Consider the following 144,179-nt stretch of genomic DNA (forward strand, 5'->3'; position numbering starts at 1 on the left):
GCTACAAGAGTGGTTTCACTGAGAAGGTTCCAGAAGCTTCCCTTAGGTCCGATGGAGACAACGCCAGCTGGCTCCAAGACAGACATGCCTCTGGCCAAAGCTGAGCCCATCAGCAAAGGCTGGTAGTGCCTCTGAGATTACACATTTAATAGCTACAGAAACACAGGTGTTACTGCTACAGGAAAGAAAAACTGCCACAGAAAAAGGTTTGGTTAATCATTAGATTTTCCTATGACTACCTGCAAGTAAAATCAAACTCTTGAAGTCCTGTTTAAGATGGGCTTAATGCAAGAAATCATGGAGTGCCATGCCTAGGAGTATGTAGGATGACATAGGTATCTGGGGTTTGGAACACTACCGTGAGAAGCTATATGTATACCTTGAGTTACTCCGATAATTCTCTTTGACTGTGCCACCCTGCTGGGACACCAGCATGATTTCTCTCCCCAGCACTGAGACAGTTTCTGGGAGATCAAGATTGTTATTTTTTTTTCTCCCTTTAAATCTTCTGAACAAGAACTTATATGCAGCCTAAGCAAAAAGTCCTGAGGCTGCAAATAGCAGAAAAAGAAGTTATAATGACCATATATATTTAATGGCAGGTTGTAAATGACTGGTGATGTGTCAGCTGGAGGTCTTCAGCAGTGGAAGACTTGCTCTCAGAGTGGTAGCTGCCACCCATTATCTGCAATGAACCAAATGGAAAGACTTCTGTGTCTTTGCTTGATGCCTTTTTTATTGTCCCAGGTTTGGAGATTTCCCTTGTTCCCGTGAAGCTGACTGTGCTGACAAAAAGGAAAATGGCTTGCAGCTGGCTTCAGTGTGGGAGTCACGCTGCTAGCGCAGCCTGCACGCTCCCAGACTGCTCTCTGGGGCCTGGCTTCTGCTGTCCTGCTCCCATTGCAGTCACGAAAGACAGGCCCAAGCTCCTTCAACCCTTGCTCCTTCCTAACTGCTTGTGTGGACAGTCCCGTCCCAAGGGGATAGCACTGGCCAACTGCTTCAACCAAACATGGGTGCTGGTGATAGCATCTGCTGTAACCTCAGTCAGACCAAGTCATATCTGTTCTCTTTATCTGCCTTCCTATCTTTGACCTTCTCCACCTGGATTTGTGCTCATAAAGAAAACAGTAATTTCTTACTGTTTGTTTTTTTCCACACAGTCCGTGGAGTCACACAATTTCTAACCAAGCCAGGAAAAAGATGTAGTTCAGATCGGTCCAGATTGTTTAGCTGGTATAGACCCTCATGGAGTTATTTCACTCTTTCTAAAAAATTCCATTTATATCCAGTGCAACAGCAAAAAAATCTGTTTTGAAGAAAAAGTGAAATATTTTGATGCCCTGCTCCATCACTGTGAATGCTTTATGAGAGACACAAAAACCTCTTGGGACTTCAAACAATTTATCTCGAGTGCTGATTTTGCAGTGGTGTCCATCCAGTGCAGCTCCCTGGCCTGGCAGCCAGCACTCCCGACAGTGCCAAGTGCTCTTCCCGTGAGCAGCCAGGACAGGGGTCTGCCTGTGGGAGGTTACCCAGCGTGCTCCCCCTGCACAGCCCTGCTGCAATGCATTATCAGGGCAGAGCTGAAGATGGCAGCAGGAATTTGGTTTCTCTTCCTGTATTTTGTCTCCTTGGGAAGCACAGCGCAGGGCTGCTGCAAATGGGGCTGTGATATGGGTTTAATGACATTGTTCCTGGGGTCACTGCAAAGAAAGAAACTTTTATTCCCTTGCATTTAACACCATTTCATGCACAAAGAACACTGCAGAAACTCAGAAATCTCCATGTGGGTCTTGAACTAAGATGACTGCCTTCCCTAGGGGTCCTGTATTTGATGTGGGGACACAGACTGTAACTCCAGACCCATGAGCTACCTGCACACCTGTGCTCCCGGACAGACTGACATCTCCATGCTATCTCTGATGGGTTTCAGGAATGGGCACCATGTGGGTTTGCAGTGCACAGCTAGAAAAAGAAAAAAAATTCAAGACAAATTTATATTTGCATGCTGGATGCCTTGCATCCCCACAGGGCTGATGGCCAAGGGGCTGGCAGCACGTGGCTGGGGAGGGGGCACTGACGAGGGTACTGGGGACTGGGGCTTTGCCTGCTCTACCAAGGGGGAATCATGGCATAAGATCTGCTTGTATTATAGCAGTAGGAAAAGGAGGGATGCCTGGTGCTCTGCCAAGTTTGCAGTCGTGAGCACTTGACTCTCAAGCCAACAAGAGAGAGGCCAAGGAAAACAGCAGGAACTTTATTCTACATCTTAATTTATTGATGTTTCCTTAATCCTCTCACAGACCTCATCTGTTTGAGAAATCAGGTTCATATGTCACCTGTAATGTCTCCTTCCAGACAAATAGCACCACAGCATCTGCAATTTTCATAAGTGTGTTGCACTTTGAAGACGAAGATACATGGGACACTTCAGCGCAGATTGCTTTTAAGTGCTGCAGGATTTGCCTCATCGACATGAAGGTCTATTCACTGTACAGTGCATGCTGGTATTAGTTTCAAGTTGCTCAGATGCATCAAAAGCAGAAGAATCCATTGCCCCAGGCAGGCACTGTCAGCTGATGCATTGCCCAGATCCTCATTTAGAAGGCAGAAATTGAGAGGAGGCCTCAAAAAACGAAGGAAAAAAAAAAGGAGAAAAATTCCAACCCTGTAAACTTTACATAATTTCCTGGGTTTCATTCATTTTACTGTAATTTTACACATCTTCACATTAAGAGCTTATATTGTCAGAGGAGCACTCAGGATAAGTAATGTCACTCAACGAGTCACAAATGGAAGCCATGTCGGCTGGCATTGCAAAATGGATCTATAACTGGCTTTTTGTCCCTCAATTTGACATGATTTAATTCGATTTCTATGATTTATAGCTGGGAGGAGGATGCTTGCTGTTGCCCCATTCCCTCCATGCACCCAGGCTTGATGTCTTCTCCTCTTCTGAATATCCTGGCTTTGGAGGTAATGAGTCTCTGAAAGGGCAGTGCATGTATTTCCTGCCTGAATTGATTTGTAAAGCAGTAAATGGGAGAGGGAATTCTTTTACCTGTCTGTGCTGGTTTGGACAAATTTGGAGGAAAATATCCTCTGATAGAAGGGAGGTTACAACCATCCCTCCCCCACCAGGTTTGGGAAAAAAAAAAAAAAAATTCCTCAGAGGAAAGTGAAAGAGATAAAAAACTATTTATTTAACAAACACACAGGAAAAGGATAATAATGCTAAATAAAAAAACCTCTTGCTGTGGAGAGAAACCTTCTGTAGGTGTAGTGTCTCCCCTCCTCCTCGGAGCTGGGTCGGTGTGGGCCTGCCTTCAGGGCCTCGGTGGAAAATTCTCCTGATGTGTTCTGATGTTGAAACAGTCCAGAAGAGAAGAAGGGAAAAACCGAAGTCCCAGGAAAACATAGTTCAACTCCTCCGGAGAAAAGAGCTGAAAGCTGGCTGAAAAGCAAGCAGGGTGCTTCCTCCACTCTTGCTGCTGCAGAAGCAGAATGCAGAGGAGGGTGTATCTGTGTCCTTGAACAACTGTTTTGAAAAGTTTGCTCGTATTTTTTTCCTCTCCCCCCTCTCAGGCTCAGTTTAAAGGCACAGAAAAGGCACAAAATTAATTTCTGGGCATAGAGCAGTGATAGGGGATACAACATCATAAACTCACCCCAAGGCACTGTCCTTGCTGACGTACCAGGATAACATGTATCACTCATGTCAGCCCTGAATTTGGAGATCATGGTGAAATTGCATTTGTAAGAAAAATGAGTGAGGCATTTGGGGTGAGTTATGGAGACCTGCAAGAATTTACCACCACAGCACGGAGCTGCCAGTGACAGCAGCAGCACCCGGTGCTACTCCAGGCTGCTGCTGCTTGGAAGCCTCCTCTCTGCGTGTTTATTTACTCACTTAGCTCTGACACAAAACCTGCCCTGTCGGTGAGTTTCCGTGGGCTTCAGCAGGATCAAAGCTGTGACCTATAACAATAAACTGTAAAATCTCGCAAGCTGCTCCTCGGGTGAAGAAAGAACCATTGCTTAATGTACTATGTCTGATTTAGCAAGAGGCATTGCATCCCACTATCAAATACAATTAATATCAGGATAATCATGCACATATAGCAGAGGGCCAACACATTCACCTTTGTAGACACAGTGTGTTGACATCCCCGCCGCCAGCTGAGGCACTCCTGCTCCTGCTGCCAGTGCAGAGGCCGCAGCCTCGATACACCACGTGCAGCTGAAAGCTGGGGCTCTTTGCAGCTCACCCCGACTAGAGGCCAGAGCATCAATGTACGAAATCCACTTGCTTAAACATCACCTCTTCCCCTGTGCCCGTGCCAGCCACTGCAGTTTCCTGCTCCCTGCAGTGAGGCAGCGAGCCCCTGGCTCCCAGCAACCGGGTCAGCACCAGCTGTACCACAGCTGCTTGCAGGCTGTCTGTTGGTGTGGTGTGCAGGGCAGGGGGCTAGCCATGGGCACACAGGGGCTCTGCACTCAGCTGGGCACTGCTGTGTGCCACGCACACCTACACGTGTGCACACGGGTGCACACAAGCACTGCTCCTCCAAACTGACCCCAGTTGACAGCTCTGGCAGGGTAGATCCGCACTGCCAATCTAAAACCTCTCTTACTGCTCACCACACGCAGTGCTCTCCCTCTCTTGTGCTGAGGCAGGGTGTGTGTATGAGCTGCTGACCAGCTGCAGGTTCCAGCAACAGTGGTTTTGGCATGCAATGAGCTCCCGAAGCTGCTAGGGTGGAAGGCATCCCATGAAAGGAGAGATGATCATCCCTCATCTTGCTCATCCCAAAGACACTCATGTTGCTAGCTCTGTGAACAGCTCCAGGTAAGCTTTGTCCTGACCTTGCCAGTCAGGATTTTAGGAAGAGAACAGTCAGGGCTACTGTTGTGTACCCTGTGCTCAGGCCGCCCACCAGGCCCCCACACTACACACCTGTAAAATCTGGGCAAAATTTACTGCTGGCTGTGACAGTAGTAGGACAGACAGACTCCTGCCATGACCCTGGTGGGTCATTCATGGCTTCCCGGTACCCTCTTTCCTTGCTGCATTACGGTTGAGTCATGAATATATGTATTAACTACAGAATAGTCTTAAGCAAACATTTATCTTGCGGAGCAATGGCTGTTGTTAAAGACACCAGGGATGGATGTCTAGGAAAACAAGCCCATTCAAGCACAGCACTGGAAATGAGGACGTCCTCACAATAATTTTTTCCTTGGATTAACAGTTTCCAAATAAGCAGGTGAAATGGTCTGAGGTGATTAAAGCAATAGAGAAGATTAGTTTTGTTATATGTAATCACCTTTGCTTCTCTTTTATGTGTGGAGTGATTTTCTCAGCAGGATGTGTTATCTATTTTAGGGAATGCTAGTCTTTTTGTTATTCCTTTTTTTTTTTTAAATGTAAATCAGCTTTTTAATCTTTTTGTGTCAATTTGATAGACTGTAATAGCAAGTCTGTTTGGTAGTAGATTCCCCCCTTCCCCAAGCACTTCTTTGCCTTTAATTGCCTTAATTGTTCTAATCTGAATAAATCTGGGATCACACCTTGGCTTGTGGAAATTTGCTGCAGATCTGCGGTGTTCTGCATGGAGCCACTCCTTCAGATTTCTCTGTCAGTTCTCACAGGTGGGATGGCAGGGGGTGGGGGGAAGGTGGAAAACCCAGGTGGGGACTGCTCTTGGCAACGAGAGGGTACAAATGCTCCTCTAGGATGGGCTACATCTTCATCTCAACTCTATTTCACTCCTGCTCCTACAGTGAGTGGACACCTCATCCTGCTCCCTGGCTGCCCCCATCTTCTCAAAGAGATGAAGTTTTGGGTTAAATGAGGCAAACCTCAAAACACACCTGCATTTTTTTACTGTTGCAACTTCTTCTAGCAATACAGGCAGTGCTGGGGCACTTGTTTCGGCAGGATTTCCTCTCCCTGTGCCTTGGAGGAAGGCATGGATTTAAAGTGCTTATTTTAAGTGACACAAAGCAGTAGCAGCCTTTTTCAACAGTGCTTAGCTCTGTTGCCCCCAGCACTCTCCTCATTTTGGAGGGAGGATGCTCATAGGGGACATTCCTGTCCAAACCCCTGTGCTGCTCATTGCCTCCGGAAGTTGCAGACCTTGAGCTGTCGCTCTACTTTGGATCACAGATGGAAAGAAGGGAAAGGTGTAATTTGGCATCCCTGTGCATTTCATTGGTGAGATAAGATAATTTTACCCTGGCAAAAATACATATCTCCATCAATCCCTAGACCTTGGGTGGGGCATCCTCACTGAAAGATGCAACATGAAGATAATGCCTCCATCAGTATGGGATCTGTTTATGGTGGCATGTGAGCTGATACAGCCTGTCAGGTACATGACAGGGTGGAGAAGAGCCTGAGAAATTATTTCTTATAGATCACTTGGAAAACAGTCCCTGGAGCAGCCCAGATGAGAAGGGCTCCCTTGGGAGCACTGGGAAATGAGCATTCATCTGTCAGGGATGTCTTCAGGAGGTGGAGACGGCTGTGGGCCTCCTCCTGGGCTGCCTGGCCCAGACAGGGGGATCTGTGAATGGTGACAGGTCCCTGCATGTGGGGTGTCGCCTGCACTGAGAAGCTCCAAAATCAATGAGGAGGTAGAGAGGAGCTTTATTTCCAAGGAAATTGTGCCCAGAAGGCATAGGGCAGCACAGAGAAGGCAGTCCTCCTTGCTCAGTCTGTCCCCATGTCATCCAATCCGAAAGCTGCCAGGACTGGGGGGAAGTGATCTTTTGATTAAGCTGCCACGGGGGCACTCGCCAGCTCTGGGGTCACTGCCTGCTTGCATAGAGAAGTTAAATGGTATTGGGAAGTAAAGAGGGAAAATGCTAGGTGATTACTGGGGAGAAGAAAAGGTTACAGTAAAGAAGGGAATTAAGAGAAAAATAACAAGTTGACCATTATTAGGGAGGGAGATGCAAAGACATAACGGGGGGAACAAATATCTAATACAGTATATTAGACTTGGGTGCGGATGTAAGTATAAAATGCTCCACAAGTCCTGTAATTGAGAAAATCCATCAAATGTCCTGACAGCTGTTCCAGCATTTCCAGAAGCGATAAAACTTGAATTTATTTCACTTCTGGAAAGGGGGCAGTATCACCTTCTGGCGGCTCTAATGAAATGCCATAAAATTTGAGGAAAAACTGTGCTGTAAAGTAATAAAAAAGGGCAGTCGGCAGCGAGTTGTTTGCTGAAACACTGTCGTAGGGGACGTGGCGGGGTGGACCTGCTCCCACTGGTCACAGCACCCAAGCTGGGGGGATGCTCTGGGCCCTGGCCCCATTCCCTGCAGCCACAGTGCTTGCAAGTGGCCATAGCAGAGCTGAGCAGAGCTGGGTCTTGGCCCTGGTCGGGAGGCATGGAGGTCACAGAATAACCACTAGCTTGTGCCAAGGCTCAGGCAGGGCTGCAGAGGAGCTGGGAGAGGTTTGTGTGGCAGGCACCCACTGCTGGCCAGCCCCAGCACCTGGGCTGATTCAGAGCAGAGGAAGGCTGCAGAATGCAAGCACTGAGGAGATTTTTTTAATTTGGGTTTTTTATTAACTGTGTCATTTGGTGACAGGAGAGAAGGTCATTGCTATTTACCTCCTATGGTAGCTGCTAGGCAATAAGCTTGTTTTCTTATTTAATTCGTTAATTGAAACTAAATTTGTAATACAACGTTTAAGTTATTTGAAGGCTCTTGGACTCTGTAATTTCACCCTAATTTGTTGGCAGGAGAGCACACCTTTTGCATACATTTTTCTTTTTGGCTCACCATCATCTCATGTAATTGCTGAGATAGTTTTCTTCCATTGCCTAATTTTGTGTAAATGCCGCAGGCACCTTGGGAGCCAGTGTTACTACCCTCAGCTGGCAAATATTAGGGATCTAGGTAATATATTTAAACAAGAGTGGGAGGAGACGTCTAAAAATAGAAGGGAAGGAAGAGCAGTGCTGGCTGTGCAGAGGGACCCCTCTCCTCCTCCTCACCACTGTCAGGGGTTGGGCGCAGGTGTGACCAGTCACACCTAGTCTTCCCTGGGTGACACAAGGGGAAAGTGGCCAGAAAAGCAGAGCAAGAGCCACCCATTTGCTCCCACTAAAAGGTTAGTAATGTAAAATCCTCCATGCCAGATGAAAAGCTTTGGATGAGGCCATAAGGATGATATGAGCAGTAAAGCACTGTGTACCACTGGCTTCTGCTCTGTGAGACCCTGTACCCAGGCACTATGGCCATGGTCAGTGCTGGGTTTCCACCAGCATCTCCCACTCTCAGATACCTCCTGTGGCAGATGGACCTTTTGGGGGGTAACTGGGACAACTGTATGGAATCCAAGTCTACACTTTGGTCAGACTGTGGTTCCCAATACCTTGGCTGGAGGATGAATTATGGGAATCGTTTGGGAGTAGGGGTCTGCTGGAGGGGGCTCAAGTTGAGGGAAGCATCTCATTGCCATTGTGCAGGAGGTGCAGCTGCTTGTGCTGCACAGCACGCTGGGCACTTTACACCTCATACCAGAAAATAAAGACAAAAAAGGTGATCTGTGAAAGGATTATGAAATTTCTAAGTGGACTTGTCCTTTCACACGCATTGGTGTATATTGGCCAAATTGGAGAGGCTGGGCTCTGCTGATAACCTGTGTGCTTTATTCTGTGTTCTAAGCCCAAATCCCTGCTGCTTACAGAGGTGTTGAAATGAGCAAGGGAATGATTGTGTTCAGCCCATCATGAGAATTCAGAGCCCTTTTCTCCCAGCAGGCTGTTTGTGGTCTCTGTTCTCTTGCTTGGCAGTGTGTGCAGTGGGAACTAGAGCCACCCTTTGGTGTCTGACCAGGTGCCACAGACATTTCCTAGACTGCACATTGAAAGGAGTGTTCTCCACAATGAGTACTCTGGTGCAGCCCAGGAATTCCAGTAGGAATTACCTGAGTGTAAGGGAGAGGATTTCCCAAAGCTTAGGTGACAGTGTTTTGGAGGCTGACACTAAAATACCCTTTAGCGGGGCAGAGCGAACCCCTTCGCAAGGAATGGTGCTGGCCCTGCATGGGGGAAGCCCAGCTCCTGCCCAGCCATGGGAAGGGTCCTTCTGATTAACCCAAGGTCCAGATTTCTACATGAGGGTTCCCATGGCAACCAGGCTGCATAGATTAAATATTTAAAAATATGGAAGTGATGCTGATGTGCGAGGCGAATGCAAGAACTTTAGGGCAAGTGGTGTCTCTCTGTTCCATCCACATGGATTGGTTGTGGCCCACATTGTTGTCCGGCAGCCTGGCCACTGCCATCTCACCTGGCAAGGCTTCTCCAGGCTGGGAGCAGCCACTCTGCCCATCATCCTGCCCATCAGCATCGCTGCCCACAGCCTTGGTGGGACACCCCCTCTCTCAAAATGGTTTTCCACACCAAAAACTTCAGAACACGAGGCCGCCCCTTTTGGCAGTTGCTTCCTTTGCTACCAGTGCTCTTTAGAAAAGAAAGGTGGAAAATGCAATTTAAGTGCTGAACAAACCTTCCCCAGGCTTCAGCCCAGTGAAACATCATTTGTGGAAAACATCAAAGTGGTTGCCAATAATCTGGGGAGTTGGGGGGAAGTAAAGCAAAGAACACTTGCTGATTTGCCTTCATTGTACACCTGTTGGAAAGCACTGACTATTGAAAAGCAAAATGCTCTGTGGGAAGTGATCAGTTTAATGATACTTTGATGGAAAATTTCTAATCCACTAGAAAGGAGTAATCTGCTTTGACCTTGTTTTTTTTCTGACACACTGTTTCACGCATAGCCTGTGGCTTGGGTAGCCCTGCTCACTGCGCTAAGATTATTCTGCCAACTCCAGCAGTACCCATCCAGTGGTAAACCAAAAAATACCACCTACAGCAACACAGGATCTTCACTGGGAATTGCATATTTCAAGCTCAGGGTAGTCATGTCTTTTCCCACTAGTCAATGCTAATTTATTGATCCAGCAATTGAGAAATAGTGGCAATACTAAAGGAAGGTGGTGCCAGCATTGGGGCATCTGCAGGGAGGTACGGATGGCCTCTCCAGGCACAGTGGAGGTTTAATGGCACCACAATTTCAGCTCCCATCTTTGGAAAAGAGATAATCTCATCTCTGAAACGATTGGAAAGTTAGGGAAGTTGAGTTTTTAATGGCACCCACCATACCTATATCCACTTTTAAGGTTTCAGCCTTGTCTCTAAGGTAAAGAAGAGTGAGGCTCATTAGAGCCCTTTTCCTAATTAGCTGCTGCAAACAGATTTTATTTTATAAATGCCTGAATGTAAAGTTATTTGTGTACCTAATTTCTTTTTTATGTTACATTTATTTTTAAGTGTAATTCACAAAGGCTTCACATTTATAATTCTTTCAGGGGCATTACAACCAGCGATGCACATTTATTACAACCCCTTAATTTGCTGCATTTTATTTCCATATGCTTTTGAATCGCTATTGAGCTTGTTTCATGCTCTTCCCATCGTTAAATTGTATTTTTTTATTGTACATAAATGGTAAATAATTGATACCTGCCATCTGGTGCTAATCATCCTGCCAGCCCTATGTCTCCACCCTGTCCTTTCATTCCCTGCTAGCTCTCTCCCATCAGTTCTTCCCCTTTCTTTCCCAATTTTCTCTGCATCTTCACCCCTTTGCTCCCTGGAGGTGCTTGCAGTGATGTGGTGCCAAGAAATGCACTGCCCTTCATCTCTGCTCAGTCCAAATACTCCTGACACCTTTTGGGGGAGGCAGTTTCCCTAGGGATACTCAATCTGCCATCCCTGCCCAAGCTCCCCTCATCCTCATGGTCTGTCCAGTCCCATCACCCAGGGATCACTGCAGACCTCTCAGCTGGAGCCATTCTGCACCAGTAGCGCTGGGCTTGGCAGCACATCTCCTGCAGTGCCCATGTGCCTCATTGCTTCCTTGCCAGCATTTCCTCCTGTGTTAGGCCCCTGAGAGCTGAACACTGAACTGCAGGGCTGGGTTTCTCTCAGTATAGAACCAGGCTGGAAAAAAAGCTGCCAGACATTAGAGATTAATGGCAGCAAACCTCCTGTGCTGGTGGCTTTAGAGAGAAGCAGCAAGCCAGAAGCCATGATGCTGTGACCACCTCCTGCCCTGTCACAAAGCTCCTCTGAGTCCTGACATTGCTCAGGAGTGAGGTACATGTGTACTCTAAAAACTACATTTGCAAAGTATTCAGTTGCCAAAGTCAAAGTAGGGAAAGCCCAGAGCTGCCTAAAACCAGAGAACACTTTCCATGAGCAAAGTCATTTCTTTGTCTTAGCCTGAATGAAATCTTTCTAGACATAAATAAAACCTCCTTGAAGGCAGATTCTTGGGATGGAGAACGTTTGTCTAAATGGTTCAAATTTCGGCAACATTGTGAGTAACCAAAAGCAATGCTTTAAGATGGGGAATACTTGGGAAAATTAGGAGCCAGCATTATTACCAGCCCAGCTGATAATAACAGCTGGCACTGAGCAGATATGTGACCATCCGTGCTAAGCTAATTGTTGATAAAATCCTAGGAGTTATAATTAGCCCCTATGGGACTCCTCATGCCGCTAAAATGAAGCACACACCTCTCTGTTTGCAGGGGAGAGCTGCAGGGCTGGGGGTGGCTCAGCACCCTCAGGGTACAGGGTGCAACCTGGGGATGCAGACCCTGCTGGGCAGCGCTGTCCCCAAAGGAGGGAAATCTGGGGCTGTTTGAGGGGATTGGGATTAAATAAACCAGTGCCTCCTACCTTTCCACATGATGGCCAAAATGGGCTGTAACAGGACAATTTTTCCCCTGCCAGAGCACAAGCCCTTCTGCTGCTTCTGCTGCAGGACAAAGAGGTTTTGGGATGCTGTACCTGAGTGCCCATCTGTCTGTCCTAAGCACTGTATGCCAGGCACAGGTGTGCAACGCTCCTCTCTGCTCTGTGCAGCATCCTGAGTGCAGGAGTGTGGCTGCACGCGATGCCCAGCCCCTCCAGCAGCCCCCAGCACAGCCTGGCCCTATCCCCAGGGGCAGGGCAGAGGTGGTCCGGGTACCCTGTTGGGGCAGGTACCAGTGCCACTTCTGCAGCCGATGGGCTTTTGGCCTGTCCCTCAGCGCATCCGTGTGGGCAAGCCGGGATGATCCCCGCAGCCCTAAACCTGTGCATGGCCGCGGCAGTGCCAGCCCATGGCCACCGCCGGAGAACGGGACTCCGCGGCGGCAAAGAGGGGCAGCAAAGGGGCCATGGGCAGGAGAGAGGAGGTGCGAGGAGAGCAGCGGGAGGCAGGAGAAGGAAGGGAGAGACGTGGGGAAGTCTGTGCCAGTGCCAGGGCTCAGTGCGAGCTCTCTGAAGCGGAGGGCACTGCCGGCCGTGGGTCAGAGGAAGCAGCTCTGTGATGACCGGTGGTGCTAAGCGATGGAAAATCGGCTGAAGGCTAAAGGCATCACTCCTGCTGGACTGCTGCCTGCAGTGTATTTAGTAAAGAACCAGGCTCCTTTCCATACTGCCTGCATTTTAGTGCACAGGGAACAGCCCTACTGAATGTGCCTCGAGCAACTAACACCCAGAGAGACACAGATGGGCTTTACTCTGTCCTGAAACCTCCTTTTTGGCAATCTCACTTCACTGGGGGACCGATCAATCAATAATTAAAACACGGGATAATTAAAATCTCATAAAAACCTTCTCTGAGTCCTCCAAGTGAAATATATCCGTTTCTCCACCAGCTACACTGCTTGTACAGATTTAGTGACGTCCCCCACACATGGTGATCTGACCACAGTTTCTTGCTGCTGTGGAAAGCAGGAGCTGACAGCCTCCAGGAGCACCAGTCGCCAGCGGCTCTCTCCGGGGCCCTGATGCATTTCCAGCAGTGGTTGCATCATTTGCAGCATGGCTGCGTGCAGGGATGTGCTCATGTGTGTGCATGCCAGCTTTTGTTTGGGAAGCAGGGCAGTTTTAGACGCTTACATCTACCAGAAACTGGAAGCTCTGGGTACCCTTGCAGCTGAGTAATGCCTCCACCAGACCTGAAGAGTCACTGAGAGCGCAAAGTGAAATCCTACCACAACAGAGGAAGACTAAAGGCATTTTACCTGTTTACTGCCAGGTAAAAGGTGACCATTCCAAGACCTGAACTGGTAACGTGGGCCCTTTTTTATGTGTTAATAAATCTAGTGATGACAGTAAAATGGCAGTTTTGCTACAGGAAACACAGACCTTTTCCAGGCATCTAAAGGTTAAAATGCATCAAGCAGACTTTGAACCCTGAAAGAAAGCCCCTCTGCCCAGGGACCCTTTCCTGGGCGCATTCAGGCCTCTGTCACACTCTAGCTAAATGGCATTCATTAGTTCAGAGGAATTTCTTTAGAGGAAAAAACCCTGTACTGGAGCCAGGTGCTACCAACGTGTGATTAATAGCAAGTGGTGGGGTCTGCGCTCGTCAGCTGAGCGAGGGAGGGGGTGGGGGGTGGGGGGGCTAGAAATGCTCTTTCCTTCCCCAATGTCTTTGGCACAAGCCTCAGCAGCTCTTTCTAAGCTTTTCCTGAAATCTAGCTCACTTGTGGGATTAAAAAATGCTGCTGCATCAATAGCTGTGGTTACGGGAGCAGGTGAGATGCAGCACTGACATTTCGAGGTTATCCAAGCGAGACAGTTCCTGACCGTAGCTTTGCCCGGATGCTAATGTTGGCTGCCAGGCCACATCCCCCTGGATCCCCCAGGCACGCAGGGGAATGAGCTGCAGGGTGGGGTGTTGTCGTCCTCCTGCAGCCACCCGGCCACGAGGCCACTCCTGCGGTTCCCCCCGGGAGCCCGGATCTCTGGGGGCGTCCGTGTGCCCTGCAGCCTCCACATCCCTGCGGGCCACGGGAATCTGAAGAAATGGCTGTCATTGCCAGAGCTGCTGGTGCCCAGAGCTGGCACTGAGGCTGCTGCCGCGTCCAAATCCTCCCACGCCCCCGGCGAGGCTGCGAGGCTGGCACAGTACCCGGCGGCTCTGTGGCGGTGCTCGTGGGGAGGGGGACGTGCCGGCTCATGGGCCTGAATTTTCTCACTTGTGTCTGATGGGCTAATTATTATTGATTGACATTTTTGGAGGTTTTGGGGCACTTTGGGGAAGCGTAGAGTGTGGGAAGAGGAATATGTTGACAACTTTTTCACATCCTTTCCAGCCCCCTCATTATTCAGTCAGCCATGGAACGCATCCAAATATCTAGGATTTTAACGAAATTATAAGCAAGCAGACCCAAAATCCCTTGAAAAATACAACAAACCATCCACAAATTTTTGTTTCCTTCCTCTCCAGCCCCCATACCACAAGGCTGGGATGGATATCCAAGAAGGTTTGGTGGTGATCTAGGGAGGCTGCCCTGGCCCTTGCTCCCAGCCCCACACCAGGGCAGCTGTCCTGGACCCATGGCACTGCATGGCTGCCCTGCATGGGTGATCAGGTGGTGTTTGGTGAGAGCATCTTCCCCTCCCTCCATGGTCTGCCACCAGGTCCTGTGATAAGGACTATTTATGTGACAGTCCTGCCCACACCAAGAGCTCCATGGCATCCTCAATCCTGTTCCAAGGGAAGGTCCAGCACCCCTGTGTGCTGAGCTGGCTTAAGCAACATTTCAGGAGTTATAGCTGCTGGTGTGTATTTATCCTAAGCTCTGAGTGAAACCCCACCGGGAGCTGCACCTCAGCACACACAGTTCAGGATCCCCAAAGGGCTTCAAGCATGTTTGTTGCAGGAGAAAAGGATAGCTCTTGATATTAATAAGTAACAGTCTACTTTAGCTTAACTGAAGTGAAGCAAGCAATTTGTGTGGCACGTGCCGTAACAAAGCAGTTAAAGGTGGTTACAGGGGACAAGCAATCACACATCCTGCACACAGGAGCGTCAGCATGTGCAGCCTCCACCTCAGCTGCTGTAAATGCATTCACACAGGTTTAGCCACCGCTGCGGGAGGTAACTCTCCTATTGTATCATGGACAATGGAAACTGTTGTACAGTAAATACCTAACTGACAAGCTGGATTTTAAACAAATTTTCCTTGGAAATGGCAACCCAAACTGCCTGCATGGCTGGGAGCATCGCTGCTTCCTCACTGCCGTGGCTGCTGGCACCGGGCAGAGCCGGCATGGCGACGTCTACAAAAGATGCTCCCGTTGCATGCTAATACTGCGAAGGTACAATCCAGACACAGCTGGAGCTCTGGCTCCTACAAGATATTCAAACCCCAGCCTGCAAACACATACTCTTTCTATTTTCCCTGGGCAGCTTGCTTAGCCTTTAGGCTTCCTGGGTTTTGAATTGACTCTGCCTTTTGAGTGGGAGTTTTAAGAAAAAAAACCCCAGCAGGTTGAAAGCAAAAGAGCCGGCTGTGCTGACTAACCTTTTTGATTTAAGGCAAATGTGGGGAATACTGAGGGGAGAAGCAAAGCCTGTGCTTTGTGAGCAGCGCAGGAACAGTGCAGCACGCGTTTAAAATGGATCCCGATACCTGCCGTCCTCAGCTCAACATTATTAATGTTACGTAACCTAAACAAGACTGGACAGGAGGATTTTCCCCCAGCATGGATTAGTGAGTCAGGAGAAAAATGAAATTCAGCAGAAATCCTCTTAGTCATTTTTATTGGGGGTAGATTTTCACATCTGAATCTCAGCTGCCAATTTGCATGGATAATCTCAGATTAGCTTTAGTCCATGGTTCATTTTTTTGTTTCCCCACTAAATAAGCCCACTTTTGCAGTGACAAAGGAGGCAAACAATTCTTTAGGAGAACGGCTGTGACATCTAAATAACAATGATAAAAAAGTCGGTCCAAAACCGAGCAGCTCGGCACTTTTGGCTCCCCCCTCTTCGCTATGCATTATTCATGGTAGACAACAGGACCAAATGTGTATGCTCCCTGTGCAATTACCAGGAGAACATATTCAAAGACATATGCTAGTGCCTCTTAGTGAAAGGAGATGTGCAAGTACCCATTATTTACTAGGCACTGTTATAAAATCTGCAAGTTTGACTCCAAGGTTGCAGCTTAATTGACTCCCCCTGGTAGCTCTTGTCATCCATCTAATTCAAGCCATGCGAAAGCCTGGTTGTTGTTTTGTGTGTGTACAATACACTGGCTGCTTTGGCACATGCTGGTGGAAAAAATGTGGTTTGCATCAATTAACCTTTTTTATAGCAAGGAGAGTGGCTGCATGACAAGGCTTCTGAGAAGCGTGTAAAACTTCAGCGTGTCACTCACAGCAAATCATCGCTGAGGTCGTCTGTGTTATCATCATGGCTGCCTTTGGCCCCGCTCCCCCCAAGCACAGAAGCCTTGATAAGGATCATCTGCTTGGTTTATTGCCTTCTTGATCCAATAAATATATTTCCTGTGAGAAAACCCTTCTGTGGGATTTATTTAAATCAGCCTCCCCAAATTCGTCTCTGCAAACTTCCTTCCTCTTCCTCCCACACTGTTTCTCTCTGCGTGCCGTAAGCTTTAAGGATCTCTGCACTGATTCCTTTCCACATCCCCTTCCCAAGCAAGCAGTAACCTCTGTGCATGTGGAAATAATTTTCCTCTAATCAACCATAGCAGTCCAGCTCCTCATCCTGCAGTGCATCTCCCGAAGATGCACGCCCCTTTAGAACTGGTGCACTGAGGGGCAGTGGGAATGCCTGAAAAAGGAAGGACAACAGTTAAACAAAGTTTTGGGAAGAGACTACAATACTATTCCTTAGCCAGTGAAATGAACATAAGCATCTGTATGGAAACCCTCATTCTAATTCTGAATAGGAACAAATTCAAATAAATAGGTATGTTTTGGAGAATATGTGTGGAATATGCACACTTTTTTAAGCAGTCCTGCTCTCTGCAGTTTGGGAAGTAAAGCATCGCTTCCAGCTTGCCGAGACTGGGAGGAGTGACAGAGCGGCGATCCAGTGTTCTTTCCATGCAAACCCTTAATGTAGACATGCTGCAGCACCGCAAAAGGGAATTGACTTCACTGCAAATGAAGCAAGGCCTTAAGTGCTTTGCTGAACAGCAGCCGAGCTCTTTGGTAATGAACAACAGTGACAAAAGAAATAAAGAAGCAAGCCGTGATAGCCCGATGTGGTTGCAGTGGAGTAGCTGTTCTGATGGCTGCTGGCGTGAGATGACATGTGAACACAATCTATCTCCACATGCTGCTGCAGTCTTTCACCAGAGGCTAGTTTAAAAACCTTGAAGACTTGGCAATTAAGAGGACCTCTAATTGAAACAGAACAATGGTAGCATTTTAATTGCCATGCAGCTCCCCTCCAGATCATCATGGTCTAGCAGAAATTCAAGGATTCCACAAGCAGGTTTAAAAGCAGGTTTTAAAAATCATACAGAAACCACGTCATGCATGTTTTGCCTCAAGAGCCATTTGAATCCTTGGGAAAGGGATTAGTTACTCCACAACACCAGGGCCACACACTGGGGTAGAAAAGACATGTTGCTTCAGTGGGTGACACGTGCCCTGGAAACATTCTTGCTGGAGGACAGGGACACCAGCTGCAAGCACCAGGCAATTTAAAATGCATTAAACCATGCACTGGAGCCCAGATTGGAGCTTTCTTAAAACAAACCACTGGGTGATAGTGATTATCAGCTGGACAGGGACAGGGAAAACCCATCGGTGTCAGTGTCATGCAAACTGAGATGGTGGTATTCCGATGTGCCCTATGGTGGTGATGCAGAAGCTCAAGTCACATCAAAAAAACCCCAGAACCAGAAGTCTGGATATTCCTTTTCATTACCTGGGTTATCCTATTGTTTGGTGGCATTGACACAGGGTTCTTCAAGGAAGGGACATTCATTCCTCTTAGAGCTGGGAAGAGAAACACTCCAGATAGCACTTAGAGTGATAATAAATGGGATTGCAGCAATCTCACCCCAGGACAGAGTGTGGACTGGGACTCTTCAGGGGAGGAGGGAGATTCTGGAGGTGCTGGGAGCTCTGCCAGCTTCCCCTGTGGCGGGTGCCAGGGCCCGTGCTGGGCAGGAGCCGCTGGCAAGTAGATGTTGTAATATATTAATATACTTTTATAATTCCTTTCATTTCCAAGAGCCCCAAGACACACAGCAGCAGATAATCCTGCTGATTAGCCAAATCAAAGCTTTGTGAGCAAACCCTGCACCCTCTTTAGGGAGCTGTGCAACATGAAATCAATGTATTGAAAGAGCACTCTCCACAGCAAGTGCTGCTGATTCACAGCCCTCATCTGCTTCCCATTTCAGGGTAAGTGACATCCAAGGAATGGTCGTGGTGTTGTTTTCCATTATTAATTATCTGCTGGTCCTGGTCTGGATGGCATTTGGGACATGAAAGACACCATCCCTTCTCCAGGGAGATGAGGACCAATGCAGAGGGAAAATCAAGGCCAGGACAGGAGGTTTCTGCTGTGCATCTGTGCGAGACACCCAACCTAGGCTGAAGCAGCAAACGCATGTTAGGAACGAGTCTGCAAAAAATGGTGAGCAGGTGTCTGGCACAAGGAGGAGAGGAAACACAGAAAAACAGATGAAGAATAAAGGTCTTTTCCTCTCACCAAAAGCTGTATGAGGACTCTAAAACCAGTCAAAGCCAAACCCCTCGCTGAGAGCTGGGCATTCGCCACTTGTTTTTCAGGAAATCCCAATGTCAGGTGCTCCCACCGGCAGCTGGTTCCTGGTGCATGTTTCAAAACTGGGTCTTGGTCCTCCTTCAGGGAAACAACAGTGCTGGAGGGAGCAGCACCCTGCAGGACCCCTGACACAGCCCCCCCTTTTCATCACACGTGGGGAGGCTACACCAGAACCCTTGTTTTCGTCCCCCCCGGCCCTGGCAGCACCGAGGCAACCTGACGCTCCGCCACGGGAAGGACCTATTAGATAATTGACTGCATCCCCTGCCAAGGCAGCAGGTAGTCTCCTGACAGAGGCTGTAACAGATATTAAACATACTGCTCTTGATCTCAGGAAAAAAAGGCCGCTGGAGTAATTTTTTTTTTTTAACCCACTAAGTAAAAGCTTTCTAGCTCATCTTAATAGGTTTTATCTGATGAAAAACGTACATTCATCATGGAAAGGCTTTTCTTTTTTTTCTTCCCCATTAAACTTTCGAAGAAATGTTTTAATTTTTTTAAGCTGTCATTGATTTTTTTGTAAGCAAAAATGGACATGTTGAAGCAGAAAAAAAATCCATTTCATTGTAAGCCAATTTTCATTTAGGAGAACATTTCAACATACAATTTCCAATTTGGTCTCATCACATCCTCCTTGTCCTGCTGTTACACAGGTCAAAACATTACCAGAGATTGATAAAAGTGCAAAAATGTGAGCTTGTTTTAGCAGTAATTGGTACTTTTATATTTGTTTCCGGACAGTTTTGTCTAGCTGCTTTCCTCTTTTTCTGTCAGCCCAATAGAATAACACCCTCAGGTACCTGCGTGTCGATGCCAGGCCCATCATGGGGAGATTTGTTTCTCTCCCATTTTTAAACAACTTCCTCAACCAGACAATGGAGTATGACCCATATTCAGGTGAGCAGACACCAGCACCACCAGCACATGTGATGACCAGAAAGTAATTAATTTCTCTGTTAAAATCAATCCCCTTGCTGAAACACTGCTTCTCCCACACTCCCAAAAGCCTTGGTGCCCTTGGAAGCCTTGCCCTGCTCTCACTTCCCATCTGGGGGTGTGGGGGATGAAGAGTGGGGTGGGGGACCTTGGGGGGCAGATCCCCGTCAGGGTCCTGCTCCCCCTGTCTCAGAAGCACAAGGTCACCAGCGTGGTGAACTGCTCTGCACCTGGTTAACATCTTCTGCTGGGCTTCTGAATATTCCAACAGCCCCTTGGTGCTGGCAAATACCGGTGGCGGTGCCAGTGCTGCACCTTTGAGCCCTGTGGCCTCCTTAGCCCCAAATTATGTCCAGCCAGGGTTGTGTACAAGCCAATCTCCAGCAGCCAGGGCTTCCTGTTGCCAGCTCAGCACCTCTGCCTGCAGCCTCGGATCTATTTTGCAGTTGTGTCCGTTTGGTACCAACTGAAGGAAAAGAGGGAAAAGGTGAAAAGCAAGGAAACGGCTCCCGCATTGTTCATCTCCAAAGGAGGGAGGGAAGCTGCTGCTACAGCCCGCAGGGGCACCATCTGTCGTGAGTCAGCAACCAGCCAGATTTACTGCCGATTGATTAAATTAACATTTGTTATAAGCCAGGGAAGGGAGGAAGGGGGGAAGAAATCCTCTTCACTGCTCTTGAATTATTTATGCCCTGGAAGCCTCCATGCCATGCTCAGGGCAGGCAGCAGCAACAAGAGCTGCAAGTCCCTGTGCAGAGGGACAGGCTGGGCTAATGCAGGTCCTCCTGACTCCTGACAAATTACAGCAACACAGGGTGGTATGAGGTGCGCAGGAGGTGCCATTCCAGAGGGAGTTTTCCTCCCATTGTTTTGGCCACGAGCTCTGTTTTCCCAGCAATGCTGTGAGGGATGGCTGTCAGCGCGGCCGCACTCCTAATGCCTGCGCTAAGTCTCTGTGCACTGGTGCAAGAGCGAGGGCAGGTTTGTGTGGGAAGGACAGGCTGGGTGGCTTTGCTCTGCACCCCTGGCAGGGACCCAGGAGTGGGAGAAAAAAACCAAACTGAATTCCCACCAGTTTAATATCTTTTTTCTAGGTGCTGACAATGAATCTGGGTGGAGTCAACTGGATGCTCTTAGATCTCATTGAAACCTGCCTCCATGTGCAGCGCGTGCGACGCGAGGCGCTGAATTCAGGATGGGCTGGTGCTGCTCTGCAAGGGCTGTCTGGGCTCACCATGAGCCTGGCCAGGAGGGGGAGAAAACGTTCTGGAACTGCTGAGAGATGTGTTACACGGGCCATGCCTGAGCGGGCTGGACCTGCCAGGAGAAAACATCTGTGCAAACCTGGGCACACAAGTTGCCAAGCCAGCGAGGAACAGGGACTTTTGTTTTTGCGGCTCACGGTGGATTTCAGAGCCAGCCCCAACGCAAGGCCATAGCCCCGACCATCTCTCTGCAGAGTTGGCAGCCAGCCTGTGTGAAAAATAAGGCAACTCTTCCTTTCCTCCCACAGACCAATATCCTCTGCGCAAACATAGCGAGGATGCATTTTCTTTCTGCTGGCTGATCTGTTGTACAGGGATGAAGCCCCTTGTGCCCCCACAAGGTGACAGGCGAGAACTGTGCTCCCCACAGGGACTGGGACACACAGTGAGGACAGGGGAGCTGAGGAAGGAAAGGAAGGGCCACCAAGGGGTGAAGGCAGCAACAGGGATGACCGTGGGAGCAGTGCCACCTCCTGTCCTCACCAAGCCTTCCCAAAGCCCAGTCACTGCCCAAACCGTTGCAAGGTCTCACCCCACAGCCCATGCTGGCATGTGAGTCCTCCTTTACCCCCCAAAGGCCTGCACAGCCCCCCCAGGACCTCCCAAGTCCCAGGCTGCCACACAACTCCCTGGCAATGGCAGGGCAGCCAATGTGCCAGAGAATGAATTTAGGTATTTAAACTTCTTGTTACAGTCAGCCATCAAATATTCATAGTAACAAATAAAGGAGGAGAGGAGGGGCAAGCCTATTGCAAAAGGGCTGAAAAGGGAAATAACTTTTTACAGCCAGACCATTAAGTTATAAATCTGGATACGTCCAGGATTTATTTACCATGCTCTCTGGATGTAAGCACACTGAAGCCGCAGCTGCAAGTGAGGGCAGGAGGTGTGTGGTTTGTCCAGCCCTAGGACGAGAGTCAGAGAGGGTGATAGGAGGAGGGGAGGCCAAGGAGGAGAGGAGGCTGGTGTTGGGGGTACAGGCAGGCACAGGCGCCCAGCAGGTACACAGCAGCCCCAGAAGTCACCAGCAGACTTTTCCCCTGACAGAAAAAGGGATAGGTGGTGTGGGAAGGCTGCTCTCTTGCCACACACCCCTTCCCACAGCCTTCGCTTTCCCCCGATGGAGGTGCCCACCATAGGGGCACTGGTCAGTGCAGGAAGCTTGCAACAAGGGGGGCTTTGCAAGGCTTATTTGCACACAAGGATTTTCCCTCAGCCAGGCCAGGATTTCCTAACCCTCCAAGGCCCATCCCTGTAAAGGTCAGGGCGTATCTCAGCAGCGCAGTGCATCCGGCACGGTGAGCGGATGCCTGGACCCTGCTCCCAGTGGCCAGATTCCTGGACAATGTTGCTTCTTGAAGCTCCAGGTCCCAGGGAGCAGAGCCGGCAGGGAGGGTCGGAGGCATGCCAAGGGGAGTTCAATCCCTGATGAAGTTTCCAGTTGTATTCTATTTTAATGTTGAGATCCTCCATTTGTTCAATTCTTAAAGGTGACCCACAAAGGAAAGTACAATTTGGGCCCATGCCCAGTGTTTGCTTCCCTGCGCGGAATAAAAAGACCTGGAAGTAGGTATTTTTATAAAGCTACTTTTTGGCATTCGAAATGTGAATCTTTGCTTTACCTCAGTACCCTGAGGAGGCACAAAGACTTGCCTATGGTGCAGTTACAGAAATGGCAATGATGTGAGCTGAGCTGCTGTGATGTGACTGGAGCAGGCTGTTTGCTGTCCAGTGTTTCTCTTTGTTTTGTTATTAACATCACTTAATTTCAATGACCAGCTGACATTTTGGATAAAAGGCCTTTGTTGAAACCTCAGCATCCTTCCTCCTTTTATGGTACATTTTCCATGCGCTCATCCTCCATCTGCTTCAGCAAAACTTATCAACTATCAGTTCCATCAGCTAAACCAGAAAATGGGAAACAACTTTAATAGCTTTTTTCCTCCAGGACTTTTGTCATACAGAGAAGATACCTACAAGACAGCAACCCAAATAAGAAAAACCCAGGCTCAGGTCCCAGGGCCCTCAGGGCTGCCCTGGCTGCACAGGGCTCTTTGCTCTTCCATGAGCCGCAGGCAAAGGAGAGCACTGTCCTTCCATGAGCACAGCACAGCCACCCCCTGCACCTCATTTTGGGGCAGGATTTATGGCTGTTCTGCCACGACAGACTGCTCACATGAAGCCTGTACAACTTCATGCAGGCTTTTGTCTCGATCTGTGTGTGTCCTTGGGAGCTGTATCCCTGTCACTCTTGCACGGACACCCCCACTGCTCTCCTCTCACCTTTCTCTTATTTCCAGAGCCACCATTAAGAGCTGGGATCACTTCTGACCCCGGGTGTATGCCTATACGATTTACAGCAAAAGCACTTAGGGAACGTAATCACTCACAGAAACCCAGTTCCCATGGGGCTGACACCACTCTTTGATGCATTGAGGTTTTCCTTGCCATGACCCCACCTTTTCCAGCCCTTGCTGCTGGGCCAAGGCTGCTGCCGGCCCCCGAGTGCCTGCCCTGGGCGGAGCACGCCAGGCACGCTGGCAGGCGGGACGAGGGCAGTGGTGCAGGGCTGGGACGCGGCTGGGGACGCTGCTGCAGCTCTGCCTGTGCTGAGTCACACCCACCGGACGCTCCTGCATATCCCTGCTGGAAAGGTACCAAGAGCATTAGCATTGCAAGCCCGATCTCTGCAAAATAAGACAGCCTGATCGTTGCAGTAGCTCCTGTTACAGCCCGTGGCTCCCTGCCCTGTGTCCTCCAGCCATCCGTCCTGGCCAGGTCAGGCAGCCTCCCTTTGGTGTGTGCTTCATGCCTGATGTTCAAAGCAACATGCTCGGGTTTCTCCAAAAAAAGCCTACAGACTTGGTGAGCTGCTGCCATAGCTCATTTACAGACTGCTGTTCCCCCTCCCATGCTGCTGTCCCCCAGCACAGTCATGGCTCCTGCCTTTTTGCTCCATCCCGTGGTACTGCCTGGCTGTGGGCACCTCTACGTCTGTGCAAGGACTAGACAGACACCAAAGAGGCCTTCAGCAACACCAGAGACTGAGAGGTTGGCCTTTTGACAACCCTTGCAGGCACAGGGAAGGCTGGGAGGGACTGGCCTGTGCCCCAAAAGGGTCACAGCCCACGAGCTCTCTTTTCCTTCAGCCACAGGCAAGTGATTTATGGCTCTGCGCCTCCATTTCCTTGCCTGGGACCCAGACAAGCATCCCTCCCTCTTAAGGCTGCTGTGGTGATCGCTGTGTTTAAAACCTGAGGTTCCCGGGCACTATAGCAACGTGGCCATACAAACACTTCGGGCTGAGCCACCCTTTGTTTGGCGTTTCTGGAGCTCTGGTATGACTGATGAGCTCTCATCAGACCAAAACCATCTCGAGCAGGCTCTGCCGGGGCCAGGCTGCTCTTGACGTCAGTAGGTTTTGGACCCGGGCCCGTCTTTCAGGGGAGGTGAAGCCAAAGCTGCTTTTAAATTGTGCTGCTTCTGCCGACAGTGGAGAGGACAGAGCGGGGCGCAGGCCCACACAGTGGCCGTGGCAGGGTCCTCCAGGGATGGAGTTTGATCAAATCCTCTCACTTTAGCTGGCTGACCCTTTCCACCACCTTTCCCCCCAAACCCCAGAGCTCCTGGTGTGGGCAGCAGACCTGGCACAATCCCTGCCCTGAGAGCCCCAGCTGTTTTCTTAGGCGGATGCAGCTTCCTCTGCCCAGTTCCTCAAGCATCACTCATCATGCCTCCATGTCTTCCTTTCCAGCGAGGTTTCCTGAGGGGACGAGGTTACTGCCACCAAACTCTGCTGTCAGCTGGGGGACTGAGAAGCTACAGGACCAGCTCTGCTAGGCATTCACACTGTGGGAGACACTGGAGAGAAAAATTGGAAGATGCCATGATCCCAAAGATGTCTCTAATGCAACACTGCAAGTGCCAAATAACCAGCAGTTCAGGCTTTTCCAGAGGGTCTTCCTTTCCTGTTGGTATCTAAGCATCTCCCTCCCAGTCTGAGCCCTTATTACAGTGCCAGAGACATGGAGAAGGTCTGTGGATGGAAAGCAATCTATTGCCCATGGTGTCTCCTCTCCAGCTTGCTTTTCCCATGCCTCAGGGCTCCTGGCTCTGGCTCCTGCTCTCCCATTTTTGGTCTATACAGGGCCCTCCGTGGACTCTCCCACACCCCGAGGCTCCTGGGACTGCCAAGCCACCAGCGCATTTCCCTGGGGGTAGTAGGGCAGTGGTGTCCAGGGAGGGTCCTGACCTACAAGGCACAAAGGAAGGGAAAGGCAGGGGTGCCATAGGACACCTGTGCAGAGTCAGGATTCATCCAGGACTGTTGGGGTTCATCCCCCCTGCCATGTAGCCCTGGGAGAGGGGCCCTGGGGGGAGACACGGGGTTTCCCTGCCCCTGGTCAGCCTCGTTCTCCATGGGTTGTTTTGTGTTCCCCTGCGTGGGCAGAAGGACCCTCGGGTCCCGTGACTGCGACAGTTCCTCGGCAGAGCCCCGGCCATGCGGCTGGAGAAATAAACATCTCTGAAACATCTAGCAAGAATCTGTCCATATGTATTTCTTTTCCATGGGACTCCTTGTTTGATATGCGTGTTACAGAATCCCCACTGTAACAAATGGTGGAGAATGTGGGCAAGGCACTGATCCCTAAGGACAGAAAACTTGTGAGTAAAAACCACTTGATCTCTCTCTTCTCACCTTGGTTTGGATAGTCTCTCTGGACTATGGAAGAATCATGGGAAATGTGGCTCTCTGAACCACAGAAAGAAATGTATCTCAAAGTTAAAGGAATTCTTGAACAACAAAACAAGAAAATATTTGTTCTGGGAGATCTAGAACATTTTTTCAACTGGCTTTTCAAAAATTTCTTCTATATTTCTCAAGACTTACTTGTTGATATTGATCCTCCTGGAACTAGTCTTGAGTGTTTTTGGTACGAGATCTGGGATGAGATAAGGGATCAAACAAAACATGGACTAGTGACAGAACCTCTCCGTGGATCCATTGTAATCAGTGAAGCTCTTCAGGAGCATTTGTATGGTCCCATTACCCCTAGAGCAGAGGATGGCTGTAATCCCGTGGCCAAGACCGTGCGGCGGCCATCCCAGGAGCGCGTGACTGCAGCCGTGCCGGCGGAGGTGCCTGCGCTGGATGCGCCCGGCCCCCTCGGGAGCGCGCGCCTTATCGCGGACCCCATCCCTGTCTCGGCGTCCCCGGCCACGCGGCTGCGAGTGAGGGAGCGACGCCACAGGTGCCGTGGGTGCCGTGGGCCGTGTGCAGCGGAGAGGTGGCCCCCACGAGCAGCCAGGAACCGGGGGTCAGTGTGGCAGGCCGCTCTGAGCACACGGCTCGGAGAGCCCCGTAGAGCGAGAAGCGGCGGTTTCCACAGCGACACGAGAAGCCGCGCAGCGCCGAGCCGAAACAGGGCCGCTCTCAAAGCAGCGTGGAGCTGGCGGAGCAGAACCACTCGCAGGGCGCGGGGCTGGCGGCGATGGTGACGCGGGGCCGCGCAGAGCCCAGACACGCGCCAGAGCAGCGCTGCTCGGAGGGTGCGGAGCAGCCGCAACGCGGGGACCCGGCCGAGACGTCGGAGTCGGCGAGGCAGCGGCCACGCGGGACCAGCAGCCATGACAAACACGCAAGCACGTGCTAGGAGGAGTTGTAGCAACGAAAGTCACAGGAACTGTGAAATGGTACAATGTAAAAAAACAACTATGGATTTATAACACGAGCTGATACAGGGGAAGATTTATTCATCCATAGAACTGCCATTAAAAGGAATAACCCTAAAAATTACCTGCAAAGTGTAGGAGATGGGGAAGTTGTACAATTTGATATAGTGCAAGGAAAGAAGGGTTTACAAGCAGCAAATGTTACTGGGCCTGGAGGTATTCCAGTCAAAGGCAGCCGTTATGCACAAAATTATAAACAATATCCATCCCAGCAACTTCCCTACCCACAACCTACTTTCCCCTTTTACCCTATACCCAATATGAACCCTTTCCTAAGTTTACCCTATCCCCAGTTTATTCCTAATCTGTTTTTCACCCCATGGCTTCCCTATACAACTCCCTTTCCCTACAACTCCTCTCCGATGCCGAGGGGGGCATGAAAAGGGGGAGGGAAGAAATTAAACCCTCTCCTGCCCCAGTTTCCCCACAAAGCATGCCCAGAGAGTCCTGTCTCTCTTCTGTCAGCCTTAAGATGCTCCACAGAATCTGTTTGGACATTCAAAGACTCAGGAGGGTGGCTTGTTTTGTTTTGAAACTGTTCTTGTTGTTTTCAATGTTAAGTTTTAAATCTCTTTTTGTTAAAAATAAACAGGTGAAGTGTTGGGGTTCATTCCCCCTGCCATGTAGCCCTGGGAGAGGGGCCCTGGGGGGAGAGACAGGGTTTCCCTGGCCCTGGTCAGCCTCGTTCCCCATTGATTGTTTTGTGTTCCCCTGCGTGGGCAAGGACCTTCGGGTCCTGTGATTGCCGCAGTTCCTCGGCAGAGCCCCGGCCATGTGGCTGGAGAAATAAACATCTCTGAAACATCTATCAAGAATCTGTCCATATGTATTTCTTTTCCATGGGACTCCTTGTTTGATATGTGTGTTACAGAATCCCCACTGTAACACAGGACAAATGCATAAAGCTGGGCTTCAGGCTCCACATGCCTAGGACAGACACACAGAGTCTTTGCTGATGCTGCTCCACGTGCTCTGGATGAACTGGTGTTTGCCAATGGTGGTGCTCCTCTGGGCACGGCTTCCTAGCACCTGCTGGCTGCTGGCTTTGGCTCTGGGTCTGCCATGTGCCTGGGGTCCTGCTCCAGGCTGGGCGTTGCTGGGCAGGATGGACCGTAATTAACTGCAAATCTTCCTCCTCCCTGGATTTGCTCAGCTCCACTAGGTCTCCCTGCTGCTGTTTCCAGGCACATCGTTTTCTCCTGGCTTCTTCCTGCTCACCTTCTTCCATCCAAGGGCTGCTCTCTGAATCCACCAAAGCTGCTACACAGGTCTTACACTAATTTTAACAAAGGCTCTTGTTTGCCCTGGGGATTTTGTTAGTGTCTCTGTCAAAGCTGCCTTTGAAAGCTTTGCTACTCATGCTCACTAATAATTTAGTGTTTGGCTTCTGCATGGCTTCCTACTGTTCTCCTGGCTCCACCAGTCTCCCTCCTGCTTCAGTCATCTTTTTCCTCATGCAGGTTGGGAGCAGGAACCAGTTAATATTTGATTTCCCCTCTTGACTGCCGTGTCTGGGGGGCATTGGGGGATCAGCCGCAGCCGCCCAAGGAGGGAGCAGCAGCCCCCCTAGAGCTATCTGCAGCCCTCCCAGATGTCTGACTTTGCTGCCTTTGTGCCCCTTGATGCCTCATCATCTCCTCGTCCCTCCCCACACCCACCCTCCCAAGGTCTGTTCTCCCTGTTGATAATCCATTATCTACATTTAATGCCTCACTAAAGTCCTCCCCTTTGTCTGACGGTGAAACCCCGACCAGATGTGAAGCTTCTTCTGTTACTAACGGCAAATCCTTTTGCAATAGCTGGTTAGAAAACGGGGAAATCTTTTTAATAAAATAAAAATTGAAACACTGGGCTAATTTTCATTCTGTGGGCCTCATCAAGGAGCAGGAGATTTTTTGGCAATATTTTTATCTTTTTATAGAAAATCACTCTTTAGAAATGTGGCTCAGAAGATGGGTTTGTATTGTTAGTACTCACACCACGAGACGTTTCCTTTGCTGTGCTGGTGTAGTTATCATTGCTCTCATGGTCCACTCACCCCTGAAAAAAAACCAGGAAGGGAACAAGAGATGGAAGAAAAAAAATGCAAATACTCTGTTACGTGTTCAGACTTCAGAAACCTGAGGCCACCAGCAGCATTTCCAGAAACAAGATTGCCCTCTGTGCCTGCTGAGTACACCCAGATGGATGCACACCCAGAGAGGCTCCCGGAAGGGGGTGAAGTGTGGCTTAAAGGAAGGTCTCCAGTTAACCCTCAAACTGTGTCTTTATCATTTGATACAATTTCCAGAGTCCTCCTGCAAACCTCCTTGCTGCTATAAGGTGTCGGGTTGTCTCACGGTGCCATGCAAATGACCATTAAAATACAGCAGTGCCAGCTCCTACGCAGCAGCAGAGCTTTGCAGCAGCAGCAGCAGAGCTGCAGTCCCAACACAACCCTTGAGAGCCCACGGATGGAGCCCTGCCATAGTGGGCCAGCATCCCAGTGGAGACCCCCAAGCTGGAGGGATGCAGATAAAACACCAGCACATGACCCTTTCTGGCGAGCGAGCACTAGCACAGCATTTTGGTCTTGAATTTGGGCTGCATGTGCTGGGACCTGCATCATTTTTTTGCTGAGACAGGTGGTAAGAAGAGATCCTGAACCACAAAAACCACAAGCATTGCCAGCAAGCTGGGAGAGAACTGTCCTCCTGACCAAATGCTTATTCCCATTACTACACATGTGCCTATCTTTTTCCTTCAGATGCAAGCACTCATTTTTGCAGCTAGTTAGAAATGCACTGACAAATGCCAGCCTGAAATGTTTCATCTCCTGCTCAATGAACTGTCACTGAACCAAAAAAAAAAAAAATTCACAAGGACGTGCCTGCACTCCTGGTGGGTCTGCCCAGAGCGAGGATTTGAGAGCTTCCCAAACTCACTTATGACATTCTTCCAGTTGAGGGAAGTCTAGCTAGTTTTTAAATTTCGGTCTAATTCATAAAAAATTTTTGCTTTTAATTTCTGGATACAGTGGCACTGTGAACTGGAAAGCTTGTGTACCACCAAAACTGTGTGTTAGATCTGTGGAGGTTCCTGTGTCCCGTCACTTAGGATGAAGAAGCTGATGAACTCATATGATACCCTAAAGAGCTGAAACAATAAGCAAAATATGCACAGTCCAGACACACAAGGCAGGAGGAACACTTGTGCTGCCTGAGAGATTCAGTGGGAGCTGGTTCCACAAAGGTGCTTGGCTGTGACTATGAAGATGTCCTGGGGCAAGAAGAGCAGTCAGACAGGAAAGCTGTGAGAGATGGCTGTGAAGAAATGTGAGAGCAAGCTGGCAAAGGAGGCTGAAGAGAGAAGAAAGGGAGAGGTGCAGGACCACACACCAGTAAAACCAGTCCTGGAGTCGTGAGCAAAGACATTTTTCCCCATGTGATTTTCCCCAGGCACAAGGAAATATTTTTTTGTGAAGGCAGAGGTTGGCAGGAGAACCTGGGGGATCTCACAGGGTGAGATGGGCACTGCTGGCTGCAGGGTGGCAGCAGGAGATGCTCTTTGTTCCCTTTGCTTTTTGCATTTCCATGGGTTTTTTTCCTGGAAACTTTTGCTGCTGAGATGCCCTCTCAGTCGGCAGGAGCAGAGCTATCCTGCACGCAATGGTGCCACCAGCACAAGGCACACACTGGGCATTGCTCCACCACTGCAGAGTGAAGAAAAGTAGGTCAGGAAAGTAGGTTTGACAGAGCCAAGGACCAGACTTGTCACCTCACTTGCCATTGGCGTGGGAATTGAGAACTGCCAGTGCCAGCCAGCGAGTGGAACAGGCAGCATCCGGGATGCCAGGCAGAGTGGGCAGCCTCCGCCCTCCCAAAGCACGGCACTGCATGCAGCCCCACTGCTGACCTGCCTCCAAGCAAGGCTGAACATCTCTGTGCTGCACTTGCCTGACTGATAATTGAAGCAAACTCCTGAACACAGGGAGAAGATGCTAATTGCAAATACCCACTACTTCCCTCGGAGTGGCAGGACAGCACTCCACAGGCTGGTGTGTCACTCCTCAAGGGAAGGGTCTGCTGCTGGTCAGTGACAGGAGAACAGAAATCACCACGAGGTCCCCAATACTGAAATTTGCCCCATTAGTGAGTCAGAAAATCACTCACCATGCTGCTGCCTGCTGCATTAGAAGGTGTGCTCCTTTGTTTAACACACTTTCTAATGGATGTGCTGCAGTCACCACATGTGTTTCTGTGATGCCCACTCCAAAGGTCCTCTGAACATTTGGGGACCCCAGCACACTGGGCTCTGTGTGAATGGGGCTGGACTGTGGGGGTCAGGGCAGCAGAGAGGATCTCCAATCACCAAGACAGAAGGGATGGTGTTAGCACACAGCCGCTTCCGGAGAACAGAAGTTACCTGGGGTTTATCAACCCCACATAAGGCAGAGAAGATTCAGGCCTTGTGATCTTCAAAAGCAATTCAGTGCAGACACAGTGGCTGTACTTTGGCAAGCAGGGCCCTCCTGCCTGAGGTGGGGGTAGCAGCGGCTGGGGCAGGCAGCCCAAGAAACACGGACGCAATCGGTGCCTACAGAAACCCCTGTCACAGGCTGCCCCCCTCCCTGCAGCCCCTCCTTGCAGCTGCCTGTGCAACTTTTTTGGGGCTAAAACCAGTGTCGCTCCCTCCTCGCTGCTGGCTAATGGCTTTAATGCCGGTCAGAGCGCCCGCGCTGCCTGCCTCGCACCCGCGGCTCATCATTTATTCACAGGCTGGAGCCCCGAGCAGCGTCCCGCTGGCCGTCACACGGCAGGGGGCTGATGCGGGGTGGCTGGCCGGCCACCGAGAAGGATGACATCATTTTTGTGTTGGGAGCCAGGCACGCGGGGCCGGGGGAAAGGCTTAGCCCACTTATCTTCCGATGTACACCTACAATTTTCCCTTTCAATCTCCTTCCAATCTGGCTACTCCCACGTGAGTTACTAATATAGGACACGCAACGGGGCTTCTCCCTGCCTGGCCTATCCTCATCTATTTGACTAATTAGCTTGGTTTCGCTGGGGGGGGGGGGGGTGGGGAGGGTGGAGGGTGGGGGTAGAGAGGGGGAGAAGACATGAAAGGGGAGGGGAGGAGGGGAAGTCTTGTCCAAAATCCAGCCTTCTGCTCCATCTTCTCTAACCCCTACACTGGTCAAGCTGAGCACAGCTCTGCTAATACCATCCACCAGGACCTACTGCAGTGCTCGGTGGCTCTAATGCCATATATCCAGTGCCCTGCAAAACTGGGGGGGTACATTGGTCCCTTCCCACTCACCCTGCCAAAATACCTGCCTGCAGCAGCCCTGCAGGTGCTGGGGCAATACTGCCCCTGCTCTGGGAAATTACAGCCCCTGGCTGGCCATCAAGGCAGGGTAGAAGGAGAGAGGGGCAAAGAACAGAGGGGTACCAATTTGTTTTCCTCCTGCCCCTCATGCAGCTTGTCCCTGCAGCAGGTCTGGGACAGACAGGGGGTCTCGGGGACATCTCCCCCTGGGAGTGTGTCCCTGACCTCCCAGCACTGGGCCTCATCAGCACCAAAACTACCTGCAGCCGGACCTGTGGCGTCAGAGAAGCTTTATGAGTTGTTCGGCAGGGAACGAGTGGTTAATTACCATGTGCCACTGCTGTTAACCTCTGCAAATAAGTCTAATTATCACAGATTAATGAACAGAGCACAGGCACATCCGAGGAGCTGTCGCTGAGGGTCTTTCTGGGGCCACATTTCATTATTTTTGTGAATGCTGCTATCTTGTCTCCCACACCGCCCCCCCAGCCATATATCCTACTGATGCTCCAGCTGGTCCCTGAGAGATGTGGCCTCACACCTCCTGCACTGCCACAGCAGTGGAGGGATCCCAGAGGGTGTGCCAGGGGAGGCACAAAATCAGGGTCCATGACAGCTGCCAGGGCTCATCCCACAGACATCAGTGTGGCCCTACAAGAGTGCTTGCACATCAGGGCCATCTCCTTTTATGGTGTTACAGGGAGCCCCGTGATGTTTGGGTTGTGCCTACCCTAGAGGCCGTAGCTTTTGTGGGTAAATAATCAGATGAGATCCTCCTGTCTCATCTGGGAAAGAAAAAAAAATACAAAAACTAAAGCATGTCATTAGCTCTTGTGGTTGCAGGGAAAAGCTCAAGTGAATCTCCCAGGCTGAGAAAGCAGACAAAGGGAAAACAGACCGTGGTTATTGATTTCTGTTTCTAAAAGTCCACTCTTTCCCCACCGCTGCCTTACGAGAGCCTGTGGCTGGGAAGAGGGGGGTCCTGGCACCTGCTGTGGGATGGGCAGCAGCGTGGGTGGTGGATGGCAGGGCACAGCTGTGGGACCAGGCTGAAGACGCCAGGAATGGCAGAAGGCTGGGGATGGTACACGATGTAGCCTCAAAGCGAGGAGCATTAATAAATGATCAGATTTTACGATCATGACAGGAAAGCTTACACTTCCAGCACTAAAATAAATAATGAAACTTTTTTTTTTTTTTTTAGCTATTCTGGCTTATTTTCAGCACTTGCTGAATGGCTGATGCTTTCTTATGGCTGCTTACCCAGCACTCAAGAGCATCCTTTCAGATTTGGACCAATTAGCCCACACTCACCTTGACAAGCACTGCTACAACACAGGCACACGACTGCCGTTCTGAGGCTCCTGTGCCAGCAAATCGATGGAGCCTTTTTTTGTTATCCTTAGGAAGTTGATAGCTCCATCATTACGTGTCTGACACCAGGAAGGGTTTGCCAGTGGAGAAAGGAGATCTGCACCTGCGCACGTGCTGCCTTTGCAACCGGCGTCTTACTGCCCCTGCAGAAGTACCCTGCTGGCCTTCACTGTGTTGGGATCAAACGTGTTCCATCACATCCCTCGTGGCAGCTTCACAGCTGAGCAGCACAAATGTGTCCCAGCTTCGACATACTGTCACGGGGAGGAAACCAGCAGATGCAAAGGAAGCTGAATGGGCAAATGAATGTTAAAATAATTGGAGCCACCATTTCAGACTTGATGAATATGTTGCTCAAATTACAGCTCTGCCTTGAAAACAAAACAAAACAAAAGCCCTGATGAATGTAACATTAATTTAATAATAGTGAAACTTGTAAATAATGTAACGCTTATTTAAATGGTTGCTCTTGCAAGATCTCTTGAGAGGAGAGTAAGGGACTTTACAATGTTGGGACTGGGATGACACATGTTCTCTAAAATGTGATGTTTTATTTATCAGCTCCCCCAAGAGCTGGCGGGGCAGTGGGGTCAGGGCCAAGGCACTCGCAGGCAGCCCCCAGCTCTGCCACTGGCCACGCCTGGTGCCCCCTTCCTCCTCACCAGTCCCTTGGGTTTCCCCAAGGAAACTGTCCTTCCTTGTGCCCAGGCACTGGCAGCTCCTTCAGGGCTTCCTCATCCTGGGGCTTGTCTCCCCCGTCCCACGGACATCTGCGACACCCACACATCTCAGACTTCTCTCCTCCCTTTGCTGCAGCATTTATTTAAATGTTTCTCTTACCCTTCACCTTCCACTATGAGGCAGAATTAAATTCACAGAAAATCAAAAAATACAGTCAAAACCCACCATCAAACCCAGAGAAAATCTGAGCAGAGATACCCAGTTCCACTCTTTGTCCCTTCCATTTTTTTTAGTTGCCCTTTTTATTCCTCTTTTACTGCTGTAAGAGCCTATTACCAGCATCTACAACTTCCTTTCACCAAGGACCTCTGGGTTTTTCCTTGCCTGCTTCCTCTGCTTTATTTATTGACATATTCAATAATTTAGAGAAATCTTATTTTAAATGCACAGGGCAGAACTCACCCCCAGGTTTAAAAAACAAATCCTGTCACATTTGGCAAACAGCTGCACACAGAAGGCAGACATCAAACATATATATATCTAAATATGTAAATTCAAAGAATCAATAGATGTGGTGTATTCTTTATTTTAATTTTTCATCCAGAAATAAAAGCTTATTGCTGTATTGATTTCCTTGCGGTAAGGATCATCCTACGAGATGTGATAAGCTTTCCTCCTGGAGTGAAGGTCAGCCTGCTGCCACGAGGACTATTCTTACATGACCAAAAATGCTTGATCAAGAGCTGATTTGCAAGGCTGGGCTCTAACCTAGTGTGACTCCTCCTCCTCAGCGCAGGAGGCCCCTCAGTGCCAGATACAGGAAGCCCTTAGACACGGGGCTTTCAGTGTGAGTCCCATGGCTCCCCAGGTCTTTGCTCCCCCAGCAAAGACCTGGGGCCTGAGCTGGTGACATGGGGGCTGAGCCTGCAGATTGGCACCACCATTCATGTGTCCCCCAGTCTATACTGATGCTGCATATTAAATTTATACTGCTCCAATATGCTACTTGGAAGGTTACCTCTCCTCTTTTATAGCCTGTAGTGCACTTGTATTTCACCTCTCTGGTGCCCACCATGTTACACAACCTCACAGTTGTTCAGCGCTCTCTAGCCAACACCTGCCATCAAACTGCGCAGGTTTGTTTGTACATAATTGAGAAATAAATGTAAATGTGCCAGGATGATTAAGATATACACAGGTGGTGTCATCAGAAACAGGAAAAAAGAGCTCGCACTCAGTGCATAGGAGAGAGCAGCCCGTGCTGCTTCAGACTGACTCAGCCAGGACCGTTAGCATCCAGATGATGCCAAAGGCAAAGAGGCTGCCTTGCAAAACCACTGGGCTGTGCCTCTGGGATTTCTTCATGCATTATCATTTTCATCTTGCTGCTGTCGGCTATAAAATAAATGTGTACATCAATACAGTAGTGGAAAGCAAGCGTCTGTTTTGAAGAGATGTTGGCATTGTTTTATAAATGTCAGCAGCTGAACAGCAGTGGGCTCTGTCACCTGCTACTGCTTCTATCACTTCCCTTCTATTAAAAATACATGTTGACAATAAAAGCTCTGGCTAAAAAAAAAGCCCCTTCCTTCCCAGAAGAAAGACCTTGCTCTGCTCTTCTTGGAAAATCTTTAAACACGTGCCCTGTGAAATGACCTTACACATCTTCTCCCCTCCTGTGAATGCCGTTGAAGTACCTCTTTTAAACCAGGCACTAAAAAGTGAGGCTCCTGTAAGTGGTTTAATAGCAGTGCTTCTCACAGCCACAGCAGCAGCAAATGTCTGAGCTTTCTAAAATTCTGTATTTTGTCCCGTCCGCCCCACCCCCCCCCATGTGCACAGCACGCAGCCCCTGACCCGTTCCCGTGGGTGCTGCTGTGCCACTGGGCACACATGGGGCTTGTCCACAGGGGTGGACATGGCCTGCTCCAACGCTTGGTGCTTCCCACTGAAATCCTGGGCCACTGAACATGGAGGGCTTTGCTATCCCTGGCAGACAGGAGCTGGGCTGGAGCTGCTCCTGAGGGCCTCTCCCACTTCTCAGGATGCCAGTGGTGAGGAGAGGTCAGAATCTGGGCAGGCCTGGAGATGATTTATCACAGCTGACCAAGGCACTGTGGATGGCACTGTTATTGTTTTACTATGATATCAGTTTAAATTATTTTTTCCTTTTTGGTAGGTGGATTAATTTTTAATTGAAAATTATTTTAAAAAGCATTTATTTCCTTTCTACTTAATACAGGAGAGAGAATTTAGAAAAGCACCCCATGAAAGCAAATGGGTTTCATTTCAGCAGTCCCTGCCTAAAACCTCACTATTTGAGTTTCTGTTCCTTCTTTACTGCTTTCCTTCACCAGGAGTCTTGAGGAAAGAAGGCCAGCAATGTTTACTGCACAGAGCCCACTGGGCAATCCAGACTGTCACACGTCTCTCAGGTTTACAGTGGACATGCTGTAAAACACAATGGTCATGCCTGCAGTTTGCATCCCTTTGCATCTCTGCATCAGGGAACTGGAAAGCTACAAGTCCCAGTATCTTCACAGAAATCCCAGAGAAAGTATATTGTTCAGGAACACGAGCACATGAACACTGCCACATAAATGTCAATCACCATGAATCCTAAACATTGGCCATTTGTAAACCACCCGACTGCAAGTCAAATTGTTTTATGGTTAGAGGAGCATTTAATATACTATGAACAGTTTAAAGTTAGCATTTCATACTCAGAGTGATTAATGGCACCATATTGTATTTCAATTACTATGAGATGCTTCCCCATAATAAACGATGACAATAATATTCACATTAAGTCAATAAAAAGCATCTTCAAAGTGTGATGTATACATGCCATTATCACAGCCCGATGTGAAAGCATCACACAACAAGTTAGCAACACTGATAACAGAACCCCAGCACCCAAAGCCAGATGTCTGTGCCAGGCAGAGGTACTGCCCTCTACCTCAGGAATCAGCACCACCTTCTCCATTGCTTCTGAGCACAACTTCATAAACTCCAGCCCAGGAGCTGATCAGAAGGTGACTGCAAGCATGGACATCCTACAGTCATTTCCTAAGCACGACCACTGCTACACAACAGGTCACACCAAAGCCTTTCATCCTCTCTTTCTTCTTCCACAGGAAGCCTCATTAACTGAAAAGGGAAATGATTTTTTCTCATACTCTTTTTAACCTGCTTGCTTGCTTTTTAATTGCTAGCTCTGATTTGAGTGCTCGAGAGCACACTGACTGAAAACAGGCAATTTCTACAGCCTCACACCTAGAATATAGTTTCCCATCAGAAAGTGGAAAACTAAAAAAAAAAATTCCAAACAAAAAACCCAAGAAACCCCCAAAAACAAAGAAAATATTTCATTTCAGTAAACATCGAATTGTTTTGCCTTGGCATTTAAACTTAATTTTGTTTCATTTGACTAAAATAAAAAGACACTTGGCTTAGATGTCAAAACACGACAGCACATATAAAGAGTAGAGATGGTATTAAATAACATCTAGAAAAAGATAACGATAAATTACTAACTGTTTTGAACAGTGTGTTTGTAGTTAGCAGAAAATGTAGTAGGTGTGTAGGTGGGAGCAAAAATTTTTTCATAATGGAAATCAAAACAAGACATTTCACCATTATTAAAATAAAACAGAGAAACCTAAAAAATTCACTTTGACTTTCCTGTTGAAAATTATGTCCAGATTGTCACATTCTCACAAAATGCTTTAATTAAAAAAAAATGCTGTGTGTTCCTCAGGTGAAAATTCACTTCTGCTGGAGACCTTTGTGGCCACTGCTGGTGAAGGGCTTGGGAGAACGTGTACCTCTCATCACACCTGGCACCTTTGTCCCTCCAATCAAGGATTTGCATCCCCTGCCTGAGACCCCTACAGTCCCTCCACTCAGTGGAGGCTCACCTCAACAGTCCCCCTGTTTCTAAGGCAAAATATCAGCAAAAAGTTTGTCTCCCACTCCGTAGAAAGCAAAGCTCACCCTTTGGTGCTACCACTAAGAAGCAATGAGCAATGCAACAATAACAGTGGTATTTCATAAAACTCTACAAGGAATTTTAAAAAATAATAAAAAAAGACAAAGGAGAGAGACAAAGAGAAAAACATTTTTCTTTGTAGGTCAGCTTTAATGCACCTGGTTTGAGGATTGCAGGAGTGAGAAAATCTCGGAGGGAGTCATTATCTGTAGATCACTGCCCGGGCAGACCCTAATGGCCTCTCCCAAGCTGTTAGAGGCAATTATTTCAACAAGCATTTGTCCTGCAATGAATGGCAAGACACATGGCGATCCCTGTTCAGCCTCCCTGCTGGTCTAGTGGGAAGGACACGGCCCCTGGGCGGCAGGTCCTGAGGGGATGGGAGCCGCTGGCATCTTCAGGATGCTGTGGCCGGTGAGGACCGTTCCTGTGCAGGCGGACCCGTGGTGCCCGGTGCCCTGCCGAGACTGGGCCGCTGTAGCTGCCAGCCATGGGCACATCCCTTCTGCGGTCCTGCACGGACAGCCCTCCACCACAGCTCTGCAAAGCACGGCTGAGCTGCCCCGTACCCTGCACAGCCACAGCCCCACACTACAGACTGTGCTGTTCGATAAATCCCTCACATTAAGACCGGTGGCTTTTACTAAAACAACTTAGGCCGGGCTAGAGCTCCCAGCACCGCCTCCTGGTGCTGCAGCAGCCAAGGTCTGCCTGGGTCCTGCACAGACACACGGGGTGACCACATGGGCTAAGCTGAGGATCAAAGTTGCATTGAAACCCTCCCACAAGTGCCGGCTTCTCTGGGGGCTCGGGGGATCTTCACCCACTTTCCTGCAGCCAGCAAGAGCTGAGTCTGGGGACAAGCACCGTGTCAGCCCTAAGGATCAACTCATCACAGCAACATCAACGTAATTTTATTAACTGCCTACTCTGCTCTGAACAAGAAAATACCAGCTGCTTCAACAAGCCTCTATTAAGGGATTTCTTTCCAAAGACCTCTTTAATTTGTACTCCTAGACTTTCCTACCAGCTTGTCAAAAGCAGGAACAAAACATGCATGACAAATACAGAGGCCATAAGCCCTGACACACTCTCTGTCCAAGTCCAATTTAAAGTGGAAATTACCGGTGGAAAACAAAGAAACCTCCATAGTTTATCCGTCCTAATCCCATTAATGCTAATAATATAGGTTACTAATAATAGTATGTAGCTCTCTTCGACACAAATCAAACTTGTACCGCTTACTGTATGGCTGAGAGATGAAGACAGACGTAGCAGTAAAACAAGTTGAGTCTCCAGGTCAAACCAGGCCATGTCCTGATCACACCACCCCCTGCTTTTCAAGTTTCACATTATTCATTTCTTGAAACACATGTTCCTACTTAAGCCAATGGGAAATTTGCCATTGACTTCAAAGGGACCCAGAGTGAGCTCCTGCAGCAGTTGCCCTTCTTAAGGAGAAGGGCTGTGCATCCCCAGTTTTGGCAAGGCATGAGCAATCCTGCTGGCTTATAAAATCACATTTAACACCACAAGTGCTGGGTGAAAGTTTTTGCAGGAATACTCTGCTAACCTTCATCATGGCAACTTAATGAAAACCACTCCTGAATTTGTGCAGAATTCAGCAAATAGGTTAATGAAAATTATTTTAAAATGTATATATATGCATGCTGTAGTGACTCTGCCCAGAAAGGGATTTATCATGGTTTCTCAGGATGCTCTCTGCAGCAGAACTACATGCTTGAAAAATGCAAGAGGGCAGAGGTTCAGCCCCCACAGTTGGTCTCTCTGGGTGGCCCCTGGTGAGCTGGAGGGTGGAGGAGCCTGAGGATGGGAAGTTTGTGGCCAGTGCTTTTCCTTCTTATCAGAACAGGAGAGGGGTCATTCCCCAACAGTGGTACTGACAGCAAGGGCATGGCAGCATTGTATGTCACCCATCCAGGCCACTAAAGCCTTTGAGACTCCCCTGTCAAAAACTCAGTGATGTCTTTGTGTGTACCAGAGAAAAAGTGATGTCAGAGACGGAGGCAGCCACTGAGCCTGCTCGCCTGCTTCCAAGAATCTGTAAGAGTTTGTGGAGAGACATGTCTCCCTCACCTTTCACTCCTCCAAAGCTCTGTATCTCTGTCTCTCAGCTCCTGGTTTTGGATATCAGCAGAGATCCATCTGGCATGAAAGGCACCTGTCTTCTGCTTGGCAAAGCTCTGGCAGGAATGATGAGACCCAGCATCTCTACGCTCGGCCACCCACAAACCAGCTCTCAAGGCAGGGTGTTGCAGAACAAGACTCAGATCTTCTTGGCTACCACTTTATCACCTGTATAACCTCTTAATTTCTCTCCTCAGAACAACTTCTCAGCTTAGCTTCTGCAGGCAACTTCCACTTTATAACATTACTTCCCCCATTCCTTAATAAAATAATCTCATAACATTCCCCCCGTGGCTTTACCAGTACTAACAGTTACACACTGTCAGCAGAAATTGCTATGGGTACAAAGGGCAGGGAAGACAAACTGCTGGCTCCCTGCTGAGCACTGTCCCAGAAGAAAGGACAGACCAACAGAGCTCCCTCAGCTACCAAATCAAGTCAGGCAGCCAGAAATCTTCTCCAGCAAGAGAGAGCTCAGAGGGAGCAGGTATGATAGACACTGTGTATTAATTTGCAATTTTACAGGATATGGGTTTCTTTCTGGGTTCTGACTTGATTTGTCACTTTGGGCTAAGCTTTGTCTCTCTCATGTTTAACCCATGAACTCTTGTGTTTTGCAACCAACACCCCAGGAATAATGGAGTGCTCTTAGAGTTCCTGCCTTTCTTCCAGCAGACAGGTATCTATCTCACCCAGCGATGCAGTATGCCACATAGGCTGAACGAGTGTGAGATGATCTACCAAGTGCTGCTCATGCTAGAGACAGAGCCATGTAGACCCTCAAGGGAAATCAAAGCCAAGGAACAAAGACTGCAGTGGGAGAGAAGCCCAAAGACTGACTCTCCCTCTTGAACAATATCTGTTTTCCTTTCAGCAGTTCACAGTTGCCCAGCAGACAAGGACTGAGCCCCCAGGAGAGTTCATTTGTGAGGCTTTTTTTTTTTACAGACTATGTGTTGCAAGGTCTTGTTTAAAGGTTCCTCTTCAAGCAGAATAGGGGCGCAGAGAGGGAGAAGCCCTGGAGATGCAGCTGCTGTTGGGATGGGAAGAGGCTGCCCAAGGGAAAAGGTGTTTCCTTCTTTTTTCGTAACAGGAGTCCCCAGTGAGATGCTCTTTAGAGGGGGAAATACTGCAGTACCCAGGTGATGCTGCTGTGTCATGCCAGCAGAGCCAGCAAAGTCCAACTTATAAACCAGAGCAGAGTCTGACTGCAGTATCTTTGTATGAATCCTGGCCACTGCTGTGCCAAGCTAGGTACTTTCCTCTTCTTGCACCTCTGTTGTGGAACATGACAAGCTGGCCAGCAGGCGAGCAGCACAGGCTTGCTTCCTGCACACCAGCATTTCCTTATTAATTCCGCACTTGACTGTGAGAGCCACACCTTCAGCAGCTTCTCATAAGGAACCGGACTAAAGAGAAACCCCAAGAGGATGTGAAAACAGAACACTGAGTCTTGCAGCTTCCAGCCAAAGACAGGCTTTGCTCTTAATGCATTGCATCTCCTTCCCCTGCAAAAAGTGTAGGGAGAAACCCCCAGTGAAGCTGCTCTAAGCTTGTTTCCAGAGAACCTTCTTCTTCCCACAGATCCCATGTGCTGTGGGTGTTTTCTGCAGCGCCTCGGAAGAGCTGTGCGCAGCAGGCCCCTCTTGCTGTGTGTGCTACGTCTGCTGCAGTGTCAGCTCTTCATAACAGGGCTCTTGCTGGCTAAAGCCAAGCCAAACCACCATTTGTCCAGAGTAATGTGTGTAATAACACAAGCCAGTCCCCAGCTACCATCTACTGAACCATGCCAGTATTCTCATACTTTATTGTAAGACTTCCTATAAACCACCAAAGTGTGATCCAACCCATTCATTAAAAGGCCACCAACTCAGAAATGCAGCACACAATTGTGTCTGCTGACAGCTGCACAGCATCTCCCAAGGCTGCTGGGACCCTCTGCCCAGGCCATTCTCCAACAGCACTGCTGCACTGCAACAGCAGCCCAGAAAGGTCTACAGAATGGACATCTCACGTGGAAGCTATAGGAGTCCAGCCTGAACTTGAGACTCAGAGGGCTTCCTTGCAGCTCATTATTATTTATTATTTGTACTGTAGAAGCACCTGAGAGCTTACTAATATGATCAGAGACTGTTTATGTCAGATGCTGAACACCAACAGAATAGCAATGGTAAGTGCCCTTGCCAAGAGGTTCAGAAACATATAGATCACTTTGGGCAGAAGGGAGGACTTGAAAGACAGCAGAGAATTGTTAGATGCAGATGGGTTCTGAGCTGTTGGTGGGACCCAAAGGAAATTGCATTTCCCACTGGTTCCACTGGAGTTGTACCTCTCTGCCTCTGGAAGCTTTGCCCCACCATCATACATACACAACTGCAGTGCTCTCCTCCAGCAGGGCTTTGTGTCCTGGCTTTGAAAACCGGGAGACAGAGACCGATCCTAATACAGTCACAGCCATAAGGTAAAAATTATTACAAGAAATACAAAAAAACCCTAGAGCATGTGAACAAACCACAGCAGATGAAGACTCCTTCCGCACAGTGGAAACTCAATCCCGTTACATGCTGAGCATGCTCGCTGCCTTTTCAGGACAGGGGGTGAAGGATCAGACCCACTCAACTATGAATTCTAACTTTCCCTTAAAGCATCAGGCTTTGGGGTTTGTTTTTTTTTTTTTTCAGCCCAGAGAACTCAGCTGGATAATGTTTCTGCTTCAGGTTGGCATGTCATGTTTTCCCATCAAACACCTTCTATGTCTGGCCACTGATCAGCTTGCAAAGTCCACTGAGACTTTTGGGTGCCCTAAGCTATGATTACGGGTTAGACCCATTCCATCTCTAATCCTGGAGAGTGCTCGTTAGCTGCCCTGCAATTAAACCCATTGCAATGTCCACAGGGCACTGATTTGAAAGAGAAGGGAGCCAAATGGTGCCTGTTTTCAGGAAGGAGGGAAGCAGGTTCCTGTACCATACTCTCGTGTCCCCATTTTTTGCTGAAGATCTGGGGAACAGCTTGTGACTCACTGGATGCCAGGAGGCACCTCCACCCACCCATGGCCAGCAGAGATGCCACCACCCTGCTTCAGTGTGTCCAATCCAGACAGAGTCAAGTGCCACTGATGGCTGCAAGCTGCAGCCATGCTGCTGCCCAGCATGGAGATGGGAAGGGAAACCACCTCTGTTCCCTGTGTCTTGGGCTGCATCTGCCAGAAGGAAGCATGAAATACTGAACAGTCCTCCAGGTCACTGAAATGTTGCTGTGCAGGCATGGGGCCAACAGTAGTGACCTTTCTCCAGGAAAATGAGGTCTGAGGAAATGAGAGGTTGGGAAGGAAGGAGGTATCCAGCTGGAGGAGGAATGGGGCATTTCTGGGGCATTTCTGGGGCCTACAGAGAATGCTTCACAGTAGGAAAAGAAGTTGTGTCCCTTTTTGCTGCTTCATGCTTGTTAGGATTTTATTTGTCATCAGATGTGGACATGGATACAGATGAACAGACACACTGGAGTATCAGGAAGTGGCAATGCTGAACAGCAGGGTTGCCTTTGAACTCTTCGCTGTGCCTTTGACAGCCACCTGGCCATAAACCACCACCACAAACCCTCCACTTCCCCATTAGCAGCTTTCTGCATCCACTTCTGGAGAGCCTGAACTGAAAATCCAAGCATGCTCCAGTGCATTTCTCAGTACTTCTCCCCCTCTTTGATAGTTGCAAGGCTTTACAACCAGTGGCAACCTCAACCCTACCAACCTTCAGGCACAGCCTCTTCCTCTCCAGGAGGGACACAGCCTGAAGAATCAACACCTCTAAATGATCCTGTCACAGGCTCTAAGCACAGAAAACCTGTATTAGCTCAGTCTGAGATGGAGGAGAGGAAGAGACACAGCTGGCAGCCTAACACACAAATGTGATGGTAGAAGAAACTGGTAGCCTGGACACCTGGACCAATCTGTCCCTGCAGGAGAAAGTGCTTTAGCACTTTTGTTGACTATGCAGAAGGCCATGGCATTTAAATTGCACCATGAGCTGTGTACAGGGTAACTCAGTGTAGCTGCTGAAACATCATTGGTACCAGAGGAGGTGCATTCAGTGAAATGTTCAAAATATGAATTGAAATACTCCCTGATTGCTTTATGGCATCTTGTCTCTGCCCAAGCCAAAGCAAAGAAACACAAAATCAATATCCAAAGGTCCCCTGCAAATCAGCCTCCCCTGGTGGATCGCCACTAAGCATCCCTTGCCATTACTTCTGGGGCAGTGGGGACAAAAATATCACAAGGGAAAGCAATCAGAGCAACCAAAATTGTGCTTCTGTGCACATCACAGCCTTGCAGAGACCCAGCCAAGTGCTGGGGGTGATTTTGTGCTCCTTACTTGGAGAGGGTAGAAAAGGTTGTTGCCAGAGGACGTATAGCAGACTGACAAATTCGTTTCTCAGAGAAAACAGTGAAGCCACCTTTCCTCTTTCTCTTGAAGAGCAGGAGCAAGGAAATTCTTTCTTTTCACTAGGACTAACTGCTCTCAGTGCCTTAATGTCAAAAATAAAACCACCTCCCCTTTCCAGGTGCCAAAGTGCACTGGTGCTATAGCACAACCAGCCATAGCACTTCCCTGCATATTCTAACATTTCAGCAAGTCACAGGAATGATGAAGTCTTCTCCCATTGCAAGCATTTCTTTACCTGTCATGGGACAAATCTGTGCTCTGGCTGAAATGCCTGTCCTTCCTCCCTGTAGGTTGAGCCTGCCCCCTTTGCTTGAATTTTTGTGTAGTCCTCTATGCCCTTGAGCCCAGCTGTGTAGCAGTGGGGAGATATCGCTCCTCCTCCACATCTGATTGCGTTGCTCTCTGTGATGGGTGGCGTGGTTGGGCCAGAGCAGGGAAAGTGGCAATCTGCCAGGAGAAAGGTCAGTACAGCCTGGGAAACGAGAGCTTGGCAGAAATCGCCCTCCGTTACCTCGGGGTTAACACAGGTAGACGCCACCTCCAGGGCTGGACTAACGGTTTTATACCCAGAGTACCACCACATTCATTTCTTGTCTAGGCTTTTCTACTTCTGCCAAGTGACGACCCCATTCTGCTTTCTTGACTGACCTCCAAAGCAGAGTATCTGAGACAATAAAAATGCAATGTCTGCCTGGAAACCACCCAGGCAAGCGGCCAGATCTGTAGCCCAGCTCTTCACCTCAAGGCTCACAGCCAAAATCCTGCCCTCAGACACAATTCCTCCTGAATCCAGCCAGAGAAGCAGAGCAGCATCTGCTCATCAGATCTGGCCATCAGTTACAGTGCAACTTGGGCACAGTCTGGACTCTTTGGTGGTGTAGAGCAGCTGAGCTCCACAACTGAGAACAACCTTTTCCGTGAGGGTGGAAAACTGGCAGTTCCTACAGGACATGCTTTCAGTAGAAAGATCAGGATAAGATAGACAACTAGAAAGATTTTAATTGAGTCAAATGAAAACTACTCAGTGGCAAGCAGAGGCGACTATCAAGCAGAGAGGACTCCTGGGCTGCCTGTACATTGAGCTTTGCAGTAAACCAAAGCATGAGCAACCCATAGCTTGCACAGGCCAGGATAGAGGGGAGCTTGGACATCAGACCACTAACATTTCTATATATTAAAATGGTAGTTATGCTTAACAAGGTCAGAAATAAAGCACCAAAATGTTTTTCAGCTATGGGAATTACAGAATTCAAAGACAAAAAGCTTAAGACATTTAGATATTTAAGTAGCTGAGAGCATAAACCTTCACTGCTTTTGTCCTTTCTTTCCTCACCTAGGTCAGAAAAGCTTCTGCATATGCATTCGGCCTTGTTCTGACAAGCTGTTAAGGATAAATGCTTATAGACAGCTTTTTCTGAAACAGGTATTTCTTGTGCAACCCTCTCAGTACAGGAGTCTGTTATGATACCCAAGTGCTGCTTCTTTCCACATCTGACCACCTTTGTCAAGTTCTCTCCTCTGCAGCCTCTAAAAGTTTTCCCTTCCCAAGGTGCCCAGGAAAGGTGTTGCTTTGCCAGATTGAGGCATGCTTGGAATGGGTAACGATGGTCTGCAAGACCTCTCCAGCAGTGCTTGCTGCGCTAACCTTCCCTCTCATCTTCCTACTAACACATACATTTACACATTTATGGGTATATTTATGAGAAAGAGTAGTTTATTATTCATGTCCAGCCTCATACACAGCTTCTCTGCTAAGCTAAAGATGCCAGGAATGGTTCTGTTTGAGACAGCCTATGGCTCCCCAGGTGAAGGCTGGGGATGGCATCATTTTCACAAGCAGCTCACAGGAGACTTTCTACGTCAAGGGAGCTGCCCTTGGACTGTCCAGACCTGCAGCCTCAGGTCAGCACCTGAGCGACAGTTCCCACAAGCCATCCTGCTGCTTCTTCGATGCAACTATGAAGTGGTTTTGTAGTGGTGAGATCATTTATTTGAGAAAATTGCCTATGTCCAGTTCTTTCCTGATTACTGCAGTTCTTCACCAACAGCTTCATTTCCCCTTTTCCCTCTACATTTTGACTCCTCAGACTAGAGAGGTGCTTACTCTGCTTCATTCTTCTTCATAGCACCTACAAGAATTTGGGATTAGTGCAGCCATTATCTAGGCTTTCTTTAGAGGTTTATTCTGACAAGCCTTCTTCAAATACGGTTTTCAAAATTGTTAACACAGACCCAGTTTTGGAAAAGGCACTTTGTCTTCCTCGCCAGGAAAAAAACATACCACAAACTAATTGGCACTGACACATTCTGCTGCCCCATGCTTTCACATCAGTCTGACTGGGACACCTGGGAAGACATGTGTCTGTGCTAGCGGCGTTGCACCAATTCACACCAGCCAAGGCCTGGCCCTGGCACGCTCATCCAGGCGCAAAAGGAAGAAAATAGCAAGGAGAGACATCTTAGTCATGGCAAGGAAAGTGTGATGCAACTGCTCTACAAGGAGATAGTTTAGCAATCCCTGGCAGCATCTGCTTGCCCTGATATCCAGTCCAACTTACAGTGCCGACAACCCACCATTAAAGGGCACCAGAGGGACATTCATCCAGCAGCCTGGCAGCCAGATACAGCCCTGGAAATGCAACCGATGGGACCATAGGGCCCTCTGAATGTGAGGGCAACAAAGAGAACATATTTCTTCTATTACTGGAAGCCCCTCCCCACACCCATCATCTTCAAATGAGCACACTCAGTTCTGCAATCCTTCCAAAAGCAGAAATGCAACCCTGCCCAGTGCTAGAGTGATTTTGGGGAAGCTCTACACCACACTAACCATTTAAGGTCAAACAGCTCATTAGCCAACCCAAACTAGCACTCAGAGAGGGCTCAGCTCACATCTAAGCCTGATTAAATGCCATGATAGATGCCTTAGTAACCACACGTGCGTTTCTGGGGACAGCCTGACTGGACCAGCACTCAGAAGCTGGGCTACTGTGGTCTGCCCACACAGGCACCGTGCACATGCTCCTGATGCTGGTGCTCCTGCTCACGGTGTATTCCCACTCCTACTCCTTCCAACACCCTCATCAGCCGCACACCTTTCCCCGGCCACCTGTGACTGGTCTGGCCATCCTCAGCCTCGGGGACTTGAGCGCTAGAGGCTGGGGAGAGGCACAGGACTGCACGTAGGGAGGGAAGGGCAGGGGGGTCCGGCAGGCACCGCCTGTGAGGCAGCCTCAGCCCGGTACTCAGCCCGCCCCCAGCCCGAGCGCGGCCGCCCCGCGCCGCCCCGCGCTCTGCCGCCACCTCGCGCCTCGCCGCCCTCTTATATAGCGCCCTAAAAATAGCTCGCCGCGCGCCGCCTCGCGAGCCCCGGGGAAGGGGCGGGAGCAGCGCTGCCGGCCAATCGCCGCCGGCGCCGGCGCCCCGGCCACGCCCCCCGCGCCCCGAGCGGCGCCGCCATTGGGCCGCAGGGTCTTCAGGCGCGCGGCGGGCCCGCCCCTCCCGCCCCGCCGTTTACCCTATATGGCCACGCGCTGCCTGAGTGGGGCCGCGCGGCTGCGCGCGCGGGGGGGGCCGGGCCGGGCTGGGATTGCTGAGGGAGGGTGAGAGGGAAGCGGGGAGGGAAGCGGCGTGAGGGGGGGGCGGGATGTGGGATGTGGTGTCCCGAAAATAAAGAGGGGAGGGGGCGGTGGGGAGGGCGGTCGCGAGCGCGCATGGCCGCGGTGCGGGGCTGCGCGGAGCGCGGCGGGGACGTGCCCCGGTGCGGCGGCCGCGGGGTGCTCGGTGCGCGCCGGCGCCGCTCGTCCTCCTCGGCCCGGCCCCCGAAGCTCGCCGTCCCTCCGCGCTGATCCTCTTTCTCTCTCTCTCTTTTTTTTTTAAAGTGTGACTGAAACAAAACAAAGCCAAAGGGACGCTGGATCTATCATTGGTTGATTTTCCTCCTCCTTTTTTTTTTTATGATCAAAAACAACCCCCCACCCGAGCAAACAAACACACACAAAAGCAGAAAGAAAGGGTCTTGCTCAGCAGCAGCATGGATGTCTTGGCTAGTTATAGTATATTCCAGGAACTCCAGCTTGTCCACGACACCGGCTACTTCTCAGCTTTGCCATCCTTGGAGGAAAACTGGCAGCAGGTGAATCATTTAAATTACTCCTGTAAATCTCTTAAGCGCAGACAGTCGATGCATTGAGGCTGCATTTCTGACTTTATTTTATTTTTGTTCTTTATTTCAGGGTTGGGTTTTTTTGGTGGTTCTTTTTTTTTTTTTTTTTTTTTTTTCCGCGTGGGTAGACCTTTAAATGTCTGTATTTTTTACCATGACAAACTGAGCAGTCCATTCAGATCTGTCTGCCTTCAGTCCTTTCTGAGCACACCCGACAGTACCTGAGATCCGGTGGCATTCTTTAGGGTTTTGTTTTTATGATGACTGCTATTTTATTTTTGAGCTTAGATTTTTTTTTTTTGTTTGTTTTGTTCTTTTAAACAAGCCTGATCACTTCTAGCCAGTGCTGGCAGCTGGTGGAAATGGAATAGATCATTCTTATTTTCAGGTAATTAGTATACGTCAATAAAAATCGTAGCTTAAGTCGGAGGTGGAGGGTGGGCAGGTGTGTGGCAACACTAGGAAAAGCTTTAAGGCTAAGTTCAGTAACTAGGAATGTGACTTATTTTTCTTTTTTTTTTTTTTTTTTTCCCTTTTTCTTGGAAGATGGGTAGAAACACACACTTCTTGCTGTCTTGAAACAATGACGCCTTAGGCTGGTTCCAGTAACCAGTGTGTTTTGAGGCACTGTAGGGTTAATATGCAGACAGAATAAGGATAAAGATGGAAATCAAGTATTACAAATGTATTAAAATGATGACTGGTAGCGTGAATACAAGTAAGACCAAGGGGAAGAGTAGGTTACAGAGAAGAGCTGTATAAAATACTCTATGAATCCAGTTGTTAACTATAAATAGTTATCAGCTGGGATATTGAGGGAAAAGGAAAGACAGCATTCCTATTTACGGCCAAATGTTGTGAGATAGTCCTGTTTCTTGATGTGATTTTCTGGCAGAGGTGATACACCAGGCGAAATTCTGGAAACTGGTGTCTCTTTAAAAGAAAAAAAAAAAAAAACATCTGCTGGTGGGTAGAAATAGTGGAGTGTGGCTGGGATGACATGTGGTGCTATTGCAGCGCACGGACCCGTGGCACTATCAGAGTGGGAATAACGAGCCCCTGGATTTCATCTTGCCAGCCTTCACCTGAGTCTTGGCTAGTGTGAGGGTAGCCTGTGTTAGGTCTCCAGTAAGTGACAGTTTGGGATGTTCATTTAATTTTTCCTTAGAAGTGTGTATGGGTAGAGATGTAGATGGCAGAGCTTCTGGGGAGTACTCGGGCTGTAGCATTGTCAGCCAGCTGGACCGGGGCTGGATCTTTAAAGGTTTACCGTAGTAAAATCGTTTTGGCTTCAGCTTTGTATGTGTGTGCACACAAACCAGAGGTTTATTGTCAGCTACAGGGTGAACACATTCAGGGTTTATTTTGCAAAATGACCGATCCAACTTTGCTTTATCCTCCAAGGGGGAGGGGATGCTTTTTGTTATTAATATTCAGTGCACACATCCATGATGGTCACATCTGCTTTCCTTTTATATTTTTAACATGCTAATTAAACTGAAGAGGTTAATATAATTTAATTTAAAAAATATTTCATAGCGTCATTGTTGGATTGGTTGCATATTTGGTTGCATATTAGTAACAGTCCAAATGGTCCAAAGCGACATAGTGTGTTGACATAGCCAGCATGCTTTAGGCAGTGCTGTGAGTGACACTCTGTCTCCTTCTGCCTTCTTTTATGTGTGGAAGAGCAGCAGTCTGTTTTATACAGTATCATGTACCTACCCAATCCCAGTGTTACCATTGCAGAATTTAAAGTCATGCTCCTGGTTTAACCCCATTGATTATCCACGTATGCTTAAAAAGAGAAGCTGAAAATAATTTGCTATGTTTTCCCTTATTTCCTCTCAAATCCTGCAACCAGTGCCCAATGTTTCATAATGCATCCTGTATTTATGGTTTGTTCCCCTGTTGCTGCCTCGACTCTCCTTGCAAACAACAGGCAGCAAAACTGATGTGTCAGTGGTGGGAGCAGCTGAAGCTGGCTGTGCAGAGACCATGCTGTTACACAAGCTTGGCAGACCCACTGACACAGAGACCCCAATTTAATTCTTCTAAATCGCTTGCAGTGTAATCAGGTCTTGGGGATTTATTTATTTTAGGCAAACTGTAGGAACTTTGAGACAAAGAATGTGTGTGTTTCTAAAGTATCCTTTAAAACTAAAGGCTATATAGTTGAGACACCAGGGGAGAGAGCTGACAGGGCAGTGACTGATCCCTGTGGGATGTGTTATAAGTGGGAAACAGCAGCTTTAATTTTGAGCAAAACCACTTGAACAAGTCTTGCCTCTGGTCCAATGGTGCCATACATGAGCTTCACAGAGGCTCCAGGGCAGTGCTTCTCCCAGCAGCAAAGCAGCACCCCAGGAGATTACTTCAATCTCTTAAAAAGGCAGGGGTTGAGGGGGAAAATAGTTGTGTGGGTTAAGAGCAAGCTTCCTTATCATGTTGTGAGCCCCAGTTTTGTGATTAGCAGCTACTAGTGCATGATGTGCAGAGGTTAGTCAGTGCCAGGTCCTGCTCTGAGAAACGATGCTTACTGGGGTACCGTGAAAGATGCACCTGCCCCACTGAAAATCAGAGCATGCCTTGGGGTGAAAGTGTTGACAGAGTCCTGTCTTCCTTTTCTCGTGAGCCTGGACAACAGTCTGGTAGCTGCTGACTGAGGAATATACAGCTGGGCCAGTTGCTCGTATTTTGGATTGTGAAACACCCATTACTCATGGAGGGCACTGACAGCACAGGCAGGTTGCTAAATGCTTGCACACAGTCAGCTGATCGCCCATCTTTCCTTCCCACTGTAAGAGGAATGTGAACAAGTTCAGTATCTCTGCTTTTGATAATCAGTGCTGGAGTTGAATGAGTGTAACCCAGCAATATGTACGAAACAAACAGATTTTGTGTAGGAACAGACTGTCTCCTTTTGTGTAGGTTTCTTTTTTAGAAGGCAGAAATACAGACAAAAAACCCCTTGTTCCACCCTGGACATAGTTTGCATTGTGGAAGTGGAGATACCTGAAGTGGAAGCTGGAAATGAACCTGTCGTGTTTTTGATGGTTTTTTAAAACGCATGTTGGGAAGGGAGAGCTTGGTTTTTAGGCAACAAAAGCTGAGCTCATCTCTGAACTTTGGGTGCGCTCCTTCAGGCAAAACACTTCAGAGGTCAGGAGGATTTTTTCTTGGGGTGGGGACGTCAGAATCTAATGAGTAATCAATAGCACAATTTCATCAGGAGAGAGAACTTTGTTTAGCTTTTCCAGCAGTGTTGAGCTTCTGTGGCACTGAGTAGGGATTAAAGGAAAAGGTGGGCTTTGTGCACTGGTAAATGAGTCGTTTGCTCTAAGTCAGCTGGCTGGTACCTCAGCATCTGTGTGTTTCTGCCTGGTGCTTCATCCTGGCTCTGATTGAACCGTCCTAGTTCTCTCTGTCCCTGTGAGCTGACTCTGCAGTTCAGGACCAGGGCGGGGGGAGATTTCAGCACCTGCATGGCTGCTGCGCTGCTGCAGGAGGACCTCTGGCCACGTACGCCATTGCTCTGGGATGGCTGTCTCATGTGGCATCCCCGAGATCGGAGCCGGACTGCTGGGAGAGACAGCACGAGGCTGAAGAGCGCCTCATTACTCTGCAGAGGAAGGAAGTGGGTAGGAGGCTGTTTTTGAGGGAGGTGGCTCTGAGGAGCATAGCCTGTGCAGCTGCACATGGTCCCACTTTGTGTGCCAGGCTGCAAAGAGGGAGAGAGTGGGGCTGAGAATTTGGAAGGGGTGGACATGGAGCTTGACTCTGTTCTACCTGCTGGGCCTTCACAATGTCATTTAGGGGGTCACTGGAAGGTAAGGGTGCAGAAGGCATCTTTTGTAATCAGATACGCCTTTTTGTAGGGGTGACATTTTAAACATACCTATTGTCCTTCTCTGTAGGCCTCTTGGTGGACTCTCAACTCACCATCCTATTGTGAAACAGGGATCTGATCAGGAGACATTTTGGGGCTGCTGTCATATTCTGTGGGGGCTGCAAGGCACCCTCTAGCATGGCTGTTCCCATAATGTCAGAATATGGGAGCACAAAGAGCAGGTGGATGCACAGAGTCATCATGTGCAGCTGATGCAGCTGTATGAAAACAGCAAGGCTTAGGTGCCAAACTCTGGTTTATTCTGAAGGAGATAGCCTTTCCCACGTGTGTCAGCAGGCAGCACAGGTCTAATTGGCTGGCAGAAGTGGAAATGGCATTATATTGTTTGCTGATAACCATTGCCTGATAACATTTCCTTTTGCCTTGGCTGACCCAGCTGCTCTCAGCTGCAGCAAACAATGATCCTTTCAAGAAAGATGCACATTTCCTGTAAAGCATAGGATCGAGGAAGCCTTTGTTTTGCTGCTGACCCTTTCATATAGCCTTCTTTGCCTGTTTTTAATCAATTCTTCAAGCCTCAGTTTCCCTCTTTCTGAAGTGACTGACAACAGCAATGCTAAGGCCTAATGGTTTTTGTGGAGCTCGGAAGGCTGAGTTTTGACTCATTCTGGAAAAGGGCTTTGAGATCCCTGTGCTGTGTGAGAGAGTATCCCAAGGTGACTAATCTAGCAGAATTCTTACATCTTAATGCTGACTTTTGCTTGGCAGACGGGGTCATTTTCAGGCCTATAGGAAAAATTTCCACTCCTACTGGAAAGGAATAAATCACACTGAAGAACATTCCTGCCTCCCCATCATCTCCATTGTTCTAGTTTAATGGCATAGTTGGCCACTACATAAACTAAACCATCTCTTTTAATATTGCTATTTCATCTTGGTTCCAGTCACAGTGTAACACATTTCTTAAGTGCTTATAGTATATCATGCCTCTTGAGAATAACTTTCAGAAATGGTTGACTTCCAAGAACAGCCACATGTGTAATGCAGTGTATTTCAGACTCCGAACGCCGCTCCATTTATACCTGCAGCCCCTCTGCTGGCTCCATGTGCTGAAAGCATGCTCCTGTCACCTTACAGAAAGAGATGGACAAAGAGAGGAAAGACAAACCTGAAACTGCTGTCTCTATTGTTACATTTCTTAATTATAGAATCTGTTGTTAAAAGTGATTATTTCTTGGTATTCTGAAAGCATACAGTCCCGCAATCCATGTTACGGGTCTTAGAATAGCAGATTATGTGAATGACTTGTGTCAAGTGATTTTGAAATGGGGTAAATACCTTTAAGCAATGCACAATCATAATGTGGGTACTCAACTAGAAAATATTTTCTCTTGTTTGGGATGCTTAAATCTACCCTCCCCCAAGCCCGTACATTTCTCTATGTCCTATTGAATAGGCAATGCATAGATTAGAATAGGCTACATGAAAATCATGATATATAGCTAGTCTGCAGTGTGATACTTCCATGTGGAAATGGCAGAAGGTTTTCAGTTCCAGATAGTAATTTCACATTTAGGCTCTCCAGAGTTGAGGCAAATGGTATCTTCTGGATATTGTTGGGGGATTTTTTGAGGCTTTGTCAAATAATTCTCCACTGAGAAACATCCAGTGTGTTGTTTCTCCATTCTGTATTAAGAAACATAGAGAAGCAAGAAGGAAGCTGCTTCTCTTTGATTGTAGCTGCGTATGAACGACCTTGATTGGAGTGGTCCTTATGAAACAAAGGGATTTTGCTCGTTGACTGAGCAATATTGGTGTTTAGTACATTAAGCAATGGGGTAGTAGTACACCTCATCTCCTATCAAGTTTGTCACATTCTGCAGAGGGGAAGAAAAAGAAAAACTGTGGGTTTATGATCGTCATGCTCAAAACCTCACTAAAATTTATACGCAGGTATTGTAATTGGTGTCAGTTTTCTTTTTTGATGCTAAACCTGAATTTTTGGAGAGTTAATAAAGGTGTTTTCAAGGGTAGTGCTGAGTTCCTCTTTCTGCTTCCTTGGACTCTCAAGTGCCTCATGTCCATTCCCTACATCTACAATGCCCCCACCACTTCCAAACTCCTGGCAGTGCTCAGGAGCTGGGAGTGCCATTTTTGTGGTATCTTTTAAACTGATGTTGCAGGAATTACTCACCCGAATTACTGAATTTCTTTTTCCCACATGTTCTGCTTGTACTCTGGGTGCTTCTGCCTTGGTCAAAAATAGTCTGGATTCACTTGAACTGCAGTGTTCAGCTGATTCTGTAGCAAGCAAACAAAACAAACCTGCCAGGAAAAGAGCCTCCTCCCAACACTGCCACTGTGAGTTAAAAAATCGTGCCTGGTTCCCAAGACACTGAGATTGTCTTTAAAGTCACAGGCCTTTTATTTTTTAATTTGATATTCTTTATACTTTCCTTGCATTTGAGCCACTGGAGATTTGTTTTGTTGTCTTTTATTATTAAAAAACCCCAAACAACCCAGGATTTGTAACTCTTACTCGATTCCACCAGCATTAAGCAAATGAAAGTACTATGGCATTTATAGGTGTGTACATCAGAAAAAGCTCATGTATTGCTTTGGTCACCAGGCTGTATTTACCATTCCTGCTCTGGCAGCAGCTGGTGAGGAAGACTGCTTGGCTGCTCAGGCTGTTAGTTTGCCTGTGAGAGTAAGCAGCCTGTGTGTTCATGTCGCATTTCCCTCCTTAGAAGAAATTGCTTCAGCTTTTATGCTCAAAGATAGTTTGACGTCTTGGATTTAATCAGGACACCAAACCTTTGCTTCTCAGCTCTTCAGTTACAGGATGACTTGGCAGCTTTTGTGTTCTGATTTGCTGCTGTGGAGATTCCTGTTCCGGGTTTGTGGTGCTCGGGCACAGTGGCTGGGGCAGGGGAGGGCTGTGCGAGGCCATGGGGACATGGGCAGCCAGTCCTTCTGGAGCTGCAGGCCCATATCCTGCCACACCAGCCGCCAGGACAGCTCCTGTGCAGGGAAGCTCTCGGTGGGGTGTGGTGTTGCTTCTATGAAAAAATCAAAAGAAGATTCTGAAAGGCAAGCTTAAATGCCCCTTCCCAGAGGTCTGGGTTGTCTTTGTGACAGCCTGTGCATGGCACTGATTTGACCCTTCTCAAGTTTTAGTACGTGTTGGAGTTGAGCGTATGAAGGCTGGGCAGAAGGCATTTAATTTTTTTTCTTTTAAAGGTTTAATATATCAACTCTGATTTATTAAGCTGCTATGATGCTGTTAATCCTTTTGAAGCAGGTACCCATCCACTCCCTATTTTTGTGTATGAAGGTTCCTTTCCAATCCAAAGCGTTTCCACTCAGTGCAGCTGTGTATCATTACATGTGTTACTTTTTGGAGAACTGTTAAGAGGTGCGTAGTGTACTGTACAACACACATCAAAGAGTCCGAGTTGGACTCTTCATGCAGAGATGTTTATGTCATTTATGCTTGCTGGAGGCCCACCAACCATACTTATTTAAGTGTCATACTGGTTTTGAACATGATCCTTACAAGCAATGTGTCACATGTCCTAATCCTCTTGTTACTTCCAAGCATTGTGGACCTGAGTGCAAAGCTGGAGTTTAAATCATACATGGAGTCAGCAGCTCCTACTCTACAAAGGATAGAGTAGTAGGCAGTGACACAGGCAAGCTTGGGAGACAGTGTGATTGATGGGAAAGGATGCAGAGGAGGAGGACACTGGCTTGTGAGAGGCTCTTCTGAGACATTCCAATCAGTGTCTTGATTTACAAATCCTGCCCTTAAACCTGGAGCCTCAGAAGGTCAGTTTTAAAGGGATGCTGACATAGGGTTGATGTTTGACCATAAAGGACCTTTGTAAGCCAGCGTGTTCTGACAGAAACTGCAATCAATGGAAGTATCTCCATCTAGATAATTCAAAAAGCCCTGGAAACAGGGTTTGTGTTTTTTGGACAGGATCATCTGGCCCACCTTCTGCCTCTGCAGCTCTGTCACTGCAGTGTTCTTCCTGTACGACTGAAGTGACTGGAAATCACAGTGAAAATGAGTGTTAACTGTTTATATTGTGCGGTGAGGAAAAAGGCATGTGTCAGGACAAGTAAGTGAGATTTAAAAAATGCTTTCACTGCTGATAGGCTACTATGGTGTTAGGCGTTTGGTTTTAATCCTGACCCTCGAGTTCAGTTCCATACATAAGGAAAGTTCTTGGATTTTGAACATTTGCAATTTCTGCTGACTTGCCTTCGCTCCAGCCCAGGAGGGGAATCAGCATTGTGCTGAATTGCTTTGAATTGCTTTGTACTGGTGGGGGTGAAGTACGGGGCTGCCTTTAATCGCCTGCCTTTGTTTTCCACCAGGGCTGGATGGAAAACAAAGGTTCTAGTGATCAGAGTCGAAGGTGAAAATTGTTCACTGGGTGGCAGAGTAGAAGGGGGGTGAGAGGTGCTCCTGTCTCCTTGCTTTTTACACCAGAAATGCACATCACTGGCACTTAGGTGTGAGACTCAGATTTGAGTTACTGGGTTGCTTGATTTAAGTCTGCCCTTACAGATTACATCTTGGATGTGTGAAATTTCAGTGGATAACATGTTTCCAACAAAAGATTGGGCAAAAGTGTACTTTTTTTTTTCTGAGAACGTTTGGTAGAAATCTTTCAACCAGTTGTACTTCCAAGAATTTCCTGAGTGCCTGGCACTTTTCAGCGTGAAAGACTTAGTTTGGCTGATATCTTCCACTTTGTTGTCAATTTTAGCTTTTCAATTCAGGTATTGTGCCCCTAAAAGTTGATTAATTTCTCCCAGCTATTAGCAATTTAGTTAGTCAAAGGTATCCAGACCTTCTGCATCCTGTGACTGTTGCATCTTTGGAGAACTGCATCCACAACACTACGTGATGCTCTGAGCAGTGTCTGGATACTTGTGATCTCTCACCTGGGTGCCTGCTCTCCCTTCCTCAGGGAAGGGCCTGGCAAGGCATGTAGATACACAAGATGCACAAAAGCAGTGCAGTCACACATTTTCCTTGTCTCCTTGCAGCTGCTGGTCTCTCCTCTCTCCTTTGCTCAGCTGCTGCCATTGAGATGCTGTGCTGGTTTGGGGTTGGTGCACTCGCCCTGCCGTGGCACCTCTGGCTTACTGCTGGGTTCTGGATATGGGTGCCCCATATCCCTGGGTACGGGGTGGGCTGAGTGGCTCAGGGGCTTTGTTCTTTTGCTGTGACTGTGCAATGGTTTAAAGGGTGCCAGCCCTGCAGACCTTGCTGCCTGCTTCAAGCTGGTGAAAAGTACTAGATAATTCTTGTTTGGGGTTTTTTCTTTTCTTTCTTTTGGCCTTCCCTGTCAGCATGGAAAATTTGTGCTGCTCTGAAGAAAACATTCCGCTCATCTGCAACCTACTACAGCTGCTGTGTGAGTAATTAAGTATGGAAAGGAGGAAGGCAGAGGGGAGAAGAAAGATGGGATCTGGTGTTTCATATGGAAAGCATCAGGCCAGAAGTGGCTTTGTTTCTGACGCGTGGACGGACAGTGGAGAGGCTGCGTTCACTGCACAATGGAAAATCGGTGCCAGTGGAAAAAACTTCCCTCATTAGTGTGTAGATCAGATGGGGATGAACTTCAGTGCCTCTCGTTTTTGTTTTTAAATTTGTCTGCATTTTAAGGTAATAAGGGAGAAGCAAAGAATACTGGACTGATTTGAGAATACATCCAGTTTGGGTAAAATAGCTCTTTTCTGGCTCCACCTGATGCTGCTGTCCCAGTTCATTCTGGTGGTGTCGTCCTGCAGTTGCTCATAAGCTATGCCAGCACCTCAGAGTGGTTGTGAGCATCTGGTGGTTGTGAGCATCTGATGGTTGCTATACATCAGATTCTTGCCAAGGTATGTGTTTCTTCTGTTTGTTTTTGGGTTTTGATCTTTCAGGATAGTGTTAAATTATGTTGGTAGGCTTTCCTGCACAATCGAGGAAACCAGGAGCTTGGCTTTGGTGCTGAGAAAGGTGGTTCTGATGTAAGCAGAAGTCTCTGAGAGTTGGGGTTCTAAGAAACCTGTGAAAGAGCAGTGGGGGTTTAAGTCAAATAGGGAGAGTAAGGCATGTTTCTGTTTGGTCAGACCAGAGGAAGAAAACACTTAGAGTTTTGGAGGTCTCCAGTATCTTGGAGGACAAGGCAGACTGCTTTAAGTGACCTGACCCAGTGAAAGAGCTTGTAAGGTGATTTTCTTGCAGGGTTGAGAATTTCAGGGTAAGTGGGTGTCACCTATAGTAGTTTCCTACTTTCTACTGCAGGGACACAGTGTAGACTTCTCTTACTGGTACTTCTCTTACCTTTCCAGTGTAAAGTGCAAAGAAAGATTCTTGTAGGCAGTGTTTGAAAACGGAAGAACCTGGTTTAATCTGAGGGGTTTTTTTAGAGGGGACGAGTCAGTTAAGGTCAGCGGGAGCTTTGGTGCTTGTTACATTGATAACAGGTTGAAACCTTCCAGACACAGGCTGAAATACCTGTTTCCAGTGCCTCCTGGATGAAGCTGTGTGCTTGAATAGAACCCCCTCAGGATTTGGGGTGATTTGGGGGCTTAAAAGGTAATATGGGGGCCTTGGCACCACACTGTACTTTTGAGTTGGCTGCAGAGCTCATGCTTCCTCTTCAGGCAGCCTTAATTTTCTGTTCACTCAAGATAGTTTTCTGTTTTCTGGGAGTGACTCCTTTATTTGTGTCTTGGATGCTGGCAAATAAGCAGGGTGCCCGGTTTAAATACTCTTTACTGGGTGTGTCTAAGTTGTCTTGGGCTTTCTGAGTTCTGGGGGTTTGTTTAAAACATGAATAGACCCCAGTAGTTTGAGGGAAAACAGAAGAATGCCAGTGTAGAGTTACTTTCTGGTATGAAAGACTTGGTAGACAAGTGACTGACTGGGTGACTTCCCAGCATTGTTTCTGAATGCTCAGAAGAATGCCAGTGGGTGCACAGAGCTCTACAAAGGCTGCACTGGGATTTCTTTTTCTGACACGAGAAGTGCATTTCTTACAAGAACACATTTGAGGGAGAGCAAGGGAAGCAAAGTGTGGGTGGTTTCTTAGTCCCAAATACCTCTAGTGTATGTGACTCCAAGTCCTCAGTGCCCTAGCTGCACACTTCAGTGGATGCTCTACGTTGAAGGCTTCTCCTCAGTGGGACTGTCTCGTGAATTATTTCATGCAGCAAGAGCTATGCCATGTACCATACAGTCAGTGTTTTGTTTGAGCTACCTGCATCTCTGGTCAGGTGATGTTCCATTATGGTGTAAGATGGGAATTTCTGTCTCATTTCCATTTCTTTAAGTAGCAAAGGTCAAGGAGATCTTTGGCATTCAGTTCTGAATGGTTTTTCTCTTTGTAAATGGAAAGAATAGTATTCACATCACACCGGGGGTTTCAGATCCGTCAGTGAGTGCAGATCTGCCAAAGTTACAGTGAATTTACACTGGCCCAGTGTCCACGAAGTCACTTGACACCTTTCAGGAGAAGAGTCTATACAAATCCCAGATCTTGTCAGGATGTGGACTAAATATCAGGATGTGGGCAGAAAACAGCACACCCATGTTAATGATTTGATTAAAACAATATTGCTGCTCTATAACTCTCATAAATTTATTTTCACTGGTGGTAGGGAGGAGATATTCTCAAGTGCTGTAATGAGAGAGTACATTTTTTAAAATGTTGCACAATAGGCCACTAAGTTGTGCTCTAGCTATATTGACTTATTCTGTTTTATAGTGAGCATGGCCTTAGGCGTCCTATAAATACCATTTCTCCCCTGACCTTCAGCTAATAAATAATGGAAACTGTACAGAAAGAAATTTTCTTTCCATGAAGGAATGAGAGGTCCTGAGCTGCCCTCTATAAAACTGAGGATGAAGCATGATTTGTTTTCACTGGTTTTATAAATGAAGAAAATGTGGGTGTGGGAGGGAACTAAAAGATGTTTCTAAGAGCTAAATGTGGCCTTCCCAACACTGCAGGGTAGGATAATGTCTGGTGTAGGCACTGCTTCCCCCAGGACAGTCATACCCATCTGTGAAATGATGACAGATGAGAGAGGTCTCTTAAAAGTCTCAATGCATGGATAGAAGGAAGGTTCTCATTCTGATTAACCCTCAGACTTTCATATCTAACAGTGGAAACCAGCTAGAAAGTGGTTATAAATGAGTGTTCAAGGGAACTTCTGTGTGCAGAAGTGCGTCATCCACAGGTGAGACTAAATTATCAGAATGGCCTTTTTTGACATTAAAATCCACTTCTGTACGCAAGTCCTCTTTGAGGCCTTTTTGCTCTGTTTTAATGATGTTGAAAAGCTGTAGTGTAAACGTGAGTCATGAAGGCTCCCTGTGTGTGCACATACGGGTGACCAGGCATGTTTCATTTTGAGAATCCATCACATGTGTACTGTGTGTCAGGTTGCAATTATGTCTCAGAGGAGAGACCAGGTTCATGAAAGTGGGGGCTTCCTCCTGCTCTGGCTGGAATCCAAAGCGAGTCTGTGTCATGTTGTGTCATGTTGTGTCATGGTGGGGGAAGGGCACACATTCTCGCTGCAGCTTGGCCTCCAAGGTTAGAGAAGGGTCAGAGAAGACCTTGTGTTCAGCAGGTGGGTTTTACTGGTTAATTTTGAAGGGAAATGAGATTCAAGAGCAGGGTGCACATGATGAAAAGCAATTTTGGTCTCTTGTCTTCATTCAGCAGCAATAAACTACATATAAGCAGATTGGCCCAGAAACAAGCAAGCAAATTCTGGATATTGGCACTGTTAGATCATGAAATTCTTCTGCCCAGGTGCCATTTCTTAATGTGTGCCTCAGTGGTGCTTCCAGTGTCCTTTGAAATCCACCTGATGTGAAGCCTTGCGTTCCTTGGAAGCCTGTGCTAAAACCTAATTTAGGGGAGGAATGTCTAACAAGACATTTTTTCTGACATGTCTAACAAGACATCTTTTGCTGCTCAAGTCTTCCCCCTCCTATATTCTCTCTCTTCTCCGTGAGCAAGTCTGTTGCTTTGTTTGGATTCACCCTGTTTATAGCTGCACAAAGCTGTGATGCTTTCCCTGTCTTCATCCGTATTAACTATTTCAAAGATTTTTTTATCTAAATATGAAATAAAACTCCTGCTCATTGACGGGAGATTACAACTCTGACTGCAGAACTGACATGATAAATAGTAATAAAGGTGCATGTCCCTTTGAGTTTTGTCATACTTTCCATCTCTCTGTTCCTTCCAGTTTGCCTGTGTATCAGATGCTTAGAATATGTCCTCAAAGCTATATTGGTCTTCCCTGTGTCTTACCTGTTCTAGGACTCTTGTCAGCCTTACTGGATCTCTGCTTTGTGTTAGGTGGGCATGTTGTGTTGCTGTTTCTTCCATAAATGCATTAATTCGTGTTTTTCCAAATTCAGTCTCAAGGATTCATTTCCTGCCACTATGTGGTTTTCTTTATAAACTGCCTCTTTCTGCCGGCATCACAGAAAAATGTAGCTCTTTTCCCTGCTTTTCTTCACAATCAGAACTTTTTATGAGTTTCCTTAGTTTTCCAATTTGTTTTTATTAAGCATGATTTTATAACAAGGGCTGTGATCCATCAGAGTAAAGGGAAACAAAAAAAATGATGCCAAATTTGTGTTTGCTTGTTTAATGAAACAGACTTTAAACGGGATGAAGTCAAATTGGTGTTGATGACTTGATGGTAGCTGGTTCTAAGTGCTGGCTTTTAACAGTGAGTCATGAAAGATCTCAGCATTTCAAAGAGCCTAAAAGCACAAATATAACCATGGGGTGGTATTAATATTGGGAAAAGCTGTTAGAGCTGCTGTGCATTGCTGACCTTCATTATGGAAAAAGTATTTGTATGCTGATTAGTTAGTTAAAGACCACTGGCTTTGTGGTTGATGGATGTGAAATGGTGTTTAACCTGGACCATAGTTAAAGGGTAAAGGCCCCTTGAATTTGGGTGCCCACCCAGCACACCTCTACCCTTCTCTTCACAATGTGGGCAGGGAGCAGCCTGCCCAAAATGCTGTGTGGTCAGTAGTGGGATCCCACTGTTGTCCCTCTGGAGAGTCCCCCTGCTCTGCCACCATCCACTGTGGTGAGTGACTGTGGTGGCCTTGAGCAGTGTGGCTCCCTGCACCCTGGCCATGCACCTTAAAGGAGGATTTGCCAAAGCCCCTCACATAAGGCAGAGGAGCCTGCCTGAGCCAGGGGAGGGATGGAAGGGGGACACATGAACCTAGCTGCTCTAGGCTGCGAGGTGCTCTCCATTTGCTTGTCGGGACACCCTGGACTCTGGGCCTTCCTGCTGTGTTTGTCCACTCTGCTGCTTTTAACCATCTCTGCTCCTTTGAGTCAGCTTGGGCTGCTTGCATGACAAAGAAGTATCTCCCTAGCATTTCAGAAGATGGGTGATTCCCTTTCCTTCCTGTGCGGAGGGAAGCTGCTGGCTCCATGCAGGGTCTGCTGGGGTTAGAACAAAACAGTTGGGCCTCACCAAATAGCGGTGAGGCACACAGCTGGCTGCAGGCAGCAGGGCTCTGTGGGTTCTTGCTTGGTTCTGCCTCTGTGAAAACTTCTTGCAGGAACTGTAATCTACCTCCCCTTTATTCAAAAAGCTTTCAAGCTGTGGGTATCTGTGAGGGATTTTTGTGTGGAATATGAGGACTGTAAAAAAACAGGTCCTAAACCATGTGCCATTGCTAATGATTCTGCAGACCAGCATGTAAAAAGCCAAGTGTTTCAACAGAAATTAAGGAGTGAAAACAAAGAATCTGCTACAATGATACATCACGTGGCACCATCCTTATGACTTGATAATGTGTTTGCACTGGTCTACATCCTGGGTGTATTTTTTCATCTAATGATTTCCTGAAAGAGTTGAATATGCAGAAAATTCACTGTCCTTCTAGATGCTAATCCGAACAAAAGCTGAAGTTCAGAAATAAAATATGAATGACAAAATTGTAGGAAAGCAGTACTCTCTACCTAACTCTTACGTCAGTACCAGAACTGTGTTGGCAAGTTTGAGCAGTCTGTAGCAGCAAAAATCCTTAGCAGTACCCCAATAAGTTGGAGAACCTGACACCTACCGTCTTCGAAGCAAAACTTGCAGGTTGCCTTTTTGAAGATCAAATTTTCCAGGAGCAACAACAGAGCTGTTTCAGCAGAGAAAAATACATGCCTTTTCATCCAAGACCCAGAGGTTTCGAGCATTCAGATATCTGATTTGAGGGTTGGGCTTTGAACAGATAGGATGCTTCACAGCCATTGTCCTCAAAGCAGAGAAGCTGTAGCATGCCGATTTTACAGGCTGGGAAACTGGGACACCCAAGCTCTCAGTTGTTGGAGAGAGGAAGTCAAGAGCAGAGCTTGAAAAGGATACCAGCTCCCTGATCTCCATTTTAATTAAATTATTTCTGCAATTGTCTTCTCTGGCAGTTTAACTGGTGGAATGCGGTCTAGCAGAGGAATTTTTGGCTGCAAAGTTTACAGGAATATTTTTCTGGGCCAGATCTTTGCTCAGTGTAAATTAAGATGACTCCACTAGCTACGATTATGGCACCAGCTATTTACTCCTCCCTCTGAGAATCCGGCCCTGCTGTGCAGACAGTAGGCAGTGTCATATAATTTGTTCTTTTTAATTTTAGTCTGTCTAGACACTTCTGCAGCACCCCTTTCTGGGAGAACTTTGTGCCAGCAGCTCTGAAGCAGCACCACACTTCTCTGGTGAGAAACGCTTACTAGACACAGTGTGGAGGTGGCCTGGTGTGCTCAAACTCAGCATTTTTAACCTTCTTGGTTGAGGGTTTGGATATGATGGTCTCAGTGTTTTTAGGTGGAGAGGTGGCAGAGGGGAAAGAACAGCAGGATTTCTTCCCAGTGAAGAGGAAGCGAGTCCATTGTTTTCTGGTTTTGACAATGTGTTGTCCCAGATGAGTGCTGGAGAAACGTGGATGGTGCTGATGCACCATTGCTGTGGTAGTAATTTTTTTCCAGCGGTGGATGACACCTCTCTTTGTGGGTAAGAAGGTCTTTTTCATGGTTTTAAAGGCCATGTGCCAGCCTTTTGTTTATTATTAGTCAGTTCTTCCTCCCATGCCATTACTACCACTTAGCCTTTAGCTTCTCTGATACGTTTTCTCCCAGTCTGAGTCACCTGGTATATAGTGGTAGTACTGCTCTAGCTTTCTGCAAACCTGTCACCAGGCATACACAGGACCCAGTTTTTACAAAATTTTCAGATTTGTTGGCCGTAGTTAGGCAGGTGATTAGCTAAGACTGTTTTTCTTTGTGTTCCATTCTCTTACCATTCCTGAATTACCAGGACTGTCTGCAAATGTGTTTGTCAAGAGTCAAACTCAGAAAGGCCATGACTCTGGCTGGGGCTCAGGAGCAGCAGCAAGATATATGTGTGTATCTATTTAGAGAGAGATGTGCCTTTTTACTGCTAATATTTCTGCTTGAATCCAAATGCGCTTAATTGCTAATTCTCATAATAATTTTTAAACATTTGCTAAGCATTAAGTCCTTCTTTCTGTTGTTAACCACCTACATTTATGTGTCTATACCCAGCCCCCACAATGAAGGGTATTCATGGCTGCAGAAACAAAAGCCTGAAGATAGAGATCCTAAGTTGTTAAAAACAAAATTTCTTTTTGAGAAAACCATAAAGCACATACTATTTCTAGGATTCCACCCGAGCTTGATCAATACTAGTGAAGCAGAAAAGCAAAAAAAGCAGCTCCCAAAAAAGCAGCTTCCATGAAAATGGGAAAGAGATTCTTTGTGCAGCCTTAATGATTTTGAGAGAGACGTTTCCCCTGTGAATTGCTGTAGGAGTTTGCACCCCTTCCCCCACGCTCAGCAGAGGCAAGAACATATGACTATCCTCATGTAAGGCAGCGCAGTGTTAATAATGCTGCTGTATTGATCAAATTGGGCTGCTTTGTCACCAGGGACATCTGGGAGGATTTATTCTAACTCCTAAGGCTGTGCCTCCTAAAGTGCATTTTCCAGGCCTTTCACTAGGCAAAGGGTGTGCTGTGCTTTTGTCTAAGCGTGCAGGAGCAACATTTGCAAAAGATTTCATGGTGTCCCACCATCCACTGCCTCTATCACTGCTTCTCACAGGGCTCTCACCTCCCTCCCGCTCACAGCTGGATGTGGCTCAAGTTCAAAATTGCATTGTGGCAAGATCCAGTTGTTTGCCCTTGGAGAGCACCTGGAGGAGCAGGCACTGTTTGCTGGAATGTGGGTAAACACGGGGTGATGGGAACAGGAGAGGCTTCCTCTTTGCTTAGAAAGTGAGCAAAACATCAGTAAGAAAGCAGCACAGAAGGGAAAACATGTGCAGGAGGGTTTTATTTCTCCTCCCGTGCCTTCAGCTGATATTCATGACCTTGTTAAAAAGATTAGACTGCTTCAGAGACTGCACGTGGTCATTTTTCAGTGTAGGGAGAAACCGAATGTGGCTTTTATTTTTCCATCTGATAAATTGCCAATTTCAGGTTTTACTTACAGAGCACTCTGAGTAGTCTGAGAAGAACACGATCACCTTGATATTATATTTATGAGTAAAAATGGTATGAGGCAAAGAAAGCTCTTAGCTCACATGTAAAGAAGACTTTTAATGCAGTTTTTGTTTCCAGGAATGCATCATTGCTCATGGCAGGGAAGGGACATATTAGGAAGCTTGACAGGAGGACTGAAATGCCTAGGAGTACTCAGGAGCTTGAAGGAGCAATTTACTATCATGCTTCTTTGACAGGTGTCAGGAGTCTGATGCTGGGTAGTGATGGGGCATCTGCAGAGCAGGGAAGGGTCAGAGACACTTGAAATGGAGGAAATCCCTTGAAGCTTGCTCTGGTGGCAGTCAGAGCACCTCCAAGGTGCTCTGAGCAGAGCCCACGTGTTCAGAAGTGCTGCCGTGTATCCTGAAGGGATCAGAGTGACAACCAAGTCGTATGTCATGCCTGGAAAATTATCCTGAATGCATAGGCTGCCAGTAGTTCTGGCTGTAGCTAAAGAAACACAGTTTGAGTGTGTTTCTGTCTCTCTCCGAGTCTCAGTTCCTGGACTGCAGGATCTGAAGCAGATTCCTGCAGCAGCACCGGCCACCACGAGGCATTTGGGCCTTCCCTTGAGCTCTGATATCATGCAACTGCTTGGGAAGTGTAACTGCGTGGGAAGTGCAACTGCTTGGGAAGCAGAGCTGGCTGGAGGTGAAGCAGAAGAGTGCTCCCAGGAATGCTCCCTGTGAAGCAAAGACTCAGCCTGTGGTCTCACATGCAGCTCCTCTCCCACCATAAAGGCTACCTTTGTATGTTTATAACCAAAATAAAATTGCAGTTTCTGACAGCTGTAATTTGTACTTGGAGGAACATAATGTCTGTGTTTGCTGTTGCAGGGATTGTACCAAAGCATGGTGACAGAGGTCTGAAGTGTTTGGGATGACAAGAGCTGGCTGCAGATTCCACCTTTGAGGGCTACTAAAAACCAGCTTTAGTTAAACAGTGTTAATGATAAACAGAATGCCAGGAAGGATTGGCTGTACCATGAGAGGACCCCCCTCCTGCAGCTGGAGAGGCCGTCCTTCCTCAGTTCCCTCCCATCCCCTTCCTGCAAACCGTGCCAAGAGAACCTGGCTGTAGTCTTCCAAGCTGTGACATTGGAGACTTCCATCACATCTCAGAAAGACAATAGAGGGAAGGAGTGGTATAAAGCCAACCCACAAAGACAGGCTTATCTTGGAAGATGCCGTATGGACTTAAGTAGAGTGGAAAAGGGAAACTGGGGAAAATAGGACACTTAAGGTAAACTAGCTACATTTTTAAAATGTCTGAGTTGGAAATATGCCAGATAAGGTGTCCACTGCTGGGTTTATAATGACTACAGTATGTTTCCTCTTTTCCTTGTTGGTAAGTGGGTTTTGTTATTTCCTTTTTGGAGCATGGTGAGGGACCACAGTTCCCTGCAGTGCATTTTCAGTAGGGAGCTCGAGCTCTCTATGGTGGTTTAGTGGGTAATGCTGTGGTGCTGTGAACATGACATCTTCCAGTTCCTGGCATCATCATTTGGGTCTTTTCCTCCCAGGGAAACATGCAATGTTGAGTTTCATTTTGTTTGCTCAAGGAGGATACTTAAGGATGGGGCTGGAAAGCTGAAAGCCTCATGGAGAGCCTCTCAACAGTGTGGGTGCAGGCAGAAGGAATGCCAAGAGCCTTGCCAGTGGAGAGATGGGTTCCTGTGGTATCACCTCTGCGCGGTGGTGCTGAGTGTTGTGTTCAGTGATGTGCCTGGAATTAATTTGGGAACCCTCCCAATTAATTTTAGGGGGAGAGGTGCCAACACAAACGAGTCAGGGCCTGGTATTTTCCACAGTATCCTCCAATACATTTCCAAGGATATTTTGCTAGGAGAAAACACAAGGTTTAAAAGAAAACCTGAGAAGGAACAATGACTTGCCTTGACTGTGAGGCTCCTGCCCAAGTAAAGAGTGTTGCTGAGGAAATGCAGTTTGAATAAACAAGGGAAGGAGAGAGTGCTGATACGGGAAGAGAGGTTGAAAATTAGAGCCTCTCTGAGGTCCTGGAGTCAGGTTTCTGAGAAGGGTTAAACAGGTTCTGTCCCATCTTTGTCCTTCAGGAAGAGTAGAGCTTCTCCTAACCTGTTTCTGCTGATGCTTTGTCACAGCACCTAGCCTCTGCTTTTCACCAGCCTACTTAGAGTAACGAAGTACCACCCTTTGGGCCTTTCTGCATTGTAGTCTCTGTGGACTGCTGCAGTGTGCGGGTACCCATACAGGGCATTCCTGTGAAGGTACGTCATGATGGCTTATCATATAGTGACAAAAGACAGGCTTGTGCACAGAAACCCTTGAATTAATCCTGGTGGTTTCTTGGATGCTGGGAAGTCATCCTATCTTCCAGGAATGCCAAAACATTGCATTCTTTCTAGGCTGTTTTCTGGCTTCTTTGCTATTAATAACTTTGTCCTGAAATAGCACTTTCATATTGCAGCATATTAAAATCATAACAACTGGGTGGGTGTCCACAGTCAACAGACTGAAGAAAGTGAGCCAGTGTGTGAGCTGTGGTTGTGTCGGTTGGCTCACAGAGGTGTGCTGACTCTGGGCAGCTGGGGTCTGACCTGCTGAGCTTTCTCAGATCAACAAATGGCAGGGCTCTTAGCGGGATCTCCTGGCTTCCCATGCCACGTGCAGCCAGTACCGTACGGCCCTCTGGGAGCTGATGTGAGGCTGATCTGTGATCCTTCCACAAGGAGTGAGCAGTGCCTCGTCCAGTTCTGACAATGCACCTTGAGTTGCTAATGATATCCACCAAAGGTTGTGCCAGATGCCCTCTCCTTTTTTTGATGTAATGCATTTTGGGGATACAGATCTCAGATGCCTGGAGCGGCTGCCTGGGTTGCTGCTGAGCGTTTGGGCCAATACTGGCAGGCTCTTTACCAATGTGCCCTCACAAATTGCTGTTAAAGAGGACCATGTTGCTTTTATCAGGGTGTGTAGCAGCCTGAGTGCACTGCCTGTGAGATTTTGAGGCTGATCAAAATCGCTGGTGGCTAAGAGTTTTGGAACAAGAGCCTTGGCAGAACAGTGCAGAAATGAAAAGCAATGAAAAAACACCTTTGACTGTAACATAGCATCCTTTGGAAGGCACCTGGTTTTAAAGTGAGATACACGTTTACCTGCAATGGGACAGTCAAGCATGAAGGCTGTTGTTTCTGTCCACGGATCATGATAACTCTGGCCTAGAAGTGGCAGAAACCAGTTTGTGCATATCCCATATAGATGACCCAAAATTAAAAAAAAAAAGAGAGAGAAAAGAAACAAATCCAAGTATCAAGATGTCTGAGAGTTGTTTTTACATTCTTCCTATTTTTCCATTTAGGTCATACTGTCCCTAATAAAATAGACAAGATTTGTAATAGAAAAGAACCATCTCCAGCCATCAAAAAACATGTCAAATTCTGTTTAATGTAAGCCACAGAGTTAAGTGTTGCTAATCATGAGCAGCATTTCATGGATTTTGAGTGTTGGCAAGGTCTTCAGCTGATGTAAACAGGAACCATGAAATCAGGGCTGCTCTGTGCTGATTTACCCCAAGTGAGAATCCGGTTGTGCTTCCCATTGCTTTGTTTCTAGTCTTTTTGTCTTGGCGCAACAGTGAAACTCAAGTCTGTTGTCTTCTCTTTTTCTTGCGCAGATTGGCATATTTATCACAGTAGCACATGCATCTTCTTGCTCATGTAAGATAACAAGTTGCCCAAATGATTAAAAAGAAATCAAAGAAAAAAGCAGCAAATGGCTTTTTGTAAATGTGCTTGGACAGTTGCTGTGCTCCCAATAAAGTCTAAACTTCAGCCAAACAGCCCACTGCTCCCCACATGGCTGGAGGCAGGCTTTGGTCCTATATGTTTATTATCGTTTAGAAATGGTATAAATGCTCCTCTATTCTTTTTTGTTCTGCCCTTATTCTACAACGCATTCCCCTTCTTCCTCCTGCTTCCTGTTTCCCAGACAGGTCCCCACCTCTTCCTCCCCACAGCCAAAAATAATACAAAAGGGAACATACAAAAGGTTTTTCGAGCCCTGAGATGTGATAATGAATGGGCGTCATGTACAGAGTAGACACAGTAGTCCCAGCACAAAAATGTTGATCACGCAAAGTCAATATGAGGAATTGCACGTTTTTGGATTAGGAATTCAGTGTTATGCATCCTCTTGTTTAATATATTCTTAGGTCAGAGCAGACGAGAGGACTCACAACCCAGGACTCTTACAAAATATTCTGTGTATTGAGTGTATTGATCACATATCTTCTCCAGGTTTGGTTTAATAAGCTAATTGTGACAGACTGCGCTTATGAATGTGCTGTTGCCTGAGAGTGCACGAACGCAACTGCTGTATACGTTTGTGTCAGCTTTTGAGTAGGAAATGTTAAGATATCTCTGGATGTTAATAAAACATCTCTAAAGAGTACATTTTTTCATTCATGAACCTAACCAGAGTAATTACAAGGAATCCAATTCTGCTGTGTAACCCCACTGCAATACTTTCTAAGGATGAATCTTGATTGAGGATCGAGACCTAAAATATTGCTCTGCTTTGTACATTCCACAGTCGTCAGCATTTGCTTTTGCGTATCCACTTCCTGTGGGAAGTTTACCACACTCTGGGGCATGCTTTGAACCTGATCCTTTGATTTCAGTCAGATTTTCAGGAGATAGGACAGGCAATTTAAGGAGCTAATTGTGCTTTTTTTGCTGTTTATAACACTAAACTAAAGCTGCTTCCAAACTGGATGACAACAGGTTAAATACACGCTTGATGAAGTTTGGAGAAAAGTTTGCAGTGAGGGCCACTAGCCAGCTCACTCAAAGCCATCCAAGGTTGTTATATAAATAAATGCTCTCTTCAGAGACATTTTGAAACACTCTATATATAATTTTTCAGATGGTCATTGTATGGCTCCTTGCTGTCATGGCAGCATGCAGGGTATGTGGTGGTGTACAACCACACATGGCTTTTTATCATATTTTGATACTAGCACAATGGACTGCTTGCACTTTTGAATTCTTGATTTGGCTATCCTTAATCCTTTGCTGACATTGATGCTATTTTTTAATGTTGTGACTGGTCGCAGATATTTTTTCTATCTTTACTAAACACTCAAAAAAAGCCAAAACAAAAGCCCTCCAAAGCCCTGGTTCAGTGTTTGCAGATTTCTTTCATCCTTTTTTTTTTCTATCTAGATGCCTATCAAATTCAGCCACGCTTAGCTGCAGTCCTTTGTTCAGTATCTCACAACCAGTGCACTTAAATTCTCTATGCTTAAGGCCTAAATACCACAGATTTTTGGTGAACAAATTTGACTTGTCCATTTGAAAGAATATTTGTTAGATAAATATATATTTCATTATTATGAAGTTAGGGAACAAAGCCTGATTTTGACTCCTTGGTTAGAGTTATGGGTTCAGATTTCTTTTCTATTTAAGACATTTGTTACCGCCCATTTCTGCTGGTGAAAATTGCTAGTTTATGGTAAAGTTGATTTTGATCTTTTAAGCTTTGGAGTCTGATTAAAATCTTTGATAACTCTGGTTACATCATGCCCCAGAGCAACAGGAAAATGAATCATGTTTATGTGAAGGTAGTGATTCTGTCCTTTATATCCACATTTTTTACTTTGAATTATCTTTGCTGAATGCTGTTGAGGTGTCTGATTTCAGTATTTCTTATACTCTGGAGAAGTATAAGAGGAGAAGATCCAGGGAGAAAGCCGTCTGGGTCATGGTAGGAGAATTTATTGAGAGTGCTGTTGTGCATGGATAACGGTGAATGGGCTGGTTTGGCTAAATACACTTCCTTAACAATTCATTCTTTGGGCTGAGACCAAGAGGGAAAATGGGCACAGGCCATTATTGTATTGAAGAAATTAGCAAACAGAGACTTTAGTCCTGTGTAGGGGAGTCAAGAATAAGTAGACTTGTCCATTTCAGGCTCCAGTGGCTGGTGTGACCCATTCGGAGGGTGTTAGGGAGGACTGGCCTGATGCCTCAGGCATATGGTGAAGTTACCACAGGAAGACAAGTCTTTGCATATCATATGATCTTTCTTTGCTGACTATGCCCGTGGCTGCTTTTTGCACTTGGCAAAAGCCTGTTTGTTGAGCACCCAGTTAACTTGATTTCCTTCATATATATCATGCATACAAATATTTACCACAGGTTAGCTGTCAGTAAGTATCTTATTGTTGTACCTGAAAAGTGGTTTTAGCTCTCTTTTTTTCAATGAACTGTAATACATAGGAAAGATGTGCTGGCACATGACTAGCTTTGTCTTAAAACCTTTGCAATAGAAATTATTTGGTATCGCCTGAAACTTTTTCTTATATACATTTATTTCAGGCTGCGGTTTTCCATTTTTCCCAAGTGTATTTTGCAAAACTACTTATTTTAATACTAAAACTCTGTTTATTTTATTCTGTCCCAAATGTTAAGCTCCTGATGTGCTGCAGCTTTTTCACTACTAGCAACTGCCCTGTAAAAGTTGCCAAGAGGAAAAGCTGGAGGTTTTGGCAGCTGGGTGGGAACAGATGACAATCTTGGAATAGATGGGCAAGAGTATTGGGCTTTGTTGTTGTTGTTCAGGAAGTAATGAAGGCTTTTGGCAGTGGGAAGAAAATCCATCATTCAAATCTTGTTTTAGGGTTAAGGATAAAAAACTGCATGGCATTTCAGGGAAGGCAGGTAAGTTTTGAATCTCTTATTCCTCTTAACTTCAGGGCTGCCCGACAACATCCGGTTCAATTTCTGCCTGTGGTATCAGCAATGCAAGTGTCGGTGTTGCCCAGAGTTTTTGCCTTTTTGCTGCACAATGACACACTGATACTGGGCACTGCTCCTGGTGCCACTGTTTGCTCTGAGTGTGAGTGAATGGCGATGGCACTGACCTTAGTGTTGTGTTTTGGGTTGTCTTCAGGTTGAAGACAGTTTCTCCTGCAATGCAGTCTTGAGATTTTCACAGTTATTTGGAGATGAGGCCCCTTTTTTGCATGCCAGTAGAAAGCAATGGGGTCATGATGGAAGTTGAAATTTGGCCTTCACTATTGCTTGTATAATTCTGCTTTGCTTGTGTAAATTACAAAGAGAATCCTTTCAAGTATTGTAAACAGACCTGGTAGATCAGACCTGCTTGTCAGCCACATTCAACATTTTCATTTTCTGTCACAGCCTGATCTAAGTATCCAACTTCCTAATTAGGTTTTGGATAACTTCCAAGTTCAGTGCTTGATGTCCAATTATATCTGCAGTAAAATGGCACTTAGAAGCAACTAGCACTTCCAGATAAGAACTTCAGATGATCTGCTAGAAAAATTCAGAACCAAGATATTAAAAAATACTTCAGCATCAATAAAACAGAGGAACTCAGTGAACATATTTATAAGGTGTCTTCCCTGATGTTCTGTCCTCAAATTATTATAAGTGTTTGGGCTTTTTTTTTTAACCCTTGGCAGAACTTTGTTGTTGCCATATTGTCCTGTCTTTAACTGTTTAAAACGCCCAGAAGTTTGAGTGCTTTAGAGATTTCACAGCATGGACAGGTGCTTCTCAAGTGACCTGTTATGTTTCAAAAGTCAGTCTGTATGTGTGGGTGAAATTCTAAAACACAACATCGCTGTCAACCGAGACTAGTTCTTTGCAATTCATTGGAGCAAGTTTAGATTTATGCCCTGAGAACTAGGAGTATAGTTTGGTTCATCAGATGGAATTAGGTTTTCCAGAGCTGTCTGGACCTGAACCCAGATGCCTAACTTGTGTCCCTGCAAAAGCTCCTGGCCTTTGGGCATGTCTTCCCCCGTTATTCTCTAAAGGGGAGACACTGGGTGCCTACACTGCCTTGAGGCTTGGCACACTGATGATGGTGGTGGTCCCAGCTGGAACCTTCCTTCTGGTTCCTCTCTGGGAGAGAGATGAAGTCAAACATCAGCACCATGAATGGTGACTCCAGCTCCTTCATGTCTAGGTTTTGAATGTTCTGGGTTGAACTTTAACCTGGATAGCTGATAGACACCATAAAATACAGACTCTGAACCAAATCAGGTATTGGCAAATCTGGGAGGGATTGCAGAATCTGGGGTTTGTCTTGTTGTTGCAGTTAGTAGCAAAACTATCTTGATTTCTGCCGGCTGTAGAGTTAGGTGAGTACTAAGCTCTGCTGAAAATGGTACACATGTATCACATCTCTACTGTCAGAGGCACATGCTGGATTTCTCTTGTGTTGTATTTCATAGTGATGACCATACTCAATGTGTTTCTTAAATAATCTTTACTTTCAGTAGATGAGCTTTAGAGGTAAGAATACAACTAGATTAGAGCGCATACCTTTCTCAATTGACAAACATATGGAACACTGAATTTTCCTGGACCAGTGCTACTGCAAACTCTGAAACGACTAACAAGAAGTAGGTCCTTACCAGGCATAGGACAGCTCTACAGTAGCTGTCTTGTACTGTCTGAAGGAGCTGGTACTGCACATGGAAGTGTAATGGTGTGTGGTTTACATGTATTCTACCACTCCACGTGCCCCAGGGGACTTGGATGGTAGTATAATATGGGAAGCAAAGAGATATTTTGAGTTACTGGGAGGGAACACACAGCATTTCTTGCAGGTGATGGAAATGCTCCTCTGCTGGGGAAGTGAGTTTTTTGCAATTGTATCCAAAATTGAAAAATCAGAGCAAGGGCTTGACAGGATTGTCCACATGCCAGACTGCTGTCTTCTTCTGTCTGGCTTACTTCAAGTATGTGGGGTCTTGCAAAGTCACATCCTATTATTTGTCAGCCATGAATCATCATTTCTTTTAACCGGTTAAATTGAGGAGCAAGGTGCAAGGAGAATGACCCTCATTAATCAGGGCAGATGGGTTGAATTAGTGGGTCACACTTTTTTATCCCTAGCCAGTGAAACTGGCTTGACAGCCAATGGCAGTCTTATGGATCTTCTTCTTTTGTTCCTGAAGGGAGCCATCTTCTTCCCTTTGCAATTTTTAAAGTCTTTATTGCTGTATCATACAGGCACTGGGTAAGAAAGTTTAATACCCACCATGTTGCCTGCAACGTAGCAACTAAAGCGTAGTTGGACTTATGTCACATGTGACATACTCCATCTGTTACACAAAGCTCCCTCTCTTGCACGAGTGGTGCAGGGGAAGCTGGACATCCAGCAGAACTTTGGTAAGAGCATGACAAGTGCAGCTCACTCCTGTCTGAGATATTCTTGAACTGTTTTCCTACCAGGCTGGTAGTGGAAGTAGGAGAGCTATAGAATCTGAATTCAGATCATCATCTGAAGTCAGCAGTCTGGGTTTATATCTCTGTGGATAGTGGTCAATATCCTGCTCCTCCCATAAAAAAAAAAAAAGTAGTTTTTGGTGTGCTCACTGGCAAATAGCTCTGTGGGAATGGAGACCAAACAACTTTCCTGCCCCTCCTGGTGGTCCACCAGGCTGGAGTGGGGACCTTGGTGGTCTCAGCCTGACTAGTTTCTCCAGATCAGAGCTCAAGACAAGGCAGTGGGCTTAGTTGGCCTAAAAATTGTCATGCCAGGGCAAGGAGTGAAGAAAGCAGGCTGGGTTCTAAACCCTTGCTCACCACTCCCTAGGAGATTTGGACCACAAGGAGAGAAGGTTGCATAAGGTACTTGGCGTAAACTGGGAAGGGCGTATGGGGAAAGATGCTTTGTTTCTGCCACCAGAAAAAAAGGCAGCAGCAGGTACGGCCCTGGCAGGAGGTAAGGAAAGGGCTGTGGCCATAACCCCTCGCCAGGCTTTGTCTGCCATGCAGATTAGGTGCAGGGCTTTTCTGGCTCAGTGTTGCTAGGCTCTTCCCTGCTATTGACTTGGTGGAGAGGCTGAGGGGGGTGGGAGGGAGGGACTGCATTATATTGTTTCTTTGAGTTGTTTTTCTCCCCCCTTCTATGGGGAGATGGGCTTGATCCACTGGTTTTGGATTTCAGAGGCAGAAGGCAAGACATGACCAGCTGGTGTCTTGAAATGGCACAGGTGCAGTGGCTGTGGGAGGGGGGGAGCCAGGAATAATTACAGGTTTGTGAAGCATCAGGCTTTGCCTGAAAAGGGCTCATCGAGAAACTGCTCTTTATGGAAAATTAATGGTGAAGCTGGAAGAACTGTCAGGCCCACTATTGTTGTCATGGGGTAGTGATGCCTTAAAGGAGCAGCACCTCCTGCTCGCATCCCCTCCACGGGCAGCCCAGAGCTGGCATGCAGCTTTCTGATCCCACAGCAATTGAAATTTCATGTCACTGTCATCAGATTTAATGGCCTTGAGTCCTTGTCTCTCCTCCCCGCTGCTGCCCTCCCTCTTTCCACCCCTAATTTGTGATTATACTTGCTCTTTCCTTTGGAAGCCTTTTATTTATTGGGCCCCTAAACCTGTTTCTGCCCCACTGGATGAAGGCTAAGTGGACCAGAAAGCCCAAATTACATGATGTGGAGAACTCAAAAGCATTACCTCTCCTGGTGGTGGGGGTTATTACTGAAAGACTATGTGGCATGTTGAAAAGCTTCTCCCAAAACCCGTTAGGATTTATCTGGGGAGAGACCAGATTCTCAGTTAAAGCTGTTTCTCACAGTCCCAGAAATGCACCTTATAAAGAAATCGGAAAGGTTGCTTAAGGCAAGTACAATTGATAAGTGTCCCACCCCCAGGCCTGTGTGCAGGCGGTCTCATACGTCTGATAAAACGTACTTGCTGAAGTACAGCATGTCTCACCTGCTTATATTCTGTTCTGTTCTTTCTGTCCATCTCTACAGCTCAGATCTATAATCAGCTATTACTTAAAAAAAAAGAAATAACGGGTAATTGTGTGGCAGATTTTGTTGTGAACTGGAAAGTCATCCCACCACATTGTATCTGCAACCAACAGTGTTGCTTCCTGGGAGTTTTGAAAGTAATAATCTCAAATTACCTGGCGGTTCCCAGAGAGCCGTGAGTGGGGCCTCCTTACATTCCTGTTGATGGGACCTTTGTACTCAGAAGGCAGAAGTCTCTGTCTCTCCTCTGGTCATATGAAGCTTTCATTTCTTAATCAGATGCTGGACTCTCCAGATTGAGATGTAGTTGGGTCACCAGCTCCCATAGACTGAAAATTTTTGACTAAAACCCCTTTCTTAATATTGCTAGAAGTGTTCTCTGAGGAGTAGTTTTAGAGGTTTCTAAAATGTATTAGTTAGAATGTCTCTTTCTCCAAGTCCTGTGAAATCACAGTGGTGGTATTAAGCCAGCTCTCCTTTCAAGCTGCAAGAAATGAAAAACAGTGCTAATAAACTCCATTAAAAGCTCCTGAAACTACAGCAAATGGTTCTCTATAAACAATAAAAGTTTATAATGTTGGCTGTGGAGAACACTGGGAAGTGCTTTGGTGCCTGGAGGCTTTATTGGGGCAAGCTCAGGGCACTTCATAATAAGGCACATTCAGGAGGCTCATCCCATTCTTGTGCTGATGATCACTGCTGTGGAGGTGCAGGAACACAATTTTATGTGGCACCCTCTTTGACTGCAACTTCACCAACTTTTTAATAAGGGGGATGTGTGTATTTGTGTGCAAGTCTGGTGTCCTGTACACAGGAAGCTCCATTTGACCAGATGTGCCAAAACTCCCTCTAAAACTGACAGTAGATCCCTTCTTTACTGCCACCTTTCCTTCTCTCAGGCCTTTTAGACAAGCTGTGGTCTCACTGGAAGCTTTTCTGCCTCCTATCTTAAAATGCCATGCTTCAGAATTGTGCTGTTTTAGGAACAGATTGGGCCCCAGCCAGCTACACTGAGTTAAATTTGGAGAGAAAGTTAATGTTTGTGAAGGAAGAGGAAGCAGTTATTTGGAGAGGTGGCTTTTTGTTTGTACATGGCCAGATGATGAGTCTATTAGGGTAGTTTCATATGGAAGTGGCTGTAGGACAGATTATACTTAAAGTTGGGAATGCCCTGGTACCCATGGAACAATGTACAGACTTTAATGAAAATGTAATAGATACTTTCTGATTGTTATATCTTCACTTCTAGTATAATACCTGCTAGCATATGTAGGTATTCCAGACTATCTCTGAGCAGCTTCAAACAAGTGCCAAATCTTCATGTCTCCCAGTGTGTTACCATCTCAGGAGAAGATGTTGGTGTTCATGAGTGCTGTCTTGGCATGCCTTTGGACCATGTTCTCCTGCCCTCAGTGGGAGCTATGCTGTAATCTCTCTCTAACAGCCGTTTTTCTCCCTCCCCTCTCCCTTTCCCTTCTGCAGACATGCCTGGAGTTGGAGCGATACCTTCAGACTGAACCGCGGAAGATCTCTGAGACCTTTGGTGAGGATTTGGACTGCTTCCTTCATGCCTCCTCAGCCCCAGATGCAGAGGACAATATACGACGGCTGGACCCCATCCTTTTACCAGTGGAGACGAGTACATGTGACAAAAGCGCCAACATGGACATTATCCTCTCCCGTGACAAGCTGCTGTCTGAGACGTGCCTCAGCTCGCAGTCCACCAGCTCTTCCACAGAAGGCTACACAGCCGTCAACCAGGCCCAGCTCAATGCAGTAACCTCATTAACCCCCCCTTCCTCTCCGGAGCTCAGCCGCCACCTTGTAAAAACCCCACAGACTCTCTCAGCGGTGGATGGCACAGTGACGTTGAAATTAGTAGCCAAGAAAACTTCACTCAGCTCTGTGAAAGTGGGTGTAGCAACAGCGACTGCGGGGACAATAAAAAGCGGGCAGAGTGACAGTGAGCAAGGAGGTACAGGGACAGAAGCATCCCCAGAAAACAAGAAGAGAGTTCATCGCTGTCAATTTAATGGGTGCCGGAAAGTTTATACAAAGAGCTCCCACTTAAAGGCTCACCAGAGGACTCATACAGGTACTTATGTAGGATGCTTCTCTCATCTTGTCCTCCTGCCACCTACCCGTAACCATCTCCTTTTATTCTCATTTAGAAAAGAAAAAAATCTCTTCTGAAAGTCCCAGCTTCTCTCTATGAAACAGGGCAGTGGAAAATATGGTAGGCCAGCAAATGTACCCATTATTCAATAGAACAGAGGAGTTCACCACCTACCATTAACCTGTTGGGGTTCATATGTCTTACGGGGCTTGATGCAGAGTTAATTTTAGGATACCTAAGGGATGTAGATGTATCATTCATGTTAAAACTATGTGCATGTCACTTTGAGTTTTTGGCACTCACTTCCCCAAGACAACTTTAAAAATGTTAAGTTTAGTCAAGTGTTATTTTCTTCAAATAGAACATAGCGTGGGTAGGCTTTTGGTGCCTTTTGTATGGGAGAAAGAGAAATGTGTTTTAGATCTTAGATATGCTGTTTAGGAATAATCTGTGCATGAGGCAGCATGTGTAGATGCAGACATGTAGGCATGCAGAGGCACGTACCCTTCAGATACTCATGATCTTGGACTTCTCCAGTGCTAAAATACGGTGAGAACAAATAAAAGATTGACATGGAGTTTGAATGAAGAAGTGTAGGTGGAGAGGGAATAGGATGTATGGATAGATGTGAGGCTGTTACTTTGGGTAACATTTACAAATGTTATATATATGTGTGTGTGTGTAAGCTGGTTGAAGCATACTGAATTGGCTTAGTTTCATTTTTCAGGTTCCCTCCTCTCATTTCCTCATAGCCCCCACTAGCTTTTCAGCTGGTATTCATTGGCATTAATAGCTATGCAGTTCACACACGTTGCTGCTTTGTTCTAAGCTTCACACGTGATGAGAGATGATAAATTCCCATTAGCACCATCTTATCATGTGATTATTCTTGTTTCCAGAGGGATTGCTATAATCAGTTTTCTCAATTTTACTGTAAAATGTGTGGTCTCTTATGATAACTGCACATTTAGTTCACGATCTTATCATGCAGTCAGATTCCTAGAAGCAAGGTTGTTCTTGCAAGGTAGAAAATAACACATTGGACTGACGCAGTAAATCAGACAAATATGTGGGTTGTTAAGAGAGCTGCATCCATCACATACTCGGCAGCCCTGTAAAAGTTACATGGTCTGAAGTATAAATCATAGTAAGACATAAAAGGCATTGATCTTTTTATATGGGCTTTCTAGTGCTTTTACTGGGGATAGCCACCTTGCCAGGAGTGACCTCACCTGTGATTCAGTGATTTGAAAGCCAGCGGAAGTGGTACAATCATTTTAAACTCAGCATCGACATGGTCAGAATGTTGGTTCCTTGTAGCACCAATGCTGCTGTGAGGGCTTGTCCCTTCTGGGGCAGGCCAGTGGGACGTCCCAGCCAAGGCCTTCCAGCAGGCAATGGAGCTTCCATGAAAGCACAAATGAAGAGTGTGAAAGCTGTTAACCCAGTGGTCTTGTCTGTTAAGATGTGACCCTCATGTTTGTCCTCAAGCTGGAAGTGATGGGTCTTAAACAGCTTTTCCTGAAGTCAGTCAGGGATATGACACAATAGCCTGGAAAGGGTGAACTTGTGAAGTTTTCCTGGTTTTGTCACACAGATGGGGATATGGACAAGGAGTCATGAGGAGCACTCACAAAAACTACTAATCTCTCAACACCTTTACCCTTTGGTGTCAAAATCTTTTAAAAATTTGCATGCTTTTGAACCCAGCCCTAGGTCTGGTTGAATTTTCTGAGGTCAAAACCTTTCCCCTCTAACATCACCATGTGAAATCTTATGTAATGAGAAACGTTTCTCACTGGCTCTGTGATCTTTCTGTTGAATAGCCTTGGATCATACGTAGTGCCATGACGTGCTTGAGCCTGCCCATCCACAGCAGTGTTTGACATGGTGAGAAAGGCACGTCTGTCTTTGCAGATGGGGAGGACCTTTATCAGGTGATGAGACTGCAGCTGCTTGGGTGCAGAGCCCAGACCTCCCATTCCCAGTGCCTTACCTGGTGGGATCAGCTACTCCTCTGATCTTGCCAGTTAAACCATCAGTGGTTTAAACAGCCCCTAATTATGGGAGTATTTCTGTTTCCATTCACCATGTCCTGAGCAGATAGCATAGGTTGTTAGGAAAGCAGGAAGGCAAAAAACAAGAGAGAATACAAACCTGGAATGATGATCTCGCCAGTCTTAGCAGCTGTAAAACCACCCCACCCCTGCCGATGTCCTAGCTGTGCACAGCTTTGTAGAAAGCATGGTTTCCCTTGATGAGGACTAAATGCAGCCTTGTTGTTAAAACACATCTTTGATGCAGAACCTGGGAGCAGGGAACCTGTCTCTCATTTTTGTCTGTGGAAAGCAGGTTGTCTAAATACCTGTTAACATTTACATCCTGGGAGCAATCTGAGTAAATCGAGGGAAGGAGTGTGATAGGCTTATCTAAACATCTTATTTGAGTCTGGAGCACAAAGTCATTCAGACCCCTTCATACTGCTTATGTGCTCTGTTCCCTTAAAACACACTGACCATTGGATGCCTTAAATGAGAGCTGGTACAATCAAGGCATTAAATGTGTTCACACTGACCTCTTCAATGGGGTTCCCCACAGGGAGCTCTGGCCTCTGGTTGGAGTGGGTCAGAGAGGAATAGCTTTGGAAATTTGGGACTGAATTATAAATGTCAGGGCTGTCTCCTTTCCCGTGCAGCCTTCAGGGCATGGGACAAGGAGCCCTTTTCTCCATGGGTGCTTTGTTTTTTTTCATGCCTGAACTGAGTGTGCTGTGGGTTGCAAATGCACCCAGCAGTGCCAATGGCTAGTAGCCACTTGGCTTAGTCTGTGGCTGAGCCAGAGGGTCTGAAATGATTGCGAGATATTTTCCTTCGGCTGGTGGTTTGTTAGTGTGTCATGCAAGAGCAGTCTGGCAGTGTGGGCTCTGTAAAAGGGTGTGAGTGCCCCGACAGACAAAGAGCTCCCAGTGTGGGGTTCACAGGCAGGGAGGCAGATGTGGGCTGGTCACTCAGCTTGCACGTGCAAAGTCCACTTGCTGGATCAAAGGGATTTACTGCAGTGCATGAAAACAAGAAACCATGGGCTGGGGAGCGGGTGGGGGGTGGAAGGCAGCGGAAGGAGGCTGCATTCCTTTCGTTCATATGTAAGGCTGACCAGACAGAGCTGGCTGCTGTTCCTCGCTGCTGCATGATGAGCCAGGCTGGGCTGCAGGCAATGCAGGCTGATAGCAGCCTGCTAGGTTGGGAACAATCATCTCTTGGGATTTTACTTTGCTGGGAAGCCGAGAGACCATCGGACCCCACATTACACTTGGTGCATCTTCCATATTACTCTCCCACATCTCATCTGCAAGAGAATCAGGACGGCACTATAAGGCCCATCAATGGTCGAACTGGTTATGAAACCACCTTCTGGATGACCTTTGGAGAGGGAAAAACAATCATTTGTGTGGGAGAGAATTTAATCTGGAAGGAAAAGGGAAAAACATTGTCTGTATGGAAAGGGAAATGAAAATATTTGACTAAACTCAAAGCAAGCTGGGGTATCTAAAGTTAAGGGCGTGTAAAGGAGCTAAGAGCAGTGGTGGGTCTGACAGTCAGAGTGTAGCAAAGAAGCCCCTCAGGGAAGAAATAGCAGCTGGGCCTGTAAACAGGAGGAAAAGGTGAGCTTTAGGTTTGGAGAAAACCACACTGCCAGTGTGAGATGAGGTAAAAACATCTAAAGAAGGAGCAACCAGGACTGTCATGGTAATTCAACCCTAGCACATTTTCTCATGGTTATTCATGGAGCAGACATCAGTGCAAACAATGGCATTTTCTCTCTTTTGAGAAAGGAAAATTTTTTTCCTGTCTTCGCACATGCATGGAGATGAATTGTCAATGAAATGGAGAGTGGAGAGGGAAGGAATTCGAATGAGCCAAACCCCATGTATAATCATCAGTACTTCCTAAATTAGAAAACAGGATATTGCTGGAGAGTGTCTGAATGCAAATAAGTCTAAGGGTGAGCTGGCCTGTGACCTATGGAAAGATTAGTCATGGGATGTGACTGTGGCTCCCAGATCAAAGACTGCTGGAGATTTCTATCTCTTGACAAAACCATTCCTATCAGCCTTCCTTGCAGTAATGTGCAGGGGAAGATGTAAGATGATGTGGGTACTTTCTGACCGGGGATGATGCATCACATAAAAACTGACCAGGAAATCCTTAAGATTGGGAAAGTGATAAAAAAATTACCCTTATGGGGTTCTGCTAGGATTTGCATTTCATGAGTATCAGAAGATTTGCTTTTTTCTTTTTTTCTTTATCCATCCAAAACCAGGATTTGAGACAACCAAAGCTCAAGTCTGAGAAACAACAGCTGGGCACCTCACATCTATATTTAGGTTTCTAAGGGCTAAACAAGTGGAAAATACCCATGTAAATAGATGTTACCAGTCTACATGTGATCTTAAGATAGCACTTCTTCAAGTGGGGTTTGTTTCACATTGTCAGGACATCTTATTTTAAATTATATAGTTCTTTGATCCAAAATGCTGGGTGAGAGTAACTAAAACAAACAAATCCACCCTGCAGGAAAACAAATTACTACATTTGCAAGAAAAAGATGAGGCATACGAGAGATGAGAAAGAGCATTAACCAACAGAAGATTTTTGAGATGGCATGTAAAACAATAGAGAAGAACTTTCCCCAAGTGTTGGAGATAAAAGAGGAAATACTGGGAATCTGGAAATTATTGGAGGGGATAAAGTTGAGGAGAGTAGGCTGGATGATAGAGAAAGAAGATTAATACAAAGTAAAGCAATAATAGAGAAAATAAAGACTCTGTGTCAATGGTAGCACATGAATGGGAAGCTGCATTGCTGTTTTGTGTTAGTGTGGTAGCACCTGTGAACAGAAAGCCAATGAAGAGAAGGAAAAAGCAAGTAGCCAAGCACAGCACCAATTCTGTAGGATGCAAGACTTTGAATGACTTAGGGAAAAGCATTTGGGAGAACAGTATTGGTGGCATAGGAGAAATTAAAGCCAAAGCCCAAGATGTTTTGTTGTACAGAGACCCATAGCTTTGTGGCAAGTCTGCAGCTCTATGTGCAGGGCTGAAACCTGCCAAGGGAACATGGAGGGACATGGAGGATCCTGAAACTCCAATGGCAGCAGCTGAAGCAACAGGTGAATACACTGCTGGAAATGAGAGCCAGGGAATTGAGGGAGGAAGGGTATGTGAAAGACCTTCATTCAGGGCTGGATTTTCTGGGGAGTACAGTTGCTCAGCCAGTTTGGAAAGATGTGGTTTTGTTGTGATGTTAGACTTCAAAAAAGTTTTTTGTGTAAAAACATAACAAGTCTTTATCAAAGCTGATTAAAATAAGCCCAGCTTGATCCTGAGCTCCTTAAAACTCTGATCTTGAAGCCTTTTAGCCATTTGGCAAGTTTGGAGGGGAGTCTTGTGATTTCATTGTGGAGGGTCTGAGCCTCACTTCATTATTATAGCAAGAGCTTAGACTTAGGAAATTATCTTTGAGAACCACCCAGGCAGCAGGAGGATGGCCCCTGCCAAAAGCAGCCCTTGCCATTTAAAACACCCGTGGTGTTCATCCATACTTAGTTGTCAATACCTGAATTCTCAGTCCTGTGTTTCTGCTCCATCATTTGCCAAATCAATAGCACAGAACAATCTTATTATTTGAGTTTGAAAATGTGAATAGGTGTTATTTGTTTATTTGTTTGCCATGTAAGAAGATTTCTGGCACAACGTAGACCTAGAAATTGATGTTTGCTGTCTGTTCAGCAGCTGCAGGAGGGCAAGTGCAGGTGCCTCCAAGTGTTATGGCAGTCTGCCTTGGTAAAGCACAGAGGAGCCTTCTTGAGTTTGTAATTTAGTGTTTTCTTTATACCCATCCATCCACTCCTGAGCCCCTGTGAAGCACCCAGCCAGTGGGCAAATGATAGAGATCACAGAAACAGACTCAAAGAGAAACCCACCAATTTGTCTTCTGCCAATTTCCTTTGTGTTGCTGCTGTCCCACACTGGATAGAATTGGCAAGTTAACAACAACAAGCTATGATTTTCTTGTCCATTTGTCCAAATGCACTGTTATTTCCAAAGTATTTGAGGTCACACCAGGGTGAATTGGAGATGTGTGCTCAGAAATGCTGTTTTAGGCTGAGGTGGGTATAACTGGGAGACCTGAAGTGGTCTGGGCAGGAAAAGCCAAGTGTGCTACCTCTCATCTTAAAAGCAGGTGCTGGGTTAGAGGCTTTTCCTAAGCATAATGTGGGTATTTGAGTCTGGGTCATATGTGGGCAGGTAGCCAGCAGCCTGGATGAACCTCTCCTAATCCAGAGCCTGTCTTTCACACCCCATGTGGACACAGTCCCATGTACTTACATACCAGCAGCAGCAACTTGAAAGCAGGAGCAGATGAACTACAAGGCTTCATGGAAACTGACCTAAATACAGAGCAGAGGTGTCCATGCTTTTGCCAAGGGTGGTGGGGTCCCAGATAAAACCATGGGCATCATGGCACAGATTGTGCCCGCCTTATAGCACAAACCAGCTGTAGGTAGAGAGACCGGCCTGGTAGGGATAGGGAATATGAGACACCCGTTCAGTCCCATGCTCTCTGGCCCAGGTGTCTGTGAGGCTGTTTTTGAAATGAGTCTCATTGTCTGACTCAGGTTCCATGTCACCAGGATGGTGTTCTGGGCAGTGGCGCGAGGCATGGGGTGCGTCTCCAGTCATCCAGTGGTTGTCTCCACCATTGTCAGCACGTAGTGCCTGGCTTGGCAGGTTTGTGGGAGTGCGATGTAATTGATCTGCCAGGCTTTCCCATACTTTTATTTCAGCTATTGTCCCCTGTATCACAAGGGCTTTATGCTTGGTCTGCTTGATTGCAGCTCGTTTCACATCATGGATGACCTGGAAGATACTGTCTGTGGTTAACTGCACCCCTTGATCACGAGCCCATCTGTATGTTGCATCTCCTCCCTGATGACTTGAGGTGTCATGGACCCACCGACCCAAAAATAATTCACCTTTGTGTTGCTAGTCCAGATCCATCTGAGACACTTTCATCTTGGCAGCCCAGTCCACCTGTTCATTGTTGCAATGTTCTTCAGTAGCCCAGCTCTTGGATATGTGGGCATCTACATGGTGTACTTTTACAACCAGCTTCTCTACCTTTGGCAATGTTTTGCCACAATTCAGCAGCCCACATGGGTTTACATCTGCACTGCCAATTGGTCTAGCCACTCCCACAAATCATTTGACATAAACGGAAGCATTCCTTGGCTACAAGCCATAGTTCATATTATAAATTAATTAATTATTATTCAATCTTCTTTTTGTTAAATTTTTTACTCCTTTTGCTCAGTCTTCTTCTGAGTTCTTGAATCAGTGCGCTGTGAGCTGATGGTCATGATCTCCCTCTGCCAAAATTACCCTTTCCCTAGTTTGATGAGTTGGCATTGTTTTTCCTTGTAATCTGGTATTGTCTTGGTTGTTTTGTCAATTGTCTTTGGTTCCTTAGTTCAGAAGAGCTCTTTCATGTGGAGGTGGTAGAAAAGCCTCATGGCCCTGCGTGGCAGGCTGGTTTTGGCCTCCACCCTGCAGAACAATTTGGATCACCTGAAGGGGCTCTTTTCCCAGCAGTCTGTCCCTACTGAAGATGAGGACATTCATCACCTTCCCTGTCCCTGAGGTTTCTTCGCATTTCTCCATATGTAGAAGGCAATAGAAGCCATGCTGAGCAGCCCCACAGGTTGCCAGGCCATACAGAGCAACGAGGTCATGTCAAGGGCAAGTTAGTTCGAAAACTGGGACAAAGGGTAGGGCAGGTTAGAGGCTGCACTCTCTGGGATAATGGGCAATTGCTTCAGTCACTCAGGAGCAATGTCCATCCTCTCCCTCGCCCAGTTCTGGGAATTGCAAAGGCTGGTGGCGCTGGTCCTTTCAGCAGTCGTGCTCTTGGCGACAACAGGCGGTTTGTTTGGACCCTTGGGAATGATGTCCATCCTGAACCTGGCCCAGTCATTGGGATTGCAAGGGTCGAGGCTGCTGGTCCATTCTTCGGCCATATACATGACGGCAGTGAAGGACAGAGACAGCCTGTGGAGCACCATGGTCAGGAAGACCACCAGGATGAGCCTCATTCTGGTCTTTTGCAAGGATGACATCTTGACACGTGAGCTGCCTCGGCCTGCCATGTTGGTTGGTGTTCAGGCTAAGTAGCTGCCCAGTCTCTATGTGCTTGCACGTGTGCTGGCAATGTAACATCACAGGCTGCTGTTGCACAGGGCTCTGTGAAGTCACAAGGTGTTTTCTGCCTGGCTGGCAGGCAATGAAAGCCAAAATGGAGCTGGGACGGACTTGGGTAGGTGGAGTGTGAAGCCTGCTGCTCCCACTGCTATGCCTGCTGGCAGGCACTGAGCCCAGCAGTGCAGTGGCACTGTGTCCCACAGGATTTGCACTGTGAGCTGTGCCCAGACTCCATCCAAGCTGCATTCAGTGCTGTGCCCCAGCTGGGCAGGCATGATGTGTTTCCACACAAAGTCCTCTTGAGGGCAAAGTGACAACCCATGTTAAGAAGAAAGCCAAAATTCATGCATTTTGACAAGAAATCTTAACTCCTCTTGAGCAAGGGCTTGGACAAACTGACCTGTAAAAGGAATAACAGATCGTTCTCAACATACCATGACCTTTCACATGTGTTTAATCACCTTTTATCACCACAATGACAATTGGATACAGTCTACCATATAAAATTTCAAAGGGGCTTACTCCCTTCAATACACATGCAGTGATTGAGATTCTCACTAAAGCAATAGGTAACATCTACACTCACCTTCGTGGATTTGCCACACAGCACCCCTTTCTGCATAGAACCTCAGCTCTGTGTGCGGATCAACTTCTTGCACACTGGGTGAAGGCACCTGTTTCAGGACAATGACTGCAGAACCAAAACCTTTCCACTGGTCAACTTTAGACATAATGAGAAGGCTTAATAAGAATCAAGGTCTTTAAAACACTGCAGGCCAGTGTGCAATCCCAGAAGTCCCCATTTGCAGATAAGCACACATTTGTTGTGTTAGGTGGATTTGTTCCTGAAGATGTCTGGCTTTCAAAACTCAGGACTGAAAATTGTGGCTGCAAAACTGAGTGCTAAAAAAACATTTGCAGGCATGCTAGCCAAACTAATGATGACAAACATGAGTTTCAAGATAAAAGCTGATGCCCAGCTGAGTTCTGAAAGAAAGGTGTACTCTACTGTATGGCAGCGCACATTCAGAGGCTTAGCAGGGATTTATTCCTTCCTCCTGTACATGTGGACTCTCACCACACACAGAGAGGTCTTAATAGATTAGTTGATATAAACTTCCATTTGTACATCTTGTTAGTCACCTGTAAAGTTTGCAAAGCCTTTCCTTCTTCGGAGTGAAATTTTCCACATTTGGGTTTTTTTCCAGTGTGGTTGTTGTTTGTTATTTTAGAAATTGGAACATATGTGTTGGAGAGAGGCAGGGAGAAGAGAACTGTGCACAGAGTAACAATTTTAGCTAAACACTTGGCCTGTGTAGTTGAAAATAATAGAAGACTTCTATCTGTGAATATCTGGGTAAAAATTAACTTGAATGGATTAAGCTATGATCCATTGTAAACTGACTTCCATATGAGTGGTATTTAATCATTAATTCTTTGTGAGACCTGTAGAATCCCAAAGGTGACTTTTTTCTTGGGCTTTGTTTGGCTTTGAATGTGTGTTAGTAAATATGTTTCATACAGAAAACCTCTTTATGTTTTGAATTTTTCTCCCTGAAGGCACAGTGTTGCCCAGCAATGGAATGTCATAATGCACTCACCTGGCAGCATGAATGACCTGGGTGGTTTCCAACTGGTTGCGTGTATCCCCCTTAGAGCTAAGGACAGGTAATCATTTGTGCCTTTTCTGAAATCCAGATGGGGAAACTTCCTAGCTGGTAAAATTAATTATCTTTACTTACTGCCTTGTGCTTTTGAGATTAGTCTGCTTGGTTCACCAAGGGTTGCCCAGCAGCACTGCCAAGACCTTTTTACTGAGCCCTGCTCAGTGTGGAGCAGCAAGGAGCTCGTGTGCTGCTGGGTGCAGCCTGCCAGCTCAGCCCAAGGACAGAGAAAGCACCAGGAAAGATGGGATCTTCAAGGATCATGTGCCTGCCACGATGTAGGTAGCTCTGTCTTGGCACCAGGGCAGCCTTTACTGGGAGCCAGTGTATTCTTTAAACCCAAGCGCATTATTTCCTTTTTCAATCTACCCCCAAATCAAATTCAATGTCTGAATGATTGAGATCCTGGATCTTTTTCCATTTTTGTTGTTGACAAAAATGGGAAACAAAAGGAATGTATGTTCTTTTCCCCTTGTGTTTTATTCCTGTGCTGTCTCTGCCAGTCTGCATAATTTTTTTGGTCATCTTTTCTCTGATTTTCTAGTGGCTAAGGGGAGAAGATGGTAAATGCTGAAAAACATCAGCAGTGCAATAGTTTGAATAAGCAAACCCCACATTCATTAGCAAAAATATGGAGCAAAACCATTTAAAATGTTAGCATCTGGAAAAGGGAAGTCTGTTCCTCTTAATTTTTTTTGTCATTTCTGAACACGGTCTGTGATACATGTGTCTTGTATTTTTCTGGCCTATTTGCCTTTATATATAGTCTGGAATTTCTCAGAAACTCTTGACCTAAAATGTAGGTTTCCAAGGAACACATCTTTGATACACTGCTCTGGATTATGTAAATATGCACCATGTCCCTTAAAGGCTGTCTCATTGTCCACCCTCTAAGATACCTTACAAAAAACAAAGGGATGAGAACATGTTTCAGGGTGCTGGAAAAATCTGACCCAGTGAGCTGCTGAATTTTTTTCCTTTTTCATCTGTTCCTTCTGCCACTGCTACCTTGCTTTGCATCTTTGAGCTTGCAGAGCTCCACAGAATCTGAAACTAGAAGCCCTTATTAGAGGACATTTTTAAAAATTTCTTGCTGCTCCTCTGGGGACCAAAGTAATGGCAGCTTGAAGCAGCAGAGAATGTGTAATTAGGGCAAACAGCGATGCCTCGCGTGATCGGGAGAAACAGGAGGAGAGGAGGGGAAGCGCAACAGCCCGGCGTGCACAGGCTGTTACTAGGAGACCCCGGCACGAAATGCATGAGATGCGGGGTGCTAATGGGCCGGCCCCGCCGCCTGGGTACCAGCCCGACCTGCTGCACAGCTGCTTCTGCTCGCCCGTTGCCAAGCAACTCCATCCCTTCTTCTTTTCTCTTTTCTCTTTTCTTTTCTTTTCTTTTCTTTTCTTTTCTTTTCTTTTCTTTTCTTTTCTTTTCTTTTCTTTTCTTTTCTTTTCTTTTCTTTTCTTTTCTTTTCTTTTCTTTTCTTTTCTTTTCTTTTCTTTTCTTTTTTCTTCTTCTCTTCTCTTCTCTTCTCTTCTCTTCTCTTCTCTTCTCTTCTCTTCTCTTCTCTTCTCTTCTCTTCTCTTCTCTTCTCTTCTCTTCTCTTCTCTTCTCTTCTCTTCTCTTTCCCCTTTCCCCTTTCCCCTTTCCCCTTTCCCCTTTCCCCTTTCCCCTTTCCCCTTTCCCCTTTCCCCTTTCCCCTTTCCCCTTTCTTCTCCTCTCCTCCTCTCCTCTCCTCTCCTCTCCTCTCCTCTCCTCTCCTCTCCTCTCCTCTCCTCTCCTCTCCTCTCCTCTCCTCTCCTCTCCTCTCCTCTCCTCTCCTCTCCTCTCCTCTCCTCTCCTCTCCTCTCCTCTCCTCTCCTCTCCTCTCCTCTCCTCTCCTCTCCTCTCCTCTCCTCTCCTCTCCTCTCCTCTCCTCTCCTCTCCTCTCCTCTCCTCTCCTCTCCTCTCCTCTCCTCTCCTCTCCTCTCCTCTCCTCTCCTCTCCTCTCCTCTCCTCTCCTCTCCTCTCCTCCTCTCTTCCTTTTGTTTTCCTTTTTTTTTTCATTTTCCTCCCCCCTCCACACTCACTTATTCTGGAGGCTTAATTGGGTAGTTTTGCTACTGGTGTTGCTGCCGGGTGCTTGCCTGTCCCTACCACTCTGCTGCTGTCCCCAGGGCCCGGCCTGGGGGAGGATGTGCCGGCAATTAATGGGGCAGAAGCTGGGGCTGTGTGCTCAGGCTGGCGCCAGCATCTGTCCCCCAGCCCTGCTCCCCACCATCCAGGAGCTTCCTTCAGAGAGGACCTGTGGAGAGGGGTTTGAACGGGGAGCACATTGCAAAGGCTTTATCACTCTCAGTGGGAGTCTTGCACAGACCCAGAGAGATAAAGCCAGGCATTCCTCCCCTCCTTCAGGGCTCAGCATGGATGGCAATGTGCACTTGTTAAATGCAGCCTCTTGAGCAGAAAATGGAGCATTTCCATTTCTTTGGATGTTGCTATGTGCTTTGCTTTTCTTTGCTTTTCAGCTAGGCAAGTGGGCTTTGTGGATGTGTGTTAGGTGCTTGTATGTGTGTAAGACATAATGCTGCAAAAATTGGTTTCTTTTTGTGTCCTGAATGGCTACACGCTGAAGACTGCTGCTGGCTTGGTAGACAAGCCTTGGCAAGGCTCTTAGGAACTAATCCGGAGCTTTGAAGTTTGTAGAAAGACTGATTGGACATTGGGTCTGCTTCTTAACCTCTTTCCCCCCATCTCTAATACAGATATGATCAGAGTCACCACTCTATAAGGGCACTGCTGACCTTTTTGGATGAAAGGAGCTGTACATCATTCATGGAAATGTACTGCTTTTACACTTGATCATCCCTGCCCTTCTAAAAATAGGTACAACCTTCTCACATTGTGTATTTCACAATCCTGTCACATTCCTCTTCTGCCCCATACTGTCTTCTGCCAGCTTTTCTCTTGTGCTTTGTCACTCTTTCAAAGGCTTTTCCATTTTTCCAGCAGGTGGCAAAACTGTGAATAAAATGCCAATTTAATTTTTTTTTCTCTTTTTTTGGGTAGAAAACATCAGTGGGCCAATTGAGCACTGACTGTTGCCCCCTCCTTTGCATTCCTTTTTAATAATAAAAATATTAATTAGGCTTTCTATTCTCCAACAAAAATCAATTAGGAGTATATTGAGGAATGAAAGGCTCAGAAAAGTATCTGAAATTGATTTTTGTAATTAGTTTTACTGGTTGATGGGTCGCACGCACATACGCTTAGATATTAGCATTGATCTCCAGAGGATGTGTGTATTAAATAGCCTGCTCTTCCTTTTTGCTAAAGAAATGAACTTATTAATCTTAAAAAGAGGGTGATGTTGTTGTGCTCTGGACTGCAGCTGCTCACTAGCTTTTCTGTAACCTCACCAGCAGAGCAGCTGCCTGAGCCATGTGATGGTAACATGCTGAACCTGGTGTGAAAGTAGGGATATTTAACAAGGAGCAGGTTTGGGCAACTCCTTTTCTGTGTCTCATATGTGACAAAGTAATGAGGCAGGACAGGCACTGGTGTTAAGGAGACTTACCTGGTTAGATTTCATTTTCAGGGGTCCTTAAACCCAAATGTCCTTCTGAGACATGTTTCTATTAAATCTCATGTAGCCCTTTACATAGGAAGGGAGGAGTGACCAGTAACATTTTCTGTTGTGCCATGTGCTGTGTGCTGATGTTCATCTAATTAAAAGAATTATGGCTTGGCTTCATTGGTATGCCATGTATGTAGCTTGTAAAGCTCTCAGGGACCCTTGGAGATGAAGAGTGCTACATAAATATAAAATATTGGTACTGTGATGTTCCACATTAGGCTTCTCATTGTGCTGAGGCAGACTTTCATCATAAACTGCAGAGCAACTAGGAATGCCTGCCTGGACATTCTCTGTGAGGTGCTCTGGGGGGTTGCTTCTCCCCCAAAACCACACCAGCTGCTGGTACCTCTGAGTGACTCGTGTCTGCAGCAGCAGCATTCCCATGGGCACTGGCCTCTGAAGGATGCCTGGGTTCATCCTGCAGTGACACTGCTGCTCCTGCAATGGCATGGTCCCACTCACCAGCCCAGGGAACAGTAGGTCCCTAAAGGATTTCTCAGGAGGGGTAGCAGGAAAAGTTATTAAAACACTCTTAAAAAGCCAGTGGCACTACCTGATTCTTCACACATTTCTTCACAAAGCTCAGACACTCAGAGTTTTCTTATAGGAAAAATACAAGCAAGAAATCTTGCATTTAATTCCTTTTTTCAGTTGTAATTTTAGTTTGTCTAGTTCTCTGGGAACATCAGTCTTGAAACAAGTGTAGCTAAAGCTGTCTTTCAATACATATTTTTAGACATTGAGACTTTTAGAACTAGTTTCATTTTAAATGGTTTTTAAATTACAGATTTTAAAAAGGAAGGAAATATTTGTGTTTCAGGAAACTTTTTTTTTGGATTCTGAAACTATATATAAAAAATTCATAGTGGAATAGAACACATGCTGATTTTTTTCTGTTGTTTTCTTAAACACACTTTTGCACACAACTTTGTGTAGCTATGTAATATCAAGGAACTCTTCAAACACAGTGCAACGAATATCTTCTTTGAATGGCCTTCAAAATATGCATACATGCAGAATTTGTGGTTTCCGCTCAGTTTCTTTAAACATTTTTGGCTAAATCAAAAAGGAGTGTGAAGGGACTAAAGGAATCCCATGACACTCCCATGTTTTAGCACAGAGAAGTATCAGTAAGGATTTTGACTGTGGTTCTCCTCTGAAGTTCACTCCAGGACTGGGGGCTTAAACTACTTGATTGTTTTACTAAGTGCCCTGCAGGAGAGTGCCGGGGAGGGGTAAGGAAATAGATATGGAAGGATAGTCATAATAATCTTGGTTTGCTTTCAGTTCTGTAAAGATACAGGGTGAAACTTGAGCCTAATGAACATTTCTCCAATGACTTGGATGAAGCCAGTGTTTCACCCCGTAGTGTTGGAATTCTGTGATCATATTGTGCACATCCCAAACTCTGGAGGGTTTTCTTCTTAAAGTCCCTGCTAGTGAAATTCAGGGAATAGAGAGCAAATTTCTTCCTCTGTTTTTCAAAATAAATGTTCCTAGCCTGCAGGGCTGCAAAGAGAAGTTTAAAATCATGGCCCTAGGTTATCTACAAAGCAGAAGGCAAATTATGTCTGAATATTATTGTTTTCTTCTTTAAAATCTCATTATTTCTGTGGAAGAGTGGACTCATGACTTTTTAACCCTTGGGACTGGCAATAAATAATGCAGCTATAAGAAGTACAATATGCACAATATTACAATGATGTAGTTTTGTGATCATGTCCTCAGCTGATCTTGGTTAGGTACCTCTGTGTCCTGTAGCCTAATGTTTCTAATAATCACTCTCTGCTGAAACAGCCTCTGTGAGATGTCTTAGCAAACACTGCCTTACTGCTTGGACAAGAGAAATATGTCTGGGACCTAGAGGGTGTCTGTGGGATGTAGGTGGCAAGGACGGGGTCTCTGGATCTTGAGAAGAGACAACATCCCCGTTGCTGTGTTTTGTGAGGAAATATTTGTTGCGAAGGTTTGTACAGGGTTTACAATTTAAATGTGTTGGAGAGAAAACTTGATGCTCTCTGGTTTGTGCCTGGAGAGCAAAGATACAGGTACCTGCAGCTGAGCTGCTTGCCTGGCCCCCTGCACCATCAAAGTAGAGAAATTCACCTCCAATTCCAGTCTGCCTGGATCTGATGTGTCACAGTCCACCCATGCCTTTGCCTCCCCATTAACTTGAAAAAGAACCATAGGTGGCAATGTCGGATTATTTCTTTCAATGTCTAAAGCTGCATGAATGAAACTCACAAAGACTGCCTGAGGCTGGAAAGTGGAGGGAGAAGTTCCAAGGATCAGTGTGGTGGTCATTACAGAACCAGCCCAGCTCTATCCATCATGTTTTTCTGGAAACCTAGTGTGTGTTTGCCATAGGAATGTAAATAGCATTGTGTGCTTGGCCTTTTCATACTTTCAAATGATAAATTTCTGGCTTTCAAGAGAAAGCTGTACCAATCATTTGTTTATTTTTTGTAACTAGATGCCTAATATTTAGTCTTGCATTCATCTTAGTCACAAAAGGAATAGTGACCCAATTTCAGGGCTGCCAAAGTCTGATGGATTTTTTTTTATGACTCATCATTTTAGCTTCACTATTGCGCGTTTCACGTAAATTTTCAAAGGTCTTTGTCCTCCAGTTACCAGATTGGACCAGGCTGGATGAAATAGAGGATGGAGGGCCAGACTGTACTGAAATGTGCTTCGGGGGTACTTTTAGAAGAAGAGCTCAGTTGTGTGAGGTGCCATAAACAGAAGTGGAACAGAGAGCCTACTCCCCCAACATCCCAGTCTCAGGTATAAAATGTGCTCCAGGAACATGAAAAGGTTAAAATGAGGTATGGACCACAGCACACAGCCACAATGAAGAGAGGCTGCTTCACAGAAGTGTGCAGTTATGATGGACTGAAACCCTAAAGTGTATCTGAAGGGCTAATAGCATTTCTGTAGCAGTGTTTAGGTGATACAACCCTTCTGGACCAGTAGATTTCGGCACACGGCTCTCTGCACAAGCAGGTGTGTGCAGGCTGCTTCTCCAGGATCCTCACTAGGCAACTCAGGATGTGTCTGATGTGAGTGTTTCCTGGTGATCAAGTGACCTCTTTTGAGGCGAGGCTTTGGTTGCCCACATTCACTGTGCTTTGGTTCAGCCTGGCAGGAGTGCAGCCATGGTTTTGGATGGCCTGTCCCAGGAGAGGTGCTGTGCAAGTGCACAGCTGGCATGCTTCACCTACACCTACAGCTCAGGCCACAGGACCAGGCTGTGGCCAGCCAGAAATAACACCCTTCAAATGCACACAGTGTGGATGTTGGGTCCTGTGCACCCACTGTCTCACTGCAGCTCTCCTTCACTGTGCTGCACTGCTCTCTGATGCACATGCTGCCCACGGAAACTACAAGTCAGTAAGCTTGGAATCACTAGGTAGTGTCTCTGACTCCCAGGGGAAAAAGTAGGAACAGCTGAAAGCCGGTATTCTGTGTTGGGTATAGATTTTCCATAAGCAAATGATACATTTTTTTTAACAAAAGTGCTCATCTAGGAAAATTGCATAATTCACTGCTTGAATATATCTGCACTGCTGGCTGCCTACCCTTCCCAGGTGCATTTCTGGATGTGTGGAATCTGAACCAGCCCCATGGTGTGAGTAAGTTCTGAACTGAAAGAACTGAGTATTTAACATGTTCCTAGGTATTGGCTTCTTTTTGGATGACAACTGGCTCCTCCATTTTATTGTATTTGTATAAATGTGGATTTATGGATTTGTTTAAGGACTGCACAAATCCTTGTGTTGAATAAAGGCGACTTAAGGAGTAGAGCCTCCTTCCTGGGAGGGGCTTGCAGGCACAAGTTTTAAGTGTGGGTTTTAATTTGAGAAAAAGTCAGTGTGGCACAGCTCCGTGACGTTCCTATTTTTAATTGGATTTTGACGCTCATAATTAATTTCTTAAAAAGGGGGAGATCTTGGCCCTGTAGAAGTGAGTAGGAGTTTTGCCATTGGCTTCAGCAGAGGAAGATTTCATCATCTATCTTTTTAGTCTCACTAATCCTCTGAACAAGAGAAGAGCAGCCTAACACATGGAAAGGATCCTTCCCATTTCTTCTCCCTGCTATTACCAGTAGTGAGGTAGGAGGACCCTCCCCCCTCTTCCTTCCCGTGCTTTCTACATATGTGCATCTTGGCAAAATACACTTCCATTTCATCTTCATGTAAGGTGAAAGCAGCCATTAAAGGAGCAGTTTGTTCTTAGTCTTCACATGCAGAGACAGGCAGATCTCTCTCCTCCTTCCCTCTTGTGTTTTTGAGTTGCTGCAGCAGGGCAGGAAATCTAACCTCTTTGAGGTCTCTGGGTCAAGGAGCTGTCTGACATGGCTTTAAAGGTCACCGTGCTCCTTTGCATTTACCTTGTGCACTGGGAGCACAGTATGCCAGCATGCAGTCTGGAGCACTCAGAGGTACTGTCTGACATTTTGCAGAACAGGGCTTGGGTTACAAAGGAAAAGCATCTGAAAACAAAACTCAGCTCAGGGCTATGCAAGGCCAGAGCTGGAACACTTGGGAGAGGAGCCCTGCAGCAAGTAACAGAGATATGTGGCATTCCTTGGGTTTACCAGTAATCGTGCTTGGCTTTTCTGTCTCTCGTAACCTATATATAGCACCATACATTTTCAAAGCTCTTGACAAATTTTAACAAGCCAAACTCCACTTCAATTGTAATAGCCTATATAATTTCACAGAAAGCCTGGGATGCTTTTCCTTCACCCTTCTGCTCTGTAGATGACTGTATCCTTCAGTCTGGCTGTACCTGCCAGATTTGGCTGAGCAGTCATCTTCTGCATTTGCTTTGTAGTGTGTGTAGCAAATGTGCTGCAAGGCAGTTTCTCTGCCTTGCTGTCTCCACTCTAAGGTAGGCACTAGAGAGCGTCAGAGAACCAAGGAACTGCATTATCATCGAGGCTTGTTTACTGACAACTTTTTAAAATAATGCATGAACTGTTCAGACAAAACTGGTGTGCCTTCATAGGCACAGGACCAGGCCTGGGACATCCTTTTCTTCTGAGGAGAGCAGGTGCTGTTTGCCAGGTAGGGTGCAAAGGGCTTGGGGGGAGACTGCTGCAACTGCAGCTCCAGTGCTTGGGGCCAGCACTGGTGACAGTGTTTGAGGTGCAGTTGAGTAACCAGCCCAGAAACAAGACACCAGCACCTTGCTCACTAACAAGAAGATTCTAACTTTTTTATTTTCCTGAAGAAATCCTATTCAAAGAATAAAAGAACAAGAGGCAAGTCTGCCGAGATGACCAAGCAGGCAACATTCTAAGTGGGTTAGTGTTACTGTTGGCTCAGTCCATTGTCCTGTTGGGCATTTTCCCATGGGGCACTGTGACTCACAACAAGGACATCCAGGCTGGCCTTTCTTCATTCGGGAACTGTGGGATAAATGGATATTTTGGTGTAGTCTTGCCAGCTACTGCCCCCTCTTCACAACTTCATCCCAATGAATCCTTTAATTGAACTACTGAGCCAAAGAAACTTCTCAGAGGCCAGTAAAATGGCTCAACTGCACTTAAGGTCTCAGCCCATTTTGCTGTTCTGTCTGGGGCAGATGACCACTGTGCAGCAGAGCTGCCTGTGCAACAAGAAGTCTGCAGAAACTCACCAGAAACCAGAGAATAGCGTTTTTTCATGTATTTTGCTGCAATTCTCTTTCCCTTTTTACTTTTCTTGCTCTTTTTGCCTCTCCAGTTCATTATGATGACATACACAGGTCTCCCATAATCAGATCTCGCTCTTCTACTTGCTGAATAGACACACTAAATATAGCAATCCATGTCTCTGCACTGTCTGCTGTGGTCAAGTGATTGTTTCATGTGACTGGCCTAGAGGGGTCATACAGATTGCAACCTCGGTGTGGCCCATGGTGGGCTTTTTAAGATTACCTTCTTAGCAATTTTAAGAACAAATAAATAAGTAAAAATCCTCTTAGAAGCTTGGTAGTGAAAGTGATTTCTTGTTTGCATTTTATCTCAACTGGCTGCATGGGGAAGAGTGACATGGAGTTTATATAGGAGGAGATGCACTGGAGCATTTGTTGTTGGGGGAGATGATCAATTTGAATGCACACCAATGCATGTACACTGAATAAGGAAAAGGGAGTCATGAGACCTTGGAATTCTTCATCAGAAGGTGTTAATGACTCCACAGATGTTACACCATGGCAGATTTTGATCTGCAGAGACCGATGTACATTAGAAGATAGATCTGAACATAGAATCATAGAATATCCTGAGTTGGAAGGGACTCACAAGGATCATTAAGTCCAACTCCTACCAGCAGACTAGAATCTCTCCTGTCCTACTACTGCACCATTTCACTGCCTTCAGTAGTATTGTTAGTATTTTGGGGCACAGTAACAGCTGATAAAGGTGTAGTGCAAGAAGCCTGAAGGACCAGCTGATTCAAAGAAGTAGAAATGTATCCTCTCACACTCCACAACCTGACTCATAATTTCTTGGTTCTAGGAGTAGATTTTGTTGTCAGAAGGAAGTAAAAAATGTGCAGTCCTTGGGGGCAGCAGGCATGAATGCCTGAGGGGAACAGATGTGAGTCTGGCCATACAAAGGGTAAACAGAATCGGGGTAAAGCATGTGATCCAGTAGTAGTCACTCAGGAGTGGTGCACACCTGCACAGTGTTCAGGTGTTAGTACAGTCAGATACCACAGTAATACATCTGGCAAGGTTAGAGTGAGCTGAAAAGCTGTTTGAAAATCAAGCTTCGGCCACACAGCTGCTTAGGCATTTGAGGACATTCTTAGGGCTTCTTCAAAGGCCAATTGGTTGGTTTTGTTAGAAACAGGAGGTAAGGTTGTGTGAGAATTTTAGCAGTGGTAAAATCTGGACTGGAACTATCCTCAGTACAATCCATCATAAGCCCTAAGTTATTTCCATCCCACACTGACCATGAATTGTGCGATGGGCTAACCTACTCGAATGGGTTAGAGGCAGGGTGGGAAGACACAGGGCTTTCAAGGTGAGTGCTCAGTAATGCTGCTCCACGCTGACTGTTCTCTCCTCCCCTCTGCAGGTGAGAAGCCTTACAAGTGCTCGTGGGAAGGGTGCGAGTGGCGTTTTGCACGGAGCGACGAGCTCACGAGGCATTACAGAAAGCACACGGGTGCAAAGCCCTTTAAATGCAACCATTGTGACAGGTAATGCAGCTTCTAACAAGGTCTTCAAGAAACATGTGGACTTTTGTGACTGGCATGGAGCCGCCAGCTCTCAGAGACAAGAGACCTGGCTCCTGGCAGATGGGGAATACTTCCTAAGCAGTTTAAGCTGTTTCCATCCTACAGCACAGAGAAAAATGTGGGACCAGGTGTAGGTCTGACAGAACCCTGCTGGTGTCTGTTGTGGGCACAGGATTCAGTTCATAGGGCAACTCTTGTTAATACTCTTAAAGCAGAGAAGACATCCAGAGGGCCTTAGACCATTTCAATGATGGCCCTCTCCACAAGGCATCTCCCCAGCTTTCCATCTCCTGATCTTGTAAGCCTGCAGTGCTCACAAAGGCAGAGCAGAGCTCCCTCTGTTTGCTCTGCTTCGAGGACTACCCCAAGCACCACTGCTGGCTACCCGCATTCTGGCAGGGTGGGCCTCGCAAAAACATGGGTGTGTGGCAGGAGGGATGGGGAGTGTGTGTTGTGCCACAAGTGGCCCAAATCTATGGGAAACCTCTAGGAAAAAAGCATTTAATTTCGGTATGATCACTGTCTTCTCTTATTACTGAGTGCAGGGCTCCTAAAGAAAAGACAACACAGGGGCATCATTTCCAAAGGCCCAAGAGTGAGTTAGACACATCCTACCGCTCAAGTTCATGGGGTTGTTTTGTGTAAGATCAGTGATCTCTGCACATTCCTGCTAATTAGTGAATCTTTTCCTACAGTTTTAAATCTCACCCTTGACATCTGTTTGAAGTGGGAAATACTCTGCACCTTCATTCCGTGAGGGCCCAGATTTAAAAGCCTGCCAGGTGCGTAGAGCCGAGGTTCCTGAGGAGCCTGTCACGCAGCAGTGCTCTGGGCACTCAGAAGTGAGATGAGAGCGGAGCACACAGCAGCTCCCCGGGAGAGCCGCCCTTACGGCCGCTCGCCGCGATTCGTTTTTACAGCCCTCGCTGCTTTAGCTGCTTCAGTAAATACTGAGCTGCTCTGAAAAATCTGCTCATCCTTGCTTGGTGCTGAGTGTTTTTGAAAGCTGGTTCTTTGAATTTAGAAACAAAACCAAAAGAACACCCTTCTCCACATCCCCAATCCCCGCTGATAAGAAATCAGGGTGGAGCAAAAGCAATTACCCCTGTAATGACTCTTGACAGCACTGACAGGATCGAACAATGAGCACTTCTCCTTCACTCACCCCCCCGCTGAAGATTGGCAGTGCCCTGGGTGAAACCTGGATCCACTATTGAGTAATCAAATAATGTGCTTGCATCTGAACATGTTATCCAGCTAATCCTATTTATATATTTTTTTAAAAGAGGCTTAAGAAAATTACCCATCTTTTTAATGCAGCACTAAGGTTCTCAACTGCGATAAGGAAACGTTTTGTAATACAATAAAGGCTCTAGGAAGCCTCTGGGTACACCAGACCAACAGAGAATATGCGTGGAGAGAGGATGTGAGGAACATAAACAAGGGACCCCATCCTTTTATGGGAAGGAAATTTGATCATTTTCACATCCTGCCTTTCCAAGAGCTTCATCTCCTTAAGTGCTCTTCTGCCCTTGTCTCCCCTCTTCCCGTTCCCCTTCCCCCATAGAGGGCTTCCTCTTGGATTATCTTTTGTTTTATCCCTGGATTATCTTTTGTTTGCTCAGAATGAGGGACAGGATAAGCCAAGTAGGGACCTCTGCAGTTCTGCTTTTGTTTAAGCACTTCTGTGAATGAGAACAATTATGTTCTCTGTTTTAAATGTAAGGCATTGCCTTTCTCTTTTCTTTCCTCCCAAGTGAACACACACACACATAGACACACAGCCCCAGGGTTTCTGTGTCAGGACAAACAATATTATTAGCAGAGATCTAAAGAAATACAGCCACTATTTTCAACTCCTCGGTCTCTTTCAGCCTTTTGTTAAGTGTTCATTATTCTCCCTCTACATATTGTCCCTTTCTACCTAGCTTTTCTTTTTGGCAGCAAACTCAGTCATTGCAGTCAAGAGACAGATTCCTGTAATCATCGAATGCATTTTCTGCTCTTCTGCTGAATCTGTAGATGAAGGAAAAACATTATTAATAAAGTTCAGAGTGCTGGGAATTGTGCAGTGTTAAACTCTATGCCCACACTGTCTGTGTGTGGTGATAGGAGGCAGATATGTCCTTATTTCCCCAGTTAATTGTTGCAAGCTTTTAGAGTGACAGTGCCTGTTCTTCTGCCCCACTCTGCCATACTACTCTTTTTCATTCTTTTCTCACTCTCAGGCCTCTCTGCTACCACCTGTTGCAGCGGTCACTTAAGCAAGCGCTGAAGTATGAGCGTAAAACTGCCTTTAGCTATTTAGGCAGACTTTTAAAGATGTGCCTTCCTGAGCCAGGGTTCCAGCTGGAGAACAGTTTCTCTGTGTTTGAACGGCTACCCTTTATTGCACTCACCATTATTGACAGGAGCTGTGGCCACCCTCTCAGACATGCTGGCTTGTTAGATTTTTAAGGAGCTGATTGGAGCTGTTTTAACAACACTGATGTAGCACAAATCCTATGCCTGTTGTTCAGAGCTGAGGGCTGTATCTTGGCAAACAGAGCTTGGAATGGGTGATTCAGATAGCAGAGGGGATGTTGTTCACACAGTCTGGCTGCAGTTCCCTTCCAAGGCTGTTTTTAGATGTGCTTGTGTCTCTCACCTTCTGACCAATATCAAAGGACTATTAATGCCCTCTGTGTTTAAGTCAGTTTTATAACAAAAGAGATAAGAAGGTGAGATTCTCTTCTCCTGCTGTCCCAGCCCTATCCCAACACCGTGCAGCCCACAGATCACATTGTTAGTCATAGCTGGCAAGCTACCACTGGTTTGAGTAACATCATGTGTACTGCAAATGGTGTGTGGCTTTGTGGCAGCAGGAGAGAAAGGAGAATCAGCTGAAGTGGTGTGGAAAGCACTAAAGGAAAGTCCTTAGTGCCTTCCAGATGTCAGGGTTATGCTGGTTGTTAGCATTCCCCAGGAATTTTGCTCTTCAGAAACACAGGCTGGGGGTGTTCCTCACACAGTGAAAGCCCTCAGCACTTCAAGGGGAAGAGTTTGACAGGGTAATGGCACTTGCTTATTCTATGTGAATACGTGTTTAGGAGACAGCAGCTTAGTGCCAGACTGTTGGGGTGCGTATTCCTCTCTGCGTGTGTGCACATGTGCACATGGTTTCCTTGTTGATAGCAAGCTAAGAGTGCACTTAGCTGGAATGAGCATATCCCGCAGCTGGTAAGAAATACACAGCTGGTAAGAAAGATGGCTGTGCAATATATTCTCTCTCGTTGTACTTACCTTCCCATTTTCTCCTTCAGAGGCTTCAGTGCCAAGCAGTATTGTGTTGCTAAGGAGATAGAGCAAAAAGAGAAAGGAAGGAATCATGTTTGGGAGCAGGGAATTTGTGTATCACACATCCCTGTGTGATACTTTTATAATTAGAGTGTCTTATTCTAGCATAAACTGTTCTTTCTAGGAAGAGCTAGACCGGGGAAGGGATGATGGAGAAGGCTATGGTGGGGCCACGTATGATGTGCAGAGCTGGTCTGGAACTGAAAGAGGTGTAGAGCCAGAGGTGCAGAGCAAAGTCTCATGTCATGGGCAGGACTAGAGACCAGAAAGCTCCTGTTTCTTAAGTTTTTAAGAAGCAGTTTCCTTTGACAACTTATCCTGTGGAGCCTCTTCCATTGCTGCCTCTAGTCCCAGAAACATCCCCCCCCCAAAAAAAAAAAAAAAAAAAAGTGTGTCCAGTAATCAGTAGGCTTTTTGGCAGTGTGATTTAGCTGCAAAAATTTTGTACAGACTGTTTTACTGTTGAAATAAATATCCACATCCACCAGCCTTACCAAGAGATAGAACTAAGCAAATTAGTCAACAGGAGAATGTGAAGAATTACATGACTTGTACCATTTTATTAGCTATAAACTAGCAAATATGGCACCATTTTATTACCTATAAAATATTATAGTTGCTAATATGGTGTTTATTGATGTGAAACAATGTATTGAATCTGTAATTTTAACAGATCTCACTATGGTGTGACTCAGCATACACTTTCCTGGGTTGCCTCTCTAAAAGAGACAATTGGAGAGGAAAAGCTGTGCTTGGGTGGTGGTCTTATGACTAGTCCTAGACTGAAGTGCCAGCTGGTGCATGTCTTTTTGGCAGCCACTCAAGCTGTTGTTTTGTTTTGGCAGCCCTTGTAGCCAGAGCATGCTGCCTTCTCAGTTTAGACTGATGAGAGAGACGTTGGTCCAAGGGTGTATTTTGTCACCCTAGGGCTAGAAAATTCTGGCTGTGCAGAGCCTGCTGTGTTGAAAGCCCAGTGTCCATTGTCAGATTCATGTCTGTCTTGCTGTGCCTCATGTAGGACCTTGGAGGAATGCTGCCTCCATCCTATTTTGCAGTCTTTCATTTTGTCATTCTGAAGGTATTAACTCCCTTGTAAGCCCTGCAAGTAGAGAAGAGCTGACTTGAGCAGAGCCATGTGCTCATTCATAGAAGATGAGTATATGACTTTTCTTGTGGAAGTTGCTTTGTTTTAACATTTCTTTGTCTTAAAAATGTACCTCTTGATCACTCATCTCTGTGTGTAGATGCAGATCAATTACATGGGCAGTGGCATACTTCAGCAGGACAGAAAAGGTCCCCTAGCTATTTAAAATAGCTTCATTTTTATAGTTCTTCTCTTTCTCAGCCTGTCTCTGCTTAGGGTGTTTATCCTTTGGGTGTTTGCCTTTAGATTGATTGTTCTTTTTTTATCTATCTGTATGGGCTTTTTTGGCGGGTTGTTTGTTCTTCTGCTTCTTCTTTCTGAAAACTACAAAACACCGAACTACTGCTTTTTGAAAAATAAACTCGGTGCACATACATGAGCTATCTTGATTCTCACAATAAGCCATTTGGATATTCTTCAGATTGTTATTGGTGGCTGTTTTATACTCTTATTCTGTGGAGCACTGAAAAGACATGCCAGGCCAATCAGTTCTGTAAGTAGCTTTTCCTAGTGCTCTTGGAGCCTACAGAACCAGTTTACTCAAAAGCCACAGGTATGTGGGGGTTGGTGTGATATTTGTAGTAAATGTTTTTAAAATAAATAAGCTAAGGTCTTGTGGCTTAAGGTGGAAAGAAGGCAAGCCAGAATTTGCAGGGAACTTGAAAACCTCCTGTTTTTAAATGCTCAACTGAGGTTGCTAGTAGAAATTTAATTTCTGAGTGTGTCTGAGTCCTGCCACTGTGACAGACAAGTTCCATTTTAGGGCTGTGGGGCAGGCAGCCAGAACCACTGCCTCCTTCTCCTGTGGTTTGTTCTCCAGTGCCATACGTATCTTAAATGACACTGTGATGGTGGGTGTGTACTGGATTGGTACTTTCAATCCCGTATCTAATGGGTATGGCATCAAAAAAGTATTTTTGCTTACTGGCATTCTTGATAGAATAAAGCATATATTGAATGACAGGTAAGAAAAGCACTTGTCCTCCTGAGAACTTATTCCCCTGATCACTCTGACAATATCTTGGTGCTATGCAGTTCCTGAATTTGGGCTACTGTTCCTGCTGCTGTGAGTGCCCAGCAGCTTGTCTACTACAAGGCAGCTCTTCTAGAAAACGAATTTCTGATTAACTCTTTGTGGGGTTGCTCTTTTCCTTGAGTACGTGTGGTTTTTTCAGAGTATCTTAACCCACTTCCTGAGTGGATTAAGTAATTTCTGAAGAAGGCAGTCACAAACCTTTAGTGAGTGAGTTAATAAAGGATAGATGCTTCATTTCAAATTCATGGTCTACCGTATTCTCCATTAACTACATGTTTAGACCAGCCCTAAAACTCAACTAGTTCTCTAGGGCTGCCACTCTATCTCATCAGGTCCAGCTACATGTTCAGAATGACAAAACATGTTCTCTTATGAGTTGGAAAAAAAGGCCTTGTGGATAAAGAACAGGAGTTGAAAGCCCAAGTCCTGGCTGTTTTCTTTCCCCCTGGTTTTACCACACCTGTGTGATTTACAGCTTCCTTGCCTTCTCTGTCTCTCAATTGTCACTCTTACAAAATAGGCATAATATCTTCTGTCAACGTCCTTCAGGGAGATAATATTCATCAGAATCCACATATTACCACCCACATTCCCAGCTGAGAGGAAGGGAGAGATGAAGTCTGATGGATTGTCAGCCTCCAAACTCTGAGCCAGTTTTCCTTCCAGTTTGGAGTTAGAAATGAGAATTCAGCTTTCAAAACTAGCATCGTTCTTCAGTGCTTGTTGCAAATAGTGGGCACTTGAGAAACCTGGTATTTTTAAAAATTATGTTGCTGAGTACTTGAATAAAACTGATTTTTTTAAATGCAAACACACACATACTAAATATTTGGTTTTATAGTACAGGTGCATAGATAAACGCTCCTCCCTGATGTCTGACTCAGTGAAATAAGCGGGAGGGAGAGGAACAGGGAAAGGATAAAAGTAGTCTCTTTAGCTTACAAAGAGCCAGGATAGTTGCCTATCTGTGGTCACAGAGGTCAATCACACAGGGTTTGGTGGTGATCCATGGATAACCCAAGGAATGTTTCTAAACTGGGATATATGTTTTCTCCTGCACGTAACAAGGAAGGAGCAGAAACCCTGTTTTCCAAAATCCTGTACGTATTTCACTTCCTGCTTGCTTTATGTTGCAGGTGTTTTTCCAGGTCGGATCACCTCGCCCTCCACATGAAGAGACACATCTAAATATCAGTCAGCTTGGCATGGATGTCATCTGGGCTAAGTGTTGTGAGATGAAAGTGGAACTCAAGTTACAACGTGCTACCTTACAGGAGAAGAGAACTTGATCCCGTGTATTCCTCTGTACAGGGACCACATGCTCACACTGTCGTGCACCCAGTTACACTCAAATACATCGGTTCTTTTATGCCTTGCCCCAGCTGGATGCGAGAAGATGCAGGCGAGGAAATGGTATAGAGGTGAAGTCAGTGAAAAAGAACAATTGCTTACAGTACTTCATCCCTTGGATTTGTTTCCTGTTTTTGCCAATGGAAATCAAAGAAAACAGAGGAGGCTTCCCTGCAGGTGGACGGCAGTAGGAGGGGCTTATCTAACTTGCTTCTCAGTGCAACTCAGTAGAAGAATATGTTGTCTTGAAGTTGCATATTTGTAGCACTAACTTTCTTTTTAAATAGATGGGGGGAAAACAATGACCTAGAAAACCAAATCCCAGTTTGGTAGCCAAAATTAACCTCTTGGTTTTTTTGTTCTTTCTCTGAGAATTCCTAATGTTCAGTGCATCAGACTTCTCGCAGACACTTTGACTTGTCTTGGTTTTGGTTTTTCTTCCTAGAACTGAGCTATTGAGATCCTTTTAAGTCAATACCAGTGGCCTTAATGGCAGTAGACTGTGGAGTGACACTTGTGACACAAACATCCTCTTTTTGGCCTGAGTTTATGTAGACTTCACGGAGGATTATATTTTTGTTGGTTGTTTTTATTTTAATTTTTTTTTTTGGCTATTGCACAACATATGCACTAGGGACTCTGGAAGCTGCTGCCACGATGGCTAAGTAGCCAAGGGATAAACCCCTGAGATACAGCACCTAATGTCTCTGTAAGCCTCACCTTATTGCCATAGCTAGGACTCCTTGTTTATTTTTTGAACAAAAAACTTCAAAAGCTTGGTTGGAAGCTTAAACCTTTTTTCTCTTTTCTCCACAAACAAGTGATCTTCAGAACTCCTTGTCTTCACCTGGATATCAGTCTGGGACTGGCCACACAGGCATGACTACAGGATTCCTTCCACATCATGTGAGCATGTTAGCCACAACCCACGGTGACTTAGTGGTGAATTATGTTGCTTTTTCTTGCAGTTCTTCTATTAACCAATTTAAAACATTAGCCTTTTGTTTGTGTAAAGAGCACCTGCAGACGTTTTAATTTAAACATGTTTGTTGAGCATCTTACACACAAAAAACACCCCCAAGCCAAAAATCCTACTCCAGTCTCTGAGTAGGAAATCAAGAACCTCTTCCACGTACAATGGCTTCATTCAGCATTAGCCCATTAAAGAAATTATCAAAGTCCTGCTTTTCCATTCATCAAGTTGATGTTGTGGCCCACACCTATATGAAAAAATGTAACCATGTGAGCGGTGAAGGAAGGGATTTTATATACAGCAGTGAGGCATTTCCAAATGATTGGTCTAAAGTGTTACTAACCTAGAGGTCCGTTTTGGCCTACAGTGTGAATCATCAAGGAGAAGTGGAGGTCTCATGCTCACCCTTCCATCCTATTGATAATTTGATTTCTTTGGCTCAAAGTGGATTAAAGTCTTCATTACAAAAGGAAAAAAACCACAAAAAATGTATTGTCATAACTTGTATTTGAACCTATTTGGCACTGGCCCTGACTCCAAAGACTGCATTTAGGACCATAAAAATGGCCTATGCAAGCAGGCAGGTGGTCATTAGGTTGTATATTTTGTATATTCTGGGACCATCCCTACAAGATGTGTCTAGAAATGAAACAAAATAGCGCGTGGTCCACAAATGGTTGCTGCTCTTTTATAATGTATTAGCCAACTACCCTTCTTCGACTGTTTTGACTCATTGACTGTTAAATATTTCCCTTAATTTATGTTTTGGGAGGTAAAATTGTACTCTTAGGGGGAAAAAGAGCAAACAAGAAACTCCATAGATGTTTTTAGAGCTGTCACTGGGATCCTTGGCACTTGAATTCTCAGCATTTTGCAACCTTTGGTTCTAGTGAGAGATTGAATTTATTCAAAAGATGCTGGTTTTCCTCACAGTTTTCACAAAACACTGTGACTGTCAACTGAACACTTTGGGGACAGGGGGGAAATACGATGTCTGGCCCATATGGCATGAAATATGGACCAAAATCTAACCATCTCTTAGGGACAATGATGTAATATTCGTGATAAGAGCATGAGAGAGAGTGAACGAAAGTCAGAAAGAAAGAGAGAGAGAAGAAAAATTGAATTTATTCCAAAGATTTAAAACTAACTATACTCTATATATGTATATATATATGCTTATATATATATATGTATACGTTTAAAAATTGCAGAGCACTGCTTGCTGACAATCTCGTATTTCTCTACTTCTGTATTTGCATACATTTTATGGCCATTCCACCCAGCTGTTCCACTGGGACTGAGGGCCCTAGAATCTGATTTGTGTTGGAATTTATAGAGCATCCTGCCAGATCACAGAATCACAGAGTATCCTGAGTTGTAAGGATCATCAAGTCCAACTTCCGGCCCTGCACAGGACATCCCAAGAATCCCACCATGTGCCTGAGAGTATTGTCCAAATGCTCCTTGAGCTCTAGCAGGCTTGGGGCTGTGACCACTTCCCTGGGGAGCCTTTTCCAGTGCCCGACCACCTTCTGGGTGAAGAGCTTTTTCCTAATGTCCAGCCTGAACCTCCCCTGACACAGCTCCATCCCATTCCCTTGGATCCTGTCACTGGTCACCAGAGTGCAGAGATTGGTGCTGCCCCTCAGGAAGATGTCTAATGGGAACTGAAAACCTCAGCTGTGTGAAACTGTAGAGCATCCAGTGAGTGCATTAGACTAAAAAAAGTATAAGAGAATCCTAGAATTTCCTTACTGTAGTGTCCTAAAATCTACGCTCTCCAATTCTCCACTACGATATTCATTGGCTGTGAACCTGCATAAATATCCTCCTTTGTCATCTGACCACACCTGCCTTTGGATACGCTATCAGTAGTATACAAACTTTAATAATTAAGTGACAGTTTAAGCACCAGGTTCTATTTAAATTGGAAAAAGTCAAGCAAGACTGTTTTTTAGCTCCCGTTGTCATTTATGGTCTTGTTGGCGTCTTATTTAAATATAATATGGCCAGAACAAGGGCCCCGGGGAAAAAAAATGCTGAAGTATCTCTTTACTTTGTTCTAAAGGCAGGCCTACATATAAATCCCGGATCCAAATAGTGTAAAAAACATAGAAAAAAAGGGGGGTAAAAGGCAGATTTCAAATTTCTCAGGCTTTGTAGCAGGTCTTGAACTCTGAAGCTAAAATTTGAGCTTTGGAACCACCTCTTATGTTTGAAAAGGGAGATATTTTTCAGCTGTATATATGATGTACTCAGTCAATCTCTTGACTTCAGTTTTTGGGTGCTCATATGCAAGTGTCTTAGTCATTACTAAAATTTTGAACCATAACTTTGGTATTTTATAGAAGGAGTCTCCATTTTGGAAAGGCATAATTAGTGATACATTCCAGGATTGGGTTTTTTTGTACAATGACAAGTTTTGTGTCTTTGCAGATATTTTAAGCTGTGCACTTCAAACTCGTGTAGTCTGGTATAGTTAGTTCCTTTTTGGGCCTGTGTCTCCTTGCTAAAGTTGTACAGTTGTCCTCTGTAAATTATGAGTAGAATCAGACTAAAGAGGAAAGGCTCTGTGTAAGGCTTCTTGAAAGCAAACCCATAAATAGATGATTTGGTGACAGTTGAGGACTGAGTAATCCAGCTGTAGAAAGGAGAAGTTTTACCTTGTTTCCTTCAATGCTAGATTTATGCCTATTTGCAAAAGAGAAGCCATTATAAGAAAGTCAGATTGTGGTTTCCAAGGCTGTGGAACTATAGGATGAAAACACAAATTGAGCTAAAAGTCTCACAGAATAGTGTCCACAGAGGAAGCAGTCAGTCATAGAACCATGCATGTGGAAAGGGGCCTCCAGAAACTCTTAGCCAACCTCCAACTAGAGCTGGTTACTCATGGCCATATCCAGCTGAGTTTTAAATGTCCTCAAGAATGGAAATTCTGCAACCTCTCTGTGCAAGCTGTTCCAATATTTAACCACTTTTATAGTGTAAAAAAAAAAAAAATCAAAAATCTGTGTGTCAAGTAGGAATTTTCCATGTTCAAACCTGTTTTCAGTGCCTCTTCCACTGTGCACCTCCAAGAAGAGTCTGGCTTCTTCTCTATAGTCTTGGTTAGGTATTTGGAGATAGCAATAAGATCTACACTTACCCTTCTCTTCCTCAGGCTGAATCATGTCTTTCAGCCTCTCTTCATCCATCATGTGTTCCACAACCTTCATGGTGACTCTCTGCTAGACTTGCTCCAATCATTTTCTTGTAATGGGGAGACCAAGACAGAATATTCCAGGTCAAGATGTGCTTTGTATGTTACAGTGGTGATACAATTTATTTATTTGTGACTTTTCCATTATCTAATTGAGACAACTTATACTCAAAGACAAGATTCTATTTTGAAAACTGACTAATAAAAAATAATTTAGGAGGCACCGGAATAAATAGTTTTCTAATTGAGTTTGCTGAATCTGTGCATAAAAATATGCATATAGAAATATATTTCTATACTGCCAGCTTGAGGCCTGGCAAGCAAAATTCTGTTTTTCCCAACACGATCATTGATGGTTCACTTTGAACTAACAAGTTTATTGTTTCATTTGTACTGTATCGAATATGAAGACACATGATGCTATATTTTAGTCACTTCTAACATTAAAACAACACTTCAGTGCATCTTTGTTCTGTTTGGTTTTCCCCTTAGGAGATAAAGAGCAACATAAAATATCACATGTATTTTATAAAGATTGGTCTAAAAGTGGATGGCAGAATCCAGAATATTTTTCATTATCTCTGAGTTGTTCTTTTTCAGTAGCTAGTACTCAGTCTAGACAATTACATTACCTGGCTAAACTGGCAACTGAAGTGAAATTCTAGATTCTTTCAGTGTCTTAGACAAGGCCCTAAACAGTCTGATCTCACTAATCTTTTTTTAAACGAAGAGTTGAAGGCTGGATTAGGTGACCTCCAGAAGTACCTTCCAATATTAATTTTTCTGTGTTTCTATGATTGATATCACAGCCCTCCCTGATTAAATGTGTACTGATTCTATTTCTTCATAGTCTTGTGCTGATGGAACAGACTGTAGGGCAGGTGTGTAGGTTTTTTCTCAAATTCTGACAGTTTCATCCTTGTTAAACTTTATAAGGTTTTTTAATGAGGGAGACCTAGAGAGGAAGAAATCTTCAAAAAACCCAAACCCTTAGCAAACCAGTTTGAAGCAATATCATGCCTTGAGATATGTCACAGCTGCAGGGACCAGACAGATATTACAGAAACAAGTTTGCTAGCCTGGAAGACCCATGTGATGTATTAGAAATGGTTTCCAGGACCTGAAATCCAAGCCAACATATTTCTACAAAGGTGAACCTTTTTTTTCATTCATTCCTATTTTCATCAGACTTTTTGGAATTGCTGTTTTTTGGGGGGGTAGCACATTTTCATATAATGCACAGGAAGCACTGACCAAACACAGATAGGGAAGAAGAACCTGAATGCAAGAGGATCCCTCAGGTCCTTGCTTTCAGAATTGTTTTGACTTCAGGCATAAAAAATTAACTAATCACTAGGGCGTATAGGTAAAATGGAATTGATCAATATGATAGTTGCAGTGATTGAGTATATCTTAGCTGTGACCTTTCTGATATCTACAGATTCGGGCTTTCTCCCTCATTTTTATCTGACCCTAGACAATTTGGGGTTTGTATCTGATATAAAGGTTGCTCCTCCTATTTAACACACTTTATTTGTCTGTGTACAAAAGAGGTGGTAATTGGTACTTTTGACAAAGCTGATGAAATCCAACTTCCTTAAGTGTTTCCCTTCCTCTTAATGTATGTCAAAATCTTTAAATTTAAAAAAATAAAAAAGAGGAAAATTTTGTAAATAATGTAATGTTACTAGGCCAGCACTCAGTGGATCAAGAGCTTTTACTCTTGATTTCATTCAGGACTTGGCACATTCTGTCATTCCATCCAGTAAGACTGTTTTTGAGCTTTCATATCCTGGGAAATGCTCTAACCCAGAACTCCTAAAGTACTTTTGGCTGATTTCAGATAGACTTGCACTTGCAAAGATATCTACATACCAAGAAAAAAACCAATGCTTGACAATAACTATTTAACTCTGTCTTGAAAAAATGGAAATATTTTTCTCCCAAGATATTACAACTACTCATTGACAAGTCTTGCCTGTCTTTCATTAGCATTTAAACGACACCTTCATGAATGATCTTTTCCAGATCAAACTTGGATATTCTTCTTCCTTTTGTCACACTTGTGTCTCTTTTTATTAATAGTTTAGGGATGACTACTGCAGTCTTTCTCCTCCACAGCTCTGCACAGGCTTCAGTGGCAAGATTTAGCATGGTAAGGACTGTAGGATCTGGCCTACCAGGTACTAAGATCTGTGTCGTAAAGGTGAGAATTTCCTCCTCCCTTAGAGGAAGAAGTCTCGAGAATACTTGTGCTATATAAGTTATATATATAATGATACAGTTGTATATATAAATTATATACATAAAAATGTGGAGATGGGGAGTAGACTGCCTTTATCACCTCATGAATGAGTTTCCCTACCTGAAAACTTTCAAATGCAGGCGTCATATTAGAAACAGGGTTTTATAGTTTTCCTCAATGCTTGTTGATGGCATTTTTGTTGTAATAATTGAAGTTGGAACTCTGCGATTTTCAAAATGAAAGCTTTGATGATTTTTTTTTAAGTGCTTTGGTCCTAACTTCTATATACTGCCAGAAAACAGGTTCTCCACCCTGTCTCTGTGTGGGTGTGGATGTACAACAGGATACTGTATATACCTACACAGAAGAGCAAACTGAGCTACTGACTTACAGTTTGTAGTAGCCAATCGTGCCTATTGCTTTCATTTAGGGAGGGCACTTGCTGTTGCCACTGCATTTTAGGAATCATGTCAGCTTCTGTAGGAAAGTTTTCAACAGTGCTGGGAAATACATGTTGCTGTGTACTGTGAATGAGTAGGCTGCAAATTTGGGGATTGGGAGGGGAGGTGGGAAGGGAGGGGGATGAGGGCTTCGCATGTACACACTAAAAGGGAACTAGAATGGACAGAAACATGGCAATTTTAGCCTCTGTTGTTGGGCTCTCGGAGAAATGAAAAGCTAACATGCAGTCCCTGGAAGGCCTGATGGCTGAAGGGCTGATCTTTATGTTTTGCAACATACGTTTTACCCATTACTCTGTATTTAAATCCCCAGACCGATCAGATTCTGGAAGTAGATCAAAACACTGGTTTAAACACTACTTTGTTACCAAGGCCATGTCTCTACCAGGGAAGCTGCCCTAGGTTAAAATCAGTCTAGTTAAATCACTTTGTAGCTGCACCTGTTATGTGATTGCCTGGATCAAGTTTGCTTTGGCATCCTATGCAGTTAAGCTGAAGTGTAAGAAACGTTTCAACTAATTAAGATACCTCTACACGAAGGTTCTTGCACCAATTCAAGTACCTGGTTGTGAAATCACTGCATATAAACCATAACAGCTTTTCTCTTAGAAACAAGGCCTTAGTTTGGCACGTCTCCTCATCTAGTTGAAAAAAATAATAATGCAGGCTGAGATTTTTTTTTTGCTTTGCAAAGTGACCTGTTTTCCCCCTTGTTCTTTGAAACTTTTCTTGCTCTCTACCACACATTAGATTTTTGTTTGGGGAATTTTTCTTTGGCAACAACAACAACAACAAAATGTATGAATGATCCCTATTAAAAAAAAAAGAAAAAAAAAGAAAAAAAAAAGAAAAACAAACAACATTGCTTGAAGGACTTTCATTTTGCACTATAGTTTTTCTTTTACCAGATGTGTCTGACAAGTGCATTTCGGAGATGCCCTCGGTCACGTTCTCTCAGGCCTACTCTGGTATTTCTAATATATCACAGAAGTACCCAATCTTGTAGCCCTCAGTTCTGCCTTTTTTTGACATTTTATTTTTTTTAAGCTTTTTATATATATATATATATATATAAATATATTACTTTGTCAGTTTTTTTGCTGTACAAAAAGTCTTAAGATTTAAAAATATTATTTGTATTATATGATGGTGGTATGTTAATGTTACAAAATTATTAATGAAGAAAAAATTTATTTTTGTTACTGGTCTGTTTCATAATTCTTTTTTAAATTGGTATATTGTAAGATATCTATGCAAAAATGTTATGTGACGCATTTTTATTTAAGAATGTAATATGTGTAATAAACAGTAGAATGTGTTTGGCCCGACAGTGGTTAGTGTGCCTCGTATATTATTTCTTTATGAAAACTTCTGTGAAGAGTGAAATGGCTTTTGGAGTATCAGTTAAGGCCATGGTTCTGTAAACAGTTATTGACATAAAAATACAACTTCTAAGTGTGCTTTAGCCTAGTAGAATCATATTTCTGGATTTAAATAATTTATTTTTAATGTATTTCATAACAGTTCAGGTGTTGCTTATGTTCATGCTGTGTCACATGTTGCTTTTGGAAAAGATGCTCAAGAAGGAAGTTCTTATTCTTAAAAGCTGACTGACTCTGGCTTGTAATCCTGCTTCTTTTGGAGCCAGTGATTTCTGTTATTTGATAGTTTACACTTGTTGAAGATTTCAGCCAGTATTATTTTTGTAAAAGACGCAGAGAACAGTTGTGTTTTATTTTCCATGCTTAGCTTTGCAACATTTGTCAGTCAGTGGTCAAAACAGGACTAGACTTTGAGGCTCCTGAGAGCTTGTGCTGTGCTCTAGTCCGTGTGTCAGGCTGTCTCACAGGACTGCAGCATTGTTCTCTTTCCCCGCCTCAGTCATTTAGTCTCCCTCGTTAATGTCTGCAAAACTGCAAGCACAATTGAATCCACCTGGATGCTCACGTACTAAAAACATATTTAGGCACTAAAAACAGTTATTTTGAGCACAATTACTTTGCAGTGTCATGACATAAAATGAAATTACTTTTTCAAGTCAGGCCAATATCCCTTTAGGTTTCTGCTGCTTTGGGCTCACACACTGCAGCAACCTCAGTGGGCATTGCAGCAGGACATTCTGTAGGGCTCCTCTGATGCCAGCTGGCTGGGTTTCATTTCTGGGACAACATGTCTCACTTGCCCTGTTGGGAAACCTGCTAGGATTGTTTATGTCAGATAGACAGAGGGTAGGATTCCCCTCCTGACATGTGCATCTAGAAGTCAGATGATCACTCTCGCCTGCCCATTTATACTCCCTCTGTAGCTAATGAAGAGAGACATATCCAGAGGTAACTCACTCCAGGGGATGAGTTGAAGGCAAAAGGAACTGGGGTGTTGTTAAGCATTTCTGGAAAACCATATGGTCAAGTGAAAGACAATGAAGAAGTGATGCCCATGGCTGCTTTGGTCACTCAGGTTGTACCAGATGCTTAATGATGGACATAATTTGTAGTGTTTGGGTGTATGTTAACAAACAGCTCTTGAGCACTGAAGAACGGCTCAGCACAGGTCCAAATTTTGGGCTTGTGTTCGAAATGGTCAAAACTGGACCATGCTCTGTCTGCTTCAGTGTGACAGTGGTATCCTGGGGTCACAGAGTACGAGCAACTGAGAGAGTGACTTGTCATAGCTGAAAAAAATGGTCTCTTTGTTGTGGATTGAAGTCATTGTATGATGTAGGTATGAATGGAGTTATGTTTGACAGAATTATTTCTGCAAATAGAATTTTGACATTATAGCTTTTTTTTTCTTGTAAAGAAAATGTCTGGGTTCCTTCAGTTTCTCTCTTCCTTGAAAACCTCTGGAAGCTTTTAGCATCTCACCTGCCTTGATCTTTCTGACAGTTGTATATTATATGTTTGTACTAGACAAAGAAACTTCTAGTGTAAATTAGTCATTTGTCCTCCACCTGGGAGAGGGACTTCCAAAGACTTCTGGAAGAGCCTTTTGAAGGGCAGCACAGCCTGAAACCCAACTGGAGGGATGATTATCAATTACAGGTAAGCATATAACCAGGTTGTTTTCCAGGAACTTTCAGAAAATGCAATGCCTTGCTATCAAAGATTTCCTCCTAGAAGCAAGTAGGTTATTAGTCTGCAGGAATAGCTGTCAGACACTTCCCTGGGCTGGAGGCCAGGGAAAAGACACAAAGTGAATGAACTCCTCCTCTTTGAAATTGTTCAGTAGCACACAGTCACACCTTGAGCAACTCCCGCTGTTGGGTACAGAGTTTTCTGAGGAAAGAAAAATTCATTTACTCTAGGGTTAAACTGTATATGAGCCTTCTGTTGAGCTCATCTGATGTAAACTCATCATGTGCCAACTTTGCAGGACTTTTCAGACATAAAGTCATAGAATAGGTTGGGTTGAAAGGGACCTTAAAGATCATTTGGTTCCAATCACCCTGCCATGGGAAGGGATGTCACCCACTAGATCAGGATGCTCAGGGCCCCATCCAGCCTGGTCTTGAACACTGCCAGGGATGGGGCATCCAAATGTCCCTGGGCAACCTGTTCCAGTGCTTCACCACCCTCTTAGTAAAGAATTTCTTCCTAATACCTAATCTAAGCCTGCCCAATTTTACTTTAAAACCATAACCTCTTGTTCTGTCACTATCTGCCCATATAAAAAGTCCCACCATGCTTTTTATGACCCCCCCTAAAGTACTAAAAAGCTGCAGTGAGGTTTCCCCCAAAGCCTTCTCTTTTCCCTGCTGAACAACACCAGCTCTCTCAGGTTTTTCTCACCTCTTATTTTACTTTATTTTATTATTTTATTTTTGGCTTTACGCAGCTTTTTCTGAGAGTAAATGAGGAAAGCAGCATTAAAAGTGAGTGAAAGCAAAGGTTTGCCACCAGAATAATGTTATTTTACTGCTTTTTACAAATATTTGTAATGCTTCTGGGTTTAATTGGTTTTTTAAGATGTTAGTTTTGATATGAAATAAACAGTTTTTCATTAACAGTTTTTGACCACCTGGCTGGAAATCCTTCCAAAGGCCCAGTCACAAGCCATGTCTGCTGACTGAGAGCTTGAGTGCCTCTGTGGTACTGAGACCTAATGAAGGTTATTGGAACGATTACTTCCAGGAGCCTTCTGTGTCCATGGCTTGTCCATTGACTTCACTTTTCTGGAAATCTCTTGTCTGAAATCATAACAGCCACATCTTGTTTTCACAGAGCCTTCCTCATGCACCCCTGTGCATGGTTTCAGATTCATTGTCTGCTTCTGTTCTGTCAGTTTAATGTTCACTGATGGAAAGGCAATAAAACAGAACAAGACAAAGATGCTGTAGCTAATAAGTCTTGAGGTTAAAATTCTTCAGGACTTTGAATACTCTTCCAAACTCAGTCAAATTTACCTTTATCTGCTGAATTTCTGCTGGGCTTTTTTGGGGATACAGACTGAACAAAAGTATCTCAAACAGGTAGACCAGGAATTCAATTTGAGATCCCCAAGTAACATAGAGTGTGGGAACTGGAAAGAAGAGTCCCACTCCAGGCAAATGTTTGCCTTCTGGTTTGAAGATCTTACCTAGTATTTCTAATTTACTGAGGTAATCAGGAGGCACTTCTCCCCTCAGGATTCAGTCTAGCTGGTGTTATGAAACCTAGGACCAGTACTAATTCCACAAGTAAAGAGAAGATTAGTTGAATAATGATACCATTTTAAAAGCATTTTGGAATATTCAGGAAGGGTCCTTGAGAAATGGGAACTTTCCTGCCCTTCGACAAAAGCTTCTTACCCTTGCGAAATAAATACAAGTACCTAAAATTCAGCGATGAGAGCCTTGGCCTTCTCAGGTGAATATTTTGGTCCCAAAAATAGATGTTTCTTTCCACCTCTTTCCTGTGACCCTGAAATAGTATGGCTGGCTTATGGTGCAGAAAGAGCTGTTAGAAGATAATTTGGAACAGGAAGGAGGGCACAGCTCTCATGATCAAAGAACAACACCTGATGCTCTGGGAAACTGTGAGAGCTGCCAGCATGTAACCTAAATGCGGCTCATGAGCTGTGGCACAGAGTGGAAGGACTCAGCTACAGATATTTGTCTCCATGTAAGGTCACACGAGGAGCACCAAGGCATCACCTCAAACACCCTACAATCCCAGCTAATGGTTATTAATAAACCTTAACTGTTTCCATTCTGCTTATATTTTCTATCTTGCTTATCTTGCAAGCATTTCCCCAAATCATCTCAGCTCGCTCCTCATTTCTCTCCTTTTCCATGGTTTTATGCTGCCAGATGACAGTTTCCTTTCCTAGCCCTGTGGAGAGGAGGCCCCACAGCAGAGCCCACAGCAGGGCCCACGGCAGAGCTCATGGCAGAGCCCACAGCAGAGCCCACAGCAGAGCCCACAGCAGGGCCCACGGCAGAGCTCATGGCAGAGCCCACAGCAGGGCCCACAGCAGGGCCCACAGCAGAGCCCACAGCAGGGCCCACAGCAGGGCCCACAGCAGAGCCCACAGCAGAGCCCACAGCAGGGCCCACAGCAGGGCCCACAGCAGGGTCCATGGCAGAGCTCATGGCAGGGCCCACAGCAGGGCCCACAGCAGAGCCCACAGCAGAGCCCACAGCAGAGCCCACAGCAGGGCCCACAGCAGGGCCCACAGCAGAGTCCACGGCAGGGCCCACAGCAGGGCCCACAGCAGAGCCCACAGCAGGGCCCACAGCAGGGCCCACGGCAGAGTCCACAGCAGGGCCCACGGCAGAGTCCACGGCAGGGCCCACAGCAGGGCCCACAGCAGGGCCCACAGCAGGGCCCACAGCAGAGCCCACAGCAGGGCCCACAGCAGGGCCCACAGCAGAGCCCACAGCAGAGCCACAGCAGAGCCACAGCAGGGCCCACAGCAGGGCCCACAGCAGGGCCCACAGCAGAGCCCACAGCAGAGCCACAGCAGAGCCACAGCAGAGCCCACAGCAGAGCCCACAGCAGGGCCCACAGCAGGGCCCACAGCAGAGCCCACAGCAGGGCCCACGGCAGAGCCCACAGCAGGGCCCACGGCAGAGCTCACGGCAGGGCCCACAGCAGAGCCACAGCAGGGCCCACGGCAGAGCCCACAGCAGAGCCCACGGCAGAGCCCACAGCAGAGCCCACAGCAGGGCCCACGGCAGAGCCACAGCAGAGCCCACAGCAGAGCCCACGGCAGAGCTCACGGCAGGGCCCACAGCAGAGCCCACAGCAGAGCCCACAGCAGAGCCCACGGCAGAGCTCACGGCAGGGCCCACAGCAGGGCCCACAGCAGAGCCCACAGCAGGGCCCACAGCAGGGCCACAGCAGAGCCCACAGCAGGGCCCACAGCAGAGCCCACAGCAGAGCCCACAGCAGAGCCCACAGCAGGGCCCACAGCAGAGCCACAGCAGAGCCCACAGCAGGGCCCACAGCAGAGCCACAGCAGAGCCCACAGCAGAGCCACAGCAGAGCCCACAGCAGGGCCCACGGCAGGGCCCACAGCAGAGCCCACAGCAGAGCCACAGCAGAGCCCACAGCAGAGCCACAGCAGGGCCCACAGCAGAGCCCACAGCAGAGCCACAGCAGAGCCCACAGCAGGGCCCACAGCAGAGCCCACAGCAGAGCCCACAGCAGAGCCCACAGCAGGGCCCACGGCAGGGCCCACAGCAGAGCCCACAGCAGAGCCACAGCAGAGCCCACAGCAGGGCCCACAGCAGGGCCCACAGCAGAGCCACAGCAGAGCCCACAGCAGGGCCCACAGCAGAGCCCACAGCAGAGCCCACAGCAGAGCCACAGCAGAGCCCACAGCAGGGCCCACAGCAGAGCCCACAGCAGAGCCCACGGCAGAGCCACAGCAGAGCCCACAGCAGAGCCCACAGCAGGGCCCACGGCAGAGCCCACGGCAGAGCCCACGGCAGAGCCCACAGCAGAGCCCACAGCAGGGCCCACAGCAGAGCCCACAGCAGAGCCCACAGCAGGGCCCACGGCAGAGCCACAGCAGAGCCCACGGCAGGGCCCACAGCAGGGCCCACAGCAGAGTCCACGGCAGGGCCCACAGCAGGGCCCCTTGGGCGCCTCACAGCGCAGGAGAGCCCAGAGCCCTCAGAATGGCCCCTTTCTCCCCTCAGGTGTCCTGGCACAGCCAGCCTGTCCTGTCAGGCACCTTTTGGCATCGACTGCGGGAGCCAGCCCCGCTCAGGGCCTCAGCAACTGGAAGTGGTGCCATCAGCAGCAGGAGCATTAAGGTTGAAGGGAAGCACAGGATGACATGTCCTCCCGCTGGTGGATGCTTTCCCGGTACATGGAAGCCATGATGCCCTGTCCCTGTACAGTGATTCTGTCACCCCTCTTTCCCCACCCCCTACCTCACTGTTTTGGAGTGCCCCATTGCAAAGCTGTCCAGTCTTTCTGTAGAGCCAGGAAGGGTTTTATATTCACCAAAGAATTCTAAAATGTAACCAAAGAATTGTAAAATTCTTCCATGTTCTTCATGGTGGGCGTTGCTATTACCCCCTTGTCTGCTTTACTATCACCATTCCTGGTGCTGGGTGCCTGTTCACCTGAGCCATGGTATGGAATAAACGCAGCCACCTAGGCATCCACAGGTCACATTTTCATTAGTAAACTCAACACAGAGCCATGGTCTGGTTGTCCCTATTGTTAAGTTGTTGGTATGGCCCTGCCAGTCACCCCCCCACAGCCCTGCCTGGGTGGGGCCCAGGGCCAATGGGTGCTCAACAGTACAGACATGGGCACTTCTTTGGGACATTGTGTGGGGAAGATATAGTGATAAGAGATTTCAGTGGTGTGAGATGTAAGTTGTGCTGAGCAGGCAATCCTAGGAGGCTCTGGGTGCGTTTCTGTGTCCACATGACCGCTGCCACCTCTGCCACACAGCACCATTCCCTCCAGCAGCTGCTCTTGGGCTGTCCCATTGACCACAGCTGTCTGTGAGGGGAGCGCCACAAGATCACAGGAACTGTGTCACTGTGACCAGATATTGACCAAAATTATCTGATCTGCAGTGTGAGAAGTAGCTGCCCTGCTTTCTGAACGCAGCCCCGACAACTGGGCCACTTCAGCTTGGCACCTCAGATGTCCAGCATGGTACTTCCAGATGTCAGCTGTGCCAACAGCAGCCGGGACGGCCGCCAGGCTGGGCAGACTTCCTTCTTCCACTTCCACCACCTGCACTAGGTGTTAACTGGCAGCAAGAGCTAGGCACATGCTCCAGACGGAAGCTGACCCGCTGCGGTGGGCAGGTGAAAAAGCATCCAGAGGCTGAGCAGAATTGCTCAGCCCCTGAACAAAAGACCAGCCCCTGGGTAGTTGCTGCCTGACAGACTTAACGAGGGTAGCTTTCTCTTTGACGTTAGTGGGAGTTACATTATACTACAGATCAAGAGGAGAATGTTCCCCTAATTAATCAGAAATCACTGTCAGTGAGTCACTGTGTCAAAAAGCTTTTGGCCAATTATCCTTCACTTTTCAGAAGTGCCCTATTTCCACATAGGGAAGGACTTGCTTGGAAGCTGCTTAAACAGATGAAAAGTAGTCAACAACTCTCAGAAAATTGCTTGTATGTTTGTGTCAATTTAATAGAGAAATGTACACTCAGATTTAAATGCCTTGTTGATTTTTTTTTTTTTTTTTACAGAAGAGAAAGGAAGGAAGAGGACAATGAAGACAAAACAATCAAAGAAAACCTCAAATCAAGTTTGGTTTTGAATAGAGCAAGATGTTATGAGGAGCTGTATGGCTGGGAACTGTACGAGGATGTGGAAGAGCCAGATTGTACCTACACCCCTGCAGACATTTTAGGTAAATATAAATTGCATAAGTACAGAATGCCCATGGAATTCAGTTGCTCCATGGCTCTAGCAGACACACAAGGTGTTAATATCTGTGTAGACATTTTGCCTGATGATTCTGCTGTGAAAGCCTAATACTGGTTTCCTCTTTCCATGGGGAGAACAGAAATGGTACACTTAACAGAAGTTCAAACATTAATGATAAGCAGTGGGGAAAGGGTTTCTACTGACAGTAGCCAAGCTCAAGAGGATGGTTTGAGCTATCATTTGTTATTACTGAATTCTGTGCTAAATCCGGTTTCTAGGAATTTACAGCCTAGTCTGCAGGGGTGTTGAGTTGACTTTAACACCAAGTTGGGAACAGCCTTTCTTCTTGAGCAAAATCAATCCCATGTGACTCTAGCCATTAGTTACAATACCCTTTGTTATAAGTACTGCAACTAATTTTTCAGCAAAGCACAGAGTAATTTATTTTTTCCTTGTGTTGATTTTTCTAAAAAGAATTTGTAAAAAATTGTAGTTTCAGAAAAATCTATGGTTCCAGTAGAAGTATGTGACCCTCAAACTGTGCCATAATGTTTATTCATCTGATTATGCTGCCAATTGTCTTACAGCATGATGGGACTGAAAATAATGAGAGTCTGATGTCAAAATCACTTTATGCTTATAAAGTTTTTTGTTTCGCTTTGTTTGGTGAAAAATTATGGCTGGTGAAAACCCTTGATAGGTCAAGGATGTTTATGATTCTTCCTTCACATGCCGTATGCCCCGCAGCTGACCCAGGAGAACTATTTGAAGTGGAGGAGTAAACCAGTTTCTGCACCACTTAAATTTAAGGCTTATTGATTCTAACCACTCTTAGCTGTGCCAAGCATCTCCAGCTGTGCAAGGGGATACACACTTATTAGGAACCAGACTGACATGTATTTGGTGTGCTCGCAGCTGTCAGAGTGAACAGGTAGTCACCATCAGCATCATTACTGCTTTCTGTGTGAACCACACAGGTGCATATGTATTTATACGTGTGTATACACACAGGTACTAAGGAATATGAAAGTTCTCATGTTCCCTCCTTACCTTTCTGGTGGTACTGTAACACAGTCCTTAAGAAAATTCTCTTACCCCACCCCTATACTTAGCCAATGTCAGAGAGGAGAGGAGCAACACTCCTCTGAGTGTAATACTAGTGTGGTCTTAAGAAACCTTGTGTGTCAAGCCAGATGCTCCTGTGCTGCTGTAAACCTGTCACGTTGGTCCAAATTCACAGTATAATTCAATACCTAAATATCTTTATTGGTATTGGGAGTCTTTAGCCTCCCAGTAACCTCCTAAATCAGGGATGATAGCATTCTTCTACCAGACAGGGGTACCTATATTAAAGAAATTATCAGATTCCAAAGACACAGCGGCTACAGATTGATTTCCTTTGTCACGCCTGTCTGCTAATCTGTTTGCAACACCATGTCATTCCTGGTTTTTATTGCCTTCAATCAAGTTATATCTTGTTAAACACCAACTTTTCCTTAGTTGACTGCCAAAGTGTCAAAGTGGCTTCAGTGGCAGTACCAGGTAGGTGAACTACCAATACTCTGGGTGAAAGCATGGTTTGCCATGGTTCTCCCCCTCCCTGCCTGGTCCTCTCTATTGTGTTCTTTATTGGACTTGTGTGATGCATCACTCAGGGGCTATGTGTAATCTGGAAAGATCACCAAGCAAGTGCCTGTGAACTGGATGAGCTCTTTGTCTCAGTAGGGCTTATTTCTTGTCACACAAAGACACGTAAGTATCAGGGTGCATAGATTCAGTCCTGGCTGAGGCCATGCTGATGTGATACTGATAGGTATTTTGTAATGCCAGTGCACCTCTGCTCAATCATCTGGAAATGAAGCAGTGCTAAGAATTCTCTGTCAAAGGTGACTGTGAGGATCAAACATTTTGAGGATAGGGCAAGTAATATTAAGAATTTTTTTGTTTGGTAAAAAGCAGATCTTTTTTGCTGTATCCTTGAGTCTCTATTGCCATGAAAGACAAAAAAAGTACCATGGTCATGTAACACACTGTGGGCTAATACACTATGACCCACTTAAGAAAAAAAAGAGGATATGTATGGAAGAGATTGTATGTGATAAATCCTTGAGAGTGCTTAAGGGCATCAGTGCATATTCCAGTCTCTTCCTTTGCTGAAGAATTGTAGGGTGCAGGTGTTAAAGTTTGTGGTCCATATGTATTTAAGAAAAGAAAAATGAAATTAGGGTAGTTAGGTAGCAGTTATTCAATCTGATGTTTATGGAAAGAGAGATCATTTCCAAAGAGAGGAAGATGTTAAGTTCCAGTGTGTCTGAGCAGATAGATCCTTATGGATCACTCTTCAGGGCTGAATACAGAAAGAAATTTCTTTTTATGAAAAATAATCTCTAGCCTGGTGTCTGAGCTAAACACCACTAAAGCTACTAGGTAGGTTTTCAACTTAAGTAGTGCTTAAACTACAACCTTAATTCTCAGTCCTGAGTTTGGAGATCTTTTGATTCATACGCAACTTTTTGTGTTTTCCATACAATAAAACAAGATTTTTTTCCCAAAATAATACACCAACAAAAGTGCTAAAAGACAGCCAATATAGTTTTAATACTTCTGTTGGCACACATTCTTTTTGCCCCATAATTAGTAGGCTCCTGCCGTGGTTCTGCTTTTCCCATAGTTCTGATTTTAATAACAGGAGCAGGTATATAGAGAACATAACATTTTCTGAAGGAGACCAGTCCATGCCTTAGCATTACAAACGTAGCAAATTAACAGCCTTCTCCAAGAACTGCTCCCTTGTCTGATGGCAGCCCAGAGTGCTCTATTTCCCACTAAACCATGGTTTATGAGCAATGTGCTGGTCAGATGTTACACGTAAATTCATGCCAGTGATGGCAGTAGCAATGGAGACATTTTCCAAGCTTTACACAGGCTTTTTCTTTCCATTTCTTTTTTAAAAAATGATTTATCAGTTCATCTCAAGTACTTATTTTTTCCTCATCTAACTGTCCCCAGCCCCCTCCACACCCATCAAGTTATGTGAAGTCTTTCCAGCAAGACCTAAAAGCATGTGATATCCTCTTGGATTCATGTTTCATGTGGAATGTCAAGCTGAGAGAGGCCTCAGGATAGAGCCCTTACTGACAGGGGGATGGCAAGGCAGTCAGGGTTGTGTAGGCGTGCAGAACTGAGGAACCAGGGCTGCTCAATATGTTTTTAATGAAGCTAATAAATGCAGCCATTGAATGAATAGAGCTGATTGACATGGGGAGTTCCTAGTTCTCCCCTTCCATCTGCAGCCTTTTCAGTAGCAGAACAGAATAAAGAAGTTTAAAAGGAAACTGGGACATGTATTTTCAAAGAAATGTTATATAAAATTGAAGCAAAATCCTGGATAAAAGTAAAATTGTTCTTTTGCTACAAGAAGCCTAGTAAGGTTTTTCCATGTTCTTTCCTCAGAAAAGAATCAAACCCTTTCTCACAGTTTCCAGTGAGCCAATGGAAGGTTCAGTAACGGAATAGCTGAAAAAAATTCAAAGTAGAAATTGTTTTTCATTATCATTTTCCTGACAGGGAAAAAATTGCTAGGAAAAATCAGCTGTCCCATTGCTTTAAAAAAAAAAAAAAGGTGAGTTTTTGAGCTTTTAAATGTCTTGATGATAAAGAGGGAGCATTTCCAAGGGAAAATTGAGCCCTTATCTAATTATGGGAAGGGATTTGTGGCCACAGAGCTCTGACCTCATCACACCATGCAGGATCAGGCAGCAAATTGTCTGCACCGGGTAGGACATGGGTCGTCATGTCTTCGGGTAAAAGAGTGCCTTCATTTCCACATATCTTCTTTTCCCACCATCAGCATCTTAACTCTGTATCCAGTTCTAAAAGTTGGGAACAGGGATGATGGATGACGACAACTACACTGAAATTACAGTGGTATATTGTGCGGTAGGGAGCTAAGCAGAAGAGTTGTTTAAAACTAGGTTGATGGCCAAAAATATGTCTGCATACCACAAGCTTAAAAATAATAACAGGTGAAAGCAGAGTGTATGACCATGGAAGGAGAACTTGACATAGTAGGTATTCCTGAAGAGTGAGGGACTGTTAAAATACAACAGAATATTGTAACACTTGCTACAATCTCTAGAGCGAGGACACGTTAGGTCATGGAGTAAAGGATAGGAAGAGGACTGACTCTGCAGCTGCCAGACTCTTCTATATAGATAAGATTTTATTAGATGAAGAAAACCAGATAGTAAAATATTTATCTATTAATGGCTGACAAGAAGCAACTGAAGTTAGGAGCAAATAAAAGGGACCACAGCATTACTGAGTAACCTCCTCTGTGTAAGCAGCATGCCAAAGAGTAGCTTGCAAATATTTGAATTCATAAAGGAAGAATTTTCTAATAAAAAGTACAAAATCAAATGGAGAAGCTAGAGAACAAGTTATAGAACTGTGATATTCAGAGACTTGGGCTGAGCGAGGAAGCTTTGTCTGAGTAATTTATAGTGGTCACAAATAACTTACAGTAGGTTTTAAACTCTAGGTTATCTAATGACTGCATTTCTACCTTCCCATGCCATATCCTAACTTTACACTGAAATGCTTTTCTAAGATAATCTTCTTTCCGCTATTCCTCTTTATATCTTCCTCACACAAAACTATTATGACAGTAATCCAGCTGTTTTCTTGCTGCTGTGGGTATCTGCAGAAGACTCCCATATGAATCTGCAGATGATAGATAGCTCAAGGCATTCTTGAGCTACCTAATCTTATACCTTGCACATGCTGAAATTAAGGAATTAAATTTGGGAGGTTTAGGAGGCTACTCCACAAAGTTTAAGGTCAAATATTGGCACAGTTCTTTGTAGGAACAGATGTCCAAATGTCATGTAAAAGTTTAAAAAAAAGCAAACCAAAACCCCACCCTGTTTATTCGTAGTCACAACAAAGATTATTTGTATTTGAAAATTTATGTGGCCAGGACCTGATGGACAATGGCTAACATTCTTATTCCATAACTAGGTTAGTCTTGCTGGCTCTCCACTGAATCCCACAAATATCCAAATTAAACTACAGTAGTTCAGAACCGACTTTCTGTAACTCTCACTTGTCTTTCTGGATCCTAAATAAATAGGTGCACGGTGTGCATCACATGAAGTGGGCAGCAAAGCTGGGCTCTGACCAATCAACAAGAAAAGTGTATTTCAGGGTCAAACTCACTGGTGTCAATGAAAGGTTTGTCTTAAAAGTGAAAATGGATCACTTTGGATCAAATGGATCCACTCTGGGCTAATCTGCTGGGAATGCTTGTGCTAGTGATAGACTATTCCAGGAGGGTGAAGTTTTTTTAAAGTACAGGAAAAGGAATCAGGAAGAAAAGAATAGTAGTAGCTTGAAAAAACACTTGATTAGTTAACCACCCTTCCCCAATTCTTACTTCTTCTCTTTAATGTAGTGAACCATCTATTTAATCAGGGAGTTTTCATCAGATGAGTGGTTTTTGCATATATAGGTACTTTGTTCACTGCTTGTCACAAATTTGGCGATCAAATCTTGAGTCTTCAAGATTTATTCCTCCTATGGACAAACAAGCTGGAAACCTTGTGATAAAATGAATCTTCATGAGTAACCCTTGTAAAAACATGAGATTATCTTTAAGGAAGTGACTAGATTCCTTTCAAGTACTGCAAGTGAAATACACCCAAAGTGAATCCTCCAGTTCATGAATTACATTTCTAGAATTTTCTTCCCGGGAACTCAGATCTAAAAATCACAACTTCTGCCAACACTAGGGCTGGATCATGTTTTTGTGAAAATCAGAATCATTGCATTGGCTTTACAGGCAACACATGCAGGCTCTAAATGTCTGATTAAAAGATGAGACTTTTCTATTCAAATATTTTTAAAATATTGGCAAGATTTTCCATGTTTGCAACATGTGGGAGAATTTTTTGCCATGGTCACAAACATTTAAAATTAGATGAGTATTCAAAAGATGCCCAGAGACTTGGGAAGGATAAAGTTTTGCATGGCAGTTTTGTTTCTTCTTTTCTTTTGTTTTACTTGCAATTTGTGCAGTTTCTTGGTGGTAATTTGTAGTTTTCTGAAAGTTATGTAATTAATTTGTAGAAGATAAACAATTAATTAAAAAGCGAGGTTCAGTCTTATGTGTACGTAGTCCTCAGGCCTCCAGAGAATTTTAAATGGTTCAGAAATACAAATTCTTGTTAAAAAGTTGGGAATATGCTGCTATTTTTGTAACTTATTCCTACACCATATAATTTAAATAATTGTCTCCTTGCCCACCCACCACGTTTAGGAAAGAAAAGAACTTTGCACAGTTGCATTACACATGATAGGGAAAAAAGAAAAAAGGAAATGTAAAAAAAAAAAAAGGGGGGAAAAGAAGGTGCACAACCTCCCAACTGTGGAACTGCAGAAGAGAAGAAATAATCTCCAGTTCCAGAAAAACTTCCTGTTCCTAAAGAGGTGATTAATTGTGCTTGAAGTTAAGCACACACTTACATGCCTTGCAAAGTTGGGTTATAGGAGGAAATTGTGTGCTAAATAAAACATCCTGATCTTATTTCTTTAAATGTCTTCTTGTTTTTAAGATCTTGTCTGTTCTGTCTGGTGGGAGAATTGATAATCACAGGGCAAAATCGATCTAGGCTCTGGAGCAACTGATTACCAGCAGGTTAGATGAAGCATATCCTGCACTGAGGACTAATTGATAGAGTTTTCCAGTTGCTAAGGGAGCTGCTGGAGAAGACTGTGAAACCCAGCAGACTATACTAGTAGTGGGACAGAAATTGGGAACAGATCCTCATTCTTAACATCCATCCACACTTGCAAATGTCGGGGTGCTAGAAAAAATATTTATGGACAGATTCTTATTTACATTCTGGTACCTTTGTATAGTTGGGTAGAAGAGCCTTGATGTAGAATTAAGGAAAAAAAATGGCAGTGAATTATAAAGTGGTATAAGTAACTTTTCTGTAAATGTGAATCTGACCTCAAGTATTAGGAGCTCCATAGTGAAAGAATAGCATTGTTAAAAGATAACAGGGCAGAGAAGCTTAAATTAGGGTACCTAATTGCCTTGCAGACATTCAGCATCCAAAAATACAAGGCAAAAACTTGTTAGGAAGGGTGAGACAGTGTGATACATAAAGGCATTTACCTCTGGGTAAATCAGGAGTAGTTCTGTAAATCAACACATTGGTGTAAATTGATCCTGGAGCAAGATAGGACTCTGAGATAACACTTCTCAAATAACTTCCCTTAATATTGGAAGGATTGTCAGCTGTACAACTGCAGCACAAGTGGATAAAAGGAGAATGCTTGGGAACTAATTAACAAGTTACCAGCTGAGTGGGTCTCATTATTTTAAAATGTAAATACCTCTCTTGATTAAATCTGGATCATTAGCTCTGGTCTTTGATAGAGGAAGTTTCATCAGAAGTGAAAAAAGAGGAAGCAAGGAACTTTGTGGTGTTATTGAAATGTCTGATCCTTTGGGAAAAGACCCAAGAATGTACAGAGAGTTGAACAAGCTTTTATATTTGAACGATCCTGTGCAACTGGAGCTGTGAGAGGCTCTTGCTCTCTCCAGACTACACACAAAGAAAAACATGACTTACACTGACCAGCAGTTACCAAACAGTTTAATGACAAGACAAATTCCTGTTCAGCAGGATCTTGGTAATGTTTCATGTAAGTGTAAGCTCTAGCATGGAACACACTAAAGTTTCTTGTCAGATCCTTACTATAGATTTTTGTCTACTTCAGATGCTTGAAGTTCCTGTTCATGCAACTAAATTTCTGCACACATAAAAAGACGTATCGTGGATTTAAACACCTTCCCAACTGACTTTCATAAGAATAGTCATTAAATTAAACACCTCCTGAAAGGCACATTTTTTAAAATATACAAGGTCAAACTGTATCCTGATTATAGAGCAGGGCAGAGGAAAAACATTGAAGTAAGCAAAACAACCATGGGTAACAAAGCTGTCCTTTCAAAACTTCTGGTTCTGTGCTGTGGATTTCTAGATCTGAGATATGTGTTCAACTTCCAAACAGCATATTCTTGACCCATGTCAGGGAGCCAAGACCGTAGTATTTGGATTTTGCAATCCACTTTTCTTCTGTCTTCCTTCCAAGCGTAGCAGGAGACTCCCTACACATTCCATTACCAAAAATTGTAGTGAACTTCCATCTACCTTGGGGGACTGTTATATGAAATACAGTAACCTATATATTGAAGGACCGATGGGATGATCTGAAGTATTACTGCACAGCTCTACAGCTCAGTCACCCTGTCAAATTACCATACTCTAAGTACTGCAACTTCATGCAAATAGTGAGCAGTGTTTTTCATAAAGTTTGTGGTGAAGGCTTTGGGTAGGCTGACCAAACTTGCAATTATGGGTTTATCTCCAGCTCCACTATTGCTAATTATTGCTCAAGTTCTGGATTTATCACGTGACTAGCAGTTGTTTTCACTGCCAAGTAAAATGCAGTGAAAATAGCACAGAGTAGGAATACAAGGTGATTTTCGTCTGTGAGTTAGTTAATACATCTCTAGCAGAGCATTATCCAAAATGCCTTATACCCTCTCAAACAACGATAGCTCTAGAAAAAAAGCAAATATTGACACTCCAATAATGTTCGTCCAGCAATCAGTGAGTGGTATATACATCATTCAGGGCATCTTTGTTGCAGGTATCTATTAGGAAAATGGAGAACTGAGGTCCTCCAATTAGGAGTATATAATAAATGCTGACATTGAAGATGTCCACTCTGTGAATCCTTCTTAAGTTATGCATTTATCTCATTCTCAGTCAGTACTACTTGAAACTCCTACTCCGGTTGACTACCTCCCAGTGTCCATACCTTCCATTTTAATGTTATCTCCCACATGTAAAAATGGATGTTTGTCACCCTAGGTCCACAAAACATCCGCCAGTTCTGCCTCCAAAAATGATCAGTACCAGCTTTATCAAAAGACATAGTCCTGCATCTGGGGAAGTATTGAAAATATGCTGCCACAGAATGTTTCCTCCTATTCCTTTTAACTGCATGGTGTCCTGATATAGACTCCATATACTTTGATTACATTACATCTATTTTTTTCCTGAAAACACTTGTTTCCTTCTCTCTGCTTGACCGATACTAAGATTGGTCTTCCTGTGTACAAAAATGTTGAGATTTGCAAATAAAGGGCTGGAGTCTCGAGTAAATTCTCCTTCACCACTTCATACTGTTGGGGAGACAAGGCAGTCAGCAGTACTCTTCAAACAGTGAGGGCTGGGCTTCCAGCTCTTTTGTGTCACTGGAGCACTTTACAGATTAGTGCAGCGAACCCCCCATACTCGGTGAATGAAAGCTGGTTCCAGTTGTTTGTTTCTGCAGTGCCGGGGATTTCAAACCTCTTACAGGAGATAATTCTAAGCAACTCCATCAAGGACAGACTGTTAGTCTGTTTCCTGTATGCTATTTTCTGATTCTGTTAGCATACATAAATGTCTCGATATCCAGCATTTTTCCATTACGACCTTTATAATTTTTCACTGCTTAGCACAGGACAAATACTTGCTGTGTAAAGATGAATCTGATTGGCTTTTCTTTTTTTAAGATTGTAGCCTTTTCCTTTCCTTTTCTAATAGCTTCATTATTGTTTTTGGTATCTGAGTCACAAAAAGATGTTAGACAAAGGGTATTTACAGTATAATGAGGTTCAATGGTGTTGAAAGCTAAAGTTCATTAGCCTCACATTTAAGACTATTAGAGCAGAGAGGCTGTAGTGAAGCATTGTGTTTGTCATTTGCACGATGTTTCTGAAGAGAATGCAGCACAGATTCTTCAGACACTTACTGGCTTCCTTTCTATCCTTGGAGCTCATTCTCATTTGCAATAGCGTCCAATACTGCAGAATGGAGATTGATGGAACCATTCAGCACAGTGTCAGCAAGTGTACGTCACCTCTGCTCTGACCATCACCAAAGTTACCAGGAGAATGAGTCAGAAAGGATTTGAGCAAAAGATGTTGTCAGTACCATAGAGACCATGCAGGTGCTAAGGATGTGATTAGCACTCCGATTGCAGGAACGGGAGAGTTAATTGCTATGTCCTCTTTCCGTTTCTCTAGGGGAATACCTGTTTGCCAGTTCTACAAGACAAAAACCCCTCTGCCTCTTGATTTTACAGCATCTGAAGCCAGCACCTTGTTGACCCGAACATCTCCATTATGAAACTGGAATATGTAACTGTTATCCTCTAAGAGCAGCACGTGCAATTCTAAAAACTGCCCTTTTACTCCGTTTTTATTTGCTGTATTTCCCGCTCTCACGCACGACATTCACTTACTCACTCATTCCCCTCTGGAAGTTTGATAGCTTTTTTTTTTTTCTGTAAGTCTGAAATGCAGCTAATAAACTGAAGAAGGCTCAGGGAAATGAACTAAAATGTCTAGTGGGAAGAAAAATGGCACTGTAAAGAAGGGATAAAAAAAAAGCAGCTCAGTGTAATAGAGATTGATCACTCAATGTGTCCATGCCCTCAAATAAAACTGAGTGAATTTAACATGTTAGGTTACAGTTAAGAAGCTGAGTTGTTTATGTGGATAAAATATAGTTTCAGATTATCATGGGGAGCCATTTATTTATTTTTGCATATGTGAGTCATTTAGGCAGTCCCTTTATATGAGTGAAAATATGTTTATTTTCCCACTCCCTGCTGGTGTGTGTTCTATTAATATCACACTAGTTACAATAGATGGATACTCTAGAAACTATTTGGCGTTGAGTTTGTTTTTCACATTTCTTTTTTCCTTTTTCTCTTCTTTTTTTTTCTTTAGGCAGCTATTTTTACAAACCAGTTCAAAAGCCCCCAGGCACTTTTCATACAGGTTTTCCTCCATTTTTGAAACAGGTCTTAACCCTGCAATAACAATCCGCAAGGAAGCAGTAGCCTGTGTAAGGTCTGAGATGTTTTTTATCCCTTTCAGACAAGATGGAAGAAACACTGTATTTCCCTAGCTTCCCAAAACAAAGCATTGGGCACTCAGAAGTGGCCCCACTTCCAACTGCTTCTATTTGATTAAAAAAAGGGCTAGAAGCTGTCAAAAGAGATGCTAAAATTATTGAAAAAGGAATGGTGGTGTGACATAAACGGGTGGCTTTTGTTTACCACCAACCACAACTACCATCTCCCCCACCCTCACTAAGGGCATTCCTGGTAGCTGCTGCCACAGCTGTTGCCCCTTTCCTCATGGCAGATGGTAATGGAACACTGAAAAATATTTTCCTTTTTATGCTCCCCATAACCTCTTGGAGTTGTTTCTCTTTCCTCTGCCCTTTCTATAACTCTGTTTGGATTTTAGTAAGTTATGGATGCTCCAAGAAGGGATCTGCTGCAGCTTGGTGCTGTACAAACAGACTACAATGAGGATACTAAAGAACTTATTATCTAAAGAGCTGAGGCACAACAGGTTTATGAAAGAAATCAGTGAAAAAAATGGATGTGAAGTGTTCCCAGCTGAGCAGAGCAGTTCCCAGCTGAGGGAGGTAACAGGCAGATGAGAGCTCAAAGTCCGGGAGCTGGAGCCAGAAGACCTGACTTTCAAATCTAACTCAGCTGTTCTTGCTTATGTCAAAATGACAGGGGAATTAAAGCTACCATACTTGATGAAAATGCCCTCCCTGTAATGGAGGTAAGGGGGGGGGGGGGGGGTTGTACTGTTGGTTCCAGGCAGTCATCTGTGGGCTCCTGAACTCACACTGTGCTATTCCTACTGTCTGTAGCAAAGCAGGATGACAATGAAAATGAAATCTGCTTCACATCCTCAGCCAGCATGACCCAGTTGTCTTGCAGCAGACATCAATCAGGATGTTTGCCTCTGCCTGTGACTGAGCAACAAGCCTGCTCTAGTGTCCCTGGCTTGGCTCTTGCTTTGCCCCCACATTTGTCTCCCATTTGTCTCCCATTTGAAATGTGTCACTCTCCTTGTGCTGCATACTGTCTAGGTTGCAAGGTGTGTGCTATCTATGGGGAAGAGGAACTGTCTTTGTTTTAAATGTCACTATACCTTTTACAGCGTGGCCCTGACCTCTTGGTATTGGTCTTAAGAGCTACAGAAATAGAAATTAATACATAAATTCTCACAACTTAACAATAAAGGAAGGGTGGGCTGGTCATGACCCTGTGTCTTCAGCCATAGGTTGTCACTCCATGATAGAACACATATTTTGAATGTAACCTCATCTGCTTTCTTCTTTTGGGAAAGTGCTTTTGTCTCTTTGTTCTTTCTTGATCATATATTTTGGTTCGCATACAACCTATTTATGTCCTTGCCCCTGCCAGTGGGAGGACAGTAATTTTGAAAGGGCATTAATGATCTTATAATTTTGTCCATGCTTCAGATAGATCATTGAAAGTGCCAGCTCTTCCAAAGATACCACTGGATCATAAGCAAATGTTATATAAAGGAGAAGAGCTATGTATTCTGCTCCACTGGCTTATGCAAACAGATAGGAAGATATGAACAAGCTTCCTGGAGTGGGAATCTTAAAAGACCGGTCACAGGGAGCTACAGATAGGAAGAATGCATTGGAAAAGAAAGCAGGAAATTAAGAACAGCTATAATGGTGTCAGTCCTACTTTCCTGAAGTCCAAGGGAGATGTGTCAGCATCTACAAATACGAGCAAGATCAAGACATAAGAACTTATCCCCTCATTGCCTGCCACTTGCATTGGATAGGCTGATATTATCTGCTTTTGCAGTCACTTCATTCAGCTAAGGAAATAATCCTGGTAAAACGTGTCATATGTCTTCCCCAGGAACAGGTTTGCAACATCTGAGTGTTTTTGATCTAGGACATAATTTTCCTCTGGTGTTACTAGCAAAATCGGTGGTATAACCTTATGAGTCATCTTGTACAGCAGAAGTTTTTGAACATGTTCTGCTTCCTAATGCTGCATAACTTTTAATAAGTCTTTTTCCAAAGTCCTCAGGCCCTAGGAAGCCAATTTGTAACACATCCCTTTTTAAATGCATGTGCCAGAAACCCACACTTTCAGCATGTCAAGAACAGGAGCCTGATGTTAATTTCTTAAACCTGTAGCTGGGATCCTAAAATAAGAACCAGAATTTTCAAGAGATTTGAAATCTAAAGAGCTTCAACCCATTATTAAGATATTATGTACTTGGTCCTTTTGAAAAGCCAGAAAATAACAAAAGACAGGGCTTGTAAAGCAGGATTCATTTTCTACCATGTGTGAAGTGTTGTACAGCATTTTACACTGGTTTCTCTTTAATGTGATAGTCATCACTCTAGTCATTAGAAGACCAGATCAGAATCCAGGAATTTTTAGCATCTCTTATTGTTGACCAGATGTCTTGGCTACAGTTTCACCTTCTATAAAATGAAAGGTGGGAAGGGAGGATGAAAGTGTAAGGGGAAGAGAGGAAATTATGATGACCAGTCTTAGAAAGCAGGTTGAGATCTCCTGATGAAAACATGGCAGAAAAGTTATTGTGGGGCTCCATAATCATACTGAACTAGAATGTGTACAAGCAACCTCCCTGGAAAAAGGATAATTTGTTCTTATATTTACATGAGAAAGTAAGTATAATTATTATAGGACTGTGCAGTCCTAATGTATTGACAGGGAAATTGCTGCTCTGTTTTATGACTCTGTCTTACAACCAACCCTCTGCCTCAGAAGTCATTGCCCAGTTACATGATTCTGCTGGAGAAACTTCTGTTACTTCTCCAGAGACAAAAAATAAATCTATACTACCTGGCTTTTGGAGAGCAAACTGTGTCTGTGCCTGAAAAATTACTTTCTTGGCAACTATTTATGCTAATAAAGCATGTTCCTTGTGCGGGAGCAGATCCCAGGAGGCAAGAGCGTTCAGCATTCTATAACTTGGGATAGCAGTGGCAGGACTGGGCCTTGATGAGTTTTTTTTAAATTTTGTTTTCTTTGTGGAGTTTTTTTCATGACTAGCAGTCTCCTAAGCAACAAAAGGGGTAGGAGGAAAAATAGCAACCAGGCTATAACAAAACTAAGGGAAATCCCTGCCTGAGTCATTGTAGGAAAGGGAATTAGCAGTCCCCTTGAGCCTTGTGACACTTATTCAACAGAAAAACTTGTTCAAATTGTCATCCTGTCATCTGATGAAGATGTGGGGTATGTGCTTAACAGATCTGCCTTAATGTAGAACAAAACTCCCTCCTTGCCTTGCATTCTGTTTGCTTTTTGAAAAGCAGTAGTGTAACAATTGAAGAGTGAGACAGTCTTTTCAGCAGGGGCTAAATTTGTAGAAACCAGCTTTTATTCCCAGATTGCTTTTCAATTGGAAAAAAGCCCACCATTTCTACAGGCTTGCTCTTTCTTTTCAAGTCACAAAAGGGAGCAGAATCTGTCTCTTCAGTCACTTCCATAAGGGCAGCTCCTGCATAGCTTACAGCTTCCTCATTTCTCACAGGCCTCAGATCTGTCTGAAGGATGTGGTTTCTTAGGGCTGACGCTTGCTTTATCTCTAAGCATTTATCCTGATGCTCTAAGCATGTTCTTACAAAAGTGAAACTTGTTAAAGTGTGTTTCTAGAGCATGCAATGGTCAGCTCTGAGTTAACACTTCCACAGGAAGCCACAGTGCAATGGTCTTTCAGTCTGTCCAACTTCCCAAAGTATTAAAGAACTCTCAGAACAACCTTTGGCTGAACTCAGGTACGTCCAAAAACATACACCAGTTTATGAAGGTGCCACCCTTACTCTAAATGCCCCGCAGGCTCTTTCCTATTTTTGAGGGCTTTCAGCACATGCATTACTTTAGTCAACTTGCGGTGTAAGTTACGTGTTGATCTTGGCTCTTCTTCTTATGACATTTTACATGGTTTCTCAGTATTGGAGCTTATTTTCTCATCATCCCCTTGTGGTTTTGTTAAGGCTTTTTCATGTTGGTAATGCAATTACCAGCTATGTCTAATAACCCTCATCATTTTTACAGAAAACATAATAATACAACCAAGCAGAAGAATTAATGAAGTTTAGTTTTCTCAGAAATTGTGTCCCCGCCCACACACAGTCTGTAACCCACTTCTCCTCAATTTCCATCATAAGTATGCCAAAAGGCACCCACAATTTCCTCTGCTCTTCTCTTGGAAAGGCCCCCCCAGCTGTTTTCAAACGAGTCCTAATTACTGACCTCAGTGTGCACCCCTTTCCCTCTTAAAAGCACAAACATGGGGTTTGTACTCCATGCAGCCACCTTTTCTTATGGAGCTTGCAGGAACTTCTTGCTTTTGTGACCTCTTTCACACTGCCAGTTTGGCTGAAGGCAGCCAGCTAGTTCACAAGTTATTAAGGAGAGGCTGAGATATAGACAGTATGATCTCTCAGGCCTTATTTCTTGAGGAAAAGAGGATAAAAACAGAAGGTGATTAGAGCCCAAGTGTTTATGTCTATGGCCCTGGGCTTTTAGAGGCATCTTTATCCCATAGACTTGGTGATTTTGTTGAGGAGTTATTATGTGTACTGCTGCATATTGTCTAATCATTACATTTTATCATCATCCACTAAGGACAATATAAACGTTTTAGTATAATGGTTGATTTGTCTAGTTGGCTGTGAGAGACTGGGAATTGCATTAACCAAGGCAACAATTCCCTTCTTTTTAAAACAGCTTGGAAGTTTCCAGGGACCTTGTCTGACTCCTGATTCCCCTCCCTTACTGTTGCCTGTCTTCTAAATTGGCACATGTAGCCAAAAGTGCCTGCTGCCCAAGGAGTAGATGGCATGGCTTCCTGTAGGGCTGTCAACATAGTTCTTTTAATCAGTCAGGGATTTGTTGCTGAATGAAACAAATCTCCCCTGGACATCTTTCAAGTGAATGGTTTCCACAGAATTCCCTATCCAATTTGCCGTGGGAAAATGGGTAAAAAAGGTTTTAGAAATCAAGCTGTGGACTCAAGCATGTTATGATTTACAGGGTCAGATCCAGCATTGCTAGGGCCAGGAGAAATCTGACTATGGACTCAATGAGTGCAGGATTAAGCCCATTGCCACTTAGCTACCATGGTGACAGAAACCTTAGAAATTTCTTAGACACTGCTGGTGTGCTGGACTAATTTCAAGCTTAAATTTGGAATAGTTGGTACAGCAAGTTTAACACTGCCTTTTAAATTAGTCAGCTATCTTTTCTCCTTGAACATATTAAACAATACTTATTTACAATATTTACATCTTGGAAGTATACTGTGGTTTTACAAATTCTCTTCCTTTTCATCTAGAAAAAATGACTACTCGACAAAGAGGATGATTTCTCCTTAAGAAGCTTCTGTTTCCACTCTATGGTTTAGAAAATGGTATTGTTCTTTAGTGGAGAGTCCTCTGAGACACTCCGGCTTTCGGTGAGGTCAAAACTCCTCACCAGCTCACTGCAGCCTACTCCTGACACAGCATCATATTAATGTTCCTGGTGGGTTTCTCTCAAGTATTTGTGTGTTTTAAGCTGAGACAGAGGCGGCGTCAGTAATTTCAAAGAATACTATGACACCATGTCAACATTTGGGTTTAGTCCTCTAAGTAAAACCTGCTGCACTTCATATAGAAATCTAAGGTGTCTCAAAAAAAAAGTGACGTTTAACTAGGATGTGTTTCACTAGAATACCTGTTAAACATTCTATCAAGTGCTTTTCATGTTTTTTCTTTAGAAAAGCAGAATGAGAAATTTGCACCACATTACTAAAAATAGTATGTGAAAGAACTATGATAGGCAAAAAATATTGATTAGCTCTAGGATGCTATGCATTTTCAGAGTAGACCTGTGCTTAAAACAATTTCTTTTCCTTTGAAACCTTTTTTTTCAGTTTAAAGCTCTGTGTCTCAGTTCGAATACAGGGCCGTGAGTAGGACCCATTCTGTGCTCTGTGGTCCATCTTGCCAGGTATCTTGTGTAAGTGGGTTCTCTTTCCCTTCAGTTCACATGTGCTTTTTTGAGTGGTCTCATTTTCTGCTAAGAGTAAGACTTTGAGTAGCCATGTGGGCTTCACTGTGTTGGCCTCACTGGAGGTACTGAAGTCACATAAAAATTGCAAAACTTTTTTTGCATAAAAATTGAATTTGCTGTTCAAATAGAACCAGAAATAGTTGTGCAGTAGGTGTTGTTGCATTTGATGTACAGGGACGTAAAATAAATGGTGTCTATCCCTGAAAGTTTACAGCATGGGAAAGTGCCATGTTAGCTGATTCAGAAAATAAATAATTTGTTCTTTTCTGGTCGTTTTTGCATCAACATAGATCCTCTAAGAAGACCTTCACCTGGACTGAAGAATAACGTCACTGGGACTGACCAGACTGCCCAATTTGAGTGATCCTACACCAGTAGGAATAGGGTTAGAACAAGCATTGTCTCAACAGCTAGCTTAGTTAGAGAACTCAAATGGAGTTCCTGATTTTCCTTGGCAGATAGCTGAAGAACTCAATCTTCTGCTGATATTACAAAGAAAGCATACAGTAGATAAATATCAGATTCCTAGTAGCCTGGAAAAATCCCATATATTTCTACTGAAGAAAACCTTCATGACCCATCTTATCCATACAGTCTAAAGGAAGTGATGGTTTCTGGAACTTACTCTTTTTTAATCCCTGGGACACTGCATCACAAGATAATCAATAGGTGAAGCCAGTGGCTGTCTTGGATCCTCGGAAGTCCATGAGATCCACAGAAATAACTAAGACAAGTAAAATTTGCTGAACGAAACAAGTATATATATGAAAAATATATCTGCTGAACAGAGTCATACACATTGGAAAAGGTTGAAAATTCAAGGTTAAACATACAACTTCAGAGTTTGAAGGAGAACACAGAAGAAGAAAGCTTGAGACTTTATTGACTCAAGTAGACAACCATGCCCAGAAATGCACTCCAGAGAGCAATCCTAGGAGATAGAAAGACTTGCATTTTCCATTTCTAACTTCTTTGATTCCACACATTTCCATGTCCTTTAAATAGAACAGGACTCCTATCAATCTCTTGATCTGTTCTGCTGGCACACACAATGACAGACCTATGAAGCCATAAGGGTTTTACTGACTTTTTTTCCTAAAAAATGAGTCCAAACTGCTTTTGGATTCACTACTTCTCCACCTCATCATTCTGCTACTTCTTCCCATTTCTTTGCTGATTGCATCACATGACTTTTCTCCCACTTGCAAGATATATGCTTTACTTTATAATGTTTCTCATGCACTAAAAAAAATGCTAAGTCAAGCTGTTACCAGAGCTGGAAGGTCTCGCCTTCCTCCAACTGGTGTACCCATCATGTAGCAGCCATCATGTGAACTTTAAATATAGATTATTGTTATGGAGCTTGTATTACCTTGGCTGTTTGCCCAGCTTGTCCTTGATAACTCAGGGTCACAAAAAATGAGTAATACTCTAGTCCTACTTAAAAAGACACAGGATCATCATGATGGAGATGGCCTTAGCATTCAAGAATCCTTTAAATTTGGCACTCCACATTATATGAAAAAATGGTTTCAATTGCTTTCCATGAATAACTGCTATTAAACTTTATTCTTCATCTTGCTCCTTCCCAAGACTGGTATTGATTCCCAGTTGTTTGGATGCTAAGAATATACTTGGATAATCTTTTGGGAATTTAAGGCACTAACAAGTTTCTGAAATGAATGGGATTTTCTGGATAGCAGACGAAATACATCAGGATAGATTTGTCCATGCACAAGTAGCTTAATACCTGTCTCTGAGATGGGAACAATGCCAAGTAATGCATTTTGTGCAGTCTTGTGCAATCATTTCCCCAATAGAATTATATTCTTCCGGTGTGGGATGGTTTGTTATCCCTGTGTATGACCCTTTTATAATATTTCCTAGTCAACAGTTTGACCCCAAGCTGGCTTTTCCACATTTCTACATCTAGATAATGATCCCTTTAAGTGTTTTCCCAATCATGCTGTGGTTGGTTCAGACCAACGTCACAGGTAACTGGTGAAGCAAACACCAACGGATTCACAAGCAATTCCAGTAACACAAGTGGTCAATCACAAGGGACACTGTTAATCCAAATGAAGACTCATTTTTCAAGTGGAAGCTAAAGCATAAGCCCTCACAAAACCTATGTAAAAAATTCTCTTTCATTTGTTTTTAACTGGGTAGTTTGGGAAAAAAATTCTCAAGAGGCAAATCTAAAGACTTTGCAGAAACACTGACTGAAGTGAGAAGATAAAATTTGGAGTTAAGTAGCCTTTTTCATAGATTCATACATTTCTCTTTTGTGTTTAGAAAATAGGAACACAGACATAAAACACAAACTTACATTTTTTGTGTGTTAAACAATGGCAGTGGATGGGGAATACTTGCTGCAGTCCATTGAATGACCTGCCCTGGCACAAGCAGTAAATGACATAAAGGCCTGCACTGCAGTCTCAGGACGGGAACTTCTGTTATGTGTCTCTGGCAAATAGACTTTTACACACCTAATTATCACAGAGTGTATTGCCTACTTGTGTGTTCCTTGCTGTCTGTTTATTGCTTGTGCTTAGTATCTCCCTCATTAATTTTACCCTTCTTCCGCCCTGTGCCTCACTAATCAGAGCTAAGTAACATTCATCAGTAATCCTTTTCTTCCTCAGAACTCTCCCAGGTAAAGCTGTATGGGTGTTTGAGAACAGGAAGAGTTTGCATTTTAAAAACAAAGGCTGTCTTTTCTAGACACTCATGCTGAAGAAGCTAAAGTGAGGAAAATGGCATGATTAGTCCATTTGTGACCTATCCATTTCCTCTTTCCCACTGCTAAAGTGAGTGTACTTACATCTTTGTCAGCACAATAAATCTCCAACATTTTTGCAAATGCCATCCCTTCTCTAGGGATTTTCCATTGCAGTTGATACTATGCAATCTTAACCAACTGTCCCTAAATTACATTGCCTTCATTCGAGGCATTCTCAACAACAGAGTGCAGCTGTGATGGGATGTGCCTTTGGTCGGAGTACTTGAGGTGAATTAAAAGGTGTGATAATGACATTGCATTTACGCTTTCTGCTTGCCACTTCTGAATAGTGCATTCATATTGTTTGCCAGCTTGCAGAAAAGAAGCGGGTTTTATGAATGCCTACCATGCACATAAACAGACCATGCGAGATTTGGCAGACAGGAGCAAGTGATGACAGGCTGTTATCAAATTATTCATTTATATTTTATACCAACAAGCATCATACAGATTTGTTGGAATACAGATGCAAGAAATATAAAATGCATTCTAGGCAAGATCTTCATTAAGAGTACCCAAGTTTACTAATCCTGATGCCCAATCATAACCCCTGGTAATTTTGTCTTATTATTTGTCCCCTCTCAGCTTAGTGGTAATGAAAACAGAGCAGCCTTGGCCAGCCATTTAGGAGGAAGGAAATTGTTAGAACAGCTTGTCTCAATAAAGCAATAGGTTCTGCTATTCTGTGTTCTGTGTTCTGGATGTCCAGTATATGATACAACTGGACATGCCAGCTACTCAAGGAAACCCAGCTCTAGATGAAGCCAAAAGAACACATGGGGAATGAGATAAAGCTTATCAGGACCACGTGTACTTACAGCTTGTTGGCTAAAGGGAGCCCAAAACCAGGTCAGGATACTCTGATTTTCAGTCAGAGCCTGACCTTTCTGTCTGAAGTAGGGCCCCAGACATCATTTGGAAAACGGTGTGGAACACACTGAGAACATTCTTTTGTGTTTCTGAGCAGGTTTTTTCGGGTTAAGACTCTTCCAAATTTTCATACACAGGGAAAGATACTCAAGTCTGAGAGTTTTTTGCTCAAAATAGATTCTGCACAAAAGAATGATATTTGGAGCATTAGCAGCTTATCAGGAAGTTACAACTTGAATTGCAAATGCTTCCCCAGAAGGTGATCTGCCAGAGGTGTTTTCTACAGTCCCTTCAAAACTGTAGGTTTTTGCTCTTCCATCATGTAATGCTGTAAGAAATGAGGCTACACACGTTCATTTAATATTATAGTTCCCTTGTGATATGTTCACTTTCCTTAATGAGGGCAGTGTTGCTAACTTGTTAGGAGCCTGAGAACTGTATCAAATTAACATAGCATGTAGGAAAAATTAACAGAGAGAGGAGCTCCATGTGTGAAATGGAATGAGATCACTGATAGTCTATTTGTCAATCTTCGTTTTTGTACTATAGACAAAATGTTGACAAGGATAATATAGAACACTATTACTCAGAACAGGGATGCCCTTGTTTTTTTCAGTAACCTGAATGACCAAAAGTAATTAAACCTTCACAGTACTGATTATATAATAAAACAAGCACAATACAGGTGTTTAACTGTGAGAAAGAAAGGGAAGGAGCATGGATCTTGGTAAAACCATTGGGGAGAAATTAATAGAAGAATCTTCTAGTTTTTCATGACAACTTTTTGTTTCACATGTGTTTATGAGATAACAGAAAGTCACACTATCGTCTCAGTAGGATAATGATGTACTTCCACTAATGTGCAAGAGACCAGAATGCAGCTCTTTCCATACTTCATCATAAAGCAAAACTGTCAAGGGCCAGAAAAAGCAACAAACGAATGCAGGAGAGAGAAAGCCAGGATTTGTGAAGTAAGGGGAGTTTCAGCAGAGACACCCACACTACATTTTTCTTTAAAATTTTCTTTTGCAAAACACGGTTGGTAGAATATACCATCTCTGCAGTGATTTTTGTCAGCCATACATGTCACT

At 45.1% G+C, this 144,179-nt stretch overlaps 1 protein-coding gene across 3 annotated transcripts; it reads left to right on the plus strand.

Annotated features, from left to right (window-relative positions):
- Positions 1 to 48,059: 48,059 nt before the first annotated feature.
- On the plus strand, positions 48,060 to 114,914 carry KLF7 (Kruppel like factor 7). Of its 3 annotated transcripts, XM_032114194.1 has the most exons (5): positions 48,060 to 48,139; positions 48,419 to 48,672; positions 78,432 to 79,044; positions 99,675 to 99,798; positions 106,490 to 114,914. In XM_032114194.1, exons 2-5 carry the CDS (start codon positions 48,571 to 48,573, stop codon positions 106,539 to 106,541), a joined length of 891 nt encoding a protein of 296 aa, XP_031970085.1. In that variant the 5' UTR covers positions 48,060 to 48,139; positions 48,419 to 48,570; the 3' UTR covers positions 106,542 to 114,914. The 3 variants fall into 3 exon arrangements, with proteins under 3 accessions (XP_031970085.1, XP_031970084.1, XP_031970086.1); XM_032114193.1 differs by lacking the exon at positions 48,060 to 48,139 and having other exon boundaries at positions 48,286 to 48,672; XM_032114195.1 differs by lacking the exons at positions 48,060 to 48,139; positions 106,490 to 114,914 and adding an exon at positions 100,533 to 103,572 and having other exon boundaries at positions 48,286 to 48,672.
- The last annotated feature ends 29,265 nt before the right edge of the window (positions 114,915 to 144,179 follow it).

Source organism: Corvus moneduloides, chromosome 7 (assembly GCF_009650955.1).
Source record: "Corvus moneduloides isolate bCorMon1 chromosome 7, bCorMon1.pri, whole genome shotgun sequence".
Lineage (NCBI taxonomy): Eukaryota > Metazoa > Chordata > Aves > Passeriformes > Corvidae > Corvus > Corvus moneduloides.

Coding starts and splice junctions, on each gene's coding strand:
- KLF7 (XM_032114194.1), top strand. CDS start 48,571: ATGGATGTCTTGGCTAGTTATAGTATATTCCAGGAACTCCAGCTTGTC. Junction 79,045..99,674: donor TCACCAGAGGACTCATACAG/GTACTTATGTAG, acceptor TCCCCTCTGCAG/GTGAGAAGCCTTACAAGTGC. Junction 99,799..106,489: donor AAATGCAACCATTGTGACAG/GTAATGCAGCTT, acceptor TTTATGTTGCAG/GTGTTTTTCCAGGTCGGATC.